The sequence below is a fragment of the Lutjanus erythropterus genome, chromosome 11 (genome assembly GCF_056507025.1).
Source record: "Lutjanus erythropterus isolate fLutEry1 chromosome 11, fLutEry1.hap2, whole genome shotgun sequence".
Classification (NCBI taxonomy): domain Eukaryota; kingdom Metazoa; phylum Chordata; class Actinopteri; order Lutjaniformes; family Lutjanidae; genus Lutjanus; species Lutjanus erythropterus.
The window spans coordinates 6,906,608-7,015,983 of NC_139327.1; the positions used below are offsets into that span (position 1 = coordinate 6,906,608).

A 109,376-nucleotide genomic window follows, 5' to 3' on the forward strand; every position below is an offset into this window, starting at 1 on the left:
TGAAAACTTACCTCCAGGATAACGCCTGGAAAAAGATGGAGATCAGACCAACATAGAATAACATTTAACTTAAGATTTGTTCTGCTGATGCAGCACTGGATTCAAGTACATGAATGCAACATCTCATGTGGAATAGTACAGAGAAATGCAGCCTATAAAGGAATTTAATAACTGAATTTCATCAGGTACAGGTTCAGTGTAAATATTCACTCTCCAAGTCGTATTTTATTCTAAAGAGAGGATCGGGGGATTAGAATACAGTTTTATAGGTACTCAAAGTGAATAATGGCCTTTCACAGAGGCTTAAGTCTCAGGTTTAAGGGCTCTGTAAAGAACTGAAGGTAAAAGCCCAGCTCACAATGTGAATACAGCTGCCTATTCAGGAGCCCAGTCGGCCCCCCCTTCGCCAGACACTAATGCTGCCCCCTGCCTTCCTGCAGAGGAGGAAGCCCCAGCAGACTGTTGAACTCCCCCTGGATCCATCCCGCCCTCCGGCCCTCCCTGCTGCGGCACGCCGGGCCGGCCCTGGCAGCTGTTGAGCCGACTGAGGCAGAAGGAGCTGCAGGGGAACAATGCAATGTGACTTAACTCAACCCCTCTCTGTTTGTGTGTGTGTGTATGAGTGTGTGTGTATGAGTGTGTGTGTATGTGTGTGTGTGTGCTTGCGTCAGTATGTTTCACCATGGATCTGGCAACCCCCACTCAAACACGACCTAAACATTCTTGTTCAATAGTTAATATTGTGTTATCTTTACCTGTAGTAAAATTAAAAGTAGGGATGCATGATATAATCAGCATGTCATCTGTATCCAGCCAATAAAGGCTTTAAAACAAACAAGAATATTTGATTTCTGCATCTGCTGCTGCCACTTGCTGGCCAATCTTCTGAATGTTGGTGATTCATGTCTGTAGATACCACCCAAAATAGGTGATTCAAATAAACCATTCAAGAGATGTGGTGTTTTATTAACGCCCACATGGTGAAACTATTGGCACCACACTTCAATATGTTATGCACTTGCTTATAGAAAAGCTGTGTACAAGTTTCATCTTATCACAGACAACAAAACCTACCTCTGTGGGTAGAACTGTATGAAATGGTGCACATCTGTTCAGTGTGGCTGTGTGTACAATACTTGGTTGCAATCCTACGTAGTATTGAAGAGTTATGGCCTCTTCGGTGAATCAGGCCACGCCTCCAAAAGTTTGATAACCAATTACAGACAAACGGTAAGCAATATGAAAAAACAAGTTATAAGTTCAGTTCAGGGTGCCCTAAATATAGTATGTTCCAAACTTGGTGAAGATTAAATTAAATGTGTGCCAGAAGAAGGACAAAATGTATCTAGCAAAAAATTCTAAATAGCGGAAAAATGTTACAGGTGGAAATGGGCGTGGCCAATATCATTTGAATCAGGTTCATCTGAGGAACCTACAGTACAAAAATCTTTCTTCTACTTCACGAGTTATTAGCCAGCACATAAAATCTTTAATAACTGACCACACGATGGCGCTATTAGGCACATGCTTTAATGTGCTGAGCATATGATATGATGTCTTTACCATGTATTCTATTTGAAATATTCATGAATATATCCAAACTTCTGTAGACCGCCATTCAAAAAAAAAAGAGTAAAATATTTCTATCTCGGAGGAGAACAGAAGCAATTCAGAAAAGTGTACATAGGAATAAAAAAAATAACAAGTCAAGAAAATAAACAGCGAAGACAACAATGTGTGACTGTAATCACATAAATAGCCGTATCAGCCTGAAATGAACATTTCTGTGGTTTGGAGGTTTTTTGAAGTGTCCGAAACAGATGGCAACGTTGTTATTTGCGATGATTGCTCAGTATCAGTCATGTGAGGAACAGGCAAATCACATCCTTTCAACACTGTAGAGCCGTCATCCTGATCATTACAACGAATTTGTGAAAAGCAAAGAGAAACAAAATTGTATTTTATGTCTGCAGTGGGCCGTCACAATATGATAATAATATGTTAATTCCACGAGAAGAAAGGCTTGATGGTCTCTGCAGTTAGGTGGGAAAACAAATATGTGGATATACTGGTATCAGCAATTGGCCAAAATAAGTTGGAAAAAAATCCAATATCATGCATCTCCAATGAGAGGCATTTGAAAGAAATCCCTGTTAAATGCCTGAAAAGCATTCTGTCTTAATTACATACTGATATCAGCACAACTGAGTCGAGTGACGTTGCTGTGGAGATGATCTAATTTGTCCAAAGAGGGTCCTGGAAAGTATCATGATAAAAGTAGTTTCAGCTGTGAAGCTGTACTCATTTTAATTCCTGAGCTTAGCCCAGCTTTTGCTTTTCTCTTCTCTGCTTTCTCTTAAGTTTCATTATTAGTGTCAGATCATTCATTGGACTGGCTTGTCTCTTCCACTGGTCCTGTTTGGTCCTGTTTGGTCATGTAATGTCTGCTGAAGGCGTCCTCTGAAATGAAGCTCTCGGCACAAGTTCAAGCACAATCAATGCATGATTCTTGCCACATATAGACTCAAGTGTGTCCCTTGATTGGACTGATTCACAGGAAATTGGAGAGGAAGTACTGCTGCACAATACGCTGACCACAATACACTGATCTCTTGATGATCAGCTCCCATCAGCACAGCCTGGCCTCTGAAGACAGATTGTGCAGCAGAGCCCCCTACTGCAACATCCATGAACCTACAACACTTGCTGGACATCTATGTCTGGTGTTTGTCTCCAGCTGACAACAGTGTCAAGATGTGTTTCAGTAACAGATGATCAAAGATGCTGCAACGCCTCACCTCAAGTCTGGAGTTAATATAATATAATCAAATAAAACATAAATGTTTTAGTCTGTTGTTGCTTTCTGACTACCTTATCTCGTCTGCGGCTCTCAGCCCCAAGTCCACTCCTTGGATGGATGTCCTTTCACTTTGAAAAGGTTCAGTAAACCAGCTGTGCACGGTGAGCTTAAAAGCTGTTACTTAAAAAGGAAGAAAGTTGGGGACTATTTTCAGCAGTGGATTGCTACACATCTGGGGCTCTCGTGAGTTATTAATGGCAGCAGCACTGTTACAAAGAAACATCACTCAGTGCAACTGTGTATACTCTGGACAAAGGTGGTACAAGTATATACATTCTTTACTCAGGTAGAAGTACGGTTTTGTTAAAAAAGCAGAAGTACCGATTCGACTTCTTTACTCATGTAAAAGTGAAAAAGGTTCAGGCTCTGATGTGTACTCAAAGTATAAAAGTAAAAAGTTGCCATCTTTCACATTATTTTTGCCTTGATACATATTTTTTGTATGTTACGTCTTTTATGTTGTTTTGTGTCTCATTACATCTTTTTTTTTTTGTCTTTTTTGTCTTGTAACAGAATTTTCATGTTGCTACAACTGTCATGTGCAATTTGCTCTGATGGATACACCAAGAAATCATCTTTTCATCTGTGATTGCTTCATCTTGGTTTGAAATCAGTCTTGGCATTGGGAAGGCTGCAGTAATGCAGAATAAAAAATAATAAATAATTCCCCTTGAATGCATAAAACTAAATTGTTAAAATCAAGGGAGTAAAAGTAAAAAGTTATCAGAAAAATAAATACTGGTGTAAAGTACCTAAACCTGAAAAATCTATAGTAACAAAGTGTTTGCACTTTGTTATTTCCCACCTCTGATTTTGGGCAGTAAGTCTTTTTGCACAGCAGCATTATTTTAGTCGTAGGCTAAATGCAGGTGTTACACATGATACTGATCAAGGTTCTGTTTCATTCAGGTCAAACAGAGTCGGGGTGTGGCTAGAGTGCATGTTGGCTAACTGGAAATTCTCAGCTACACTAAATGGAACGTGACACGAATTACCATCATCAGTAATGCCTGTGTTTAACCTGCTATTTTAAAATCAGAAGGAAGGAAGGAGGAAAAAAGATCAGAAAATATCAGAAATTGGCTACTCTTTTCATGGTATATCTCAAGGTTTTATCTTTTAAGGTCAATGTGAATTTTTTATTACACATTAACTGTTGTGTAAACCACACAGCATGAGAAGGTGTGCTGAAACAGCTGTCAGAGTAAAATCTGACCACAAACCTCCTTAATGAATGAGGGTCAGAAGTGGCTTTTTTTATTTGAACAAAACCATTACTGCTGTTTTAAGAGTTGAAGCAGCAGCAGCAGCTATGAAGCAGATCATATTTACAAATTTAAGGAGATTTGACACATCTTCAGCCAGAAGACAAAGCAGATCATTTTATCAGGATTATATATCAAGATATAGACTTTAAAGGAGTAGCATAGATGACAGGCTAATGACTGGGGGTCAATACAAAATCTGAGATTTTTGCAATTTTAAATGCGTAAAATGAGAGAACTTTTGAATTATTGGGAGTCCAAATCCTCTGACCAGTCAGGTGAACATTTATGTCATGTCTCTGTTGATCAACAATTGATCAATTGATGAGCAATTGTAGTTGCATAGAAAAAAAGAAGAAAGAAATGGGAAATGATGGGTGTCTGCCTGCCTCAAAGTAGGAGAATGACTCCACCAAGGGGACAGGGGTGGAATATCCTCACATATACAAGTACCTTACTGAATCTCCAGGTCATATTTTTGGCATCTGTCACTTTTTCAGACACCATTTTGTTGTTTTAATAGTCTGTTCACCATGGCACTAGTCTTCTCAACTTGGCATTGGCACTTTAACAGTGCTTGTTTTGACCCAAAAGGAGGCGTGGTCAAGGAAAAGGCACATAGCTGCTCTCATCCACTGGTTTTCCTTGAAATGGGTTTATATGAGGTACTTATCCATAGTAAGTGTATAACCTGCAGTAGATGACAGTCAAGACAGCCCTAGTTTGGAGAAGCAGCAGGAGAACCAGTGTAGGAAGCTAAGTGATGTCCTGTGTGGACAGGGTCAAACGAAAAATATATTTTAGCCACCTGAAAAGAATTAATCCGTTTAATTTTATGCTATATTTAGAATATTTTCACTGCTTTATCTTGCTAGAAACCCTTTTCCATTGGTAAACTGCCATTATCCAAAGCCACCAGACTCCTTTGGTAAAAATTAATTTTAAAAAAAAGACATTTTACCTCACAGAACACTGAAGTTGCTGGTCTACCACTGTCTCAATCTGTTAATTTGCTTTTGTTATTGTGTGACTTTGGTGAATCTGAACTAAATCTTGAAAAGAAGAGAAGAAGTCACACAATAACTCAAGCAAACAGCAAAGAAATCCTAACTATCCCTTTAAGCCAAAAGCGCAGCCACTGAATCCTGATGGATTTACATATTCTGATCACCGAGTGTTCACTTTGCACACTCAGTGCCAGGGAAATGACTTGTGTTGTGTTTAAACACATGAGGGGTTTATTCCATATTTAAAGAAATTACTGAAACTTTCATAATTCAAGTGTTTGTGTTTGCAATGTAAAAAAACAAAATCAGACAATCACAAATTATTCAGTTACAGATATTTTCCAAAGTATCTAACTTAGCTTTCGGACCATATGATGGTCAGGTGCGGAAATCCACTCACCATTACAGTACATGTGATAACCTCCAGACACGGATGTAACTACACCTTCTACAGGGAGACACAAATTAATCTGACTGTGTGCATGTCAGCATTAAAAGAATGTAAAGGCTTGAAATGTGATGTATGCTTAATTTAAAAAAATGCTTTAAAACAAAAGTGGTAGGAGTCTTACTTTCAGTAGCAAAAAAAACCCTCCTCGTATTCTTTCTTTATGGCTAACATTGCTTATTCTCTCCATCTGTTTTCATGTAACCTCACAGATGGCAAATCCAAGAATACAACGTTTCTACCAATACAGTTTTAAAATAGAACCACAGAAAATCTGTTGAGCACTATCAAAATGTACAGTAACCAGCAGTGGAGTCCCAAGGAACTTGGAAGTTCCTGCACCTGAAGGCCATGTATGTAGTCAGTGATACAACTTAACAACATCTCTGTCTGACACTTGTGTCTGTTGCTATAACGCTGGCCGTCCATTCAGTTTGTCATGCATGAGTGCAATGGCTCCGCCTGTGAAGTCTCTGAGAACCTGCACCGTCTCTCGCTGAAGCTGCAGCGACTCGCGCACAAACTCCTGCTGCGTCTCTGCTAGCTGCTGCACCGACTCCGACAAGAGCTCCAGGGAGCGCGAAACCGTCTCCAGTAGGATGTTGGTGGCGTGCTGCTCTTGAAGGCTCAGCGAAGCGTTCTGTAGCATGCTGTCTCTCGTGTTCTGTGAAGCCTGACCCGGCAATGGAAGCGTGGCTGTCGACGTCGAAGGTCCGGAAGACGTCTGAGGTTGTCCCTGTTGTTTCTGGATGCCGTTGTTTCCTTGGTGATCCTCTGTTGGTTTTGCTGACTGATTTGAAGGAAGCACTTCGTCCCGCTGGTCTTCGTCCGAGTCTCCATACACAGCTTCAGGATCTGGATTCAAAGAAAAAGGTTCATCAGTGTTTTCTTATTAATACAAACATGATCTCTTTAAAAATATCTGCATATAAATGCAGAATCTGTTGGCAAGGGAAAAGACTTTGGTATCAGAAGCTTTCTGCTTTTCATTTGTAGTCCAGAGTAGTATTGACCAGAGGTGGGACCAAGTCATTGATTTACAAGTAACAAGTCATCTTTGCACTCAAGTCCCAAGTCAAGACAGGCAAGTTCTAAGTCAAATCCTAAATCAAGACTAACAAATCTTGAGTTTCAAGGCCCAAACAAATCATTAGGCACTTGTCACCAAATGTAATGCTATTTGACCACAGAGTCTCGACTTACTGTTTTTTATGCAACTTCAAATACTGAATGAAGTTGGAAGCTGTTGTGTCTGTTAACGTACATTAGTTCTTCATGGTTCCCTCTTGCGGCTTGATTGGATGCTATCAGATTGTTTCAAATAAAGTGGATCTGGGTAATAAAGTGTCGACTTGCTGGGAAAGAATGGCATTAACTGATTCCAAAAATAAATTGACTTATGGCACAATTTTCAAGTAACTAGGGTTGGAAACCAAACTCAATAGTTTTAAGGGTCCAGTCCGAAGGAAGTCCATACTACAGAGTACAGATTCACATTAAATCAAATGGTGCCAAATTGCAATACTTGTGAGCATATCTGGGTATATGAGTATCTCAGAGTATAGAGAAAAAGTGAAAGAGAGAAAGCCGTGTTAGAGCGAGCAGCAGCCTGCTCGAGTCACAGTGGAGTGAGTGAGTCAGGGTGATAGTGAGCCATAAGTAGTTGCAAGTGTGGTTAAACACTCACTGCAGTATATGTAAAGTCACATGCAAAACTGGTGAGGTCAACACATCTAACCAAACACAAAATACAGTATACCTAAAAGCTTAAGTGTGTATCATTTTCATAGCCTGAAAGCTAAATCCCCACAGCAGCTGCAGCTAACATTAGCACGCCTGCAGCAAGCGTCTTAACAGTGAAACTTAACCCTCCCTGGACAACAAAACTTAAAAGTGAGACATCAACATCTTCAGGTTATTAATTAGCTCGTAGAAGAAGATGTTGTTGGGAATAACCAGGCTGTTTTACTGTGATAACTGTTTTGGTTGGCTTAGAATTTCTACTAGCATTAACTACCACTGGCTGTGTCTTAGAACGCCTTACCAACGTGATATACAGTAGGCCACAACAGTGTGAGTTTTATTAGTATGTCCGAAACCTTAGCATGAAACTAATATTCTACAGACTATTAAGACTATTTTGAGATGGGGAGTGGGAGGTATTTTATTTCTTGTGGTGTGTAAAATGCTCTTAATAAATAACAAAATATTGAAAATAAATAATGTTGCAGTTGAGAAGTTTGATCTTCAAACAATTGAAATTACATTCTTTGTCATTACAGACAGAGTACAGTACTGAAAGAGGGTACCGCTGGACATGGATACCAAATACACAGGTATCAGTACTCAATCAGTTCTAATGTGAATGGTGTCCAACTCTACAAATAACAGACTTTTCAACCTTTAGGCTTGGAAAATATCAAGTGTTTTCAAGTCAAAGGGCTCAAGTCCAAATGAGGTCACGAGTCCAAGTCAAGTTGCAAGTCTTTTTTGACTTTGTCAAGATGAGACTGAAGTCATTAAATTTGTGATTGTCAAGTCTGATTTGAGCCCAAGTCATCCGACTCAACTCCATACCTCAGATGTTGACCGGTCATGTTTGTGCGGGCGTTGGCTACGTCCAGGTAAACATGCAGAGAGCAAAAGAGGCAAAAGCCACTGGCCAAAACATAATCTCCGACAAATTAGCTTTTTAGTTGCTTTCTTTTGATTTATCTGACAGATATCTGTTTGTAGAAATTACATGGCCGCTGACAAGAAAAGTCTCAAGTTGCTATTTGGACTGTAAACAATGACTGACAGACAGAAGAAGGTATCTTATCTGTAAATTTGCTGGCTTCACCAGAAACCCTGAAGGACTGGCCGTTGCCCCCAGAGGCCAAACAGTCATCAGATAATAAGGGACAGATTCGGAGATTGCTAAAAAAAAAAAAAACATGTAGCTAAAATCCTTCATTTGTACCCAAATTTGACAACCCACCTTCTGTTGCAGGTACTTCATACTGCACATCAAAGGCAGGTTGTGATGAGTCCCCTGCAACATTCAAAAATTAGTCACCCATGTGCCACATGTTCCCAAATATGCTGTGGTCAAATTTTTGGGTTAACTATTTGTTTAAGCACTTACTCGTGCTGTAGGATGTTGGTGGGGGCATAGGCGCCATGTCCAACCCCCCATTAGGAGAATTCTGCATTCCCATCATATCCTCTTCTTCCATTTCTTCCTCCTCCTCTGGCACATCGTCGTCATCTCCAAGTGGGCCAAAGTCACCCACGCCCTGCCCGCCATCGTCCATCTCCAGAATCTGGAGCACTATTTTTTCTGTCTGATTAAGGTCTCGAGAAAGACGCGAGTTGAGGCCCCTGTTGGGCACTGTCCCTGACCGCATGGCAGCCACTTTCCGCTTGGTGTCACACTTCAGATCAGACCATTTCTTGATGACCTCGATGACCTCGCGTTGGCACTCCCCGATTTCATTGACACGTGCAGTTATCTCTGCCCATGTGCGCTTCTTCATGTCTGTTGGCACACCGCGATTAAATTTGCCTTTGGGGAAAACAAAAAAGACCTTAAGCACTTGTCTTATGTGTTTACTTGAACAACATTTCTTCAAACAAACTAAAATCATTCTGATTAGAAATTCCAATTTAACTGTTTACAATGAAAATAAATAAAGTGATCCAAGTAAACATGTGTTTACATGCCCCAAAGCATTAATCAGACTATAACTTAAAGCTCATGTAAAGGAAAAAGGGTTTTTCTGCAAAACACATTCATGTTAGGACACAGTTGCTGAAAACATGTGAAAAGTCTGAAAACTATGCAGTTCTGAATTGTGGAGTTAGAGCTTTAAACAGTTGTTCATGTTTTCTGTGTTCAGGATTTTTTGGGCAGACCTGACATGGCTTAGTAATGTGCTGGTCCCCAAACACTATATAAGCCCCACAAACAACACTCCCTCCCCCTCCCCTCACTCTTCCAGTTACAAACAAACTTTCAGTGACTCTCAGTCCAAATCAGCCCAGCAGTTCACTTCAGCTCCAACAATCCGATACAGAAGGAAAAAAAAAACCATCCTGTCAAAGTCTTCTGGCTCTGGTGGTTCAAACATGTCTGAACATGTCCAATAAAGCTTCTAGACAGAGCGTCCTTATTTCAAGTCATCGTGGTGTGGCTGACACAGCAGAACGGATACACCCCCAGTGTTTCAAGCCAGAGGAAACTGCGCATTTTTTTCAACATTTTGAGACCTAATTTTTCATTCTTAGGTTTTTTTAACATTCAAATTTGGCTGAGTGGTTAATAACAAATGTTTCTGTAGTATGACAAACTCAGAACACACATAGTGTTGCTTTATATAATCTCCATCCACTGTGAAGCGCACAGTCTGCTGGAAATATAACAGAAGAAGTAGTTCCACTCTCCAATTTTCAAGATGGGACTAAATCTGGGGATCAATATCATCATCTATAAATCTTTAAAGAGTCCTAATGGAAAAGTTGTATCCACTTCTGGCCAGCTCAGCTTTGCTACTGTCATGTTTCTTTCCTTCCCAGACACTCATCTGTGACACAGCGCCTATCCCCATGTGGACACACATATACGAAAGAATGTATTTATTCAATCCAGAAATATATGATTGAAAATTCACTCATTCTCTTCCAATTGAGGTGATTACATGAGGTACTTTTATAGTGACTAGGCTGTTATTCTGAAAATGTATGGTCCTAAATGCATGTTATTTCTAGTACACCTTTATTTCCCAACCCATTTTGTTTCCTCTGCTTAGCTTTGTTTATTTTGTTACCAGCTACTGTGCAATCACTAATTTTCCAAGATCCCAGACACAAAGCTTGAAAAGCACAACCTCCTCATTTTGAAGGTGAATGAACCCACTCTGAGAGGGACAATCACTTGGAGACACATACCCACAACAACCATGCGATGCTTCCGCACTTCATCCAGCAGTATGTGGACTTCACTGAAAGAGAAACGTGCTTTTCTCTTCTTGAAGCGAGTAACACTGTCTTGGTTGGTGTAGTATAATGGTGAAGACATCCTCCACACAGTGCCAGTCACAGGAATCCAGCTGCTTTGTAGTCTGTCTGTCTGTCTGGAAGAAAAGAATCTGATTAACAACAAAGTCATAAGAGCATGCAAGTGTTTATGGTAAATCTGCTCATGTGTCACTAATGTATTATTTTGTAAAATAAAACTTAGCAATGGTATATGAGAATGAGATTAAAGGCTGGGTTGCTAAATCTGTGGTTTTCCCATGAAACTGGGCTACTTTTGAAGTGTTGCTGCTGGTAAACGTTTTTGTCCCCAGGTAGGGCAGACCTATTTTGGTTGAAAATTACATGAATAATATCAATGAATAAAGATCCATATTTTGAATGAAATGATGATGAGAAATAGAAGAGAAACTGAGAAGACAAATAACCAGTCTACTTAGTTTATGTTCATAGTTATATTTTTTATGACAAAATACTATACGTATGTGATTATACAAGGCTGTTTAAGGACCTAGGTGAAAGAACTGTTCTGAGAAAACTGCTTTTACTGCTGACTTTAAATGTTATTTTGTAGATATTATTATATATTTTGCTATGGTAGCAATGCTGATGGACTTAAAGACAGTGTGTATGGTTTTGTATGGGCATAGTTTGAGTTCTGTTCAATAGTGGGCTGTTTTTGTGCTGGTTTTGGGCTGGTTTTGTCACACAGATCTGGAAACCCTGGACTGTACATAAAAAAGTTTACTTGATGTAAGATGAACTGTTATGATTCAGATAACGTTACAATCAGCTGACTCAACAGCTGAGCAGTTAGTTCATTAGCTAATCTGATAATGAATGAATAATATTACCATTTTAACTGTAACGTAGTTCTAAGTATAGGTCTGACTGTCCTCACATGGAATAGAAGTAGTGAAATAGAGAAGTTTAGCATAATAACAATGTCAATGCAAAGAGTAAATGAACAATGGACGATGCTACAGTCGCTTTACACGCCACAGCAGCCTGATAGCTAGCTGTATCTAGAGCCACCCCTAACTTAAGTCAAATAATACATTCATATTCCTTATTCTGGTTATTATGACCAGTAACAGATAATTCATTTTCCTTATACATTACAACATACGTTTAGTTTGCTAGCTTTAGCCAAATGTTACACAACAGCACACACTAGGTTAGCGTTAGCTGTCTTTGCAGCAACACAACGTTAGCTAACGCTACGTTAGAGTCACAAATGGCTAATGAAGCACCTAGTTAGCGTAACCTCACTTTACGATGTGTACTTTAATGGCAGAAAGAGCTAATGAGATGATAAACATACCTCTTAGTCAATGAAGTTGGGATTTGGTCCAGAAACGTAATGATAAACTTCCTTATCGACAAGATAGCTGTGGTCAAGCTAGCCACTGTGAAGCTAACGCTACACAAAAGATGTCCGGTTTATGTTAGTTACGCTAGCCGGCTAAAGTAGCTAGCCAAAGAAATGCCGACAAACTTAATTATATTTTTATGACCCAAGTGCATGACATTTAAGTATTGGTTTCATGTGTAATTTCAAACAGCGACGATTAATCTGGTGACTTAGCTAGCTGATTATATTGCTTCGTTTCATTTCTGATATTTCCCTTTTTAAACAATGTGCTTTTATTTTGAAGGAGCTTGTTTTCTGGTGTCGTTGGGTGACTTGATTCAACAACCAACACCATGACCAAAACACACACACACACACACACACACACAGAGGAAGTATAAGGAACGCCAATGTTATGCCTAGTCTCTGACTAGTGGCTCACTCACTCGTGATGTTGTGTATTTCTAACCGAAGGGGGCGTTGATATTCATCACTTCACTACATTATCAAGTGGTATGCTGGTGATGTATGGCAAATATATAAATACTATTGTATTTAATTTGAATTTGTCATGTTTTCTGACAGTGGAGGGCACTGTTAGCTTATTTTAACGTGTTTATTTGTAGTCAAGGTGCTAGATAGCTATGGGTGGATGGATGGATGGATGGATGGATGGATGGATAGATAGATAGATAGATAGATAGATAGATAGATAGATAGATAGATAGATAGTGTTGATTCTCTGTAACAGTAGGTGGGATCAAGTAACTGTTCTCTAAGTCTTTGCACTCAAGCCCCAAAGTCAAGTCCCAAGTCCTAGACTTTGAGTTTTAAACAAGTCATAGCACCTAATGCCTTCTGCACTGAATGTAATGGCATTTTGACAAGTGTCAACTTTCTGTTTTCTGGAGGTTGTTGTTTTCTGTTATTTTTGACCCCCAAGACAGTATTTTTCAAGTCACAATGTTCAAGTACAAGTGATGTCACAAGTCACTGATGTTAAAGTCCAAGTTGAGTTGCAAATGTTTTTCAATTTTGTCAAGTCTGAAGATATCAAATCATATGACTCATGTCCGAGTCATGTGACAGGTCCATGCCTGTCTACAACACCCAAAAGTGTGCAACATGGTTTTCCAGTCATGCTTTATTAAGTCTACTTTTAGAATGCTACATTTAAAATTCTTTCATTCAAAAAATGTTTTACAAACATTAAATGGCCAGTGTTTCTCATTTATGTTAGGGCGGATGTGATTTAGTGGTTTTGAAGCATCCACCTTTTAAACACAACCTAGAGCTGCATCCAATTGCAAACTCTTGGCTAGCTCCCTATTTGTGCAAAAACGTTCCATTTTAAGTTGAAAATAGTCTTTGTTCCATTTCCTGTCTGCCAATCTGAATAGTCCTGAGGCAAGAATACATTAGTGACCAAAGACCATGAATGTATTGAGGGAGAAACTAATGGCTACAAACTAGCCAGAAACCACTACAAGCAGTGCATCAAGAATGAGACCAACACATTTAATATACCCCTTTTATTCCAAATATGGCACAGGTATTATAAGCATTTTCAGTAACAGTTTAATGACTGTGGCTCTAACTACAGGGTTAAAAACTCTTCTATAGCAATGACAGCTTTACTATTGGCTGCATGCATTAGTGGCATACACATATGTTATAGATGATCAATTTACATATAGTGCTGGCATTATCTGGTGCAGGCATTTTGAATAAGGACACAGTGATAGGAAAAGTGATCTGTAAGCTGAGACATAGATAATGCGCTACGAGCATTAAACATTAAATGGGAAAATATTAGCCTGCCCACACAAAGCACACTGGGATTCCTGACTGCTCTTCGTATACAGTAAGGCTGATGTGAAATAATGGAGTGTAATTATCATTTAACTATGGTCTGTACCATAATTCAAACATCTACTACACTTTTCTATAAGCTGTAACCAAAATGTCTCACATTGTTGTTTTCGTGAACAAGAATTTCAGTCATTGAGCTCTGGGGCTGGTTTCACAAAGACAATGAATATGACTGTGGTCTACCAAATAATAAATCTTTAGATGTATGTACAATCTTATAAATCTGTTCAGTTCTTTTCCCTCTTAAAGTCTGCAAAGACATGGTGCACCCACACTTGTTTACCCAGATTAACCTCTTCTCACAGCTGCATGGGCGTGTACAGACTGACAGCCATTTCTCCCCCAACACGCCTGTTCATTCTGTTGCAACTTTTCAAGTGGTTCAGTGATTCTATTAACCTAACAGGTGTTTTCAGTTCAGCTCAGGTTAAAGTTGGGTGGAGAATTTACAAGGTCATTAATTTCCATGTACTTATATGAATGCTTAAAGGTGTACTTTGCCCTGTTCCCAGAGTTGCAACAAAATGAGCAGCTGAGAGGTAAAGATGTCAATCAAGCAGTCTATACACACCCACAGAGTTCTGAGAAGTGAATCATTAGGCAAAATAAATGGAAACAACTGTATGAATGGCCTTTAAAACCAAAAATCTTGGCCAACCTGTTAATCCAGGTTCACTCTGACAGAAAACTTGTGCTTTGCCGAAGAGTTCTTTACAGTGGTAAGTGAAGTGGGCGTCCTGTTTTTGACAGCAGGCGAGTCATCAGAAGATGTCACTCTATTTTTGTTCTACGGTCCAACGCCACTTCAGCATACAACAGTCAATCAGCAAAAGTAAGATTGTCCACAGACTCCTAACATACAATCTTTGTGAAACCAGCCACACAAGAATGGGAGTTTTCACATTAGTTGTTCACACATTTCATGGTGTAAAGCATTTTAAAAGTTGACCTTCCTCCTCATGTGTCAATTTGACTTTTGGGCAGGATGGGCAGATGAAAAGGAAAAGCCAAGCAAGCGGACCAATTGGCACCAATTCAACATACTATCATCTTTCAGCACCTGAATCATGTTGGCTACATGCTTGTCCAGAAGATTCAGTAGCATGCATTCATTTTTGACCCTCAGCTATGGGACCAATGTGAGTGCAGGTTTGTGCTCTTCTGGGTTGGTTGTACAGTATCAATTCTGTCTTGCAAGTTTTGTGGAACATTAAAGAGTCCCACATCACTGAGTGTCACATTAACCTTCGAAATGAACCTGCACACACAAGGGATTGGCAAAATAACAGAAAGTTGTAGGGATTGGTTGAAGAAATATTTTGTACTGTGTAGACAAACAAAAGTGGTTCCGTATAACAAGCAGAAGAGACCTCGTCCGGACTCAAGAATACATGGTCAACTGAAGCCACTGCAAAGAAACAAGAGCAGAGAAGTTGACTTTATGTGAACACTGAACTGTCACTGATCAACTGAATAAATGAGTGTTTACACCTGTTATTAACATGTGTCTTGGGTGATCTGATCACAAGTACAGGTGTGAAGGCACCCAGGACACATTGAGGACTCATGGAGATCCAATCGCTCAGACATTCAGAGGTGGACACACTGTGTCCTGGGCTGCACTGAAGGACTGCCTCCTCAACTGACCACTAAGTACACATGACACAGCTGTTTACAGAAATGCAAATGGAATGTCTTTGTGTGTTTGTGAACACACTGTCCATTTCAGCTGCAATATTTCCAGACTCTAAATCAAATACATTATGTTGTTTCTTTCCTTGTCCAAAAAAACATTGTGTTGCTGTGAAGAGCAGGCAGAACTATGAACAGGACGCACACTTTCTCTGACTGTGACTTCAATGTCTGTCTTCTTCATCTGTGATTTAAAATCATAAAATTTCCACAAAGAGAAAGTGAAAGCGTGTGCCCTGCTCATCGTTCAGATATGAAATCCCAGTGAACCATGAAGTGTCTCTCCTGCTGGGCTGCTGACAGTAGTGGAAGTACAGGTAAAACATGGTGGGCTGAGTTCACCCCTGAACTTAAAAAAGGAACATATAGTGAAATCTTCATATTGAACTACCAAATGGACATTGAACCAACAAAATAGCTCATGTTTATTTGGATATGGAGTGAGAAAGTGTGATGTGATCACTCAAGACACGTGTTGTAATACCAGGTGTAAACATTCCAGTCTGGAATTCAGACTATTTAAAATATTTTAAAATCAGAAGTGATTTTACCTCCTGAACATTGACTTTGATAGTCCCGTTGTTATCCTTATCCAGAGTTTTGAAGGCACCTGAATCAGAAAAAGAATGCCTTCAGTTCACTGTGCGAGTCAATCATTCTTATCACGCAGATAAAGCTGCTCAACCAGTAAGTCAATTAGTTTATTTTAGGACTGGTCTTTCAAACTTACGGCACATGGCATCCAGCCTCACAAGGCAGCCAATGTAGTTGTCAAAATCCATGTTCCCATTTTCATCGCAGTATCTGCGAATTATCATTTCGAACAGCTTGTCATTGAGTGGGAAGCCTGTGGAAAAGATGACACCACTGTACACTATTAAACAGAATTTACATAATGAGTACAAATACATAGGCTTAAGACTGCACTGCTTGACACAAATACATACAGTATATAAGAGTGTTTCACACACACAGACTTTACTTGGGTGGGCCACCCAGCTATATTAACAGCTGCCCAAGAAGATTTGGCAACCCATTTAGCTTTTTTTTTTTTTTTGAATCCATCAAGAGAACGACGGCATCTGCAATCAAGTAACTTGGTCTAGTAGATGATCTCTGCACGCTCTGCTGCACTCTCCCCCCTCCCTCACCTGTTCACTCTGCTGCTGCGGTCTGTGTGACAGTCACACTCTGCTCTGCATAGTAACTAACACACACAGGGATGAAGTGTCCTGTTTAATGTATATGCCTACTTAAGCAGTTGTTTTGTAAAAACTTGTGAGTGCACCTTGTTGGTGTCAACCATTCAGTGCCACGCTGGTTTTGATTGTTTTAAGAGATCATCATTAACAATGAGCCTCCTCCTCGCAGCTCAGGTGCTGATGTAAAAAACAGAATCACTGTTGAAAAAATCCAAAAGGTGACTTCTGTTTTTGGACAACTTCATGAAACACAGTGTTTCTCCTATAGTGTATTTGGCAGGGCGCCCCGCCCTCCCACCAGACGCCCCGCCCTGCCAACGGGACGCCCACACAGAAATTCAAGTTGTACATTTTTTTTTAAATTCCATTATTTAATTTATATTTTTAAAGGGCCTATAATGTGTTCTTTTTATCAAATGAAAACAGCTAACTCTGTGTGATTTCAGAGTCGCTATCGTTGCTATCGTTTCATTACATTCATTAACAACACATTTCTCCTCTCATCTGTGACGGACCCCCCCCCCACGCTCCTCTTTCACAGCACACACCGATGCACCGGTACAGACCCACACTCAGAGCGGAGAGAGTGTTTCAGACCGTTAAGGTACCAAAAAAAAAAAAAAAAACACCAACAAACAAACAAAAATTGTAAATGGACGACCGGAGGTTCCCCAACTTCGCAAAAAAATCAGCGTTTTTTAAACAAACCGTACGTGGCAAGGCAGGAAGCACAGGTAGCTCTGCAGCCAGTGTTAGCCAAAATGAGAGCATCTCTCCCAGCCCCAACCACAGCGCTGCCGATCTCCTGCCCCTGTTAACGTCGCCACGACTAGACCCAAAAACACCTGTTCCAGCCCTCCCACCGAAGCACCCAGTAAAAAGCTGCAGACGGGTCACCACCGTCAGTCTGGCTTTGATCCAGCATGGCTGTCAGACTGTAGATACTCAGTATGGCTGTACAAGAGCGAACTTGGCGAGTGAATTGATTAATGAAGATGGATGGATGGATGGATGGATGGATGGATGGATGGATGGATGGATGGATGGATGGATGGCAGCACGGTGCCAGGATTTTAATTTTGGGTGGGCCACGGTAACTTCGGTTGGGCCTTTTAATTACAAAAGTTAACACTGTGTCCAACTGGTAATCTCACTTTAACAAAATCATACTGTGGATGGCGACTAGCACTTCCAGTTGATTATGACACTTTTAAAATCTTCTGAACCGTTTCAGTCTGCAGTTTATATTTATTTCAAATGGCACAGGATATCTCCTTATCTATGTTTTCACTATGGATCATGTAGATCAGTATATCAGTTCATTAACAAAACTGTCATTTTATTACTTTTAATGCATTTTCATTTGATCTGGTTGGATTACTCTTTAAATTAATTGTTAGGAGAGAGAGAAATGAAGCGATCAGAATAATGGGTGAGCTACAATGACTTTTAACAGGAGAGAGAGCGCGTGGTAATGGGGTCCTTTGGTGAGAGTGAGTCCACGCTCACTCCACAAACGGGGAGAAACAGAGGGAGGCAGGAAGAACAGTGTGTACGTGTGTGTGTGTGTGCAGTACGAGTTACCAGGGTGTAGGTGTGGAAGTAAAGGAAAAGAGAAGGGAAAATGAAAAAGCAAGATAAGCACATTAAAGTAGTTTGTGACTGAACACACAATAAAGGAGAAAAGTTTAATAATGGTGTTTATCTATTTTAATACTGGTCACTGGTTATGATGAGATAAAAGTCTGCCAGCAGGAGCTAAGCCAAACCTAACTTCAATAATTCCACATCTGATAAAATAATAATAATGATAAAATGATTATATTTAATTATAAGCTTCTGGCTTACGAGACATTTTCTATGATTAAGACATGCACAGTCACACTGTTGATAATTCATCAAAAACCTGTTTGTAATTTCTTACTGCATCCATGACTATCACTTCAATGGTGGCTGTTAATGGTATTAATAAGGTTTTGTTTTTCCTTCATCTTTTCAGTAGCTGGGCAAACATTTATACTGCAGTAGTGCAAAAAAAAACAACAACTCACCAGCAGATCTGAAAGCGTTGGGCAACTCATCTGCACTAATGACGCCAGAGCCATCTGTGTCATGGGATTTGTACACTGCCTAAACAATAACAACAGAAATGTTTAAAGCATTAATGTCATCTGAAAGTTTCCAACCTAGAAAGAGTTAAAAGAGAAACACAGATAGCTGTCAATATGGCTCTAACAACTATATGAGAAATTCATTTAAAGGAGCAGTGTGTAAGTTCTAGGGGGATCTCTTTCCAGAATATAGCAGAAATTGAATACAATATTCACAAGTATGTTTTAATTACTGTGTAATCACTTGAAAATTAGAATCATTGTCATGACATCATTGACATCATTTTTGACTGGGGTGGCCCAAGTGGGGTACTGGTTTATGCGGGGATGGCATGAAATATCCAAGTATCTACACACACATGCATAATGTATCATTTCTCATACCTACTTTATTACTAACATTACTGTATCTTATGATTTCTTACATTCCTGTCTTTAAAATGTTTATTCAAAAGATAAATAGTCCTAGCAATCAAAACATAATGGTGGCACCATAAAAATATAAAGCTTCCTTACTTAATTCTTCTCAAAAAGAAATTAAACTTCCATTATACAATTATTATGTAAGCACATCAACCTCATTTAAATAAAAATAAAAGTCAGCTATATTAAAAAGAAATCAATGTATGTTTAAAAACAGTCATCAACAGTTGGTTCAAGCAAAGGTCCCACCTCTAACTGGACAGATAACCAATCATACTTGAGAATAATGGGGTGGCAAATCAGATTTCAGGGGGCCCCCCATACGCCCACCCTCTTGAAACACCCCTGATCTGCAAGCTCACTGCTAAATGCCACTAAATCCTACACACTGGCCCTTTAAAGAATTTGTTTTAAAATCAATAAAATTGGAATTTATTATATTTTTCATTATTCTACAGTTGCTTATCAGTGATTTTTTTTGTACTGTGGGCTTGATTCAACAAGCACCAAATACTAGTATATCATCACTGACAGAATAAGTTCTTACTAAGATTCTTTTGACAGAAACTTAGATGATCTATTACACATGTAGCCAATTTAATAATGTGTGTCCTCCATGTACACAGATTTATGTCCATGTCAAACATCGCACTTAATCAGAACAGATCTTTTTCCACAGCAGCCACTTTGATGTAGATGTTACCAATGATACTAATTAAATTTGTGTTTCATTCAGCTCAAAAAGAGTCAGGTTCTGTGATTTTGCATGTTGTCTAACTGTAAAGGCTCTTCTACACTAAATGGAACGGGACCTTGATTAATATCATTGGTAACACCTGTCTTTGCCCAAGTATATATATCAATATGGCTGCTGTTAAAAAGGTCTACAAGGAGGAGTTTGGGAAACCATACAATCATATCCAAGTCCTTGGTAAGATCAATAAACAGGTAATACTGCATCATGTCTTAAGCTTCAGTTTCTTCTGTGTTTGCTGTTACTTGAGGTTCTAACACTGACCACAGGAATGTAACTGTGGCACAGAAACAGATGAGTCAGACAAATGAAACCAGGCCTGCTATACTTGCCTGCCATTTCTTTATATTGTTCCACAGGTGCTTGAATTCGTGAAAGCCGAGTTTTCCGGTGCTGTCGCTCTGAAGCAGCATTAAGGACAACAGACATCAAGTCATCAGGACTCCAGCTTAGGCAAACAGTTGCGTTACTTGTTGGCTCGCTGTATTTGCCCAAGGTGTATTTTTACATGCCTTCCTCATTCGTGTGGTGCAGAAGTCATAGTAGGGAATTAATATCTAATTTTTGCCTCACTTTTCACAACATTACAGCTGGGATTTATAAGACAAATGACAAGGAGCTCCCATGTAGCTATATTTACACTGTTTTCTAATTTATATTGGATACTTGTTTTTAAAAGTCAAGAGTTTTCTTCCATCACCCATCTTCCATCATCAGTTTCACCAAATTTCTGGGATCATGTCCCTTCCTTTTGCAGCAGCTTGTCCGAGAAATATCTGATATGTGTATCTGATATGCTTAACCCTCACACATTTCAAGGTCACTAATCCTAACCATCCCATGCTGCAGGCCAAAAGGAGCCCAGGCTTGGCACAACCGTGAAAATCTGTTTTCTGTTTTTGAGCCATGGCAGTAATTAGCCCCAAAGTTTAAATGTACTTCTGCAGCCTTAATGAGCTGTGGGTGTCATTGAGTCTGGTGAACCGACACACGCCTTTTTACAGCCAGCTGGTGACGGATTTGCTCTGTGCCATCGCCGTTGCTTCATGCCATCACCTGGACTACACAACACACAAAGCCTACTGATGACAGAAAGGATACATCCATGACTGCCACCATGCTCCTGCAAGACTCGATGCTGAAACCATCTGTCTTCAGGTCGCCGTCTGAAATACAAGAAAAGAGCCACCTGCCGTGTTGTATATCTCTTTTAAAGATACATAAATGAGACTGAATCTCAACAGAACAACGTAGACCACAAAGAACAACATGAACCGCAAACTGGGATGTGACACACATTAACAGGCCTTACGCTTTCCAATGATTCTGTTTAGGATGTTCATCAGCTCAGATGGGCTCACTTCCATGTCCTGCATGACAAACATTTAACACTGTAAACATCACAAAGCCAAGAAACCTGTAAAGACCAGAGACATATATACATAGATATGACACTGGCTTCTTTGGCTTTTTTTTTGCTCTTGACTTTTCTACATAAAAAAGCACTATACTACAGTTATTTCTTAATTGATCTCAATGAGTGATGCAATATTCAAGGGTCCATGATATACATGAAGTAAAAAACTTTTTTTCCTTACTACATGTCAATCATAAACCCTTAAACATAATACCACTCACTGGGATCAGTTACGAAATGAAAATTATAAAGCTTTTCATCTAGAATAATCACAACACCCCTGTCACTGTGTACTTATTCATAGGTTAGTCTTGACCTAACAAAAGTGATGGCAATGTCAACATACAATCCAAAAGCCAGTGCAGTGCCTATGTTTGCACGTCTACTGTACAGACAACTGGATGGTGTTACTAAATGGATGAAGGATAATATTGATGAAATTCAATATACAGTATAGAAAGGCAGTGGTAAACTGACTTCATGGTATACCATGGTATGAAAATTAAAGGTAATCATACTATGTGGGGCAGCATGATATGTAAATAAGTCACGATACTATTATTTTGATGGAAACTGCACTTGCAATATGCAACACAAATAGCAGAAATGCTCATTTTAGCATTACAATTTTAATTTTTAATAGGAAAAAAACAATGAAAATTGTGATGACATAAATGTCCATTCTTTGGACATAATTAAGGTTGCAACACTTTATCAATTATCAAACGACTATTAAATGAGTTGCCTACTTAACTATTTAACTATTTAAGTTTAGTTTATTAAGTTTATTTATATCAGAGACTGTATACAAAATACACTGATCGCAAAGAGTAAAGATGCTAATAGATTAAGCTTATTAGCCATTTTCAATCTGCAGTTTTGATAATTGGTTTATTGTTCTGAGGTGTCTTTTAAGAAAAAATATCCAAATTCTCTTATTTCAGTTCTACAAATGTGAATATTTTCTGGTTGATTTGGTCCTCTATGACAGCAAAGTGAATATCTTTGGGTTGTTGGTGAAACAAGACATTTGACGACATAATTTCGAGCTTTGTGAAACCGTGACATTTTATGAACCAAACAACTAATCAAATAATCCAAATGATAGACAGATTTAATGATGATGAAAATAATCATCAGTTGTGCCTCTAGGCATAATATTTTGTGAAACTTTGTGAAATAAAGTGTTTGTTCAACCAATAACTGTATAATACCGTACACAGTGATATTTCCTGCTACAGTTATCATACTATTGCGATCCTAATGCTGTATATATAGATAGTGTGGTTAGTGCAGGAAACAACAGAAGTTTGAAGAAAAGTACAAGTAGATATCGTAATGTAGTCAAAAATAGCGACGTATCAATAAATATACATACTGAATATTTGAAATACTTTCAGTGCTCTTTTTTTGCAATATCACAATGGAATCAAAAATGGTACTGAATATCAATACTTTTGGTATCAAAATAAGATTCCCGTGTTGTGGCAACTCAAAGACAACACTCACATCCCCAGCGAGTTGCTGGAAGACTCTGCGAAACTGTCTCTCCTCATCACTCTCATTCTGCTCTGCGTACACAGCTGGCCTACGTGGTGGAGGCTGCGGGACAGAGGAACAGCAAACATTACTACCCAGAGTTACTAGAACAGTGACGATCAGATAGAGCTGGTTTAATGTTAAGACTGTTACTCACAGGGTCAGTGGGCACAAACTGGCCTGGGTCGATGTTGCTACAAAGAGAGGATTAAAATTAAGGGAGAGGTTAAGTCACAAACCACCTTCTTAGCCTTAGACATGTACTTTTTTTTTCAGATTCTCACCTGACAACATCAATGATGCCACCAATCAGCTTTTTGGCAAGAAACATCTTCTGTCAACTGTGAATGCAGAATGCAACATAAATTACAACAGGCTGAAACCACAAACACCACTTTGATCCAAATACCTTAAAACATTCTTTGACTTCAGCATTATAAATACCTCATACAATCCCACTTCAAATAATCTGGACTATCCCTTTAATTCCAATGTGCTGCACTTTTTACTCTCATAAGTAGCTGTGTTTCAATTGTCTGGTACAGTGCAGAAGTCTGCAAATCAGATACTGCAAGCAAAACCAGAATTCAGTTTCTGGTTAAAATATAATAGAACCATTAAAGGGACAGTTCACCCCCCAAATCAAAAATACATTTTCCCCTGGTGTGTAGTCCTACTTATCCATCTAATTTTGTGTGTGTGAAATGCAGAGTTTTGGATATATCAGCCGCAGAGATGACTTCTCTCTCTCCAAAATAATGGAACTAAGGGGCACTTGGTGTGTGGTGCTCAAAGCACCATAAAATTTGTTTGAAAAATTCAAAACCAGTGTCTCTTTCCAAAAATCATGACTCAGTTTCTCAAGATAATCCACAGGCCCTGTTGTGAGCAGTTTCACGTTGGACTTACTTTCTTTCTGCTCCCAGAATGTCTTTAGACTCTACCAGAACTACTTCATTTTCAACTAGACATAAAGTAGTAACTACATGATCTGTCTGTGGATTATCTTGAGTAACCATGTAATTTTGGGGTGAACTGCCCCTTTAACAATAAGAATGAGACAGCAGGAGTAGATGGCATTAAAAGGTAAACTTTCCATACATGGACATTACAATGTGAATGTCAACCATTATAAACATGTGCTAGTTTAAACGGTGTTCACTATGTGGCCCTGTCATATTTATGTTATGTTCACTGGTTTGGTGTTTCAGTAGCTGGTTGAGCTTGTTATCTGTCAAGAAATGACATGTCCTGTGTTTTCTTCGATTACACACAGTCCTAATGAGCGACACACCCACGAGCCCCTCTTAACATTTTTCCTGTTGTGGAAAAAATGCCATGCCGCACCCAGACTGCGAAAAAATAGATCCGAGTTTAAAAGTTAACCTATTGCAATATACGTTTATGATGATATATTTAGACTTAACAGGTCCACTAATACGACAAATGTGAGCCTTTTAAGGCTCAAAGACTTAGCAAATTAACCCCAACATATTCGTAATAGTTAAAGTTAACCAAGCACGAGCTATAGCTTAGCAACAGTATGTTAATATTATCGTTACGCCCTAATGTTAGCATTACATTAGGTTAGCTTACGTTACTGACCTAACGTTAATCAATTGTGGCGAACTAATACCATTAAAACATCGTTTAAACCGTGCAACATCTCATTAGTGCGGATGTAAAGTAGAGCCTTCTCACGCTAGCCTGAGCAGCTACCTAACTTTAGCTTTAGCTAAGATAGTTTACATGGGTAATGTTATGTTACGTCTGTCAAAGGCAGCAAAACTCGGGATTGCTGTGTCCAACAAGTATCTAGGCTAATCCTTCACTGTTTTAAAGATACTTTGGCAATTTAAAACTCTGTATTTACCGTGACGCTACAGCACTTCGTTGAAGTTGACGGCAGGATATTTGACAGAGTGCGTGAGTACCACTAACCTCAGCTGGCAAGAGGGTCAGTCAACACGCCCCAACTGATGTTACAGAGAGTACATGTGATACAAGAGGAGGGCTCACAGTAGTTTCCGTCTTTGCTTCGGGTTTCAGATTTTTTTAACTAAATATGATGCGACACATTTCAGTTGTCCTATTCTGTGTATACTGCCTGGTGTCTTGTTATGCTAACAGCGATTTAAGAAGAGCCTGAAATTGTAAATGTCAACTATGTGAAGGTGTTTGTATTGGGTATGCGCAGTACCCCGTCCAACGCTGGTAATGTGTACGCAAAGACTTTAAAAGTACAACCTCACATTTTGATATTGTTGTAAATATAAACATTAGTAATTGTTTTTTATCCAGTATGTCTAATCAAGTTCATGTTTGATGGGCATTTCACGCAGTAGTGCAGAAATGTAGGCTAGCATACGCACCATCTTAACACTTCCGGGACAGACGATTTCGCTCTTCACATATACAATCTTTGTTGAATTTCTCCTTTCCTCATTTCTGTATTTATTAATTTATTTTTGCGCGGTGTGTGAGCTCATCTGAAGTACATTCCTGCCACCACCTGGTGTGGAGTGTGAGTAGGAGAAGTTTTTTTTTTTTTTTAAATAACATTTACCGTACCTGTATTTCTTTTTTATTGTATACAATTCTGTTCTTTGGTTCTGTTTCTTCTACTTTTACGTTTCTGGGCAATTCAAAAGTGAGTGCCAGTGAAAACGCTTTGAGTTTTTTTTTCTCCCCTGATCATACAGCTCTGAAGCAAGTCTTTGATTTGTTTTACATTTCACTCAACTAAATGTAAACACATAAAGCAGTAACCAGATTTGTCTGCCAAACAACAGTACAAACCATGACGATAATATTGACTTTTGCAGAGATTTACATATGTGTAACACTTACAAGTCCACTGTAATAGGCAAAATGTTAAGGATTGGCTTGTGTCTGTTGGGCTCATTTGTTGTTTTAACGTCACAATTTATTGTCACATTTCTTATAGTATCATTAGAATACACATTATTCATACTATTAATGAATAACGCTTAATTTGAAAGGGTGTGCATAAGATTGAAATGACACCTGTTATTAGCATGAAGGAATCTTTTTGTGTCATTGAGTCAATTATGACATTTTTAATGAAAAGCTGACATTGTTTGAGAACACTAACTTAGCGTTAAAAATGATATAATTGAAGGAAAGACACTTAAAGGTCCAGTGTGTCAGATTTAGGGGATTTATTGGCAGAATAAAGCAGAAATTGCATTATTCATAAGAATGTTTTCATTAGTGTAAAATCAACCGATATTAAGAATTGTTGCGTTTTGGTTGCATTAGAATGAACCCTTTATATCTATAGACTGAGCGGGTCTTCTTCCACGGAGGTCATCATGTTGCACCATCATGTTTCTACAGAAGCCAAGAGTGGACAGTGTCTTATGAACACCCTTCATATACAAATTAATGAAGGGGTTTCTACTGTTGCTGTAATGTTTGTCAAGTGTTCTCCTGTAGTCAGATGATAGCCATCCAAAGCAGGCATGGTGCCAGGGTTTTAATTTTGGGTGGGCCTTTTAATTACAAAAGTTAACACTGTTTCCAACTGGTAATCTCACTTTAACTAAAATGATTGATATCATGCTCTGAAGGGCAATTAGCACTTACAGTTGATTATGATACTTTTAAATTCTTTTTAAAAACTGTTTCAGTGCTGAGATAGCTTATTATGTCACCACAGCAGTTTATATTTATTTCAAGTGGCACAGGATATCTCCTTATCTATATTTTCGCTATGGATCAAGTAGCTCAATACATCAGTTCTTTAAGAAAACTGACATTTTAATTACTTTTAATGCATTTTCGTTCGAGCTGGCTGGATTACTCTTTAAATTGATTGCAAGGAGAGGGAGAAACAGTGATCAGAATAGTGGGTGAGCTACAATGACTTTTAACAGGAGAGAGTGAGGTGCTCTGTGCTGATCATTCATAAACTTAACTGTCTGTACTGTGTAGGTAATCTGAAGACAGTCAAATCAGGCAGGAATATCCAGACCTCACATGTGATAATAGCCGAATAAATGTTGTCTTTTTTCAAATGGAAACTTTTTTGTCTTAAAGGTGTAATAAAATGCTGATTTTAATAACTAAAAATTAAAGTTAAGAAAATATATGTTCTTCCAGTTATTTAAGATGGGCCAGTTGTACAGGTGGTTGGGCCCAGGCCCGTTAGGCCTACCCATAATGCCGTGCCTGATGCAAAGACTGATTAATACTAACTGTGCCAAAGTAAAACGTGTTAAGGGAACCAAGTGCCTTATATCAACATTAAAAAAAAGGTTTAGTTGCTCCAGTTAGAGAGAAACTCTGCTTACTTTCAGTGAATACCAGTCTTTGTTCTTCCAAGTGATTGTTTGCTGACTGGCTCTACACACTTTTTACAAGTATGAAAAATATTTTGCAAAGTAGTTTTATACTATTGCTACAGTCATCTGATAGCTTGGACTTAATTGGCTACAGTGAACAAATGAATCAGGTCAAGCTTATTGAACAAGGCTGTAAATATTAATCAAAAAGTAATGATGAGCTCAACAAAATAAAACTAGAAGATAAACAGAATATCACAAATGTAGATCATATATTGGTATTATGTTTGTAAATTACATATTATATATTTTATATTTTCTGTGTCTAAAATATATAGTTTTTTATACAGGGGCGTGTCCAGACTTTTTTGAATGGGGTGGCCTAAGTGGGGCCCTGACCTAAATAGTAAATGTGTGTGTGTGTGTGTGTGTGTGTGTGTGTGTGTGTGTGTGTGTGTGTGTGTGTGTGTGTGTGTTAGCATCTTACAGTTCCTTACATTCTTGTGTTTAATTTCTTTTTTTAATTTAAAAGATAAATAGTTCAATCACTCTGTCCTCAGGCTGTGAGACTAAATTCATCCTCAGCATTCCATCATGCGACATAGATTTATTTTTATTTGTAATTTTTATTAATTATTATTATATTATTCATTATTTCTAATTAATTATTTGTTGTATATAGCTTTTTGTGTAGGTTATTATTTATGTTAGTAGCATAAAGGAACTACAATTAACATATCATTATGCAACCCTGTGTTGTAAAATGATCCATAAAGTAAAATGAACCTTGTAAAAAAATAAAAATAGGCTACACACAAAAGAAAACAGTGTACATTTAAAAGTACTCATCAAACATTTCTTTCAAACTAAGGTCTCTCCCCTCACTGGACAGTTAGCCAATCATACTTGCGGATAATGAGGGTGGCTGGTTTCAGGGGTGGGCAGTGCCCCCCTGAAGACCCCTTCTAGATACACCCCTGTTTATATATGCTGCACCTTATTGTGTTTCTCTCACAGACCCTAATTTTAAAATAGTGTTGTCTCAGACATTCTAATCTGATTTCTATTGTCATTGTATTACAGAGAGTGAACCCTCTGATCAGGATACTGAATGCTCCAGTAAAAAGATGACAGCACTGATCTTCTCTGGAGACCCGCATGGAGCTTCATCGACCCAGGTTGGTCCCTGAGTCCTAGTCTGAGAACCACTAGCCTTTGATAGCTCGAGCCCTACTGGATGGTTTTTCTGCCATATAGCTATTTTTCCCCTGCCATAAATCATTCAGTTTGACTTTGCTATATTTATAAATGAAAGATTTCTTTGGAGAAGAGTATTTTTTATGGCAGTTAAACAATTTCATAGAGGAACTGGAACGCTGTTAAGAAGCCCTAACAATCCCTCTGAAGATTTGCCAATGGACTTGGGGCATGTTTAAAAATGATAGCACACCACACTGAATAATTAAACACAGCTTAATGAGAACGGAGAGAAAATTGTGTTTTCATTTATTTTGACAAAATCCTATTCTCTGATAATTGGATCATATGAGCAGTGATTACCCCATACTTGTAATGGATTGTACCAAACTGTCAAGGGAACTTTTTTATTCTGTGATCAGGACTATGAAGAATATCAACATCAAGGAAAACTGCTTTTGTTTTTGGAGTGGGAGAATAGCCTGAAGTAGCAAATACAACTGTCAAATGATTTGTGTTATACTTACAATCAGTCTTGGTCGCTTTTTGAAAGTCTTGTCTTGGAATCGACCATATTTTTACTCTGTTTTGGCAAAAAGATGTATTTTAAAACCCATCAAGACGATCACTTCATATCACTAAATTGTCTGTGAATTGCCTGATTTATCTGTTAATAATTTATTACTGTGATTGGATGTCAAACTTCCTGCTTTAAGTACAACCAATAGAATGTTTGCACCTACATCACAGTTTTCAACCTGGATGTGGAGCCATTTTGGAGATACTGGGAACAGACTGGATTACAAGCTGAATATCCAATTTAAGCCAACTTAATAATGTCCAAACCATGGAAAAGTTTAGGAAAACAAGTAGAAGCTGCTAAAACGTACAGAGAGGGACTTGGTCAACAGGAAAGGCCACTGCATTTTAAGGAACAAAGGTTAATAAGTGGTGAAGATCTCTAGGAACTGGCACCGTCATCTTGAAATGACAACCCAATTATTAAATAAATTCTGCAACGGAACAATTACTGAGACAGCTGGGACCACATCAAACATTTATCAGCAGAAAGAAAGCATGAAGAAAGCTAAGCTAATGCCACATTTCATTTCTACTGGGAAGTTGTAATTTCTGAGTTCCCAGTACAAACGAACATATATATACATATTAGCTACCTATGCGTATACTGATGTTTCAGGGCACTAGTTTCAGTTGCTTGTCAGCCATTTGACAAGTGTGGAGTTTGTATGTTTTCCACATGCTTAAGTGGGTTTCCTCTGGGTTCTCTGGATTTCCCCACCATCAAAAACATGAATCTGACTGTATAATTGTACTTTCTATTGTTGTATATGCCACAATATTGTTGACCTTCAAGGATTTCACTTCGTGTGCTTTCTGCTGCATGCATCACTACATCCGAGGGAACATTTGCCAGCTAACAGAGGCAAAATGTGTTTGTCTCTACCTGATGATGTCTTCACTGGCGTGGTGATATTCAAATGTAACTATTTGAATATCATTTATAATCTAGTGTTAAGTTTGTGGGAGACTGAAATGCAGCATATGGTGACAAATTGTTCTTCCTAAGTTACACACTTGGTCTTGACTTGGTCTCACCCTGCCTCTTTTATCTTGACTCGGTCTGAACTCCTCAAAGTATTGGTCTTGTCTCAGTCTTGATACACTCTGGGCTTGGTCAAGACTTTGTCTCGGTCTTGCCTGCAACACTGCAAATGTTCAATTTCATCCTTTTGGGTGCACTGGGATCTTGGGGTTTAAGGCACTGACCATGCACTACAACACTCCGTAAGTCTGACTGGGGATCTTTTTTTGCATGTTGGTCCTCATATCACTGCACCTTCATTTGCTGTCATCTCTCTCCTGTTGATCCACCAATAAAGGCAAAAAATATTTAAAAAAAAGAAGCCTACAGTGTATTCATCCTACCAAGTTTCACTTTCCAATAAGATGAATCAGCTGATCAGTTCTTAATCCTTACATGGTGACATACTAGAAACCCTAGCAAGCTGTATTCTGTATTTTAGCTTTACTTAACATTTTTTCTGAAATTCCTGGCCAACTGGCATTAAAAATGGTTGATTATGAAAAATTTGAATATTGGCACAAAGATCAAGTGTTGGCTGTAATCGTGTGCCTTTCCTGCCACAAACAGCTCTACACAGCCTGGAGGGTCAGCCACCGAACAGCACCCCCCTCAGGTTTAACTGGCACAACATGGGACTGAGCAGCAGCTGAAGGGCAGGAACTGTTTGTTCACCATGCTGCCAAAGTGGCATCAGAGGCATTTGAAAATGACAGCTGATGGTCCTCTGACATGCAGATTTTAAAATGATGTGTGTCTGTGTGTATGTGTTGATAAACTGGGAGCCCAGTATACTTATGGAGTCCAACTAGCCTTGTGGGGCCAAACTGCTAAACCCCACAAGTTTATAGGGCTGTTAGAGGGTCAAGACTTGGTTGTAGGCTTTGGGTTAGAATTGGGTTTAGGTTAAGGTCAGGCATTTAGTTGTGAAGGGCAGAGTTAGGGCAGTGGCGGACTCGGGCTGTCTGAGGGGCAGGGGTGAAAAAAAACATGAAAAGGGCACCAGCTGTGAAAATCATCAAGATTAAAATGGTTTTATTATTTGACTGAAATATAACAATTACAACAACTCTGTAGTAAAAACTCACAGGGAAATATTTAAAGGCATAATATTCTAGCATAGGGCACTACATTGTGTTTTACATTGGCCACTTTAAAGGGTACTTAACCACATTTTTTCCATTAGAAGGGCACTTTAGAAGGCACTTTGCTACATTTGTCCACTAGAAGGGTGCTTTAGAGGGCACTTTGCTGCATTTTTGTCCATACGGAGGGCACCTTAGAGGGCCCTTTAAAATGTTTTCTCCACTACAGGAAACTTTAGAGGGCACTTTTCCAAATTTTTTCCACTAGAAGGGCCTCATGGGCACCTTTTCACCTTTTATCTACTATAGGGGCATCCAAGAGGGCACTTTTGCATTGTTTTTTCAAACATGGGGGCACCAGTGGGTTAGGGTAAGGGGCTAGGGAATGCATTATGTCAGTGACAGATCCCCACCAATATTAACACAAGTCTAAAACCAGCAGGTGGAGTCAGAGAGCATTTGACAGAGCTGAGTGATACCAAACTGTATATTCTGCATTCAGCATGCAAATACCCCAGGTCCAAGTCATTTACATAAAGGCTGATCCGTCTACAATGAGCTGAATGCAGCCATGCTGATGTCACCGTTTCCTTTGCTGATGTGAACCAGCCTGTCTGCGCTTCTACATTTTAATCAGGCTTATAAAGCTCTGTCTGTCTGTTTATTTATTTATTTTTGACATAGTAATATGAAGGTTGGCATTGAAAATTGCCATTTAAAGCATGACAGGGTTCCTGATGGATTACAGTCATTTCGGCACAAATCAGGTCACAGGAGGATCCTCCACACACACACACACACACACACTCCAGTCAGCAACAAACTAACCTGATATGTTGACATCAATCAGATATTTGTGCTGATAACCTTTAGAATCTTCTGAAAATCTATCCCTGCAAACACTGCAGAAAGAAACAATCCTGGCACCATTCATCACTGTCTATTTTAGATCCAGACCAGCGTATCAGCCAACTGATATTATTGGCATATCAAAATTACATCAGTATTGGCATATATGTTGTACAGTATGTGCCTATATGAAACCTATTTGTTTTTTGTTTTTTTTGTTTTTTTAACTTTTTAGACTTATAAGCAGCAATTTATATAGAGTTGAACCTTGATTCAAGTTTTATACATATTAATACCAACATTCTAATTCCATTTTTTGTTTTTTTGGTGAAAATGTATTCTCTAAGGATGTGTACATTTTTTAGGTTTTTTTTATTTCTAAACTTGCTCTGAAAACACTCTTGTCCCTGGCAAGAACTCACAAATTCAAACAATTTAGAAATGTGTCAAAAGCCTTCAAAATCTAAAACAAGCAGTACTGATAACATGGGTATAAAAATGTATATAATGTTATAATCATCTTGGTTTTAAAATATATGTTTATATAAAAAAAAATGTTGGCCCTTTAAAGTTGTGTCCCAGATTTCCATCAACATCACATTTGTGCACAAACATAATTTAATCAGGCATAAAAAGAGTTAGCTGTAACCTTCGAGGGAGACTTTTCTCACTTCCTGGTTTAAAAAAAGACAGGAATACTGCTCAAGCACTGGTAAACTTTCTATTTTTTGACAATCCAAATTATATTATATTATATTGCTGTCAGATGTGTCTCACCATAACATATCAGCTCTGTAGCCCCTGTAAATCAAAGCCAAATAAGAATTATGGTTTAAAAATGTGTATTTTGATTAACATTAAGAGAACTCTGAGCAACTTTAAAAAATAAAATGGCTGCTCACTCTGCCGTGAAATGAAAAAATGTAACATTTTGTCAACTCAGACGCCAACTCCATCAGATTTTCCATCTGAAGGAACTGACTATTACATTTAATAAAAAAAATAATAATTCACCAGGAGGTTGGCCAGTTACAAGGTTTAATAGCAAAGAGTTTGATCTTTTAAAACATATTTTTCAGCATAATTGAGGAGCGAAAATCAAATCCCCCCTCAAAACACAGTTTTGTTGCAATCCTTCAGCATGAGAGAATTATAAATAAGGGTGAAAATATGATCAACTTTATTGCTGAACTGTAAAATATCCTGTTTTTTGTCACATATTCATAGAACCTCTGCAAAAAAAACTAAACTAAAATAAAATAATAAAATAATATTCTGTATAAATAATCAGTAATTGACTTATATATCAATATTGGATTTTTTTAAACTCGATAATATTGGTATCAGCATCAGCCCCAAAATCCGGTATCAATCAGGCTCTATTCCTTGTGATTTACTGTAAAATCATGACAATAATTGCCAAAAAATGTGTGTTTATCCTGCAGAGTGTTCTGACTCTCCGCACTTTGACGGTGGAGTCTCTTGTTTCTTGGCTGAGTTTGTCTCAGTGCTGCTCTGTTTTTATCATAGCTACATCTCCTCTTAATCCCTCGTGGCCGGCACTATCATGGTTGCCTTGACAGTGCAGACACTTCGCCCGCTCCCTCCTCAACTGATAAGTCTCAGTACTACTACCCTCCACTCTCACCACAGACGGAGAAAAAAAAGGATTCATAAATACAACAGAAACACGTCCGCGGACAATGTGTTGATTCATTGCTGGTGCTGCTGCTTGCAATTATGTTGAATTTCAACACAAATTCTGCCCCTCAAAACCTCAGGTGGAATCATAAAGACTGTGGAGGCGATTCTCAGGAGAGGCTTGATTTTCACATTGGATGTTGTATTATTTATTGCACTATATATTATATATATTTAGCCATTGCATCACTGACATCTGCCTTGATATTGTGATTGCACTATTGTGCTTGCAAACAAAATATCTCATATGTCAGTGGCTCACTGTGCAGAGCATTATACTGAAGGATGCATATTATGATGACATAGCAAACTATTTACGGCATAAGAAAAATGTGAGACTTTTTGAATGTGTTTCAGTATATCTGAAGTGTAACCTGATATTTAAGACATGATAATATATGATGTGCAGTGCAGAAACAGTGATATCTATCCTTCAGATCCCACTCCAGCTAAAATTACTCCATCCATGAAATAGAGGTATCCATGGTTACATCAGGAGCCATGTTAAAGGGTGCCTCAGTGTATCTCTATTCTTTAGCAGTCCCCACCTTTTTCCTCATTCATCATTTGAAAGAAATCACTGTGCCACCCCAAGGTTTCCGACAGCTACGATTTGCTTTTGCAAATGAGATCTGCAGTGAATCATTTCAATAACATTGATGAAGATAGACTGGCTATTAAATATCTCTAAATTATGAATGCAAACCATATTACATCCGCGGTTGTACCTGCTCTCCTCTGAGGGGGTGAAATGCAGAGCTGGTGTAGTTCAGTGCCACAGAGGCTGCAGATTGAAATATTGTATAGGAGCATCCCCAATACGACGTATTTGCAGTCTTCAGAACAACCTGTTACCTTGACAACGCAATTTTATCATTCAAGCCCATTGCTACCTTCTCTCACAGCAGGAATCAAATGTGCCTTAAATGTATACTGCTGCAGGGTTTTACACCCCGATTCAAGGTAGAAATGAGACATTGGATGGGTTGAGATGTGCAGAAAATTTTCAATTATGATTTCACTGCACAATGGACAATGTAAGATGATTTTCTTGTCTTTACAATGGCAGGAAGGTGGTTTTGGTCTATAAAAAGCAGACTGGACAGTATGATTACTGGAAGATAAGGCTTTAAAATAAGCTAATTAAGACTGAAAATACTTTTTCATAGTAAACTACATGACAGATATTTTAAGCATTCCAGATATTTCTGTAACAGCATGGCTTTAAGAGGGATAAACTGCAGGGGATTAGAGAGAGAGGAGTTCATAAATTCAAATTGGCAACATGTAATTCCCCAAATACCAGTGACCTCAGGGCGGTTACTATTTCCAATGACTTACTCATGCAGTTAGATGCCTAATTGTCAGGCCATATTTGCGAGTTAGTTAGTCATTCTCATAATTGTTATGCAAACTACGTGCAAGCTTTTCCACAGTTCGAGTCCATCTGCTGTTGTGGCTCTTTCACTGAATTTTACAAGCATCCCGGAAGAAATTCAATGATTTCTCCAAATCCCTGGAAACACAGAACAGTCAGAGAAAGTGGAACGTAAGATGTGACTGAATGTTTTTTTTGTTTTTGTTTTTTGTTTGTTTTTTGTTTTTTTTGTTTTTTGAACATTCAGTCTGTGCTAAAAATTCCAAAACATTTTCTTTAGAGGTGCTTTTTTTCTCCTCCAGCACATCATTTTGACTACATGCCAGAAAGACAGTATCTTACTGTAATTAGAGTTTTTTCTACATGTACATCTACTTTTATTTATTTATTGGTGTCAAACTCTATTTCATATAGTCAGAATTTAATTAAAGGTTCTTTCAGTTTGGTTAGCCCCAAGATTTCAAATCCAAAAATATATTTACCCTTTGTATGTGGATACCAAAATTGGGATGCATTCTGGGAAATGTAGTTTATTCTTTTCTAGTGTTGTCATGATACTGGAACAATACTTTGAAAAATATTGATATTCAATACAAACTTTGATACCACTAGGAAGAATTGGCTCAACACTGAGGGCATAAAATGTGTGTGATTTTTATGAAAATCATCAGATATAGATAAACAGATGAATGTCAAGAGGACGACAGCACTGTGAGCGAGTTAGAGGAGGTAGAACTGTGTTTGTCACCTCGCTGTTGGAATGAAGACATTGTAGTCTGCTTATAGCACTGCATAATCCTAATTATCAGCACTCATTAACATTTATAATGTGCTATAACAAAAAATATAGCATTTTATAATAGATTCTAATCATCATTATCATATCATTATAAGTTACTCTAAGTGGTAACTGGGTAAGTTAAGTAATGCAGTTCCCTCTTGAAACAGGCTGAACGTAGCTCTACCCCTGCCTGTGGTGTTTCTCACTGAAGGAAAAAGGCGCAGTTAAATCCAATCGACTCCGCATTTAGAAATGACATAATCATCATCATCATTTTGGAAATGTACTCCTGCTGTTAATCTTTTCTTTTCATTTCAACATTCTTGAAGGGTCAGGGTTTGTGTAGTATAATATAGATTGATTGTTGCAAAAGGAAAACAAAGCCAGTGAGTTCTCATTTAATATTATTATGCAGTGTTATGATACTTGACCTTTTAAGTCATTATAAAATGCTCCATAATGTATTATGATCATTGTTATAACACCTTATGAATATTTACTGGTTCCTATATCTATAATTAAGCAACACTATAAGGGGATTATAACTCATTATCAGTATAGAAAGTGTTACCCTGCATGTAATAACAGTCTTGTGGAGAAAGCATATTATTAGGACTAACCTTTAAAAAATCCACCATTTCATATAATGGTTCAGTTGTAGTATGTAAACTGCATCTCATATTGTTAAAACAACACCATTTCCCAGAGGAAACACTGTGGACATGACCTCAGTATAGCTACAGGCGTGTATATATATGTGTGTGTGTGATGTCACCTTCCTCGCCTGTGTGGCTGAGCTCAGAAGATTAGGGATGTATCTGCTGGATAATGAACAAGGTCAAACAGTGTAGGAGGGATGGCTGTGTGCTGGATGGCTCATGGACGTCATTACATAAAACTTTCACTAACTTGACTGTAGTTCTGTGTAGAAGTGATTGCAGCAGCACACAGCGCTCATATAGAATTTGCATCCAATGATATAAATATAGCATATGATTTCAGAGTGCTTGTCACTGAGTCGTGCACCGATAATCCAGTTCCACCTGGTTCACACTGTATTCTAACTGAAGAGACTGTGTGCACTGATCATCCCATTAACATTAAATAGATAATTACTGTTTGTACAACCAGCTGTACATGGCTTGAATTGATAAACTGCACCGCTATTGGCTCTTATTGAATATTAAATGTTAGTCAGTCATATTATCCACTTGTGATAAGATGGTCAACTGGTCAACTATGTAAGACGTCAGCTCTGTCAAGAGTTTCCATCTGACAGAGCTGACACTGAGTTGACATTTAATAAAAAATGTAATCGGCCCATTACAAGGTTTGATAACCAAGAGTTTGACCTTTTAGAAATATATTTTTCAGCATTATTGAACAGTAAAAATCCCCCCCCCCCCCCCATTAAAATATAGTTTTGTCCCAATTCTCAAGAATGAGTGTTAAACAATAAAACCCTAATCAGTGTCAGAGTGGCTGTGCTGTGAAGAGCCATAAGGAGTCTGTAACACTGAACAGTTTTCATTAGCCTGCAGGGCTTTGGTGGAGCGTTTGAATGTCCTGTGATGGTCTGAACGCTCACTCGGAGGATTCTCCCTCATAAAGCATTTTTAGCCACGGTCTCTTTGGTCCAGTCTAGACTTAAATATCTCAACAACTATGAGATGGATTGCCATTAAAGTTGTGCCGACGTTCATGATACCCAGAGGATGAAGCATACTGACTTTGGTGACCCCCTGACATTTCATCCAGCACCACCGTGAGTTTGATTTGTGGTCTTGAGTGAAATGTCACAACAGCTATTGAATGGATTGCCGTGAAATTTAGTTCATGTCCTACTCAGGATGAAGTGCACAGTAATAACTTTGGATATAGTCCAAAAACATTGTGTTTAGTGCTAATCAATCAATAAATCAATCAAATGTGTGTATGCTAACACACTATACTATAGTGAACATAGCAAACATACATGCTAAACTTGAGCATGTTAGCATGCTGATATCACAGCCTCACAGAGGTGATGGGATGGCTGTAGACTAGTCTTGTTTCTTCTCTCTTTTGGCTAAATTCAAAGTAACTTAAAGGTTCAGTGTGTAAGATTTAGTGGCGGTGAGGTTGTAAACCAACTGAGTACCGCTTGCCTCACCCTCCCCTTCCAACGAAACTCACAAAAAGCCGTCTCTAGAGCCAGTGTTTGGTTTGTCCATTCTGGCCAACTGTAGGAAAATAGCGGTGTAACATGGTGGCTTCCTTTCAGAAAGAGTAAGAAAACACAAGTTCTTTATTTTCCAACTTGTTTCCATCTCTTAGTGTTTTCCCAACAAAGAACAAAGTCAAAATGTCAAGAATAAAGTGGAAAATGTGGAGAATAAAGTTGAATTACCGTTTTGAGAATAAAGTCAAAATGGTATTGTAATAAATGGTAAAAGTAAAACAAAATCTTCCTCTGCTGAGTTATTTTTATTTATTGATTTATTATTCTCAACATTTCAACCTCATTTTTGACACTTTTGCTTTATTCTTGACATTTCAACATTGTTCACAACATTCCACCTATTTGTGATATTTGGAATTTATTTACATTTCGATTTTATGCTCTAATTTCAAAATTTTCTGCAATATTTCAGCTATTTGTGACATTTTGACTTTATTCTTTAATTTCAAAATTATTTGCAACATTTCAACTTTTTTCTCAACAATTTGATTTGATTCACAACATTACAACCTTGTTCTCAGCATTTTGACTTTATTACTTTTCAACTTTACTTGCAAGATTCTGACTTTATTCTCAATATTCAACTTATTTTTAAAAGTTAATAAAAGTCTTCCACCTGATTTATTTCTTCTCATGCCTGGCACTAATACTTAAAACTTGACTTTATTATCGACATTTCAACATTATTTCTAACTGTTTGACTTTTATTCTCCACATTTCCGCTTCATTTTCAAAACTAAATTAATAAAAAAAAGTTCTGCCACTGATTTATTTTTTTCTTATGTCTGGCACTAATACTGAAAGTTTGACTTTATTCTGGATGTTTCAACTTTATTCTCAACATTTTGACTTTATTCTCAAAAAGCAAAACTAAAACAAACAAACAAACAAACAAAAAAACAGTCTTCCTCTCATTTTTCCCCCTTATGCCTGGCCTTAATAGTATACCCCCACAGTGTACAGACCATAGTGTGCATGAATTACATATTTTTTTCACTTTTCTGAGGGCAGACTTTTGATTAACCAGTCTTTTTGGATAATTCTGCTCAGGTATTCCTGGCATAACTCCACCCGTTTAATCAGAGAAAATGCCTGTGTGGGTGTGCTGGGCTGAAAGGTGTAAAAATATTGGATTGGCCTTGGCCTGTAAAATCTCATCATTTTTTTTGTCAGTCTATTTTGCAGTGAATTCACTCCTGTATTCAGAGTGTGATCACAAAGAACGCAAACATCTGAAGCTGTCCCTTGAATGCTTCACTAAATGAAACAAAATGTTCATGTTTGCAGATGGGCTCTGACCAAAGTCACCGCCGCTCTGAAGTAACAAAATCGGCTTTTTAAGCTGAACAACATAATGAGGCACTGAATGTAGCACCCATGATCTAACACCCTACCCTCGGTAAACAAACCCACCATCAAATAACTTCATGTAAATCAGCTGTGATATTTATGCCGCTTTTCACCGCATAATTGTCGCACCTTAATCTGATTCCTCATTATATGAGCATTGTGTCCGTGTAAACACAGCCATTGTTCACATTTAATATGTGCTCAGATCCAGCACTCCACAAATCGATCTATTCATAGAACGTGTTGGTTGCAATTATATAAACACTCGACCTTTCACTGGAGAGAGACAGAGCAGAGGGACAAGGTGCAGAATAAAAGCAACAGAAGACAAGTGATGTTAAAATGAACATTTATAATGACTCTTTGTTGCCGTCGCAAAAATAATCTTTAAAAAACAATTCAATTATTAACACTGAAATGCTGACTTCACTGGTAGTCCACGAGTCATAAAACACAACTCACTGAATTTCTTTTACAAACACAGTACTACAGTTACATTAAATAGTCATTACCGTTAAATCTATTAATGAATAATGTTCAAATAAACTAAGAATAAAAACAATGACACTTTTAAAATCCTCTCATTCCCTCACCATAGTAGCTGTTGTCGTTTTATCAACAGTGTATCATTTAGAAAATATACTGCTTCTGAGATGTTTCTCTGACAAAAGCAGAAAACAGACTGGCAGCATAACAATAATGGTACATGAGCTCAAACGTCGTACAATTAGGGTGATGTTTTTCAAGGGGAGTGGAAATGGGACGTAACCATTCCAGTGATCTAACATTTAGTTATGTAGGCTGGCTGCCTTTTGGCTCAGTATGGAATTATTTGGCACTCTTGCTGACAATGTTTGCCATAAAAAGCGTTCACACTTTTTCTAAAATGGCACAAGAAGACATTTTTCCTCGCGTTTCTGAATATACTCAGAGGACTTTTATCATTTTAAAAGACATATAAATGCTGTCCTAGAAAGCCCTTTAGGTAGTTAACACTGTGTGGACTTTCACAGATTCTCCTCGTCACAAACGTAAGACAGAATCATTAATATCAAAGAGAGATGTACCCAATCAGCAACATCACTTTTCTCAGGTTGGAATATTTGATCTTATGCTGTCAGTCCATTTTTTTTTCTGAGATGGAAAGAAACAGAGGTTAAAAAAACGAAGTAAAACCAAACCCCGAAAGAAAATCTTACAATGACGTGAAAATGGTTGCAAGGTACTGGCATGCTTTCTTCAGTTTACACCTAAGCAAGCGTTCAACCCTGCAGAATTGTCCAGATAAACCGGAAAACAAAAGGAACAGTCTCGCAGAGTTTGACAAGTAAAAGTGGTGTAAAATATCCAACACATACATGAGTTCTTGGGGGATGGAGAAGGTCAACCAAGTTCATGGGAGGTTCAGAGGGTCAAAGACAAAAAAATGGCCTCATATCTGGTTGGCAAAGTGTTTTCTCAGACGAAAAGGGCTCAGAAATAACCTTAATCCGTTTAAAGGGCGGACACAGTAGCAGGTGCTCAGTGTGATGGAACACAAATCGTGATATGGTGTAGGCTGTGAGAGTGATACTCAGGGAGAAGAGGTTGTAAAAGAGAGGAGCAAGCAGCCTTAGCCAGTTTGTAGCTTTTAAAACCAGTCCTAGCCTTCTTGTGAAAGGGCTCCGTGGGGGCGGATGAACGTCCAGGACACATTTGGAGTGAAAATAAAAACAAACAGAACAACTTTTGGAATGATACTGTAATTCGTTTGGCATTCAGATGTGAAGCAACGGCAGGGATTTGTAACACAAAATCATGAGAGAAATATCATTCATGTAACTAGGCCACTCAAAGTCTAATAGGTTTCCTCTGTGGTTTTAAATGTATTGAGGTGGCAGAGGCAATCTTCATTTTGCTGGTGCCGATTTTGTTTCTTTATCATCTGACCGTTATATCAGCCAGACCTTGAGCTTGCATTCCTCAGTACCTTCGATCCCAATTGACCCTGCCTAAGTCACGCTCCTTTTTGCTTTCTGCCCCAATAACAGTGGGGCAAACTTGGCACCCTGTGGAACCTTGGTTGACTTTATCTGTTTCTGTTTCCTGTACAGTGTGCTATACGCTAGGCACGTCAATGTTCAAAGTACACCATATATTGACGTTGGTTAAAAGATGTTTCTGGGGAACCTGTAAAAGTGAAACATACAGTATACGGCCACATCTTAAGTTACCCAATTTTATGCTAGTCTTGCTTAGACAGACTTTTCTCTGCAGTGCTGCAGAAAAGTCTTGCTTCACAAATTATCACTCTGCTACAGGGGGAAAAATGATCTGCCTGGTTTGTATTTCTTTCAGCCAATCACAATTGTCTTGGGCAGCACTAAACCCAAGGTGCCAGGGGAGCCCTGGTCTTAAAATGGATACATAAGGGTAAAAGAAAAGCAAAAGTTGCTAGCAATCAGGTGCTAACTTCAGTGGCTAGCTCGGAGGTCGCTGGTCATTGTGTCTTGTAGGGACGGGGACTTTGGAAAAGGAGAGAGTGAATATGTCCAACAATCATTTATCGCTTTTTATACTTTCTTCACATCTAACCTTGACCCACATTTTTTTTGCTATGGACGAGCTGCATATGTCACCTTTAAGAGGCACCCAGTAGCATGCTTATACCCACAGTCTATATTTGATAAGTTAGGCTAGCAAAATGTTTGCTAACTAGCTGGCAAAAAACTAACTAGCTGTAAATTAGCTCACTGGTTAGCTAGTGTTTTGCTAAAATCAGCTATCAGATCTAACCAGCTGGCTCAAGATCGATTGATGTAGATTAGCTAGGTAGTTAGTGAGGGTTTTGCAGACATTAGCTAACTTAAGATGTGACTATGCTGCTTTTACAAACCCCCCCAGCAACATCTTTCATCTTCAAAATTTGTTTTTCTTTTCAACATGGACGAGTGGAGCACATAGCATATCTAAGAACCGGAAACAGGAGAGGAGAAATACCGAGGTGCCGTAAACAGCGGGACTTAGGGCGAGTCAATTTGCTGGAGAAATGAAAACCCTTTTCTAATTGGTAATTTAAAGCAAAACAGGATGCTAAAGGACGTGTACAGGTCGCTCCTGGTTTCACATGTTCGTTAAAAACAAAGCACTCAGTGATTGACACAAACCTCTGCTGAAGGGAATGTGAAGGAGAAGCCTTCAAGTGAGGAAACAGGTGCTACTTTTTCTAGTTTGTCTGAGAGACTCCAGCCCTTTCCATCATTCATGAGACCCAACAGGATCAGGGAATAAATAAATTAAAAGTAACATCAGAGCAACAGCAAAAAAAAAAAAAAAAAAAAAGGCAAAAAATAATCAAATACACGATTGAAAGCCAACATGGTTTTGCTTCATTTCACACCCAATATGACCCACTGATCAGTAAAGTGCATTTATGCAACACCAAACAAACAAGATAATGTTGACAGCGAATCGGAAGTTGTGTTAAAACATGTCTGGTTCATGACTATGGCCGTGTGAGGCCTACCTGACTATAGCTGAAATCTGTTATTGACATAGATATTAACTCTACATGTATTTGACATTCCTGCCCTGAATTTACATTAAAGACTGATAACATTCGACAGAAATAAAAAAAAAAGAGTAAATGGGTACATTCATAGATTAGATCTGGGCTTTCAAGCTGTGACATAAAAAAAAATTAGAATGGGACAGGTTACATGAGGTTCAACCTGTTTGTAAAAGAAATGCATGTTTGATATCCTAAAAGAAAAAAAAAAGCCGAAACACAAGGAGCCAATGCACTGAATAACATTTTCACGTTTGCTTGTTTCACATTTTAATACTCCTCACTGTACCTAAAAATCAAAATATCTTCTCTGATGATATGTAGAGAGATGAAATTCATTGATGAAAATTGGATCTGAGTGTGTGTGTGTGTGTGTGTCTTTTTTTTTTTTTGGGCCAACATGACAATAATGAGCTCCCTCCCAACTCACGACATAAAAAACAACTTTTTTTTTTTCCAACATGAGGCGAGTAAACTTAAGTGCTTTACATTTGACTGCATGCAGCGTTTATGTCTTTGAATGTTTGCGAGACGAACAGCTCGCAAAATTTTTGTAAAATTTTTTTTTCCTCCATAATTTTACTTTTGATACCATGCAATAGAAGACGTGCAAAAAGATAACACCTAACTCCACAAACACATTTTTGATTGTTAATGGTATGTTATGAATGCTTATAACATGTTATGCTTAGTCCATGCTGGCCTATAGAGACATTTTTGTGAGACAGCAGTACTTAAGCCACAGGTCAAACAAACACACAAGGGATGCATGGAGTGTAAAACAACATGGATCCATAAAAATCACAATCTTTAACTCTTACTCTATGTACCTATGGGATAAAACAATGCACAAAAAAGTTCTTTGTCCTTTGTTTTCTTAAGTAATGTATTTGATTATCTTTTCTTAACTTAAAAGACAGTGTTTGATTGGCACTTGATCAGCACTTCTAAACAAGTTATTGATATCTAACATTTGATCGCACATCTACAATTTCAGAAGCTGCGGAGGTCTAGTTTGGCACAGGTTGTACTATGGAGTCTATTATTACTTTTACTATCTTACCAATACTGTATAGTATTCTATACACCTCGTTTTATGCTCCAGCCTTTTAGAGCATGTTTCTAATCAACAGACCAGACATCTTTTCAACTAAAATATTTTGTATAGTTTACTTATCAAATAGCAGCATTTTCATAACTTACAAAAAGTACATGTAAACCTATTCATTCAAAATCTTAGTAATTTCAAAGGTTCATACAACAGACATAAAACACAAAACAGGACAACATGCTACTATATTGCTTCCAATATTCTTTACATTTTCTTACTGTCAAACTAAATCATCAATGACAGAAATATGGACACCACCGGTTGATGATGAGTCGTCATCATAATGCACAAACAAATCGCGAAGCTAATCTTAATCAGGCTTTAGTTGGCACTCTCATCATCCACACAAATATAACATAGTTTCACATTGTATCGACAACGCTGGACTGCATTTGGACTACAAACTAGAATAGCTACAATAAAGTACATATAGATCATATGACATGACATACTGTATTCCACAGAAATGAATTCTAGTCATTTTTCAGATAAGAGGATATGCATAAAGGATGTCATTGTTTCGGCTTGAGGTCACGAACAAGTTCCCACCTTACTCTCGCTATCTTACGCATTCTGTCCTTACTACGCTGTGTTTAGAGGCTGAAACTCGAGCTCAGTTTGTTCAGCCGACGTGTGAATATTTATTCAACCAAGATTTGCCTTCTCCAGGAAGAAAAAAAAACATTCTCTTCCCTTAAAAAGGCCAAACTAAATCCTACTTGTTCTTCTTATAGAGGGAATTTGATACTTTGAGCTAACGTTGCTGGTTGGTCTTGTGGGTGTCACAGTTTTTGGAGGCAGGTGTTTTCTGTGCATTTTTAGCCTTTGTGAACTCTTAACGGCCTGGGAAAATATTTTCATACCCTTATGACCTGTTTAGTGCATAACTCCCCACCAGCAGCACACACCCAACACACCGCCCATGAGAAGACAAGACAGGAGGAAGGAGAAAGAGGGGGAGAGCACAGTGAAGGAAGAAGCACGGACGGGGAGGGGGTTAGGACACGGGGTAGGAGGAATCTCTTTTTTTACGAGGGGAAGGGGGGTGTGAGAAGAAACAGCAACATGCAGGGGGAATAAAATGTTGAGAGAAAGAGGAAAGTTGATGAAGGGGGCAGAGAGAAATAGTATTTGGCACAATGTAGAGATAGATATAGAGAGCGAAGACGGAGGAGCTCTCTGCAGTCAAGCAGTCCAGTTGCATTGATAAAACATCCCCTTGTTTTTGTGCTTGTATCTTATTATATTATATGCTAAAATCTCGGGCAGTAAAAGGTTATCTTATGCTATGATTTCATTAGTGGCCAGATTGGAGGTATGGATGAGCGTGAAACCTTCCTGACGCGAGGGATTTCATAGGAAGGAAGGCTCACCGTTGCAAAAAATCGCCACGCAGAATGTTCAGACACAAAGAGTTATCACTTTCAAACATGGATCATGAAAATGAAAAGGCTATTTATTAAATTTCCGACCCCAAAAAAACTGGGGCTGGGAGCGGTTCTGATTTTCTTGGACGCTAACGCAGCACCAACCCTCACAGCCGTGCATTCAGGAAGCTGATCATAGAGCTTGGGTTGATGGGGGAAGGGGAGGGGAGGTGGGGACACTTGAAAGATGTCTTTAGAGCTGGAGTGGGGGGTGGGGGGGTGGGGGACGTAATCGGAAAAAAAAAAAATGATGCGGGAATAAATTTGATCCGAAAATGTCGCTAATTTGAAGTGCAGTGCATTGGTAAACAGAAACATCACAAGACGCTGGAGTATAAATGCTCTTGTGGAGATAGATCCCTTCTGCCAGTGTCGGACGGTAGGTCTTGTTGTGTGTTATGTGACATAGATGTGCACATTAAAATATACTCACATCCCAAGCAGGGACAGACACGCTTTACATTGTGTTCTTAATGTCTCACAGTGCAGTCTTCAGAGACCCAGTGTACTCAGGATGAACACCATGGATAGCAGCACAGAAGGAAGCCAAGGTAATCTTCGAGTGCTTTAGACAATTAGCCTCCCTGCATTAGACAAACAATTGCCCATAAAAGACAACGATGCCAAAACATTTCATGTTTTATTACACGCTCCACCCGAAGTTAGTGAGCGTTAACGTGTTTTGGGAACGATAACAGGCTGCCTGGATGAACTGCAGGATTTTTTTTTCCCTTTTTTTTTTTTTTTAAGTCTTGATGCAAATTAGGAAGGATGGCTCACAGAAAAAGTGAGTCCAAACCTTTCTTTTCAAGTGTCATTCTACTTCCCTTTCATTAGCGTACGTCTCTTGACTATTTGGTACCCTTAATGTAAAGGCAATAGTTTCTTTGTTCACAGATATTGGTTCATACAGCTTTTCTTATCAAAATGCTTTTTGTAGTGCTTTGTTCTCTTTGCGAACTGAACTGGTTAGACACTGCTTTCAAGGTAGTCTGAGCTTTAAGAGAATTCTTGGGAGTTACAAATGTGTGCATAAGGCAAAAATATTGTCAGGTAAAATCTAGTAGTATGGCCAATTTTTTTTTTTCCAAGAAAAAGAAAGACCTGCATCGGGAGCGAGAATGAAATATTAAGACTGGATTGAAAATCAATCCTTTTTCATTAGGCGAGAGGGTGGGTCAGATCCAATGGGCTACTAATGGCTGGACGACACATCAGCTTTTTTTTTTTTTTTTTACATCAAGTAAAGAGAATAGTCGCCAGAGATTCTGATTTGATGGTAAAGGAGATATAAACCTAATCCTATAGCACCAAGAACGGGTTCAAGAACAACATATCTTTGTGTGTTTGTAGCTGTGACTGAATATGCAAATATGTTTCAGTGTTTGTGGGTCTGTGGGAGCATTTATCTATGTGTGTTCATGTAAAATATATTTATACATTCCTGTGTGTCTCCTCTATCCTCTCACATTGATTATTTAACCCCTGAACTGTACTTGCAGACAGCAACAGTGAAGTTCAGACTGGGTTTTGAGTTATACATTTCTTTCACTGCAACACAATATTTGATCCCTGTAAATAAAAAATAGCGATAGGCTAATATTGTTTTTACATTCAGATCAACCTGTGAAGAACTCACAGGTTTAAATAATCTATTTGTGTTTGAATGAGACCATGTCAATAAATAAAGGATGAGAATAGAAAATACCCAAATTTAGAAACTTCAATTATGATATGAGCCAGAATTCAACATATGTCAACATAGATGTGATTTCGTTAAAGAAATTATACTCGGATTGCTTCCCCATAGACTGAGATAACCTCAGGTGCTTGTCATAAAACCTCTCCCCTGTTAACAATGCCGTATGCATTGTATACAAAGAGCAAGGTTTGTAAAACAGCTCTATCAGCTGGCTGGAACTTCGTCTGACACGCTCAGCTCGCCGGGAGCTGAGGTTTGCAACTGAAATTAAAACCAACAAAAACCCGAACAGAAAAAGGAAAGTAAAACAGCTATGAGGTTTTGGAGGAGGGTGAAACCCTGCGGCCTCACCCTTGAATCTGCAGCTTGGCAGTGGACCAGTTCAGCTTACTCTGATCACCATCGTCAAAAGGACTCGACACAAACTTTTAAAAAACATCAGGACGTCAGTCCTAAAAACACATTCACATATCACACACACTTATCTTGGTTGTCTCCCCCACCTCCTCCTTTGTGATTCTCTCATTTGATACTGAAATATTGAACAGATATTTGGACGTTTCTTTTTTCTATTCATCGTGACCCTCTCAATTCCCTTCTATCTCTGTCTTCATCCTTTCCTTCTTTTCCTCTTCTTTTTCCTTTTAGCCCACCTTTTGTGGGTTGGTAGCGCGCACGCCCTGCTCGTACGTGATCCGCTGGCTGATCAGATACTGCGCTGCTTGCGTAGCGGCTGGCGACCCTGTTATGGTAACTTTACGGTTCCGAGTACCAGGAATGAACTCTCCCTTTTTGGAGATCTGGATGCGGGCCCCTGTTAGCTCCTGGTACTCTACCAGCGTTTTCCCTCCTTTCCCCAAAATGGCACCGACCAGATTCTCGGGCACAGCGATCTCAACCACGTCCTTGGCCCCATCCGCCAGCTTCTCTGTTGCCAACAGGGAGGAGGCCATCAGTGGGGATGAAGCATTTAGGTAACCATTGGAAGCCCCTGTCGCAGCTGCTAGAGAACCCAGGGAGAAGCCCCCGAGGCCTGTCGCAGGGTGGCCAGCACTGCTGGAGGCATCGCTGGCGTAGGAGGCCAGAAGGTTAGCCGCAGCGGCAGCAGCAGGGTTAGCGCTGGCTGCTACTGCGGCGAGGACCCCGGACGCAGCTGCTGGGTTGAGGCCCAGGCCCAGGGTGTTAGTGTTGTAGCCGTAGCTGGCCAGCGTGTTGAGGGCTGAGGTGATGGCCAGCAAATCATTGCCGGAGAAGCTGGACATGGCGGCGGGGAAGGCGCCCATTCCCGTCAAGCCGGCCTGGCCCAGAAGGCTGGAGGCAGTGGCGGCCGCTGCGGCTGCGTTGGGCAGCACCTCGGCCGTGTTGGCGTAGGGGGAGCCGGTGGGGTTGGAGTTGGCCACCGGGCCCGAGACGTTGGAGTAGCTGATGTTGAGGCAGCTGCTGCTCTGAGGGTCCTCCTGGATCTTCTGCACTATGATCTCCACGGCCTTGCGGTTCTGTTCCGGCTCCCCGCTGATGGTCACCACTCGCTCCTGCAGGTTGATGCCCTCCGGCTTCTGCGAGAGCTGCACCCAAGCCCCTGACTGCTCCATCACTGCCTTCACCGTGGCTCCACCCTTGCCGATGATCAGCCCAGCTGTGCTATTGGGGACGATCAGTTTGGCCTGCGGAGAAACAGAAAAGATTGAAGTAGCAATAAAAGGTAACAAGAGGAAGATTTAAGAGCATAAATGGCTGACAGAAAGAGGGATATCTCTCACTGAGTCAGAGTACTACACCAGCCCCCGCTTTACTCAGCGATTTGTTAATCCCAGGGGTTTAGGCTGCAGCTGCCACACGGCTCTGTCTAGCTATGAAAGACTGTAGGTAAAAATAACCACATACCCTCACATTTTCCTGACCCTACCACACTGTGGGTCATGGCCCAGAGAACAAGTGAGACTGGCAACTAATAAACAAGGTGTCCTGGAAGTGAACTGTTCCTACACATAGTGACCACACACCCTCATGACCCTGCTGACTAGTGTGGCATGGTATACCAAAACTTAAGTATTCGATAATTGTTTCTTATGAAAAACAACCCGGTGTTAGACTTTTGGTACTTGCTGTGGGTCAGCATTGTTGTGTTTGCACTCCCCTCTTACCTCCTTATACATTAGGGTTGGGTATCATTTAGATTTGAATAATTCCAATTCTTAACCATTCTCGATTCCTATGATTTAAGAGGACGAGTCAAAACAGGGCATATGCTGATTTCACTTATTTCACTGATGCTAGAGCTCTTTTTTCTTTATTGTAGAGATAGTGATCATCATTATTTTTAATTAATTATCATTATTTTTATTATTATGTTTAAGGTTATATGAATTAAGCTTTTTTAATGTTCATGGCGTCCTTCTGAGAGCTTCAGTTAGCTATTATATGTTTCAAAATACAAATGTTATATATTGTAGGTGTTTTTAATGTACAGTTGTTACTGTCTGTTACTGTTTGTGATGTGTTTGTTCACAAAATGGTATTTTATGTTGGCAATTATCATTTTTGTGCTGGTTTAGAGACTTTTTTACTGGACACCATGAGTGAGGGGTCTAGTACATTTCAACACTTCAGCTAGAGTTGACAGTTATTACTGAGTTATTACCCTTTAAATTAATGGCAGAGCAAGTTCCCCTAATTCAATGTGATAGTAAATACCATACCAGCAAATATAAATGTGTAACAGTAAGTGCGAGTGAGACGGAACAGCCAGTAAAGAAGGCACACTGACTCCGGCTGTACATTTAGAGAACATAATAGTGTCCGTAATAAAAATAACGCTCCTGATTAAAAAGAAAAATGTGACTGAGTTCCAGGAGCCATGTTTCATTGGAATTGTCCTGCTGGTAAAATCGTGATTTGTAGTTTTGGAAATATTCATAGAATAATACATGGTCACTGTGCAGAGCAGGTCTAAAAGACATTATATATTAACACGGTGGTTCTCAAACTTTTTCTGCCACATCCCTCTTCAAAGGCTGAAAAAGGTTAATGTCCCCCCACCCACTGTAGAACTGCAACGATTAATCAATTATTAATCAACTTTTAAATTAATCATCGACTATTCTGATAATCAATTGATAATTATTTGTTTAGCGTCATTCTTGTTATAAAAATGTCCGTATTCTCTGATTTCAGCCTCTCTGGTTTCTTTACTCCTCTCTAACTAAATATCTTTAAGTTTCTGGACAAAACAAGACATTTGAGGACATCATCTTAGACATTTTTCATCATTTTCTGATATTTTATGGCCCAAACAACTAATTAATTAATCAAGAAGATAATGGACAGCTTCATCAGTAATGAAAAACATTACAGGAAAGGCTTGAAAAACAGGATTTTTCAAGTGTGTTTTTCAAAAATAGGTCCTGTTGTTCCAGTGACAAATTATGACAGGATTAATTAATCAGTTGACAATGAAAGTAATTGTTAGTTGCAACAACAATATGGGAAACAGCTGGCAAAAAAAGGATTTAAAAGTTGAATTTTAGTGAAATAAAGGTCAGCATGACAGCATCAGCAAACTCTTGTTTGTTTTATTTCCCTACATAAATCATATTCATTCAACTTTGTTTCACTTTTTATTTCTCCCCATGTCATCTGCTCCCCCTGCCATGGTTCCACCCCCCAGTCTGGGAACAACTGTATTAATATTTCCCTAATAAATATAAGCATAGATAGTTGTTTGCCCTCATGTGTATGAAATTGAGATGAAGTTGTTCAGATGTCAGTTTAAATGTTTTGTGGGTTTTGCAGCAGCATGCTGTATGTCCAGGGTTATTGTCCCTTGTGGACGTTTGGCTTCAGTTTCAAGTACCGTTTTGGTGTTGAGTATTATGATACTAAACTGGGTATTGAAATATTAAAGTCAAAATGTTGGCACGTAGAGTATCTCACCTGTTTGACGCGGTCGGGGTTGACAGTGGTCTGTGGCTGCAGTATGCTGACCGGCTCGGGTTTCTGGGCGCTCTGGGGCATCTCACGGACTTTCTCCGCAATGAAGTTGTGGACGCCATTGAGGGCTTCGACTGTACCCTGTATCAGACAGACGCGTTCTGTTGTTCCTGCGACGAGAGAGGAGGAAGAGGACAAACAAAGAGTGATCAGTTACTGTAATGTGCTCTGAGTGGGTACTTGGCGAGCAGATTTGAGGGATTTGAAGGGTCTGGACTAAGAAAATCTACATTTATATTAAGATGTCTTGGCAATGAGAAATGTTCCTTGACATTTCACAAAGAGACCCAATTACTTTGCTATTCCCCGCTCCCTCCATTTACACAATCAACAGAGAAACAGCTGAAAGAAAGAACGGTGCTTGGTTAGCGAGCCACAGGGGGGGAGAAGGATTCCTCTTCAATGATGTAACTCTTTCACTGCTGTAATACTGAGCCCGTCCTTGCCGCGCAGCTCTAATAGACTAAACACACACTTGTTCCTCCTCTGGGCTTCTTTCTACACCCACATTGACGACCCAACCGGCATTCCGTTGCCATGGCAAAGGGGCCGAGCCGTGGAAACAGGTGATGCAACAGCGAGTCCTTTATACTAGCTTGCACGATTTTTAAAACACTCTCCCTTTTGTGTTAACCTTTCTGCCTCGCTCTCTTAAACATTTCACTGTTTTTTGGATGAAGTAAATTATTAATACCAACACTCTAATGCCTATTTATGGTTAAATGCATTCTGCCAATGTATTTTAATATAGGAAATAATTAAATTTAGGGTTAGGGTTAGGGTTCAGTTAGGATTAGTCAGATTTTTTTTTTTTTTACAAAAACATGATTTAATCAGCCATAAAAAGGGTTAGCTATACCCTAAGGATCCCTGTCTCTCTTCCTAATTCAAAAAAAGGCAGGAATACTGCTGAAGCACTAGTAAACTTTCTATTTTTTGACAAATTCATTAAATTATATTGCTATCAACCATAACATGAACTCTGCAGCCCTTCTAAATCAAAACGAACTAAGAATTGTTGTTTAAAAATGTGTATTTTTATTAACATTAAGATAACTCTGAGCAACTTCAAAAAATAAAATGGCTACTCACTATGACTATGACATGAATGTAACATCTAATTATCTAATTAATAGCCATGAGTTTGATCTTTTAAAGAATATTTCCAGCATAATTGAAGAGTGAAAATCAAAACCTGCTGTTCTCAAGGATGAGTTAAATATGAAATGTCTCCAAATTTTCCACTGGCATATATCTGAATAAGGTCTTTTAGTGAGGGGGGTAAGTGTCACATATTCACCACTGATTGAGTAAAATGTGTGAAAGGAACAGACCAGCTGAGAAGGTGATCTCCTGTCTGTTTTGCTTCATCTTTGGCATTTCCATCTCTGATTCAGCTGAAATCTAAAATTACAAGACTGCACGATACTCACACATCTGCATCTCTCCTCCGAGCCATTTATCGGCACTGAGGAAACGCTAACATGAATCCAGGGAAATTAGTCAAAGTCAGACCTGATTGGCTTTGTGCCACAGACATGTCTAATAATGGATTTAAACAGTCAATAGGTCAGTCCAAGAATATCAGGGAGAGCAGCAGGAAACTAATTGGCCAAACTGGGGAAAAGAGCATCTGACCTGCATCTGACCTTGTTTTCTTACTTTTCTGGTTAATTTGTTGATAAGAGACATACAGTACTACATAATGCAAATAGGACATTAAAGGACCAGTGAGTAGTATTTAGATGCATATAGCTTGCAGATGGCAAACACCTCATCTCACTTTCTTCTTCCAAGTGCACAGGTGGATATGGTTCAAAAGTTTGCAGTACCAGTACAGATGCCTTGATTTCAATACACTTTTTTTTCTTAAACTCCATAAAAATGAATATTTCACATTACACAATTATACACTTCAAAGGACACTTCACTCAACCAGGATAACTGCAATAAAATACAGGAAGTGATGGAATATCTGTATAGTATAAAACTACACACAAATATAAATAACTGTCAAAAGGAACTGCTTTTGTTCTGTATTAAAATCTATCTGAACTACTTAAGAATCTACTGGAACTACTTTCTTTCTACTAGAAAGAAAGAAAGTAGTTCCTACATGAAACTGCTCAAGACAAGGTCTGTGAATTATCTTGAATAACAGGGTCATGACTTTTGGAAAGAGACACTGGTTTTGAATTGTGAATTGAAATATGCTTCTTTGGTGCTTTGAGTGCCATTTAGTCCCATTATATTAAAGAGAAGGCAAACATCTCTACGGACGATATCTCCAAAACTCTGCAACTCACATCAAAAAAGTCTAGATGGACAAATAGCACTAAAGGCCAGGGGGAAAATATGTATTTTTGGGGTATTTTTGGGGTGCAGCTAGCCAGGTTTGACTGTCAGCTTCAGGTGTTTGATGTTCGCCATCAGAAACACTCTCCGCCTCAGCTCCAAGTAATCCATCTCTGTGGTGACAAGGACAGGATGCACGGGGACTTCACTCTGAGTGGACATTTACGTGAACTGACTCACTAACAAGCTAACAAGTTAGCTGTATGGGCTAGTTACTTACTTATCTGTGTGTGTTAAGTGTAATGTTAGAAAGCCAATCACCAGCATTACAAGATCTTGATAGAACCATGCTGCGTGCTTATTTGCTCACTGACACTGATGAGATTTACGCGGTAGGTATCGAAATTTGGTACCGGATGACAGGACATTTTTCAATACTTAACGCAATTCGGTCGGAGCAGGAAAATGATCAAAGTTCAGTGCCCAGCCCTATCCAAGACTACAGGAGAACCTATGGTGGCTGCAAAAAACGCAAAAGGCCATATCTAGAGCCAGTGTTTGGTTTGTCCATTCTGAGCTACTGTAGAAATGTGGTGCAAGATGGCAGCTGCGTGGAAAAGGACTCATGCCCTCTGTAGGTAAAAGACTCAATCTAAGAAACACAATTCTTATTTTTAGGTGATTATTCTGCCAATAAATTCCTGTAAATCTTACACACTGGACCTTTAATATTTGCTGCTGGAAAGGGTGTCAAACAACTACAAAGAAACATAAAACACCCACAATGAGACGCAAAACCATCCCAAAGACACTCAACAACAGCTACAAAGAGATGCAAAATGACCTCAAAGATGCTCAAAAGCATCTTTGAAAGATGCAAAACAACCACAGAAATGCTCAAAACAACCTTAAAGAGAAACAGAAAGCTCAATATGACCTCATAGATGCTCACAACAACCTCAAAGATGCTCAAAAAAACTGCAAAGAGATGAAAAACAATCCCAAAGACACTTAACAGCAACTACAAAGAGATGCAAAGCAACCACAAAAATGCTTAAAACAACCTCAGAGAGATGCAAAATGACCACAAAGACGCTCAAAATGTCCACAAAGAGCACAAAACAACCACAAAGATGCCTGTAAATTTTAGACAGTGGACCTTTAAATAAAACTGTTGGAGATAAAGGTCCTGCTCATTTGACCCTATTTCTGACTCTAACCTTATTTTTAGTTAAAGTGACCAAAATAAGCCAAAATAGAAATCCTTCTGAGGGACAAACCAGTGGGCTATAAATGAAACTTTGGACACAGCTGGCACCACGTGGTGATACTGTGCTGCACCTGCCTGTCATTCTTGAAGTGACAAAGTGACGGACTGAACCCTGCACGTACAGGCACTTGACCTGTTGTAGATCTTTATGTCGGCACATGCATTCATCATAAAACATTAGTAATGACATTTCAAAATGATAACGGATACAGTTCATTATATTAATCACGTGCATGAAGCTTTCCTGCAGCATCTGCTGTGGTAGACATTTTCAAAAATGTCCAAAATCCAGGGTCAGTTGAAAATGAATCAGAGATAGTAGATAAACAGTGTTATTTTCCTATTAAGCCTATTTCCTGGTGTTTTCTATTAATGGTGTGCCTGCTGGAGGAAATGGTAAAAGGGTATTATGTATATGCAGCCAGGATACAAGCACCAGGCACAAAATATGAAATATGAAGAGGCTGGAACTAATATGTATGCAAAACCTAATTACACTAGAGGTAAACACAAGAAAGTGGGTCTTGCAGACGGTGGTTTCACCTCAGTCTGACTTATTGGACTTTATTTAGACTGAGCAATCTCTTTGCTTGCCCTGTGCTGAAGCAACAAATGAAACTAGGCCATGTTGAGTGACGCAACGTGTCCTTAGAAGACATTCTGCCTTGAGTAATCATTGCTTTTGCTTTACTTTTCCAGCATTCATCGCCGGGTGAGGAGGTCACTCTGCTTTGCTTTCATGCAGCAACCTTTAATGCAACGTCTCTACATCTAGAAATGTCTTCAAGGAGAGACGATGCTGCTTCCAGGTCAGTTTGTCCTAAGACAGAGATCATGATATCCGTAGTGTAAGGGTGTAAACCACAAGTTTCATCACAATATGATATTACATTGATTCTTTGAGAACAACAGGATATTTGCCGATATCACAAAATCTGCCATGATAAGATTTTAAATGATTTGATTCAGGGGTCTGTGATCAATATCAGACAATATCATATGTCCATTTAATACAATCACTTACATTTATGTCATCTCACAAAAAACAACAAAATTGTGATTCAACAGTTTTGGGACTGAACTCCAGTTCCTCTCTAACTCTACTTCCAGATATTTGTGACATAAATATGCCATGGGCATTTTTAAATAAAAGTGCATCTTAAAGATGATGATATAGATCAAAATCACTTTACATTGATAATATTGGATCTCTGAACATTGAATCGATATACAGATAAAGTATCAATGTATCATTACACCCCTAATGTATTGATAGACCAATTAATCAGCTGACTGATTAATATAGCTATGAATTGTTGTAGTGGATGGGGGGAGTCCACACTACAACTATGAAGCCGTGGTCCAGATTCTCCCACCCACTTGAGTTAGAATGATTTTAGAACTATATATATACATATATATATATATATATATACATAAGCTGGGTGAGGAGTGAGCGGAAAACGTCCTGCAGAGCCAGACTCTTTGCACTCTTCACACGCAGTGAATTAGGGAATTAATCTGACCAAACCAGACTTGGTGATTGTTGGAAGAGTGGACAGACTAACAAAGTTTGAATGAAGTGTGTTCTGCGAGGAGCTAATGAGCCAAGTGAGCCAAGAGTTCAGGAAAATGGAGAAACCTGAACTCAGAAGGTGTATGGTTGTATTTTTCTGTTTAAAAAGAAAGATAGGCGTGAGAATGTTGAATTTCTTGACAATTTATGAGTTCATTTTGTTTACTGGATGTAATGTGGTGAATTTGCCGCTTGTGTATCTCCCAGCTGAGACTCAAGAGGACAGGAAGAGGTGGGAGGGGGATGAAGATATCGCCGGTTGACGGGCTGACAGTGGCTACTTCTCTCTAAATATCAGCATCTGCCACTGAAAACCCATTTCAGTCGACCAGTAGATATATGACTACAACGTTTGTCTCAGATGAGACACCATAAAGAGGACATGAAACTAACCGAATGTTACATTCCACCCTTTTCACTTCCCAAATTGCTTGCATCAGCCATTTTGCCTTCTGTCTCTCTTTGAGCCTGACAAATTTCATAATAAAAGCTCTGGGGTTTGAGTTTCAGTAAAAGTTAGCTCGTCCTCTTGTTGGCAGGAGGGCAGAGAAATGTGTCAGTGCCCCTGAGACAACACATCTCAGCCTCCAGCTTCCCCCTGAGACCAGCGACTCTCAGGTCTTCTATCTCGATCCTGTAAGAAAAGTAAGAACGTTTCAATACTTCTTCTGTCTTGTAGCCTGAGCTGATGAGAATCTGCTTCTGCCTTAGCTGGTCCAAACCCTTTGTCTGATTTATTCAGCATGCCACACATAAAGTATCACCCATAATTACTGTCATCACATCAGCAGATTTTTAAAGTAATTATTCACACTACAAATTGAGCTGGAATGTTTTTGTTGGAAATCCCAGTGCTGAATATATTCATCATGTCACGTTGCTGCCATATGGCACGCTTTTCTAAAACGTAAACACTGAAATGTGGGGATCTTTTCTAGCGTGCAATTTATATCCAGTAAATCAGAAACAGTCTCCTGGACAACTTTTACATGACATCACACCCTGACCAGAAGTTCCCAACAATCACTGTTAATGTCTTTGAAAAAAAAAAAAAAGACAGTAAACACACCATGGATATCATAGATTTCTTCTGGCGTTTAGTTCAGACAAATAAAACATTGGTTTGCTTCATGTTCCTGGTCCTGATTATCTGTGAGAGAGACAAGTAATGCTTGTTACCACTAAATTGTAAATGCAGGCAGACACAGGATACTGTGGGACCTTTTGGAATAAGAGATAGCATCATTTAGGACTGATGAAAATACACAAGGGATTTTACTATCAGAAGTGCATTTATTAGACAAAGTGCCTCTTCCAGGGGAGGACTTTGATCAGAACTTAAAGACTGCAATTGTTTGACAAAACACACACTTTTTGGTCAAACACTGTCTTTGTCAAGGTATGAAATGTTAAGGCTTGTGATATCGTCTGTTTTTGTTATTATATCTTAACATGGGTTGAGATTTTGATGGAACAATAACCATCTCAGAAAATATCACTTTCATAGTATAAAGTATTACCCAAATGTTATTATCACTAAAGAAAGCAGAAAGGTTTTTTTGGTTGCTTTATTATCATTTCACAATATTATGTCCTGACAGACATGAAACTTGAAATATTTTTAGAGTAACATGTAGTATATTTACTCTAATAAATCATAAAATGACCATGATGTGTCATGCAGCCATGGGACCCTCCTTTAAAATGTCTTTTCCAGACTGGAATAACTGTTTTGTATGTCCAATTTTTTGCCGTATGAGTAAGTGTCTGTTTATGAGTTGTAAGAAATCATTAATAACCATGTAGAAGAGATAGATGTTTATAATTGTTAAATTGAGCAATATGTTAATGGAGTTTGGCAGGCACTTAACTCATCATCCAGAGTGTGTTATGTCAGAGCAGTGGGCTTTTATTTTCAGAATAACAGGCTTAACTTTACATTGACAGACAACTGACAGGTATAAACAGCTGATCAACTTAAAGTGGAGGACTTGTTGTCACTTGTTATTGTTATATTATGAGGCTGCGTACATCCTGCGCTCCTGCTCCTGCAGCCTGCCTGTCTCTGCCATGTCTGGGTATCAGGCAGTGTGGGGCAACAACTCACTTCAAGCACAGATTGTATATTAAATAGGATTTCAACCTATTTAATATACAGTCTATGGCTCCAACTCGCTATTTGGACTGCTCAGTACCGGAGATAAGCAAATGTACACCATATGATAACCATAAATTTCATACCCACAGTATATTCTGATACCAGTATACCGCTGCAACCCTAACTTCAACAAATGTCATGGAAAGACCAAAACCAACCACGCCATCATTAAAGTCCATCATGCACTATTTTCCGACTTCCCCAGCCTGTCAGGAGCTCTCAGCACTAAGCCCATTGGTTCCCACTAAATCTTTAAAAATTGCTGACACATATACAGTTAACCAATTTCATATAAGGACATTTTTCTGTGTGGTGAATGAAGCTGTACATGCATTTCAGCAAATTCAGCTCCATCTGCTTGATTTTTGATAGTAGTATTGATGGATGCGACGTTTCATGATGGGATGTCCAATATTAATGAGAAACAAACAAACAAACCACAGTGTTTTACTCACTAATGGTGAACTTCTCAAACGTTACATTGACTTTAATGTTCCAGTCACAGTTACTGATGCAAACCAGTGTGCGTCTGATTTCCAGGTCATCAAATTACCAACCATCAACTAACTTACTGACCTGTGATCGGTCAAAGTCTCCCATCATGAGCTACATTTTTTAAAGCCTCAAAACAGCTGCTTAAAGGTTATTATGGAACTTTTGCCCAGTGATGCCAAATGTGAGCTGCCTATCCCAGATTTAACATTTTGTCTACTCCCCTCCATTGCATTGTCAATATTAGTGATTCAAGAACTCTAAGAACTTAAGTCCACTACCTACTACAAACCTTGATATGAATACCATGACCTGGATGACTGAGAATATTCACAGACGCCAAATATTAGTGATACACCTGGTAGAATAAAAAAAATGCAACACAGCTTGCTGTAATTAAAAGCAAATCAGGCATTTTGTTAGCTTGCACACAACAAGCAATTGTGAACAGGCTAAATATGATTGATTTTACTGTGTACGCTAGCATCCCTCAACTAACATCTGCAAAAGAGGCCTACGGAGAAAATGTCTGGCAATATTTCATTCATGGGGAAGAGAAGAGAAGCAGGAAATAGTTCATCTATACCTACTGATCCTCATAACTGCTTCTTCCTCACTTGTTCACTATGTCTGCACCGGCTAGCTATTTTTGGCAGCTAAAAGTGGCTAGCATAACTGCTAATGGTGACAAGTTGGCAGCTATGGTACCTTTATATCAGGGAGATGTTCAATATTTAAAGGGGTATTTCAGTGATTTGACTTCCATAATTACTGGGGACTAACAAGAGACAGATTAAAAAGCAAATTGTCAAAATCTTGGCTGAGACATGCTAACTTTTAGTACATAGTATGGGGTACTATTGTGCACATACACCCTGCGAAATGGTTCACTTGTTAGTAGGGTGACCAGACATCCTGAAACATTCACAGCATTTCTGAATCCTGTTGTTTCTGTCCCGAAAATTAATTGTTATAGATAAACATATGAACATATAAAGTTGTGAAAATACTCTGATCAAATCAGTTATGTAGTTTATAATTCCTGCTATTAGTCCAGTTCATTTTTTAAAAAACGTGTAAGAGTATTACATCTGTTTTTACTTGTTACTGTATTGCAGTAATTAGTCTGTCATAAATAACAAATTGTTGATGCTGTGTGACCAGTTTAAACCAGATGACTGAGAGTGCAGCTGCCACTGCAGGAAGAAACTGTGATTTTAAAAAATCTTTATTAAAAAAAAAAAAAAAAAAAAAAAAAAAAGCTCATTCAGCTAAATGACAATCTTATCTGCTGAGAACATGGCCGTAACACCCCTGTCACCTCTGCCAGGACACTGTGCCTCATATCATCCCCAGAATCTGTAATTAGTCTTCATAATATTAATCACCAAAACAATGTGTTTAATTCAGAATGCTCTAAGAATAATATCTAATATAGCATTCAGATAAAAAAAAAAAAAAAGCTTTAACATCCTCTGGAATCTAGGGAACAAATATAGTCTTGTCTATTTTATTAATTAATCTAATTATATATCTACGTGTGTCTCACACATATGCTTATAGATGTGACATAAGACATCATAAGTTGTTTTAAAAAGCCTTAATAAATACCACTCTGAAGTAAACACATAGTTTTTTACAAGGCTGATGATGGAAGTAGCTAACGTGTGAGGCATCTCGCTTCCTTCTGATCTCTGTTGAGAGTTGCATGCGCAGCACCAATCGTGCAGAATATACAGATCTGGTACTGACATGGATTCAAGCTTTAAAAACGCTGCATCCTATGTTTCCCATAATACAACTCTGTAGTGTCTTTCATTAGACCGTCACTGACTTGTTAATGCTGACAAATGCCCTCCAGTTTGTAATGCAGTCTTTTGGTTAAAAAAAATGTTGTCTCTAATCCCAAGCTCAGATAACTCTGTTGTATCATCCTCTTTGTGACAAGTAAACTGACCTCCACATGTAGAATTGTAGGTGTGCCCCTTTTACCCAAAAAACCTTTGCTAATCACAGAATAAACTGCAGCAGGTTTTTGATTGTTGTATATCACAAATTCTTGAGAGCTGGGACAAATCCTACCAAAAAAACATTCTTAATATCAATTCCAATTTTTTGATGAAAACTTATTCTATGAGGATTTATGTATATGAAATATATGTAATTTATAAAATGTTTTGGTTGGCTTCATTTTTTTTTAATCACATCTTGCTCTGTGCTAGAACAGCCTTGTCCCAAACAAGACTTAACTACTTCAAACAATTTAAAAATGTGTTAAAAGCCTCCAAAATCTAAAACTAACAATAGCTACTGATAACATAGGTATAAAAATGTGCTTTTTTTATGAAACTGCCCTTTAAAGTTGTGTCCAAGATTTCTGTCAACTGCATCAAATTTTTATAAAAATAACATGATTTAATCAGGCATGGAAGGGGTTAGCTGTAGCCTAAGGACCCCTGTCTCACTTCCTGGTTTCAAAAAAGGCGGAATACTGCCCAAGCACTGGTAAACTTTATATTTTCTGACAAGTTCATTAAATAATATTGCTATCAGATGTGTCTCAACCATAACACATCAATTCTGTAGCCGTGCTAAATCAAAGCTAACTAAGAATAATGGTTTAAAAATGTGTATTTTGATTAGCATTAAGAGAACTCTGAGCAACTTTTACAAAAATGTCTGTTCACTACAATTATGCTGTGAAATGAAGAAATGTAACATTTTGTTAACTCTGTAAGATTTTCACAAAAACGTGATTTAATCAGGCACAACAAGGGTTAGCTATAGCCAAAGGACCCCTGTCTCACTTCCTGGTTTCAAAAAATGCAGGAATACTGCTCAAGCACTGGTAAACTTTCTATTTTTGATGTTGACGTCTACATTAAATGAAAAACATAATCACTAGGAGGCTGACCTGCTACAAAGTTTAATAGCCAAGAGTTTGATCTCTTTTTTGAGTAAAAATCAAAACCCCCTAAAATACGGTTTTATCCCAGTTCTCAAGAATGAGTGGTATATCAATGACACATCAATATTTTTTGCAGATCAAGCAAACGCTGTCCAACACAACATCAGCACCATAAAGCAGAACAACACTTGAGAGCAGCTCCTCCAGTGTACAGTGTGGTGCAACAACAACACTTCCTCTTCCACCAGGAAGAGTTGTTGTCCACTGGAGGCACAGACATGAGTCTGGAGAAAGAAACGGCTGCAGTTTTCATTAGTTTGAAATCCCCACCATGATGTCATCCTACACAGAAATAACATCGTCCTATAGGGAGCATTCATGAGTATATCCTGCATATGGAGATACAGTTGAAAACCTTTGCTGTAGTTGCTTTGTCTGCTCCTTTTTGGAGGAAATACCTCAACTTATACTCGATGAAACAGTGGTATTTTCCACTATGAAGTCACATGGTGATTGATATTTTAATGATCAGATAATGGAAAACACACACTCAGTGTTTCTATGACATCACAACAGCCTCATCTGTTCGTGCTGTACAAAGTAACTCAATACATGTACTTGGACGGAGGCCAGCTGCACAAAGCGAAGGGTTCTGAAGTTTTGTTTCTAAGTTTATGTTCAAATCGTGAACTCCCACTCTCTGCAGCTACTTTAATATGCGGATGTGTGTAAGTAGGTGCGAGTAGGTGTGTGTGTGTGTGTACTGTATGTGCTGAATGCACGGCACAAGTGGGTGAATGCATACCGTGCTGCATTTATGGGGGCTCGAGTAATCCAGCCATGCAGTTCAAATGAGTTGAAACCAAAGAATAAAAACACGAAACAGTTGATGTGTTCGGAGACGAGCATGCAAACAACGTTTTAAGAGAAGTATGATGTCATCGTATCTGGCCCGAACTCTCCCAACTACCAGGAACCAAATCTGAGAGAAACAGTGAGCGGGGCGGAGGAAAGAGGAAACTTGGCGTGTGTTGGAGCAGCTTGAGTACAGCTGGGAGAGGGGTCATGTCCACAGAGAGAGATTGAAACAGGCTATTTCTGGGCCTGCCCCCCTGTCCCCTCACTCACATACAATCATGCATCATCCACACCCTTCACTATCTCCGCTCATCCATCTCAGTCCAGCCACAGCAGGGCCCAGTTGTACAGTCCCCATCAGGACCCTTTGAATTCATGGTCTCATGTCTTACACTGACGGATGGGAGACGTGAGGTGGGCGGGAGTCTCAGACTGAGCTATCACACAGAGGATTGCAGAAGAAAATGGCTGCATCGCTTGTTGTCCCTTGATTTCTCTAGTGTGCGATTGTGCTGGAGTTGGAGTGTACTCAGGCTGCCGCAGGATGAGAGATGAGGGCGTGAACTGTGTGTAATGGCATTAGCATGCTGTATTAGCCCAAACTGCAGCTGATTCAACAATGAAGGAAAGTAAACCAGTTGTAGCCAGTGTGTCTACATGTATGAGCAAGTTATTTTTTAATGCCACAGCTGAATTAAATTTAAGGCCATAAAATGAAACAGCAAATGTGAACATACAGGCCTATTCTTCTGAGTAGATGCATGTATTGTCATTTGAACATTTTAAGGCAAAATGACAATAACTAGTTGGGTTAAGGAACTTTTGTCCAAAAGTGTTTATTAGTGTAAAACAATATATCATCCATCCTTGAGCATTGTGACAAATCATGTCCTACCAAAAAAGAATAAATAAATAAAAAAATATTAATACCAACATTCTAATTTCTATTTCAGGTTTTAAACTTACCCTCTGCCAAAATACACCCTTGTCCCAGACAAGAATTCACAACTTAAGACAATTTTAAAATGTGTTAAAAGCCTCCAAAATTCTTCAGAAACAACAACTAACAATACCTACTGATGTCACTGTGCTATTATAATCAGTTTGGTTTTCAAATGGATTTTTTTTTAATGAAAATTTGACACTTAAAAGCTGTGTCCCAGATTTCTGTCAGATTTGTACAAAAACATGACTTAATAAGGAGTGATAATAAAAAAAAAAAGGGTTAGCTATACCCTAAAGACCCCCAGTGTTTCCTCTACATTCATTTAGGAGGGGCGGCCCGCCACTCCTAAATCCTAGCCGCCACTCCTTCAGCCACTCCTTCAAATTTCTTTTTTTTTTTTTAATTTTTTTATTGTTGACGCAAATACACCACCGCCGCATCTCTCCACCTTCAGAACAGACTCCTGTCGGGTACTTGCGAGCACTAAGGTAAACTGCAGATAACTATCTTGCTCAGTATGGAAATATACTTGCACGTGCTCATTTGCATGATGCTAGCGTTGTTTGGGGGGCGCGGTCGTCAAGCACGTCAAGCACCTAGGCGACAGGGCAGAGTCAGAGGAGCGAATTCCCGAATTACATATAAACAATAAAGTAGCGAATTACCGGCCGGAGAAGAGGCAGACGTAAGTTATTAGCTTGAGATAACTCGACATAGATTTTACAAGTTAAACAGGCGTTCACAATATGTTGATGACCAGCTAACGTTACGTAACTTATCGGTAGTTTAAGTTAATTTGGCCCAATGCCAACTCAGTGTCGCTAACGTGAGTAAACTAATTGATAGTATTAGGCTAACGTTAATATTTACACACCATTATGTAACAACTGACTGCATTTTTCAGATGAGTTTATTGAAATATTTCTCTAAGTAGAGAAACGGAACGCCTGCCCCCGCTGCTGAAAAAAATCCTAGAGGAAACACTGACCCCTGTCTCACTTCCTGGTTTACAAAAAGTTGGAATACTGCTCAAGCTCTGGTAAACTTTCTTTGTCTCAACCATAACATGTCAGCTCTGTAGCCCTCCTAAATCAAAGCTAAATAAGAATTATGGTTTTAAAATGTGTATTTTGATTAGCATTAAAAGAACTGTGAGCAACTTTAACAAATAAAATGGCTGCTCACTTGCTGTGAAATAACATAATAACATTTTGTCAACTCTGTAAGATGTCAACTGTGTCCAGTTTTTGCAAAAACATGATTTTATCAGGCATAACAAGGGTTAGCTATACCCTAAGGACCCCTGACTCACTTCATGGTTTCAAAAAATGCGAGAATACTGCTCAAGCACTGATAAGCTTTCTATTTTTGACACTGAAGTCTACATTTAATAAAAAATTAATCACAAAGTGGTCGGCCTGTTACAAGGTTTAATAGCCAAGAGTTTGATCTTTTAAAATATATTTTCCAGCATGACTGAAGATTAAAAATCAAAATACAGTTCTGTCCCAAGTCTGATGATATCAATCACTACAACTGTCCTGCAGCCAGAGTCTGAAAGGCCAAATCAAACTAAAATTCCCAGTTTCTATGCTGAAAATCATTTAGACACCTGTATTATTCTTGTGTCTCTCTGTTTAATAGTCTATACATGGATTTTAATTAAATAGGTAAATGTCATGACGTCTCATTTAGCTTACAGACTGCTATCATAATGAAACAGCTTTTTTTTTCAGCTCATCCTCAGCCCAAATGTTGGTGAAGTTTTTTTAAAAGCTATAAAATGTCACATTTCCGCAGTAAAAACACAAGACATATGTTATATATTTAGTTGAGTTGTGAACTTATATTATCCCAAATGTTTCCTGCTTGACGTGTAGTACTGGCAAGCATTTCAGCATATCAAACTTATCAGCTGCAAGAGTGGCTACAGGTCCTTAAAAAGTCTTTATTGTGTCTTAAATTCACATTTAAAGTTAGAATATGTAACATTTAAGTATTAAAATGTCTAGGAACACGAGACATATGTTAGACATTTTGTTGAGTTGTGTACTTACAATATCCCAGATGTTTCCAACTGTGTTTAAAGACAGAGGAATCTGTAAATTATTCAAGGTGTGTTTCTTGCTAGTCATTGCAAGCTAGTTGCTAGTTGGTACAGCTTCTGGGAAAACACAAGATATGTCAGAGAGATCAGAGAGCGAGTAATAAAAACCCTTTATCCCATGCTGCTTCATCAAACTATGTCTTTTAATAAACTATATAATAATAAACTTTATTTGTATAGTACTTTTTAAAAAACAGGTTCACAAAGTGCTTCACAGGCATAAAAACAAAAATACAGTGTATTTATACAACATATAATATATTTTGTTTTGTTATTCTTTTAATGTGAAAGTGACCTCTGGCAGCAGAATTTACATAATGTGTGCTTAAATTTATCAGTTGCAGTGTTTCCTACACAATGTTTAGCCAACATCGTTCCTCATATTTATATTCTGGCTACAAATCACCAGTTAAAGTTGGCGGGTGCACCGGAGGAAGGGTTTAAATTATGGAGAAACTAGAGTTTGTGCAGGTGAGCTGATTATCTAGCTCCTCCATGCCATCCAGGCAGACGCTACGGTGGAATAGATTTCTGTGTGTTTTAACCCTGTTGGAAACATTTAGGATGACTTAAGTACACAACTCAAATAAATATGTCTAGCCTTTAGACACTTTTATGCGCAGACATGCACAACATGTAAACTGTGACAAAACATGTAGTTTGGTGATGTTGTGAAGTAGCGTGGGATCATGGGAGTCATTATCTTCACTTTTAAACAATCACCGTAGCTGACGAAAATCTATCTGACATAATTCAGGTGGACGTTAAATAGCCCGGAACACATATAGCAACTACTAACTTGCTAGCTAGTTGCTATATAAGTTCCTAGCTAGCATTAAACGTACCGTTACCTTCAATAAATTATGGATTCCTCTTGATTTGAAAATTGTCTTCCTCACTCTCTGACATATCCTACGTATACTGTGCTTTCCTGGAAGTTATAGCTTCTAGCAACTAGCTAGCAGCAGCTAGCAGGAAACTCACCATTACATTGAACAATAACAAGTTTTAACATTGTTGGAAATGAACATTTTATTTCAGCTTTAAGACATTTTAAGCCACCTTTTAAGTGCTGAAATGCCACTACAATTGAGGACAGGATGTTTTATTAACATCTATATGTTGCTGTTCAAAACCACACCAAGCTGGTCATACTCAATAATACAACTAATTTAGCTTCTACTGATTTCCCAGAAAGTGGCACTCTCAGCTATTGTGCAGTGTACAGTAGCAGGCGTTTCATTTTACTTGTGTGGGCCAGAACAACCGCCCAATCAACTTCTTGCCAGCACCCTCTCCCTGAACTCCTCTTCTCACTCATCACGATAATGAGTAGGGGGATGGGCAGAGCAGGTGGTGGCCTATGAACACATCCACAATCCAAAGAGAGAAATAAGGATACATATCACTCCTTTCATTTGTTCCTCTTCCAGCGAAGTGCCCATAATTCATTCCTCTTAAACATAGTTGGCCCTGTGTGTCTGTGTGTGTGGAGAATTCTCGAGCCGTGCCCTCTGAACACGCCTCCTTTCATCATGGCTAACAGAAACATTGTGGGAGAAGAAGAACAGGAAAAATATTTGCTAGCACATCTTCTTATGCCCCCCCCCCCCCCCCCCACCCCCAAGTGCTCGGTAATTCTCCGCCACGGTTCAGTCAGTCCAATATATCACATGCAACTCCTAACAGAACAGGTCAAATTCAAACCATGTTGTGCATCATTCTGTTGTGTATCATCTAAAGACTCTTTCAGCTGAAATTGCACAGATTACAAGATATGTTCAATAATGAAGATAGCCATTATAATGGAAGATTTGATTCTGGATAGAGATGGTTATCGATCTGGTACTAAAGTAGTACTGGTATCTGTATTTATTTAAAGTTAATCACTCTAACGTAGCAGGCATTTTCAAACTCCGAACTGTACCCAAGTGATGACGAAGCTGTCAGACGATTACATTTGACTCACTGTGTTCTCAAGTCATGGCTAACACAGGGGCGTTTCTACAGGGGGGGCATGACAGGGGCACCCCTGAAATCTCGTTGCCACCCCAGTCTCCTCAAGTTATCTTGTTAGTTATCTGTCCAGTGAGAGGTGGGACCTCAGTTTGAACCAGCTGTGAAGCCTGCTTTTCATTTTCATTTTTTCAAGGTTCATATACTTTAGTAATAAATCATGAAAATAAAATTATTTTCCATGATGGAATGTGGAGGATGAATTTACAGCCTGAGAAAAGAGTTACAATTAAATTTTTGAGGACTTGAAGAATAAGGTGCTAAGGTGCCTCTCTCTTGTGCTGTGATTGGTGCCACTTTTTATCTTTTAAATAAAAAAAAATAAACGCAGGAATGTAAGAAACTGTAATGTATTGTAATGTTAGTAATTAAAGTAGAGAAATGGTACAATAATGTGCAAATGTGCTTGTGTGCATACGTATGCATGTACTTCATGCCAGCCCTGCATAAATCAGTGCCTCACTTGGGTCACCCCAGTCAAACAAGTCTGGAAGCACCCCTGGCCTAACAAGGCAAAATGTTGTGTGTGGGATCACGTGACTAAATTATAGTCAATATTTGTAAGAAAAAAAAGTAGCCGTGTGTAAAGGGTGGTAATACAAACAACCTCATGAAACACATGTACAGCACTCTATAAATCTGAAAGAAGTGCAGCATGATTTGGCAAACCAGCTTCTGCAGCTAACGCTACATCCTCAGTGCAGCCTCCCGACAAAAATATGACCAACCTTGTCAAGTCAAGGTAACACTCGCTACTGTTACAAAAATAATTCTGCAGTTATCAACTCAGCATACACTTAGCATTGTTTTAATCACAGTTATGTTCCTAAATAATCCCATAGACAACATCAGTCAAACAGCAGCCAAAGCCATATTTTGCCAACTCTCCAGATTTTCCCAGGAGACTCCCGTTTTTCACTGCCCTCCCTCCCCATTTCCTCCTGAATCATTAGTCTCCCAATTTCTGAGAAATGTTCACACCTTTTTGGTTTCATTTTCATTATCACAGCCTGTCTCTGACACTGTGGAGCCTGTGTAAACCCCGTACGACTCTACTGTTTACACCCGGACATCAATACAGCTTCACCAGCCCAGACTTCCTGAAAGAATTCCTGGGTCTTAAGGAAAGTTTTAAAGGAAAGGGGCATGTGTTTTTTAGAATCTGCTGTGTTAAGGGCAGGGGCAAAAACTAAACGAATGAAAGAAAACTGATGAATATTAGATTATGCCAGAAATTTATGCAAGTTCACACTAGAGAGACAAATTACTCTGTACTGTTTCCTGAGAATTATAACAACAATTGAATTATTCAACATAAAAATGCTGTTGCAGTGTAATTATTCTGTTATTTTCATTTTTTAAAAGTCACAAGAATGCGGTAAACAATGTCTCTAAAACTCAGATTTTTTGATATGAAAATTCTCCCTGTTTTTGAGGTCTCAACGCTGGCCACAGTTTTGTTAGTCCAAGCCCTTCTCGCTAGATGGGGGGGTGCAACTCAGGGAAAAAACAGCAGAATATCACAGGGCTGTCACCAAGCTTATTGTGAAAAATTTACAGTCCTACTACAATACACTACAATACAAAGTCCGATTGGTTGAGGTTTGCTCAGTAGCCAAAAGCATAGCATAAATCCTGACAACCAGAGATAACTCCTTTTGTGTTGCTAACATTAATATTTTCCACTGTAGGGAGATGACCACAGCCCTTAACCCCAGCTACTCTAGTTAAAAGACAAATGAAGCTTTTTACATAATTTCACGTCATGCTTGAAAAAAGTTTTTCCCTGCCACAGTTACCTCAGTGCTTGCTCTTAGTGGGAACAACTGGGTATAGAAAGACCTGCTCCATTTGAAAAGTGCCCTCAGAACCAATTCATGCCTCTTTTTTTTTTGCATTAAATTAGGAAAATAGTATTGAAAAGTATTGCTATCCATAAGCAAGTTCTGAGGAAAAGTCTGTTTTTGCTATTCTGTGGTGCTAAGGTGCTTGAGACTGACCTGTATACTTTAAAAACATCTGCAGTATTTCTCATTTGCAAATTTTGTGCTACTCATATTTCATAGGTTGTCCACACTGCTACCGTTTTCCCATCTAAAGAGGTAATTAAATATTCTTCTAAGTAAAAAGTATACTACTACACAGGGATTATTTGCTTGCATCAGTTATCACAGAAAACATCTGGAGCTAATAAGCAGTGAGACGCTCAGCACCTGTTCTTTTTCAGCAGGTTGAAGCCTCCTCTGAGGCATGAAGGACAAACACCCAGACTCCTCTGCGACTCCGGCATTTGTGTTTGGAGGATAAGACGATGGTTCAGCTCTGACCTCCATGTGATAAGGGTCACCGAGCCACACGAGCGGCGCGTCCTTCCCCTGTTGCCATTTCTAAGCGAGGCTCTCCACCACAATTAATGCTTTCGATGTATGCCGCGTGTCCTCTGCATCGCAGAGTTTGAGCTCTTTTTTTTTTTTTTTTTGGTGAGGGGGGGTGAAAATGGCAGCCCTGCACAATTTTTCCAGATAAGCAGTGACAGATTGGTCAGCCGGAAATTAGGCAAATGGCGGGCCTGCTCAGAATGGGTCATCATTGCACTGATAAGAAAAATTAATAATAAGAAAAAAACTGTCTTAGTTGTCCTAGTTATTTTATGCATGCAGTGCAAAATATTTAGGATCAGCCCAATTCTACCTTTCTCCCATAATCCCCCTGATTTAGCAAGTTAAAAGGTCAAGTGAGGGCAGAAGCCTGAAATCAAGCAGGTATTAAATTTGACTTTACAGCAGTGTCGTCAGGCTAAAAGAGAAAAAAATCAACAAATGACCAAAGGAGGGTGAAGCTACTGCAACGTGCACAGCGACTGTGCAGTGCGCTTTTCATGTTTTGGTGGAAATGCTGTATTAATATGTACTATTCTTTAATGTCAAGCTTATGCATGTAGAAGCTCCAAGCACTCTGCCACTCTCATATTGTGTCAAATCATTGTCAAGATACAACGGGATAGTAGCAATGTGCCACTTGAGTGTGTTCTGTGTTGCAAAGTTCTGCATTCACAGTTAATAAGTTTTGGTTTTGTTAGGGTTTTTTCTGATAATGGTGGTAGAATGATACTTTTAAAACAGTAGCTTGTTTTCATTGCTAAGGCAAATTTGGGCTTGAAATTGATCAATATATCATAATATATTAACTTGTAACAGCTTAAAGGGACATTTAATCCCAAATCAAAAATACATAATTTTCCCTGGCCTCTAGTGCTGTTAAGCCATCTAGATTTTTTTGGTGTGAATTGCAGAATTTTGGAGATATCGACTCTAGAGATGTCTGCTCTCTCTCCAGTATAATGGAACTAAAGGACACTAGTCCTGTGGTGCTCAAAGGGCCACAGAAATACATTTGAAAAACACAACAGTTAAGTCTCTTTCCAGAAACTAAAACCCGGTTGCTCAAAATAATCCACACACCTTGTTGTGAGCAGTTTCATGTAGGAACAACTTTCTTTCTGCAGTAGAATCTACCAGGACTACTTTCTTCTAATAGAAAAAAAACGTAGTTGCTAAATTAAACTGCTCACAACAAAGACTGTGGATTATCTTGGCTGACCGGCTCATGATTTTCAGAAAGAGACATTGTTGTTGAGTTTTCCAAATGTATTTTTTGGCACTTTGAGCACCACAGTATTAGTTCCATTATATTGGAGAGAAGACAGACATCTCCACGGCCGACATCTCCAAAACTCTGCAACTCAAGGATGGAGTTAATATATGTATGAAATAATATATGTATTTTTGATATTGGGGTTAAGTGTCCCTTTAAAGTTTACTTAAATATATAAATATAAATACACATAATAAATAAAACTTAACTGAACTATACTTATTTAACACTAAATAACATTTACTGTGCCAATAGAAATATGATCATATTTTCTAAGCTGAAAAAAAGCTGCTGTCATTGTAATCAGTGGTCTCTCCATCATAGATATAAATGTCAAGTCATTATGAAACGTCGCATCTAAGGTTTTATATCTGTGCTCCCCATCACTGGGGTCAGGGACGCCCACACTGCCGTCTGATGTGCTTGTCATGAGGTCACACAAGCATCCCTCTGCTTACAAGTGTGTCCTGTGCGTCAGATGCTTCCCCCCTTTACACGCAATTGGTGTTGGAATCCTTTCGCGTGAAATGCAGCCACACTGTAGATTGTTTAGCTTGGAATTTTCACTGTTTTAACAGTAGGTACGAGCTAACAGAAGTCTAATGTCACCTGCTGCCAGAACCATATAGAGAGAGTGTTGCTGTAATGTTAGCTAGGGACGTATGGTCTGTAATGTCCTCACCAGAGGACAACTACTGAAACTGACAGCTCATGCATGTGGCGCCAAAATGAGGCAAAGTAAGCTGCACTGTGATTTGGTCTGGTAAAAAAATTATGCTACCAGTGCCATTAAAGTGGTATCGATACCAATGGAATAATTCATTTGGTACTTTTTTCTATGCTTCTTTTTTTTTTAAGAACGCTTGTGATGATTGGCTGCAAGCAAAACCATATAAATAGTCATTCTTGTCTAGATCTGGGTACCAAAAGGATTGATTGCGGCTATGGTTTCACTGGAGAAGCTTCCATACAACTTTGTACTGGGTTATTTAAGTCCATGCCTTAAGGGTATTCGGTACCCAACCCTACTAGTCCATCTGTACAGTTTTATCTCAAGCTTTTCACGTTAACGTTTGGGTGGGGTTTGAAAATAGGGCCAGTCTGTTGCAAATGCCAGGGCTGTTTTTTGATCGCAGTCTGTCAGTGCAGACAAGCGAGATGGTTCTTGTAATGCACTAACATAAAGTTGTGAATACTGTTAAAAAACAAACAAAAAAAAAAGAAACCCTGCAGCCTGCGAGTCAAGAAGCTTAATTGAAGCTGAAATAGCCTGCAGACTTGAATGCTGCATCTTGAGATCTATAACATCTACATGCGTGTTTGGTCCCTCGAGGACATCAGTATAATCAAGTTCAAAGTGTTTACGATTGGTGCGTGATTAAAATGGACCGCAATTACCCGTGGGAAGCTAAATGAAGAGGACATATCAACTGCTCTCTTGAACCAAAGCATCACCCCTTCAGCCGGCTAATGAGTCAGACGACTCCTCTCATATGCGGTATATATAGCCCTTTATGCTCATCGATTTTAATTACTTGAGTGTCCATTCTTACCTGGGTAGAAGTCTTTGGATTTGGACAGCTTAATGGTGGCACCCGTCTCTTTCTGCAGTTGTACGATGGTCTGGCCGCCCTTGCCAATTATAGAGCCAGCTGCATAGCTGGGGATCAGCACCTTCAGGAAGTACTCACCCTCCTCTGGGGGGGAGACACACAAAGTGGGAAAGGGTCACATCTTGTAAAGTAGCTCTGCATATCATCATGTACACCATAGTAGAAACCCCCCACCCCCACCCCCGTATCCTGAACAAGCAAAACTTCACAATGGGACAGTTGATTTGACATATATGGGGAAAGACAATAACATAATCTTGGGTCTATATTTCTCTGGTGAAGGGAAGGAAGGTTGAGTTCTTTGTAGCGTTCAGTGCATTCACATTTTATCAGAGATTGGTGACATGTTCTGTGTCCTGTCCCAGATTTCTTGTGGAGTAAATGATGACCTCCTTTCCAGTTTGCAGAGGTCTAATTTTAACTGTTTTCAAGGAGTTTTAGCAACCTCTGACTAAATACAAAGCCAGGTCCAGTGTCACTAATCATTCTCCACACATGAATAAAAAAGCTTGAATTAGCAGCTCGATCTGAATGCAAAACCTCGCCTGTATTTCCTGCAGTAGAAAGTCACACACGGAGGACTAAATGCAAACACATGAAGTCATTATCCATGCAGTTCATGAATGCCACTACAGAATGATCCTCCTTAATTAACAGACGTGAGCAGAACATATGGGAACCAATCCCACAGATTTGTTCGAAGGCTATACTGCCAAGATGGTCTAAATCTCCTCCATTTTGGAAGGGGCTTCTGTGGCTTACAGTGGCTTGTAGCAGTCGGGTGATTGACAGCGCGTCAGTTTGGAGAATTCGCAGCCAAACATGTTTCTCCCTTTCAGTTGGGGAAAGTTCCTTCTCCTACAATGCTAATTAGGAATTAATCAGCACAGAAGTGGGCAAAGTGTCTGTCCGAGAAAAGCCTGATCACATTGAGTGCGATAATCTAGTAAAAAGCAATCAACCACATATTGAGCATGGACCCGAATATGATTAAATAGTCTGCCAACAATACATCAAAAGTCTTATACTTATAGATGTGGAGTGGCTGTGATTCCCACTGAAATATCGATGACATCATGGTAAACACTTGGTACAGGTGTGCTACAAATAATCCCCTCTGCATGCTGATTTCGATGCAATGACGTCATGTTCGATCCTTTTCAGCTGCCTCAAGGGTGACGTCACTCGAGCGGGCAGAGATGTAAAAAGCCACTGTCCATCTTTGGAGATTTCTAATAAAGTGTAGTATGATACAGGTTTTTCGATCGCGGATTCCGTCACCGTGTCACTGCACCCTATGTTCTGTGGAGGGTATCGAATGTGGGGGGATTGACCGGCGTGGACTGGGAGGCAAGACGGACGGATGGATGGATGGATGGATGGATTGATGGAGGTGGACCGCCCTGCACTGAGACCAGCCAACCTGTTGCCTCAGTAATGCACTCATTAGACTCAGATGTGAATGAACATGGCACTGTGACATTAAGGGATTTCACAGCCTAGATGTTAGCTCTTCTCCTTATTGCATTAATATGCCCCTCATGTTCCATTCAGACACAGGCTTGTTTTCGTGCACATCACCCATAACCAATGGCACTGACAAATATACAGACAATGACATGACTGTTAATGCAATTCACTTTCAGTTTAGTTTAATTAGCCAGGGTCGTGGAGGTAATATACCCACATTTACCTGGAACATCTCAGACAAGAAATGAACATTTACCACTATTGAAAGCAACTAAATCTGTCAGTTGCTGGTCAATATGTCATTTTAGGAGATAAACCTTTACATAGGCAGCATTTAACCACCTATGTTCATCTCCGTCCATTGTTCGATCTTTAGATTTTCATGCTATATTGCAGTCAGCTCTCCGCTTTTCTTGCAACGAATCACAATAAAATGACCTTGGTGGAAAAATAAAGATCATGCATGTCTGACACGGTCACCGTAAAGCTTTTGAGCCCTCACTCCAATCAGGAGACATCTGATATTGTGGCCACACGCAGAATTTAAATTGAATGATTGCAAACATCCAAAGACCTGTTGTTGACAGACAAGCCAAAACCCACTGCGTAACTTTCTAGCTCGTCTCCAACCAGAGTAAACCCAGCAGGGGAGGAAGCCACTAAGATTCCCTCCGTCGCCCTCACAGCCACGTTTGCTGTCATTAGTCAATAATTAATTCTGTCCTAGTGTCTGAGATCACAGTAACAGGTTTTAATGGCGTCATGTGGTAGAGTAAACATGGCAATCTGTTGCTGCAATCCGCCAGGGAACGGGAGCAGTGGGGCACGTTGGGAAGCCGAGCCAGTGGGGTGTTAGTTCAAACCCCTGCTTCCAATACTGGAAGGATGGCTTGGAGGAGAGACACGGACGCTGAGCCAAATGTGTTTAGTTAAGTCACTCAAGGGGGGTGGGTCAGGAGGAAATGCCTTGTGACCGTCCTCCCTCCTTCTCACTACCCCTCCAAGTACCCATTCTGCATTTCAATGGACTAACCTGCTGCTGACAGGCAGCAAGGACGATGGAACAAAAATGAGCAATAATGGCCAAAATGAGGTTTCGGTTGCATGAAATTGCACGCAGTCTATCTAGCATGATGGATAAATTCAACAAGTCAGACAAAAAGAGTTGGAGGCTTACCCATTCTGAGATCTGCTGCTGCTCAAGTCCTCTGTCAGATCGCCATCAATGCCGGGGCACAATCTCTAAAGGGGATCTTAACATTAGCCTAGGCATAGGTGCAATGGTAGTGTTGAGGAATGCGGCCAGTCGACTTTTTTTCACGAGCTCTAATTCATCAGTGGGTGCAGAAAAAGAGATTTCACCGCAGCATCCGAGCCATGCCTGCAGCTGGCCAGAGCCTCAATTGTCTGAGAAAATGCTAATGCAGGCTCTCAGTGTTTTCAGTGAAAGACGGCACGCATTGTTCAAGCCTGCATCGGTTTGAAGGGGGGGGGTCTTCCCTGCCGCATCACCCTTTTCACTGCTCTCATCCATATTCATCGAGTGGCCTGTCCGTCTGCAGCAGCACGCAGGACTGACACCTCGCTCGGCCAATGGGCAGCCTCCTCCCTCCGGCACGTCATGTCCCCACCCCCCGATGCCGGTCCCAAAAAATTGAATTTTCTCCCCTACTCCGCCTCTTTTGACGCAGCACTATAAAGTATGGCAGTCCATTCACTCACTTTTTTTAGTGGAAAGTGACAAAGGTGAAGTGGCTGAGGGGAGCGGGCTTCAGCGCTGAATGGGGAAGCATGTAGAGTGACCTTCAGCAGTGGCTGAAGAGGTGTATGGAGAACATAAGCAGATGATGAAGGAGGTGGAGGAGGAGTGATCTGAGACAGCGTGCCTTACGCCACCCACCCTCCTTTCCTCCTTTCCCCCACCCCCAATCCCTTAGACGGCCATGTTTGAGAGGGCGGAGGGGCTCATCAACCATTGCAAATGGCAGTGCCGCAGAATGGTGGAGGGGGGTGATGAAGCCAATCACTACGCCTATAAATCTTACACCGAGAGGTATCTTAAGTGACTGAATGTGTGTAAAAACTGCAACGTGCGTGTGTGGAGGCGTCTGTGTGTGGACAGCTTCGTTTAATAGTGCTTTCCAGGGAACCCGTAAAAAAAAAAAGGAACTATTTTTTTTCCCCCGGCTGCTGATTAGTTTCATCCACAAATCAAACCCTAACACCGCGGCCCGTTTGGTTTTGGAACGAATGCCTTCCAGAAAATTCTAGCAGCCTCATTCACTGAGAGATGCTCTGGTATATAGACACAGCCTCCCTGTAGACTCCACTCCCTCTCGCAGTCTATCTATCTCTCCTTTTCTCTCCGCTTTGCTCTGTCTTCATTTCTATCGCTCTCTCTCATTCTCTCTTTCACTGCCACCTGGCAAATTCACAGTCCGCTCACGTCACATCGCTCTGCAAGGGCACCTGTGTCCTTCCCACCAAAAAAAAAAAAAATAAAAAATACAGCTCACATTCCTGTGCCAACCTTTCCATTAGCAACATTACGAGATCATACCTAATCCCTCAGCCACACAACCTTTTGCAAGGCACATGCTTGCCAGCAACATGGGCTCAGAGTATGGGTAATTAGAAAGAGAAATGAATGAAAGATGTTCATTTTGAGGAGAGAAGGGCAACGCTGATAAAAGAGGAGTAATTTCCCTCATTCAGTGGCCACAGCTCTTAATGCACAACGAGGGGCTCAGCTTTGAAAGAGCACGGGCTTTCTTCTCTTTGTTGTAACTGCCAGTCATGTTAATGATCAGTTCGGTAGGAATAACGTGATCAATATCAGACGTAGTGGAGGGGTTGGTGATTACAGGGATGGCTCGGGATTATCAGGCTGTCTACCAGTAGCTGCCAGACAGGCTGTGAATCTGCAACGTTACACATAATGCATGGAAATAACATGGATCGGGAGGTGATGCAAAAACACATTGCATGACAGGGTGATGAGATATCTGTGAAACATCTGTTGTGTGGAATCATTACAAGTGGTCTAAATGTGCATTTCATGTGAGCATGTACGGCTCAGCCTGTAGCACTGTGCTCCAAATTAACCTCAAAGATCTGCACCTTTTTTTTCCTGTCAAATTAGATACTTATCAGAATGACCGGGAGATTGACTGCCGTTTAATCTCTGTAAATCTCATTGTGTAGGGCTGCAAGTAACGATTATTTTCACTGATGATTAATCTGTCAATTATTTTCTCGATTAATTGATTAATTAATCCTGTCACAATGTTGTCGTTGAAAAATACACATGGACGTACGTGTGTTTGGACCTATTTTTGAAGTCTTTCCTGTAATGATTATTTTGATCAATCTTTCGATCATTTTCTCCAGTAATCAATCAGTTGTTTGGTCCTTAAAAGGACAGAAAATGTCGATCAGTGTTTCCCAAAGCCCAAGATGACGTCCTCAAATGTCTTGTTTTGTCCTCAACCCAAAAATATTCAGCTTACTGTCAGAGAGGAGTAAAGAAACCAGAAAATATTCACATTTAAGAAGCTGAAATCAGAGAATTTTGACTTTTTTCCTTACAAAATGACGCAAACCAATGAACTGAATATCAATATAGGTGGCGATTGATTTAATAATCGATTAATAATCATCTAATCATTGCAGCTCTATCATTTTTGATGAGCAACTGCATGCTTATACCTTAGAGACAATGCTAAGCAAACTGGTTGCCAAAAATCACCTAAACTATCACAATCTTCATATCACATATCATAATTTGCTATCAAATGCTGCTACAAGTTGTGTGTCTATTTAAATAAAAAGAAGCAGCAGGTTTGCATAACATCGCATAACGTGATGTTGTGGGCTGTGTTGTTCTTCCTTCATGGGAAAATTTATTTCACAGTTTGAGCGTGATGAATTTTGGATGACTAGGTTAAGCAAAGTGCATCTATACAAATGTATTATTAGCAGCTTTGTTGTACAGAGAGGGAAAAAGACGGGATCGGATTAGTATCATATTGGCAGATACTCAAGGTTGCCGTATCAATATCTGTACATGGAAAAATGGAACCATCTCTACAAACTACACATCAGATTAGTTGTGCAAGAGAGATATTAGTATTAGTATTCAAGTCTATTTTTTTGCATTTACTCCTTATAGACTTTACTTTTTACACTTCACTTATAATTGCTGCTGTATTGTTGTTATTTTTATGTTACTGTAATTTTGGAGCAACCTATCCTATCCTATGCACCAATCCAATATCATGTAGTTTATTAGCTCTGAAAAGGTACCCTGCTACTTTGATGCAGTGTAGTAGTACAGCTCTATAGATTTTTTTTAATTCACTGGTACTGCACTAAAATACCAGTACTGGAAAATTCCCTTGATACTACCTAAAGCGAATCCGTATCAGCAAGCATGCAAGTTTATGTATGACCCACCCCACGTAATCTGTTAACTCCAAAACAGAAGGCCTCTTTTCCTTCTTATCAGAAAGGAAAAAATGCTTTCTTTAGTCCTCTATGACATTAAACTGAATATCTTTTGGAATGTGGACAAAACTGATCGCCATATTTCACAATTTTCTGACATCTTGTGCTCCACACAGCTAGTCGATCAATGAGGGAAATATAATTGATGAAGAAAATAATAATTAGTTGCAGGGATAAGACGTTAATGCTGACAAAGGGGATTTTTTCATTGTTTTTCTTAAGTGATCATGTATATTGTACACAGATGAGACCTTGTTTAAGAAGCCATCTGGAACACCTTCTTCAGAGCGAATCTGCCATCAGGACTCCAGATTCTATAGCGAGGCTGTGATACACAGATGCATTAAGGAACATGGACTCAGGCTGGTAAAATGGTGTGCGATACCATTTTAGAAATAACAGCAGTAAAAAGTCAGAGGTGCCTGTGTGAATTATGTATTTTTAGTAGTCTAGCCATTCATATCACCTGGATGGATCGTGGATGGACAGATCAGGGTGAAGTCACTGCACTGCCGCTGAATGATGAGAACCCTCCTGTAGAGGCAGGGGACACCATGTGACTCCTCTTGTTCCACAGTGATTTTAGGGGCGCTTAATGGAGGACATATGGGGGCTGAATCTGCACTAAAATACTGTCTGGTGGCACAAGGGTCCTTATGCGCCTGCCTTGCTGAAATTACATTTCTGAGGTGCAGTGAGGTGCAGCAAAGACGCGCTCATGCTGTCAGAAATGGGATCTAATGCTGCTATCACGGAGCGGTGGGGTGTCTGGGACACAAAGACAGACAGACAAATTTCAGCAACATATGGTGAAGAAACTGTCTGCTCTCCATGGACAGCTAATTAACATTAAGTTCTTGAGTAAGTGGTTAAATCCCCATGAGCTGCAGACCATAACAATCACAAGCTGAAAAATAAGATGTACAGTAGCTGGCACACTGAATCAGCCGTCATCCTCGCTGCTGCACTCCGACATCTTACTGATGACTAATAAAGCAAGTGTGCACACCTCCCTGTTGATTCTATATTGGCCACCACTACACTATTTCTCCTCCAGAAGAAGAAGCCAGGACTCTTACAATTCTGCTGCAGTGATTCTGTATTTCCCCCCATCAAGTGGTTCTCACTGTGCTCACTACTCCCTGTCATGTGCCTGTATGTCTGACCTGTTATTATCCCTCAATTTCAATGTGTGAGTTTAGACTTTCATGCAGGGATAGATGGAATCAACCACTTGTTCCCAAAAAAGATCAGAATTTGTCAACACCTACACCACCCAGCTCTGCCTGTTGAGCACCTACATGTTTCAAATTTGCATTTTAGTGTCTCAGAATTGTGATTTTTTTTTCCACCATACAGTGTGCCAACAGCTCAAACAACCCAGTATGGCAAACATCATGAGAGACTAACAAAAATACCAAACAGATGCTGAGATTTGGCTTCCCCTGCAACCTATAAATAACTTGACTTTTGATAGGAATCTAGGCTACAAGTGGTGATGTGTTTGCAGGATTGTGTGATTTTCACCTGACGGTTGTGCTGCTTAACTCAACATTTGTACTTTTAAAAAAAAATGCACACTTAAAGCTGGTGTATGCAATTTATATTTAATGCAAAAATATCCATAATAACTTTAATTCATATTGTAATTGAAGTGTTGTCAAAGAAACTAGACTTCTGCTCTCCTCTTAACTCAGTTCTGTGATGAGAGACTTCAGCCAATCACAGGTCAGTGAGTTTGTTGCTGAGTCCTGTACCCAGCAGGGCTGAAAGATTCTGAAAAATGATCTAACTGCAATTATTTTGACTGATACTGCAGTGGCAATCTTGTTTGTGATATTTGTGCGAGGGAACTAATGATTATTTTCATTGTCTATTATTTTCTCCATGAATCGATTAGTTAATCCTGACACATTCTTGTCAGTTGAAAAATAGGTTTATTTTTCAAGTCCTTCCCATAACGATTATTTTCATTATCAATTAATCCGCCAACCATCTTCTCTATTAATTAATTGGTAGATCTGTAAAATGTCAGAAAACAGTGAAAAATGTCCAAGATGACGTCCTCAAATGTCTCTGTTTGTCCACAACTCAAAGATATTCAGTACACTCTCAGAGAGGAGTACAGAAACCAGAAAATATATACACATTTAAGAAACTGAAATCAGAAAATCTGGACATTTTTTTCCACAAAAAATAATGTGGAATTCACTTTCTGGCTCTCTTTTACCCACAGTGCCATCTTCTTCTCATCACTCACTCGCCAATCATTTATCTATCTTTAAATATTATAGTATAGTATTCATATTTTTCAAGGTATCATATCATAATTAGAAACTCCAGTACTGAGGAGTGATGACACTAGTATAAAGCTATTAGTGGGTGAAAAATCATACTGAGATTATTTTGACAGATATTACAGTTGCAATATGAGTCAAGATTTAAGTGGAATGTCTTTGCATTTATTTTCATTGACAAAATATATATATAAAATTGATGATGTGATTTTTTTTGCTGGGGTCTGCACCAAACAAGCACCCCCCCTTAAGTCTGGAGAATATGATTTGACATCTCTGTAGCATTACGGTGCTTCATTTATGGTATGCTGTCACACATTTTACCTGCCATACTGCAGTGTTGATACTATTTTGATCAAGTGTTCAGCCCTAGTATAAAATCTTACAGGTGAGTGGCTCCTGAACTGCAGGATCCAGGCATCCCAGGAGCCCCTGCAAGATGTTTGGCTTCACTCCTGATTCACAGGATGTTAACACCAGAAGAAACTGCAGTGACATTTCTGTCATGTCTTTTCTCTTTCTACTTCTGTCAACAAAGGCCTGTTCACACACTCAGGATAAATGCTGATTTCTCTCCGGCCTCTGCATAAAGAAAGAAAGCAGTGAGGGAATCCCTGTCTTAGACTGCAACCGCTGATAAAGACTGATAAACAGAGGGTTAGTATGAACCCTTACGAATATTAAAGCCTCAAACACAAATCATCAGTTCTCCTCTGAATGAAAGACTTCAGCATACCTCCAGATGTGCAGCAGCAGAGGGGTGATTGGGTTCAAATTCAAAGCTGACCTGAGCTGAGCTGGAGGCCACTCACTGACTCACTCAGGCTCTCCCTGCTGGGATATGCAGCCTTATGAAGTAACAGCCATAAGTGCCAACATGCACAGGTGCTGTATGTTATAAGCACATATGCAGCCACTATGCTGCGTGTACTTTCTTTTGCACGCAGTGAGGGGCTGTGCTTTACCTCCACCGGTGCATGCAAAGGCTTCTCCACCGGTGGATTAGACTTGATGTGGAGGGTTCACGGTGGATGAGCTGGATCTCTTACCTCCAATGTTGGTGCGCTTGGTACAGCCGGCCTCCTCCGCCGGAGTTTCCAGCGGTCGCTTGCGGGAGTCCGGGTTATCAGCCTCCATGAGGGGCTGCTGCAGGCTGTGGAGGTTCGGGTTGGAGTAAATCCCGTTATGGTCCACGGCTGCTCCGCCACCACCGGCCATCATCATCTTTTCCCCCCGGAGCTGTAAGATAGATCTGCGCTATTCCCCCCCTCACACACACATATACGCGCACACACGCAGCGCCCTCACTAACACATAGCCTGATAACGCGCACCGCGGTGTGAACGACAAGTTTTTTGGGGGCTCGAAACGCTCTCAAAGGGATCAAAATGTCAGACGCACCGGGCTCAGGGTCTCCTCTTTCCGCCGCTCGTCCCTCACAGAGCTAAATATAAAAATCCCATTGAGTGAAAGGCGCTCATTTAACGCGCTCTCCGCCGCTCCGGCAGCATGCTCCTTCTTATTGTTGACGCGCAGAACAGCCAACCCGCGCCTTCACACAGAGAGCTGCTGCTGCACAACACACACACTGAGCAGATCAGCCATTAAAACAAGTGCAACAGCTTCGCTTCAGAGGCTGCGAGGCGCCGAGAGGAGCTTTCTGAAGTCATCTTCACGTCATGTTTCTGTGTGAGTCCTCAGTGCGAGAAGTGCAGCTGTTGTTATTGTTGCCTTTGTAGTGCAAGAGGGGAGAAATAGAGTTTAGAGCTCCACGGAGGACCACAGTGCCACTGACCGGCCAAAACGACGAGGCCAGGAAATCAAAGATCCCTCTGATGTAAAGGATATGGACTGAAGCCTGTAAAAATAGTTGAATTGATTTGACCACATGAATCAAACTGAAACCTGAAACTGCATTGCTTTTGGATTTTCTTTTTCTTTTTTTAAAACTGCAAATAGAACACTCTAGATAAAATCTTAAGGGACACTGGTGGATTAAAAGAGGGGGGGGGGGGCTCTGGTGCCCCCATGTTCTAAAAAAAAAACAAAAGTTCTATCTTGGATGCCCCTATGGTAGATAAAACGTGATAAAGTGCCTTCTAAGGTGCCCTTCCAGTGGACAAAAGGTGGTAAGGTGCTCTCTAGAGTGCTCTTCTAGTGCACAAAATATTCTTAAATGGCTTTCTTGTGGACAAAATATGGTCAAGTGCATTTTAAGGTGCCCTTCTAGAGGGCAAAACATGATAAAATGCCTTCTAGGATGCCCAAAATGAGGTAAAGTGCCCCCTTACTTGCCCCTCTAGTGGACAAAATGTGGTCAAGTGCCATCTAAGGTGCTCCTCTAGTGGACAAAACATGACAAAATGCCCAGGATGCCTCTCTGTTAGATAAAATATGGTAAAGTGGCCTTCTTGTGGGCTAAATGTGATAAAAATGCCCTCCAGGCTGCCCCTCCAGTGGACAAAATTTGGTAAAATGTAGTCTAAGGTAAACCTCCAGGGGACAGAACATGATAAAATACCCTTAGGATGCCCCTCCAGTGGACAAAATGTGGTGAGGTGTCCTTCTAGTAGACAAAATGTGGTAAACTGTAGTCTAAGGTGCTATTCTAGAGGAAAAAACATGACGAAAGGCCCTCTAGGAAGTGCACTGTAAGGTGTCCTACTAAAATCTTATTTGGCCTCCATTTGTTCCTGTAATATATTTATTACACTAAATCATAAATGACCATGATATATCATCAGAGATTGAAGAAACATGGTAAGTTGAAATTCTGGCTGTTCCAACAAAAACTCTACAGCCAAAATGATCACCTTTGAATTTTCCATTCTGGTGCAAAATGTCTGTTTTTGTTTTTGCCACACATAATGTTTCACATTTATTCATTTTACATTAAACTAAAATGAATACAGAATAATGTTAAATGTTCTCTGAATAAGTAATATCTATTTATGAGTGGTAAAAAATCATTAAAAACCTTTTAGAAGGAGTAGATGTTTTAGCTCTTACATACTCCAACTCCAGAGTGTGTATTTTCAGAGCAGTGAGCTGTTGTTTGCAGGATAACAGGCTGAACTTTACAGTGACAGACAATTGTACAGACAGATATAAACAGCTGATCAACCTACAGTAGAGGACCTGTCATGTCTCGTCATTGTCCAGTTATAATGTTGCCCTTGTCTTGCACCTGTGTAGGTCCAGTGTCCCTGCAGTGTGCAGGTTACTTTGTGAGACAGCTGGATTCATGAGATCATGCGAGAATCCATCTTGGCAGTTTTCAATTTATCTGTGAAAATGAAAAGTGCAGAATTTTCCCTTTAATAATGTCAGGCTCAATTCTCTTGGTCAATATAGAAGCACTGAGGAATTCATTGCTTAAACTGACTACATTTACCATCAACACTGACTTAACATCCATATGAAAAGAGGTGAATTTTGCCTTTAAAAGTATGACATTCAATATGTAGTCAAATTAAATTCATCCGAGAAGAACACAGTAACAACACAGGCGATAAAAACACAACAAACACCCAAAAACAGTGAGTGTATGGACCCAAATGTAATTTATTATCTGCATATTACTGTACACTATCTACAGCACAGCACATCAGCCTAATGTGAGATCTTTAATCAGTTTATTTTACTATCACATCCATCCAGCCACAAAGAAGAGTGTTTCTGTTTTTGATGGCAAATGTGATGTTTGATTTTCTGAATGTAACAGGTGTAATTACACTTCAACACTTCAGTCTGAACCATTGGGACCTCCACATGTAAAGAAAAGCCACCGTTTGTCTTAATTCGACGGGCTCTGAGCTGTAGAGTCCTCTCTCTTAGCTGGAGAATCCTTTTCCTCAGTGTCTTCTTGAGCTTTGGTTGACTCCAGCTCAGAGCCTGCTGTCAGCGCTGACACCCTCTGGGCGAGCCGCTCCAGGACCAAGTCAGCGGTGCTGGTGAGAGTGTGCTGAGAAGACAGGGAACAAAATAACACAACGTCAAATTCAAATAAGATGTATGTAAGATGGATTTGTAAGATGGGAGCATCAGCGCTCAGCCTTGCTTTAGAGACGCTGCAGCAGTTGTCTGCTCGGGGTGTTTACTGCTGAAAAGGTGGATGAAGTGAGATGTCGGCCTTCAGCTGCTCAGTGATGGAGACTGATGCTACAAGAGGCCTCACATAATCACAGGAGAAACTCTCTCTGTAACACTTGAAGGGGTGTGTATAAGACTGACATAACATTGTAATAACCATGGCATAATCAAGATGAGGTTTAGATGAAATGCTTCACATCAAACTGGGAAAGATAAAACACACTTTAAGAGGCTTGGTGACAAAATATTTTGAAATATGGTCTCTAATATGGTCTCTCTTTCTAGCTTATTATGAGAAACTACAAATACCAGCTTGGGATGAGGAACAGGCTGAGAGCATTAACACCATTACACTATTACATATGCATGAGTTTGTGTTTTGAGTTGGTTATACACAACAATACATGTGAACATAAAAAACCCTCCCTTGTTTTTTCCCTCCTTTTTTGTTTTACTTTATTTTTTAATTCTATTTATTTGTAGTTTTTTTTTTTGTTTCATGTATAATTTTTCTTCTTTTTTGTTTGTGTGTGCGCAAATATGTTTTTGTACATGTGAACTATTTGTGTGTATGTATATTTATATGTATTTTAAAAAGGGAAATATATTAGGATGCTGCTAAAATTCAATTTTTAGAATTTTGTGGTATGAATGTACAGACATATGTATGTGTATGTAGGCATATGTATGTGTTAGTTCCAATTGTTGTGGTTTTTCTAAGTATATACTATATCTAATTGACAATTTTATTTAACTTGGTAACTCTATACAACTGATTTTAAGTTATTTTAAATAATATTTTTTTTCTATTTATTCTCTTACATTACAGGCCTATGGTGTTAATTATTTCTTATTCTTATTATTAGCATTTTATGTTTCTTACTTGTTTGTGGATGCTATGAACTGTCCCACAGTTGGTGGGGGATTATAAAGGACATGACTAACTGTAATGTCTTTTTTGGGGTGATGTTTTTGCATTATCCCTATACTGCTAAAATAAATAAATAAAAAGATTATTAAAAAAACATGACATGATACCTATCATGAACATGAAGGAGGTTATATGAATGTTTATGATTGTTGTCATGAAGCTTCATTCTGCCAATTATGTAATTTCTGATGTAAAGTTGACATTGTTTTAGATGTCTTTCTTATGACAACTTGACATTAACCAAGACAACATCTGACAGTGTGGTAACATCATCTTAACAAAAGGTCTAAATTGTTCCACTGTAGCTGATGTCAAGGAAAAATATTCATGACATTTAGAAAAGCCTTTGACAGGGTCATAACCACTGTTGAAAAGTAACAAAGTACATTTACTCAAGTACTGCAATTAAATACAAATTCCAGGTACTTGCCCTTCACTTGAGTGTCTGCATTTTATGCCACACTATACAGCTTTATTTACTTTTTAAACTTAAACTTAAAAACACAACACATACTTATATGATCTAATGTAGTGCTCTGCCCAGGAGTAAAGTATCTAAAACTGGCTCCACATCGATGAACTACAACATTAAAATGTTCTTACATGTATTTGTTATTGATAAAAACAGGATAATATAATAATCTGTAATATATTGATCAACTGCTTCTATGGGTGAAAAAGTCTGGGATAAAATCCTTCCTATACAAATATTGTTTAAATAATTTGCTCACAGTGATGAAGTTTTCTCCTAACAGTGTTCATGTTGGGTCTTTTCATACATGACACATGAATAATTGTACAGTAATTTGACAAGTGTTTGAAACAGCCAATAAAAGTGAGAATATAATTTAATAATAATAATATAATAATCCTCCACTTATAGTGACTGACTTGACCAGGACAGACATGATCACTGATAGAAGTTTCCACTGTATTTGCAAAAAAAAAAAATGTATATAAATATGTCAGAGTATCCATATGCTGAACACAAGCTCTGTAATAATAAAGTAAATAACAAAAAATTGTAACTGATGGTGAGAATGACAACACATTTTATTGCATTATGTGTTACTGTAGTTGTTTCCTCAATACACTGATTTGTCTATTATTCAACTCAAAATACATGAATATACAAAAGCATATCATCTGTCACTGAAAACATACATTAAATGTAGGTATATTGTTTGTGTGTGTGTGTGTGTGTGTGTGTGTGTGTGTGTGTGTGTGTGTGTGTGTGTGTAAATCTACCATATATGGACATAGAATACTGACATTCCACAAGTACAATTGTTGAGTTCTGTTCCATTATGACAAGTCGTGTTCTCCAGTCAGTGACTTTACTAACTGAGCAGAGCCAGAGGACAGATTGACTCTGACCTTCACCCAGAAAACTACAGGACAGAAAAACTACAAGGCTGAATGGACCTGGCTGAGCGAAGCAGTCCACCTGCAGGACGGATCAACAGAGACGCTTCAGAGGAAACAGAGGAGAAGCACCCACTCTTCATTTTGTCTACCAACACGTCCATGATAAGTATTGACTGATCACCTTTGACTAAACTGTGACAACAGCATAACTGGAAAAATACTGACAGCAAACTTTATAGCAATGAGAAAAAATAGTTGGCTTTTTCTGGAATAGACAAAGTTAGAAGTCTGCAAGTCTGTAAGTTGATTGCGTTGATAACTTTTTTTATTTGTTAATTCCCTTTTAGGAATAAATTTCTTGTCAGTTTAGCTAAAAGTTGTTTGTGCATTCAAGCAATTGTCTTGCTCCGTTGACATACTGTTAAAGTTAACAGAGCCGATATATGTATATATGTAAATGTTTATTTAAGGCTGTATTTACTTTCACTGATTCGTATTAGACCCTCTGGCCTAAACCCTTAAAGGCAGCTGCAGGATAACTGAGTTGTTTTCAGTAGCAATGTTGTAGGTTTTTTGTGCTATTTCTCTGTTTTTTTGGGGAGATTGTGAGTTCAAGTTGAAATATATGCTGGTTAAGTGCCCTCCTTCCCTTTTGATAGGTCTTTCTAATTCTGCATATAACATATTGGACCTCAGTCAGTTTAGGAGACATTTTGGCCTACATGCATCGTCTTTTTTTTTGTTTTTTTGTTTCTTTTTTGTTTGTGTGCATATATATATTTTAATTTTTCATTTTATTATCTATTTTATTCTTTAGTTATTTCTAGTAACGGAGCATTTCCTGCTAGCCGCTGGTAGGTAGTTGATAGTTGCTATGACTTCTGGGAAAACACAGGAAGTTCCCAAATGGGATTTAGTACACATTCCAGTCACACGACATTTCATATGTGCCGTGACTGAACTGTTACTAACAAACACACTGACATGGACTACAATGAAGTCCACTGACTACATCTGGACTAAAACTGCTACAACCCTGCTGTTGTGTTGGGTTAAGAGGGATGGGGGCAGCACAGGAGTCCACAGGAAAAACAATTTCAGATTGGCTTTGAGTCCTTGGGCTTTCCTGTGTGGAGTTTGCATGTTCTCCCTGTGCTGTTGTGGGTTTTCTCCGAGTTCTCCGGTTTCCTCCCGCATCCAAAGACATGCCCCATTCAACTTTTGAATGATCTGAATATGGACTTTAATAAATGCTGATTATCATCATTTACTCTCAGAGGTACAACAAGAGTCAGAACACTTTCTCTGGAAAGATTTGTCAAGGTGAAGGTAAAAGATGATAATCTGCATGAAAAATACAGAAAAACTAGAATCAAGGTGGACAGAGGACTGATAGAGAGCTGAAGATTATGATGACACGGTGAAGTTGACCTTTGGCCTTTTGGATATAAAATGTCATCACCTCATTATTTTGTCCTATTAGACATTTGTGTGACATTTTGTCATAATTATATTAATTTGTTGTTCAACCTTGAGGGGTCATTTGTGCCAAGTCTAAAAAAAAAGTTCCATCAAGGAGTTGTTGAGAAATCACATTTACAAGAGTGGGATGAACAGAAGGACAATCCCAAAACATGAATGTTCTAAGAGGTTTCCACTGTAATAACTTTGGTTAAAGTGCTATTCTGTTAAAAAAAAAAAAAAAAAAAAAAAAAAAAAAAAAAAAACTTTACTTCTGGTACTTCAAGTACATTTTGCTGTTAATACTTAAATATTTTTACTTAAGTTACATTTGAGTGCAAAAATTTACTTGTAATCAAACATTGTAGGACTACAGTATTTCTACTTTAACTGAAGAATCTGAGTATTTTGTCCACCACTGGTAATAACACTTTAATGTGAAGTCCAAACTGTACCACTGTAGTCAAGGAAAATATTCACAACACATTTATAATGGTGTTGTAACAGCTAAAGTCAAAACCAACCACATATGACAGTTTAATGTGATGTACCACACAAAGCTAAAGACTTTCTTTAAGGTTGTTAATTAGTGTTACTATGACATGTTTATGACACATTATGTTGTATTGGTTAATGTCAAGTTGTCATGACAAAGGCATGATACTATTTATATTTTATAAACTAATTATTTTATATTATACAAACTAATGATAAAATAACATAAAATATAGGATTACTAATAACTGGTAATTATTGGTTGATCATTTTATTGTTTGTTACCAGTAAAATCATTTTTAACTGTTTTAATCATAATTAACTATCAGTTTACTGTTATTTTCAATGTCAATTAATCAGTCTTTTATTCTCCCAATTAATTGATTAATTAATCCTGTCACAATCTTATCAGTACGTCCATGTGCTCCACATGTTTGGACCTATTTCTCAAGTCATTCCTTTTAAGTTTATCTTCATTATCTGCTAATCACTTTCTCCATTGATTCATTACTTGTTTGGTCCATGAGATGGTAAAAAATATTGATCAGTGTTTCCCAAAGCCCAAGACGACGTCTTCAAATGTCTTGATTTGTCCAGAATTCAAAGACATTTCATTTACTGTCAGAGAGGAGCAAAGAAACCAGAAAATATTCACATTTAAGAAGCCTCAAACTGATTAACTGATTATCAAAATAGTTGGCAATTCATTTTATAATTGATTAATAATCGATCAATCAATCATTGCAGCTATACAAATTACCATTTATTAATGATGGTTATTATAAACTCTTACAAAGTTATGTCATGGTTATGATGGTGTCATGCCAGTCTTATGCACACTAATTCAAATAAAGTCTTATCAGTGTCTTTATAATGGAGAAACACAAATGAAAAGCTTTTTATTGGCTCATTATGTCATATTTGATTTATATTATTTTATTTTTATTTTACTATTTATTTATATGCTTCTTGTGTGAAAACAGGTTGTTTTTGACAATTACTGTCCACTGCTTAAGAAATCAGTGCTTTCTATTCTGCTGCAATTTCCCCTTTTGGCCAGTAGAGGCCAGCAACAACTTGATGTTTGTTTCAATTCATTTCTTCAATACAAATAATTTTCTCAGTTCATGATCATGGCTCTGTGTTGAGTGAGTGAGCAGATGTCGAATCCATTCTGCTGATATGCAGAACAACAGAGAGGCACTGAGCCTGAGAACGTATCTTGTATTAGTATCACCCACCGCTGTAACACAGCTGCCTGCTACATACCTGCAAGATATGCAGTCCCTTCAGTGTGAGGACAGCCAGCTCTCTCAGCCCGTCCCCTGTCAAGTCTAAGTAGATGATGGACAGCAAAGGACTCTTGAAGCTCCGCCTCCACTGCAGCTGAAACTGTCCGTCTCGTCCGCTCCCTGCCGGCTGGAATTTGTAACAGAGAAGCTCCTGCGGGGCAGAAAGGCAGAAAACACTGTCATCATCAGGATGTCAACACGTCAGTCGCCCACTCTGATCAGATGACTGGAAAGTGACCAAAGTGACAAATGTGTCCTAGGGTTGGGAGGGTTACTATAAAAATGTACTGCAAAACAGTTACTAATTACCCGTTAAAAGACGTAATGAGTAACATAATTCAAGTATCACAATATTTAAGTAATGTAACTTGATTACTATCCATTACTTTTGGATTACCTTATTAGTATAAAATATGGTGAAATAGTTTAGTCTAATATTGTGTTTTTAGGGCTGCAACTAATGATTATTTTCATCATTGACTAATCAGTCAATGTCAACAGTCAATCAATCTCAATTAATCGACTGTTGTTTGGTCCATAGAATGTCAGGAAACACTGAAAAATGTTTGAGATGAAGCTCAAGATCACGTCCTCAAATGTCTTGTTTTGTCCACAGCCCAAGAATATTCAGTTTACTGTCAGAGGTTGATTAATTAGTCTGTTTAATAGTAATAATAAATGAATCCTTGTAGCTCTAAGTGTTTTATGTTTGTTGTTTGGTTTATTGGTTTGTCCAGCTGTTCCTTCCTTAGTTGTGCACAATTTTATTGATTTATTGATTGATTTAAAGACAGAAAATGGTGAGAATTCCACCCACTGAAGCATTTTTTCCACTAAAGGCAACTGTGTGTGCAATTCTTATTGTCAACAAATCCCAGACAAACACCAACAATTAATCCAAAGCCTGATATATCTAATTCCTTTGTGCCATAGCGCTCCACTGTTGTCCAAAACTATTAAAAACACACCAGTGAGTCATTGCAGCACTGCTGCAGTGGGTGACATGTTCCCTCATTACCACGAACACACACACACACACACACACACACACACACACACACACACACACACACACACTGTAGTTTATTTGGACTCCATCTCACACTGTGCTGCTTCCTGAAATACTCACTAGAGCACCAAATGTGGATTAATCCACTGCTGAAAATAGTCCCCAAAAACGCTGTTTCCACCTGTTTGATTAGAGATTCAAACTTAACTGCTTATATGGGCACCAAATAAAGTGATCTGATAAAATGTGCATTTACATTCCCAAAAGCATTTAATCAAAATAAAACTTTTCTTGACAAGCTACAAAGTGGCCCCGCCCACTGTGAAGTGTCTAATCTTGAGCCAGAAACATAACAGCAATCGATTAAGCAGAAAGTTCTTGTAAATTCTGAATAAAAATTAAAATTTCAACTTTTATAGGCGGTTTACAAACCTAGAATCTCTCACAAAAGGATCATGGCAGATCATGCAGACCTGACATGTAACTCTTTGTGATTCATATAGCTCTTGTGGTGTTATCATGTTCTGTATCATAAGGCACAGGCATAAATAAAAGTGACCGATTTTTGACTGGAATTTGGTTTGATCTGTTCTATGGGGAGCCTGCTATGCCAAATGCAGTTTAAAATATTCAGTTTCTTTGCTTATCAGCCAATGTACACATCTAAAAGTTTGTAAAACATGATAAAACTATCCGAAATTCAGCATATATCTTTTTGACAAAGCTATAATTATTCAGACAAAATTTTGACTTTGATAAGTTTACCAGCTAGACCTTCACACAGAGAAACTCCTCCTGAGTGGAAACGAACGAGGCAGAGGATAATGCTAAAGGATAATGTACAATGAGCGTGTCATTATTATGAAATAAACCCTGACAGGATGATGCAGGACCCCGACGTGAGCAGATAATGGAAAATCGTTATTTACCAAGTTCATCTATTATCTCACTGGAAACAAATCTAAAATGTCAATATAATAAATCATAATCCTGAAATCAGAATACTGAGTGAGGTTTATAAAAAATGAAGAACAGAGACATCGGTCAGTATCTTCATCCTGTCCTCCTCTGATGTGATTCTCTGCCTGCAGAGAGAGGAGGGGCTGCTTTGTCTCAGCCAGCAGCAAAGTTTACAAGAAACTGCCAGATTTTACTCTCTTGACTTCATTCTTCTGGCTTATAACATTTATATAATCCAACAAAAGGACAAGAAAAAATTGAGACCTATGTTTACTGTAAATGAAATTCAAAACTTTTAAGGCCCTGAGTTTAGATTTTTAAATTCAATACTTCTTTTTAATATTTTGAAGATCCCACAGAATACCCTGCAAACTGATTTATAACTTAACTTACTTAACTGATTATTAAAAGGTCTTACAGTGGCATTGTTACATTATACATTTGCCATATTTCCGTCCCTCCTGGAGACTCACCAGGAGGGACAGAAACCTAATGTCACCGTCTAATGTTATATTTATTCCAACCAGAGAGAATCAGATTAAGTGTTTATATGGTTACTATTAATAAAGACCTGACTGACCTGCCCATATGTTCCCAACAGCACCTCCTTCTGCCCGTCAAAATCCAGGTCAATGACCAGAGCACACAGCACTGCGTCCCACTGGTCACTCTCTGAGAGGCACACGGGGTGAGACAAGCCTCGCTCCTGGACATCTCTGAGAGGACACACACAAACACACTGTTCTCACCTCAGCCCAGAGACATTTTTTCAACCACAGAAATGAAGTCTGAGTGGAAAAAAACACAAAATCAAGTGATGACTCCACTTTTTTCTTTTTAAAAAGTGATCTGATTCTGACCTGTAGACGACGGCCATCTCTATAGTGCTGGTTACCAGAAGGTTGTAGCCTTCTGTTTCCACAACTAAAAAAAAAGCAAAGACACCAACAATCAGTGAAACAAATCCTTGATTTTTACCAAAGTAAGGATCCAAGTCTGTACTGAAACATACCTTTCTCTGTGCTGGGCTGGTTGGGATCAGTTTGGCAGCTCAGAGGGAACAGCAGCACTGTGGAGATCGGACTGTCAAACTGGAACCGCCAGCTCTGCAAAACCTCTGATAAAAAACACATGAGAATTAATAATCCTGTGGTATGTTCATGATCACTGAAAATCCCATCGGAGAGCAATTTAGGAACAGTTTCCAGACTTAAATGGCCAAATTAAGATATTTGCTTCCAACATTTAATTCTCATCACTGTCCATGTCACACTGCTGCTTACTGCATATCTTAAAATATGCAGCACAGATACAGTTTTGTAAACTTGATGAGAACTGAGGCCCTCTGGTCATCTTAATAAAATTAACGTAGCAGAGTAATGCACAGTAGTCAAGTAAAGTCAGTTTTAACAGAAGTTATCTCAGGGCATTTTTCATGTAGAGCAGGTCTACAGAGTTCCTACACATTTTCCAAAGTCAAATTCAAGCACTTGTCAAGCATTTTCAAGGTTTTCCAGCACCGTACAGCTGTGGCAAATATTCTTATGTGTTATACTTACATGTGCTTTATACACTCAAAATGATTGGGCTCTATTTCACTCCATCACATTAAATCAGATGTTACTGTGCTATAAAGAACAGAATGTATGTTTCATGATAGCATTCTACAGAAGGGTGACAAATTAAATGAAAACACAACACTGTAAACAAAAAAAAAAACTTGAGACAATTCAAATTTCAGGGCAAATCACTGCTATACATTTCTGAGTTTTGAGCCCAATTCAAACTCTTAAGTTAACAAAGTTTTTTCTGAGCTATAATCTTGAGTTGAGATAATTTACTTTTCTTATTCATATAAAGTTGAATAATTTGAGTTTTAACACAGAAAAAAATCTTTTGAGAAATATTAAAACATGAACTATTATTCACTTTCATTTCAATGAGTTTACCGATAATTTTGGAAATGCAATTTTTTAACTCTGCTGAGAGACAAATAACTTTTTGATTCTGTTTAAACTGTGCCACAAATTACACATATATTGTTCACCAATTTAAAATAGAATTTTACAAGTCAAGAAAGTCTGAGTTTGTTGTGGGTTTGTTGTAGTTGAACTAGATCTCTCGTCTCACCCAATATATGTCACCTACACCAATCTCACTGTCCCTTTGTAACGTTATCTTATCCTGCGAGTCCTGGTGCTTTTATCAGCCGTGAGGAGAAAGAATAAGTAGAACCTGCTGTTGTGTGACTACATCCTAGTACAGGCATCGTAGCTTCAGCGGCTAACATTAGCTTTTAGAGGGAGAAAATCATGATGTCACTTATGTGACTTCTGCTACTTCAAAAGTTTTACGACAAATGACGACTGTCTTCACTGTCAAATTTATGCTTTAAATTGACTAACAACCTATGAATAATTGATGGCACAATTCAGATGGGATCATAAAATGACACAAGTAAGTAATGTAACAAAGGAGTCTGGCCAAAGACGTATATATGTGTGTTAAGCGTCCCTGGAGGAAGGAACAGGGGACTTCACTGTGTTCCTCAATCACACTCTGGAGGCACATTGTGTGAAAAGGTCATGTGACAGAGTTATTCTGTGTTTGGTGTCCTTCACCTGGTCCTGTCTGGTTGACCAGAGCCAATCCAACGCAGCCGTTCTGACAGCCAAACGCCGAGAGTCTCCGGCCTCCAGCTATACTCAACACATCCAACCACAGCACACTGCATGGAAGGAGAGGAGACACAAGAGTTAAACACAGAGGGGTACAGATCAAACATACATCAATGTGTTGACAGACACTGACAACATGCAATGTTGATGCTGGTTATCACTTCTACTGTCTTCATTCTGTATGAATGGGTGACTAATTAGGGGCCAGCAAGCAAGGCTGCTGGTCCCTCTTATTTTTGTCAATTTGTTATTTTTCTCCTTCCTCTTCTCCCTTGAAAATCTGCATTCCCATACATGAAAATGTAACAAACTTTGCACACAGGTCCAGTCCTACACCAGACATCCTCAAATGGCTTTGTAGGCTAATAATCCTGATGGCAGCACTACAATTACTGTCCAAATTATACCCAAGTTGAACAGAAACTTCCACATGCTTTGAGCTGGCAGGAAAGTCTATCACTGTTTTTTCTCAAAAACTGTAAAACCAAATAAATATATCTCCTCCCACATTTTTTGTTCAATCAACACCAAACCTTCTCCACTGCATGTTCAGACTGTTCTTCACAAACAATCCAGCTGGATTTTTAATTTATCTGAAATTGAGCCCCCGGTGCATTAAAATGTTTTAGCATAAACATCAAGTGCACATTCTTGTAAAATAAATCTCTGATGCTCATGGAAATGACAAAATGTTGATGTCATGGCAGATGTAGCTGGTGAATTTGAATTGTATTTCAAAAAATGAATTTTTAATAAACTTTTGAATTGTATCCTCATGTAAGCTATCACAGTCAATGGAAAATAAAGCATCTTTGATATCATTTTTTCACTTATGGAGCAATCGATCTTTGTGACAATAATTTTCAGACATATATGTGGTCCAGATGAGGCACACAAATTCTCAAAATTCTTTCTTGAAAACTGAATTTTTGAGGTCACAGCAGGATTGTGATTTGCTCTTGGAGTCAGACATTGTTTACTTAAACATTGAGAAACATTAAGAAACATGATTTCAGAGACATTTAAGAAGTTTTTAACAGTTATCAGTCCAGTCATGTATTTGTCACTTGTCTCTTCTTTACTCTTCTTCTTCTTTTTCCTCCTCCTCCTCAAAATGCTCAACCTGACTCGTCACTATGCAGCAGCTATAATTTCTTTTCTTTGCATTTTATATTGCTATTGTTCTTTTTTGTTAACCAAATCATTGCTGTCTCCATAACAGTGTGCCTTTGTAAATGGCACATGGGTGTTTTCATTCTTAGTGTTCTTGTTTATATCAGCTCCACAGGCTGAGCATGAACAAAATAATCCTTTGAGCCAAAATTTGAGAAGTAAATTGGTTTATGCAGGAAAATCATGGCATTGAAATAAGGAGTGACTTCCAAGTTGTTGATGGCTTCAATCACTCAGTTATTCAGTACTCACGACACCTAACAGACAGAGAACAAACAGAGGCAGAGGGACTCAGACTAACTTGCTGGGCAGCTGCTGTAGTTCAGGGAAGAGTCTCTCCACTGGCTGCTCCTCAAACTGGTGGAGGGAGGCGTTCTGTTGGAAACAGGGCAGTCAGGCTGAATGCTCCTCTGCTCTTGCATGATGAATGAACAGATACGCTAAACTCATTACCATCTTCTTTTATCTATCTTGCTAAGAAAAAAAGCCGTCTCGTAACTTTGATCCCTTTTAATCCACAAGTCTTCTATTTGACAGAACAATGAATCTTGTTGTCAACTGCTGTTTCCAATGTCAAGGATGAACGCTGAACCTCAACTTTTAAGCCAACGGGGACAAAGAGCATTTAAAGTCAACATCTACTGAACATCTCTTTAAAGGGATAGTTCACCAAAAAATGAAAATTCAGTAGTTACCTACTCATGCCGACTGAAGGTCAGGTTTAGTTTTTCAATCATAAACATACAGATAAAGCAGAGTAAATTTTGACCAAAATCTTATCACACACACACACACACACACACACACACACACACACACACACACACACACAGACAAGTTCATGTAGTCTGTGATCTGACCTCCTTGTACAGGTGAATCCTCTGGTCATGACCGCTGAGCAGAAATACCGTCTCTCTGCCTCCATCGTCACACTGCACCCTGACAGAGAGAGCAGAGCTTACTGACAGTCACCACAGAGCAGAGGATGACAGAGAGAGTTTGTGGGGTTTAAACAGTGTTGGGGGACCATGGCTCCGTTACATCACCAAGCCACATTTCAGGTCCACCCCAAAAAATCCTGATCACAGAAATCGTGAGCAACAGTTTAATAGTCTAACTCCACAATTCAGTGCAACACAGTTCTTAGTGTTTTCATACATTTCACAGATTTGTTTTCATTTTCATTTTCCTTCAAAAGAATTTTAAAAGATTCAAAGTCATGTTTCAATAAGATAAACATTTAAGCACAGCACAAGAAAATATAAAGTGAAAATAATACAATTATCAAATATTAAAAGCAGTTGGTAATTAGTGTGAATATATTTTATAAACTGAGTGCACAGTTGACAGTAGCTGGAAATGGAAAGTTCTTGGCCTGGTTTTGTGTTTTTGTTTTTTTTAAAATCAGTTATAATCAATAATTGCTGATGTAGAGAACAGTACTGCTAAGAACAAACTTCAAAAAACAAGGCTTGATGAGGGTACTACTGGGGCATGCTGAGCTTTTTTCAATATTGTTAAATCAATATCTGTTTCTAAAACATTTTCTATTGTCAGACATTTTATTTTTCATTGACAGTTAAAATAATCAACAGATACCATGTTTTATAACCATAGTGAGACATTGATTGGACTGTGAATGTTTATTGTATTTCCAGTAATCCTGTTGCACTGCAAAGCAAAGTCTGTCCACTGGTTTGTACTGGTGTCACTGTGCAGTATCATGTCCACTCTTGCATCCTGTATGAATGGTGACGACTAGAGCTGCACGATATGTTAAAGAAGTTATATTGTGATTATTTTTACTGAGACTGAAGAACAAGATTTCTAGGTCGGTGCATCTCTGCAGCACTGAAGTACTTTATTTGAATGTTGTTTTCTGACATTTTCTCTTTTCAAAAAACTGTAATTTGGTTTTGTGATTTGGATTTTGCTCTTGGCCATATTGTGATTTCAATAATATTGTGATTAATTCTGCAGCCCCTAGTGAGGACTCAATTTTATCTTTACAATTGATTCTCAGGACCTGGTTATTTTACATGTTTCAGTCTGTAATCCTGAACTGCAGCGGTGGTTACCATGGCAACTGAACTCGGTGTGAACTTTGTGCGAGACAGAAAAAGCCCCGGTTAGCTGCTACATGCCTCTGCATTTAGAATGTAATATTCATTTGCAGTGTATCACAGCTGTGCAGCAGCCGACTCACTCTGTGTGGTACAGCTGGAACGGTGTGAACTGCAGCTCCAGATTCAGGCAGCTCTCTGTTAAGAGGAACACACCAACATCAGCATGTGAAACATCTGGTAGAGTGAGCAGCACTGTACACATCTGGACACCGATTGCTTCACTCACGTGCAATGGACTCCAGGTTGAACTCTGAGCCGGGTTCATAGTCGCAGTAGATATTCAGAAACGGTGTGGCTTTGTCACCAGAGTCCTGCAGGGGTTCACACATAATTAACAAAGCTTCTGTAACAGTGGAAAGGTTTTACAACTCTTGTAGTTAAGTCTGCACATGCTATGACTTGTGAACATTACTGTGAAAATACCTTTACAAATGTGATGCCCACCACCAGGCCTCTTTTGGGTGGAGACTTGTTGAAGGCATCAATTGACACAATTTCAGCATCAACTAGGTAAAAAAGACATGATCAAATCTTTTCAGCATCGAACAACAACAGACACAGAAGTTTCAGGATTAATTACTGAGTTATGGAAACTGCCCTGCTAAAGGAAAATACAATTAGTAACAACAGGTGCAGTAAAAAGTACAATATTTTCCTTCTGAAATTAAATGAGTATAAAGTAGCACTGAACAGAAATATTCAAGTGAAGTGAAAGTACCTCAGATTTGTTCTAAAGTACTTAAGTACAGCAATTGTAGTAAGGACTCATGTTATGCTACATTAGTCCATGAAGTATCATAAGTTATCACTCTATGTATTATAAAATGAAGTACATATTGATGAGGTACATATATTGATCCAGCATAGATTATTTTATATGCATGTCATTTAACATTGACTTTAAATTTATATTAAGTGTTTAGGATGAAGACAGCCCCCAAATAAGAAATGAAATTCATTTGTAAGGTAAAAGATTTATATTTAAATGCTGTATAAAATTAATTTGAGAGCCAGTTTCTTTTGGAAAAAAACAATCGCTAAAAATTCTAAATACCTATACTCAACCTGTCAAATGTGTTTCACTTTCTGAATGTATTGGTACTGTAAATCTGATTTGAATTACTGAAAGGATCCTTTCAAATTTGTTGTTCTTTGTTAATGTTTTTTTTTTTTATCTGAATGCCTCCATTTTTATTTATTTTATTTATTCTAGGGATGTCCCAATACAACTTTTTCATTTCCGATATGATACCGATATTGCAGCCTTGAGTACTGGTCGATACCAATATCGATCTGATACGATATCAGCGTGAATCATACATACTTTTATTACTTATTTTGTAGTGTGGAATGTTAGAAAAGGCTTGATCAAGTGATGTTACTCAAACAGAGAACAATAGTCAGTGACCAGAGTCACCTATGGATAGAAGTGCTGGAGCAGAAAATGGACTGCTTATCAGAGCACTTATATCAGAGATTTTAGATGCAGTCCGATAAAATCCAATACTCGTTTTTTGGCTGATATTGGACCGATAGCCAATATCAATATCGGATCAGGACACCCCTAATTTATTCACTTTTTTTTAGTTATATTGTAATGTCTTCATTAGAGCTGTAATGATTAACTGATTACAAATCTATTATTACACTAATTGCTTTCTATTTTGATAATCGATTAATCATTTGAGCCTTTTTTTTAAGAAAAAAAAAATCTAAATTCTGATTCCAGCTTCTTAAATGTCAGTATTATCAAGTTTCTTTACTCCTCTCTGACACTTAACTGAATATCTTGGGTTGTGGACAAAAAAAGACAGTTTTGGACATCTCAGGCTTTGGGGTACACTGACCAACATTTTTCACCATTTTCTGACATTTAGGTAAAACATCAAATAGATTAATTGACTAAAATGACTGACAGATGAATTGATAATGAAAATATTCATATTCATATGTGGACCTATTTTGTATTTTGCAATCTGACAAGTGTGTGACAGGATTAATTAATTGTTTTGCGTTATTTTTTATTACAAATGTCCAAAATATCTGACTTCAGCTTCTTCATTGAGACTATTTTTTGGTTTCTTTGCTCCTCTCTGACAATAAAATGAATAGTTTTGGGTTATGGACAAAACAAGACGTGTGTATGAAAACCTGCTCAACATTCTTCACCACTGTCTGACATTTTATAGAGTGAACAACTAATTGATTAATCAAGAAAATGATCAACAGATTATCTACTATGAAAATAATCATCAACTGCAGCCCTAGACTTCATATTGTCATGGGTGTCACGTGAATTAATTAAATAAACAAAACAAACAAAAAGCATTACACTTTACTTTTTTAGTCATAGTAATGTTTGTAGATCTCCATGTTCTTCATGTACCTTCAGTATCTGTCCCTGTCTGTAGGTGTTGTGCAGGTGAGTACCTGGTATGTATGTGAACTGGACCTCTTTGGCCACAGGTCTGATCTTCTGCTGCAGCTCCTGGTACCTGAAACACACCACCTTCCCTTTGAGAGTGGCCGCCAGCAGCTCCTGCTGCCCGGCCTGACACAGACCATAGATGTTACTCTGCGACGGGAAGCGGCTGAAGCTGTCCTCCACGAAGGGATACGACTCTCTGAGCATCCTGAAGCAGCAAATTCAACTCACTAACTTCATTTAATCACAAATGTCAACAATGAAGACTCTTCATGACTGTTTTGTGGATGCTCTGCTCTCCAGCTCCATTCACGGCAGCGTCAAATAGCTCAAATGAGATAAACAGTCGGTTTAGATTTAAGACTTAATTCATTAATAACGAAATTATCTTAATTTTGATTAAATAAACTAAAAATCTTAGTCATTTCTCTGCCTCGTTCTAAATGGCTCGAGCAGCAAACTATCAACAAGCAAAACATCCGGGTTAGGGCGGAGCTGCGTTCACGGTTGTCGGATAAATAGAATTTACTGTTCATGAATCAGGGGAACCAGGGAAAGTAAAATTAAGCTTTTCCTGACAAAAAAAATAGTTTGACAAAACTACATCTCCCACTTCAGTGCATTATTTGTGTTTCGTTACAGTGCTATGGGTTTTTTTAAAATATATATTTTACTTTTTATATTTGCATGGCTGATATTCTGTCACTAAAATGTAGTCCAGTGCTGATGGACTTTAATTAAACTGTCATCACCGTGTTACACAGTGAATCTGGTAATTATTTTCAAGTTAAAATGTAGAGAATTCGTAATGTCAAACAATTTTTGGACTCTGACTTCCCAACGTATTTAGGAATTTCGCAAACATCAGAGACACTAAAAGGCAGCACGTGGCTTTTCTTCTTCATGCTGTATATTAATGACAGATTCGACGCATCGCACGCACAATCCTGCCATCTAGCGGTGCTGTCTGTTACATCCCAAATTAAAGCAGTGACAAATTATCTTTTTCTTTTAAAGGGATTACATTATCAATGATCTGTTGCTGGTGATTTCCTTTTACTTTGTAGTTGCATCTGCCGCTGCTCACTTGTTCTCTAAATCCATGCATTTTATTTACACATTTATGAGCTAATCTTTATTTATAATAAATTATTAGGTCCATTGTGATGAAAATTAATTGCATATTAAACAGAAACAGTAAGCTTTTCCAGCATTATAGAAGAAATAATTATGCAAAACAAAGCTACAATATAGGTGTTCAAATGATTGTACCTATTTAAATGAAGGCAAACATACTGTTGTATATGTTGGATTCATTATATACTCACCACACCATTCACACACTGTATGTAAATAAAGAAAGATGATTAGAAAAATAAATGCTTTAGCTTGGACTGCTTGTTTGGCAACACCTATAAAACTACATCTACAACCTAGCAGTCAGTCACACTAAATACAGTTAATGTTTGTCCAGCAGATGTCAGTGAAAACTCACTCATCAAGTTGTTGAACGGACCACACAGCCCTTTTGCACTCACGTTTGATGTGAAATACTTTTTCTACAGCCTTTTAAATAATCAAACAGAAACGTTTGTTGCATTAGATTTGTGTGTCCTTATGCTCAGTGGTTGTCACTGTGGTTGTTCAAATTCCAGCTATGCAGGGCCTTTCTGTGTTTCTGTGTCTGTGGGAGTTTAAAAACGCATGTATATTATGTACAAGATCCAGTATGTAAAGATTCAGGGGGGATCTCTTGGCAGAATATGGCAGAAATTGATTATAATAGTCATAATTATGGTTGCATTGACATATGATTACCTGAAATAAGAAGCATTGTTTTCATTTCCTTGGAATGAACTCTTTATATCCACAGAGGGCTACAAAGAGTTTGCTCACCACATACTTATGAATACTGTATTCCATTTTTTCCATATTCTGCCCATAAATCCCCTCTAAATCTTACACACTGGTCCTTTAAAGTCAACCACGGGCTTGAAGCAAAAACAAGTAAATAAACTAAATAAGAGTGATCACCATCAAGTTGAGCAAAACACTTTGACTGGAGAGATACGTAAGACTTTCTCCCTGCAGTAATAACAGCAGCCTCAGGGGGCGCTGCTTGTGTGGTGACCTGTGACCTGAGAGCAGACAAGCTGATGGTCACAGAACAAGAAGAGGTCACTTTACTTTGAGCACAGACCAATAAATGCACCTGCAGTTTTGAGTTGATCTTCTAACACATCATATTTGCATTACTTTTCAATGACTTTTTTATGTTTGCACATTAATTGTCTGTGTAGTTCTGTTTGCACACTCACTTGCCTTGAACTGCCCCTTGAGGGACGAATAAAGTATTCTGAATTGAACCTAACTGAAAAATTGTTGCCATATCAACACTGCAGGCTCAATCACCTGTTCATCAGCTCAGCAGTCGCCTCTCCCGTTGTTGGACCGCCCTGCAGTGTGTGTTACAGTGTCCGGTGTGTGTTGCGGGGGTGAAACAGACAGAGCCGCTGCTCCATATTGTGACAGTTCAGAGGTGGCAGTGTGCTACACCCCCACTTCTCCTAATACCACCTGCTAATCCATCTGCAGGATTACTGTCCACTGTAATCACTCATCCTGCACACTGACACACCTCACCTCGCACTGCAACTCCTGACTCATTACACACACACACACACACACACACACACACACACACACACACACACACACACACACACACACACACAAATGTACCTTGCATAAGAAGTTTATGGTGGCTGTAGTTTTACATGAACTGTAAACGTGAATCAGGATCACCACCATTTTTCCAGTTACTAATTATAAATAGTAGCAGCTTGATGCAGAGGTGTAATGCTGAGGGCTTAAAGTGCTTCACAACACAGGATTTAAAAAAAACTTGACTGTAAGGAGAAAATAAAAATGGAACAGCATTAACAATAAGTGAAATGTTTGATAAATTACCCAGCAGTGGATGTATCAAGCTACAAATACTCAGATTATTGTAATTAAGTAGTTTATCTGGGCACTTGTACTTCTCTGAGCATATTTTAAGTCTGTTCTTTTACTCATACTTGTGTATTCATTATACAATGTAATCTACTTAGTTAGAATCATAACTGAGTACAATTTGAATTTATATCCAAACCTTTCATCTGCATTTTTGTAGCCAATAAAGTGATCTGATTGCAAATGGGACAATGAAAACAGGACATGCAGACAAAAAACAGAAAAACACAATGTTAATGATTGATTTATTAATTGATTAAATACTGTTAAGAATTTAACCAATTAAAAATGAAATCGATAGTCTAGAAATGCCACTGTGCTTCCTTTGACTTTGTTTTGTCAAGCAGAGCTGATGGAGCTGCTGAATGAAGAGACATAAACTTAAAATAAGAAATATGATGAATATGAGGAGGAAAAGACATGCCCTTTGCAACTTAGTAATTATTCACGATTCCATCACTGATGGTACAACAAAAATAATGCTGTAAAAAGAACAAAAAAAAAATGATACAAGCAGTAAAAACACTTACTTAACTTTTGAGCTGACCAGATATTAGTACCCTTTGCACTATTTGTACTGTTTACAATTATAGAAATATATGACTTGTGTATTAACATTGTATGTTATTGGTCGGTGTTGCTTTTAAATGTATTTATACAGTATATATTTATTCACCTATAAGGTACAAGGTTCATTTATAAATAATTTTACAGCACAGGGTTGTATAACAAACTGGACATTGTTGTCTCTTTATGCTACTCACAAAGAACAAAATGACATATGCTGACGAATAACTAACAAGTAATAAAAATAAAACTATTATTTATGGTGGAGAGCTGAGGATGAATTGAGGGAAGAAGTTGCTCTGTAGTCTGGTGCTGCAGCAGCTGATGCCTCTGTGTTGGATATGAAGAAATGCAATGTAAGCAAGTTTAATTCATGTACAGGCTGGGGAAGTAATGGATTACATCTACTGGGATTACTTAATCAGGATCCACAAAAAAGGTAACTGTATTCCATTACAGTTACAGAATAAAGAGCGTAATCAGATTACAGATACATTATGTAAAATTGGGGATTATTATCAGGATTATGATTTTAAAATAAAGAAGGATATACGACCACAGTGCACACACAGAGATCAAATGCATTATCATGACCTCTGGTGAAAAAATGCTTCATTAGGTGGAAATTTTTATAATTTTATTGTGTTTGACCAATCAGCAACCAGTTGGACAACCTAATGAACCAAATGATGAACATAAAACACTGCTGCAACAATTAATCTATTATTAATCAACTATTAAATTAAACTGCATCTATTTTGATAATCAATGAATTATTTTGAGTCATTTTTTTAATATTATAAGTTATATTATAACTGAATATTTTTGAGTTTTGGACAAAACAATACATTTGATGATGTCATCTTAGTCTTTAGGAAACACTGATCAACATTTTTCAACATTTTCTGACATTTCATGGACCAAACAACTAATCAATAAATTGAGAAAATAATCGACAGATTAATTGATGATGAAAATAATTGTTAGTTGCAGGCCTTAGCTTACAGTTTCACCATATTTTATATTGAGGTTATTTCATAGTAATGAAAGTAATCAAGTTACATTACTTTAATATTATGTTACTGACTACATGTTTTAACAGGTAATAATTTTAACTGTATAATACATTTTTTAAAGTTACCTTCCCAACCCAGACAAGATATAAAAGAAACCTAAGAAAATGTAGAAGGGCAGAAATATTGTGTCCGGACGAGCACAAAGGGGAAGATAAATATGAACCAAAATATAATAAGATAATCAAACAGAATAAAATTTATAATGCAGCTGTTAAAACATGTAGTCAGTTGCTAAGAGTGTTTTAAGGCCTGATTCAAAGGGACAGTTCACCACAAAATCTAAAATACACGTTGTTCCTCTCACCTGCAGTGCATTTTATCCATGTAGAGTGTTTTGATGTGAGCTGCAGAGTTTTTGGAGACATCGGCTTTAGAGAAATATAATAATATCACACTATAAAAACACGTAAAAGTCCTTCTTTGGAAATGTTGCTTAGGTAAAAGTATGTAAGTATAATCAGGAAAATATTAACAGTAAAATACTTAATGAAGAAAAATGTCCCCTGTAACTGACACTCTTAGGCTGTATACTATATCATTATATTATTCTCACCCAGTCATTTTACTGCTGCAGTTTGTAGAAGTGGAGCTCATACTTTAAATGTTTTTATTAAGGACTGCAACTTCTGACTATTTTCACTGTTAAAAAAATAAGTCAAATTGATCAAATCAACTAATCATTTCAGCTGTATTTGTACAAACTGTTGGGGAGTTTAATTTATAACAAAACACCATATTTTATCATTTCATGTTTTGTTCAAAAATCTTAATCAGTGAAGAAACTGCAGCTGTCAGACAAATGTGGTGAAGTTCAAAGTACAACATTTCCTTCTTTAATTCGGTGGAGTAGAGGAAGAAAATGCCATGAAAGAAAAAGACTGAAGTAAAGTAAAAGTACCACGAATTTTACTCAAGTACAGTACTTAAATAAATCTACTTAGTTACATTCCACACTATTGGCTGATTTAATTGTTTCACTGAGGCTAAAATGAAAAATGATGACCTGTCTTGGTTTGTGGTCTGTAGGATGAGTGACTGAAGGTCAGCACTAACTTTTAATCACTCTTTTTTTTGACAAGATAATATAATTATTTAGTTTTATCTTCATTTAACCCTATAACCCTTTACAACATCAGTATGATCAAAACTCTCATGAAAAACCTGCTGTATGCGATCTGAGACACGTCTTCTGCCCCCTGATGGATTATCAGTGCGCTGCAGGCAGCAGCCGGCCTGCAAGTACAAAATCCAACATAGCTGCCTTCATGTGGTGATTTGCACATTTTGGGGAGGAAAATCTTTGTTAATTTAGAAAAAGTTACTGTAAGAATTGAAATATGAATATTTACTTTGGTCAACAACCTAGAATTACTACTATAGTATATAACTACTTAATATGTACCTCATTTTATAATAAAATCATGTTGAAAATGTGAGTATCAAATATGACACAGCTGGTACATAAGATTATATATTTATGAATCTTTCACTTATTATTCTAATGAATTTCATCATGCATTCTACATTATTCCACCACCATCCCAAAAACACTCATTGAAGACTAAAATGTCATCTTAAGATACATTTAGAGTGGAAATGTGGATATTTGTAAATATTTTTTTAACCTCCTCTCATTATAGTCACTTGTGTGTTGCAGTTATGAGCAAGTCAGCACTTGCTGATAATTGTTTTTTTAATTGATTTTCACTAAAACAGTTCCTGGATTATCATAATTGTATGTTATATTGAACAGTTCGGTTTACACTGACCAATCACTGTTTCTGCTGACCAAAATCTGAAATATAACGGTTCCTTTTTGAAAAACAAACAAACAAACAAAAAAAAGTGTCAAATTTTCCAAAAGCAATTAATACTAAAAACTAAAGCAATATGAGCCTGTTTTGAAAATATATGGAGTAGAAAGTACAGGTATTTGTGTTCAAATGTAGGGAATAAAAGTAAAAAGATGCCAGACAAATAAAGATTCAAGTAAAGTCCAGATACCTGAAAGTATATGTACTCAGTTACTTCTCACCTCAAGTGACAAACAAGGCAGTAGCTGCTTCATGGATCACTTCTGATCACTTAATTTGATATTATATTGATCTTACAAGTGAAATTCCCCATAAATGTATTCAAAATGTCAGTGAATATTTCATTCTAGTTATTCATTCCATCCTATAGGTGGAGATGTGACCTAAACAAACCTGCTGCTACATTTCATTGGATTAATAACACAAATACTGTAAAGCATCTGTTGCTTGTCTCTCTTTCTCAGTCTGATCTCAGGTGCTGGATTTTCACCCCTGGTTTAAAATAAACTCAAGCCTGAAAAAGTTTATTTCAATCAGTGTTTGGACTTTTTCACCACAAGCTTTTCCTCCTCGGACCGCGTGCCGTGTTTTTGTTTTCCGGCGTTCACCTTCCTCAAGGTCTGCTCGCTGCCGTCCATCCCCCATCACATCTGCTCCTCCCTGGGATTACAGCACAAATGTCTGTCTGAAACTCTCAGTGCTGAGGGGGAAGATTACAAGTGCACTGCACCCTCCGAGAGGGGTTAACCAATCAGGGCGCGCAGACGCAGGGATTAACCAATCATACCCGGGAGAGGGAGGGCAGAGGGATTAAATTGAGCACAGAGTGGGATTAGGTCAGTGTTGAGTGCAGAAAAATGCTTTGAAATGTCTCTTACTGCCCGTCCACTTCTCTCTGTGCAGTTTATCTGAATATATAATCAGAATGTTAAGACATTTTACATCATATGTGATTTATATAGCAACAAAAGCAGGGTTTGTTTTTATTATTTGTATCAGAATTACATCAGAAATCTTAGCAGTGAAACTTAAATAAACCTTTTATAGTGATTTAGCTAATATGAAGCATTATTTTTATCATGTCATGTGCACAAATTTCATCTAAGACGTTAAAATGAGACTTATTAAATTGAATTGCTTGCTAACTGTTCTAAAATTAAAAAACAATTTGCTTTAAAAAGGTGGCAAAATATGTCACGTGGTCACGTGTTGTTTTGGAAAGACAGGATCTGTTAAGTAACAGAGAATCAATCCTTTCTTACCGTCAACACAAACAACAAATAACACACATGTCGTATGAAATATTTTCACATATTTGATGTCATCGCTAAATTTGTGTGGCAGTAATCAGGTCATGTGGGGATTACCAAGTTGTCAGAGGAGTTGGGGAGATTGGTGGATCGGTGGGGGTGGAGGGGCTGAAAGAAGGGGAACCACTGAGCGGATGATATCTCAGAGCGGTGGAGCCATTAATAAAAACAACTGTGGTAAAAAGGCTTTATTAAACTGCATTGTTGTT

General features: G+C 38.6%; 4 protein-coding genes across 7 annotated transcripts; all 4 read right to left on the reverse strand.

The window, feature by feature from the left end:
* Positions 1–5,335: 5,335 nt before the first annotated feature.
* On the reverse strand, positions 5,336–12,078 carry LOC146318623 (uncharacterized). 3 transcript variants are annotated; one of them, XM_084730607.1, is made up of 5 exons: positions 11,921–12,078; positions 10,510–10,690; positions 8,708–9,127; positions 8,561–8,614; positions 5,336–6,435 (listed from the first exon to the last, which is right to left on the reverse strand). In XM_084730607.1, the coding sequence occupies exons 2-5, from the start codon at positions 10,637–10,639 to the stop codon at positions 5,990–5,992; spliced, it is 1,050 nt and encodes a 349-aa protein (XP_084586733.1). In that variant the 5' UTR covers positions 10,640–10,690; positions 11,921–12,078; the 3' UTR covers positions 5,336–5,989. The 3 variants fall into 3 exon arrangements, with proteins under 3 accessions (XP_084586733.1, XP_084586734.1, XP_084586735.1); XM_084730608.1 differs by having other exon boundaries at positions 10,510–10,686; positions 11,921–12,062; XM_084730609.1 differs by having other exon boundaries at positions 10,510–10,694; positions 11,921–12,024.
* Positions 12,079–13,466: 1,388 nt separating this feature from the next.
* capns1a (calpain, small subunit 1 a) lies at positions 13,467–24,968 on the reverse strand. Its single transcript, XM_084730611.1, has 11 exons — positions 24,834–24,968; positions 23,245–23,301; positions 23,118–23,154; positions 22,931–23,023; positions 21,317–21,374; positions 21,106–21,170; positions 20,333–20,405; positions 18,768–18,842; positions 16,245–16,361; positions 16,066–16,124; positions 13,467–15,230 (listed from the first exon to the last, which is right to left on the reverse strand). The coding sequence occupies exons 2-11, from the start codon at positions 23,289–23,291 to the stop codon at positions 15,204–15,206; spliced, it is 651 nt and encodes a 216-aa protein (XP_084586737.1). The 5' UTR covers positions 23,292–23,301; positions 24,834–24,968; the 3' UTR covers positions 13,467–15,203.
* Positions 24,969–47,225: 22,257 nt separating this feature from the next.
* Positions 47,226–83,172, reverse strand: nova1 (NOVA alternative splicing regulator 1). 2 transcript variants are annotated; one of them, XM_084730618.1, is made up of 4 exons: positions 82,425–83,172; positions 73,043–73,186; positions 51,153–51,319; positions 47,226–48,883 (listed from the first exon to the last, which is right to left on the reverse strand). In XM_084730618.1, the coding sequence occupies exons 1-4, from the start codon at positions 82,597–82,599 to the stop codon at positions 47,864–47,866; spliced, it is 1,506 nt and encodes a 501-aa protein (XP_084586744.1). In that variant the 5' UTR covers positions 82,600–83,172; the 3' UTR covers positions 47,226–47,863. The 2 variants fall into 2 exon arrangements, with proteins under 2 accessions (XP_084586744.1, XP_084586745.1); XM_084730619.1 differs by lacking the exon at positions 82,425–83,172 and adding an exon at positions 75,750–76,039.
* A 1,747-nt stretch (positions 83,173–84,919) lies between these two features.
* On the reverse strand, positions 84,920–101,740 carry kptn (kaptin (actin binding protein)). The gene is made up of 12 exons (XM_084730247.1): positions 101,391–101,740; positions 99,384–99,466; positions 99,187–99,271; positions 99,041–99,095; positions 97,695–97,773; positions 97,136–97,209; positions 95,605–95,711; positions 93,996–94,100; positions 93,844–93,907; positions 93,564–93,699; positions 90,992–91,165; positions 84,920–85,339 (listed from the first exon to the last, which is right to left on the reverse strand). The coding sequence occupies exons 1-12, from the start codon at positions 101,590–101,592 to the stop codon at positions 85,172–85,174; spliced, it is 1,332 nt and encodes a 443-aa protein (XP_084586373.1). The 5' UTR covers positions 101,593–101,740; the 3' UTR covers positions 84,920–85,171.
* Positions 101,741–109,376: the final 7,636 nt, after the last annotated feature.

What these genes read in the sequence shown, in the direction of transcription:
- LOC146318623 (XM_084730607.1), bottom strand. Translation starts at nt 10,639, where the DNA reads ATGTCTTCACCATTATACTACACCAACCAAGACAGTGTTACTCGCTTC. An exon ending in GCATCGCATGGTTGTTGTGG is followed by an intron (nt 9,128 to 10,509) that starts GTATGTGTCTCC and finishes TTTTCCCCAAAG; the next exon opens with GCAAATTTAATCGCGGTGTG. An exon ending in TGAAGTACCTGCAACAGAAG is followed by an intron (nt 6,436 to 8,560) that starts GTGGGTTGTCAA and finishes CTTTGAATCCAG; the next exon opens with ATCCTGAAGCTGTGTATGGA.
- capns1a (XM_084730611.1), bottom strand. Translation starts at nt 23,291, where the DNA reads ATGTTTCTTGCCAAAAAGCTGATTGGTGGCATCATTGATGTTGTCAG. An exon ending in TCCAGCAACTCGCTGGGGAT is followed by an intron (nt 21,375 to 22,930) that starts GTGAGTGTTGTC and finishes TTTGTCATGCAG; the next exon opens with GACATGGAAGTGAGCCCATC. An exon ending in TCAAAGTCAATGTTCAGGAG is followed by an intron (nt 15,231 to 16,065) that starts GTAAAATCACTT and finishes GTTTCTTTGCAG; the next exon opens with TGGCTTCAGTTGACCATGTA.
- nova1 (XM_084730618.1), bottom strand. Translation starts at nt 82,599, where the DNA reads ATGATGATGGCCGGTGGTGGCGGAGCAGCCGTGGACCATAACGGGATT. An exon ending in CAAGCGCACCAACATTGGAG is followed by an intron (nt 73,187 to 82,424) that starts GTAAGAGATCCA and finishes TCTCCCCCCCAG; the next exon opens with AGGAGGGTGAGTACTTCCTG. An exon ending in ACCCCGACCGCGTCAAACAG is followed by an intron (nt 48,884 to 51,152) that starts GTGAGATACTCT and finishes GTTTCTCCGCAG; the next exon opens with GCCAAACTGATCGTCCCCAA.
- kptn (XM_084730247.1), bottom strand. Translation starts at nt 101,592, where the DNA reads ATGCTCAGAGAGTCGTATCCCTTCGTGGAGGACAGCTTCAGCCGCTTC. An exon ending in TGGGCATCACATTTGTAAAG is followed by an intron (nt 99,272 to 99,383) that starts GTATTTTCACAG and finishes GAACCCCTGCAG; the next exon opens with GACTCTGGTGACAAAGCCAC. An exon ending in AGGGACTGCATATCTTGCAG is followed by an intron (nt 85,340 to 90,991) that starts GTATGTAGCAGG and finishes CTGTCTTCTCAG; the next exon opens with CACACTCTCACCAGCACCGC.